Here is a 144,179-nt window from a genome sequence, read left to right as displayed (position 1 = left end):
TCTTCTTTTTTTGCTATGGCCCTTTGAAAATACCCAATTTTGATATTTTTTCCATTTTTTATCAATCCTTACCTTTTTGGGGGGGCTATTATCGTGAAAAAATTCACAGTTCCACAATTAAACTTTTTTTCCTTCTTTCCATTAAGATGAAGTAAACCAATCTGAATAAATCTATCTTTAAAAAAAAACTATCGGTAGGTGTAAATATAAGAAAGTTTTATCAAATTTTGATGCCTTTTTGTGTCAAATTTGCCCTGCTGTCAATTTTGTAAAGTGGTGTTTCTCAGTTTTAAGAACAAAATACTTTTTTGTTATAAATGATTAAAAAAAATACATATTCAGGGTAGATAGGGTGTCTTCCTCCATCTTGGATTTTGAAATACAAGAAAACAAGGTCTAGATCTTTGATAAAATGTGCAAATTATGAGATAAGTAGGTAATTCATGTGTAAGAATGTTCATTATAATATAGAAAATGTCATGTTTTATATTTATGGTTGTATTTTAAAAAACGAATACTTTTGTTTGATTCAAATTTTTTCCTACTTTGCCAAATAAGGGGAGACAACTCAAATACAAGGGCAGATAATGCAGATAGTGTTACTTTTACAATAGAATGTGTTAGGAATTTACCCATTTTATTATGTAGCAAGAAAACGAGTCTGGTGACACGATTTTTTCTTTTTCTTATCTGAAAGCATAATATTGGAGCTATATTCTCATATTTTAATCGTTTTATGGCGGAAAATTGGGTTTTTCATGCATAATCTATACAAAATCGGACAATTTTGCACAACCTCTAGTGTGAAAATAAGTCCCGTGACCCATGCTTTTTATTATTTTTTTTAAACAAGCAGGATATAAACTACATTTTGGCAAATTATTAAAAAATTCTATGGATTATAATTTAGACACCCCATCTACCTTAAGAAATTTGAAATGACAAGAATAATATTGGATGTACATGATTCCTGTAAAACTATTTTTATATCCCTCACCTATTTTATCAAAATTTTGGCTAAAAAGACTTACTTGTTTGGTCGTAAAATTTTAAAACAAGATTTCTCAAAAACTAATCATTGTATATACACAATTTTTTCACAGAGTTATGTTTGATTATGATTTGTTTTGAATTCATTGATATTTTACACTTGTATCACATGTTTTGGAAATAATTCCAAAACGAGATTTCAATAAGACTGAAACGTCTGAAGAATACATCCTTAACTAATACCGAAATAAGAATCATAGCTGTCGAGATCTAAAACAATGTCTCCCGTGTATCTGTTTCCCCTTACAAATCTTGAAATATGAACCAGCTCTAGTTCGCGCCCATATCTACTTTCATTATTAAGTTGGTATTTTTTTTACATATCATTTTATAAAAAAAACAACATGTTTTTTTATTACACGGTTTGAACCTTTAAATTATTTTCTGTTCTATATTGAATTCTGCTCACATTTACTCTCGGTATTGCACATGTTTGTTTTATGTTACTTTCAGTATTTTCAAATATTTATTGATGCGATATCATTCAGTCACATCTTTCTAAGTGTGTCCTTTGTACAGATTGCGATATTGAAGAGACTATTGTTTTTCCGATATCCGATTTTGACATATAATCTTATTTGTTAATTTGCTGAACGAGTTAAACACTGAACAATTGTTTAAAGCTCGAGATATAAATGATATAGCCAGTGCCTTTTGTTTTATTTGAAATGTGTTTTGATGATATTTTATATATATTGGTTGAGGATACATCTTTCAATAGTTAAATGAAAACCTAACTTAACTTACCTTAATGTTTGGTATTATACTAAACAATAATTTTTTATTAAGAAGCACAAATAATAAAAATAAAAGATGTAAACTTTTAAACTGACCTGTTAATTCTTGAAATGATTTATGCGCTGGTAAATTAAAACGTTTTCTATAATTATTAAAAGATTGTAAACGTAATGTTCGGCCATGTTTCATTAATTCCTTTACAACAGCCAATGTATATTTCCCATGATTCTTCACAGTAATCTACAATACAAAAATGTCATGAACTGTATTTTGAATTCACGCAACCATCAGAAAGAACGCTTTCCAGTGAGTTCGTCAACAGTTGAATACACATGACTTTACTAGTGAGTTTAATGCTCAATGAATGAGAAATCCATGTTACAAAATTTTGAATCTTACACAGTATAAAACATTAGCGTTCGTACGAATAGTCATATTTTAATATGAAAATAATACAATGCATGTAATTATCTTTTGAAGGGACGTGAAAACGGATTACACACGTAAAGCATTCATTTTCTATTGGTGGCCGTGTATCGTACTCTCGTGCATTAAATGTTATGGGTTTATCTTCATTTGGAACTATTACACTTAAACAGTCGAGAGTCTGAGGGGATGTCTAAGTATATAGAAATAGTAAGAGCATCTATGATCAGACAAACCGAATAATTGTAATCAAGTTTGTGTCGAAACATTTTTTATGGGTAGCATGTTACCACCATAAACGGTAAAACCCAATGAATGTAGAAATAAAAGTACAGTTTCTATTTCCGTAGATGGCACATGTTTGTTCAAATGATAAAGTTGAAATCATCCCCGTGTAAATTTTACGGACGCCATCACGTGTTGGTTGACCGTTATGGAATAACCGTTTCACAGATGTCATCGGATATGTTCCTAATGTCGTAACTACAATCCCCTTCCCTTTAATGAATGTGACCTACCGAATTAGACTATTTTCCGGATTTGTTATAACTTGAGCAACACGACGGGTGCCACATGTGGAGTAGGATCTGCTTATCCTTCCGGAGCACAGGAGATCAACACCAGATTTTGATGCGGTTCGTGTTACTTATTCTTTCGTTTTATATGTTGTATCATGTGTACTATTGTTTGTCTGTTTATCTTTTTCATTTTCAGTCATGGCGTTGTCAGTTTAATTTCTATTTATGAGTTTGACTGTCCCTCTGGTATATTTCGTCTCTCTTTGATATCGTTATCCGTGCACATAAAACGTATTTATGATACGGTATGAAATTAAAATTATTCATACTTACCGATCCAGCATTTTGTTTCGACAAGGAGTCCACAAAGTTGGCCATTCCATGTTTTATAACAAGCTTCGGATTGACCAGAAAGTCCTTTATAGTATAATTTGTCCCTCCAATATTAAAATCATCTGGCATCAATGGATGCCAATGATACAAATGATTAAATTCCAATGCAACACGATTCTGATACTGGAATGGTTCTCCAAATAACAAGGTAGGATCGAAAAGAAGTTTGAAGTTGTAATTACTCAATTGTTGTATATATTCCTCAACTGTTATTCTTATTGTAGACCCTACAAATCAATACAAATTTTTATTTAAAATAGCTTCAGCAAACTTCAACATTTGCGAAAAAAATTTAAACAACACTTTCATATGGATATACATAATATGGGTATACATCTTTGTCATTATAGTTTTGCTAGAAATAGCAATCCTAAATTCCGTCATCGGTAGCGTCCACACATATTCACTCTATGGTTAACGTTTTTTTGAAATCTTAATAACTTTCTTATAATAGCACGGATTTATACCAAACGTTAAAAACAAAACTTTACGACAAAAGAGATGATTTCAGCTTTCCAATTGTGAACTTTTCATTTCTAAGTAGCAACATTCCAGCAGCACCTGCATACGAGGTATTTTTCTCCCAATTGATACGATATTCCTGTGCTTGCATTTCCTATCATGATTGTTTTTCATAGAGGGTTGCTGCTCACAAGGAAGCTGTTAAACCAGGAGTTCTAAATGGTGAAGTTGAAATCATCCCTTCGTAAATTTTACGGACGCCCTCACGAGTTAGTTGACCGTTGTGGAATAACCGTTTTACAGATGATATCGGATATGTTCCTTACGTCGTAACGACAATCCCATTCCCTTTCATGAATGTGACCTACCGAATTAGACTATTTACCGGATTTGTTACCACATAATCAACACGACGGGTGCCACATGTGGAGCAGGATCTGCTTACCCTTCTGGGGCACCTGCGATCACCCCTATTTTTTGATGAGGTTCGTGTTGCTTATTCTTTAGTTTTCTATGTTGTGTCATGTGTACTATTGTTTGTCTGATTGTCTTTTTCGTTTTTAGCCATGGAGTTGTCAGTTTATTTTCGATTTATGAGTTTGACTGTCCCTCTGGTATATTTCGTCCCTCTTTTTTGGACAGAACTTGTTTATTATAAAAAAAATAGCATCTGGAAGGAATGTTTTTCCATATATAACTGATAAATGGACTGAGTTTTACTGTGCGTATTGTAGTGTGTTTGTTTTTCTACATTTGCAAGAGGTATAGGGGAGGGTTAAGAACGAAAAAAAAACATGTTTAACCCCGCCACATTTTTGCGCCTTAGTCTTTTATCATTTTTACTTTTTGTTTATTTTATATCTTTTGGAGTTTAGTATGACGTCCATTATCACTGAACTGGTATACATTCTTTTAGGAGCCAGCTGAAGCACGCTTCCGTGTGCGATTTTTTTCTCGCTGCATTGAAGACCCGTTGGTGTCTTTCTGCTGTTATCTGCTCTTTGGTCGGATTGTTGTTTCTTTGACACATTCCCCATTCCAATCCCCAATTTTATAGGGATATAGTTTTTTTCAGTTAACATTACAATCATATGTAGTCTGCAGGTATATATTTTTTTTAAATTAGATTCATAAAACATCCTGGATGTCTAACAAACTTAGACGGAAGCTTCTTATAATCCAAAGATACTGTCTAACTGTTTATTAATTTTTCACTATTTCTGTTGAGCTTGCGACTTTTGTCACAAATTTCACTTGTTCATTCAATAAATTTATGTTTCAACTCTTTTATCAATCTATAAATTTGATTTCATTCTGCATTAATTTTTTACAAACATTACTTTTTTCATACATTTTAAAAAATGCTGTTCCTTTCACGGATTTGGCTATACTTTTTGGACCTTTTGGATTATAGCTCTTCATCTTTTATATAAGCTTTGGATTTCAAATATTTTGGCCACGAGCATCACTGAAGAGTATTGTCGAAATGCGCATCTGGTGCAAGAAAATTGGTACCGTTAATTTTATTAAACAATATTAATATAATAACGTTATTAACTGTAAATCTATTATGTGCATTCCCCTATCATACTGACAAAATAGACAACAGCAAAAGAAGACGCGACACACGGTTCCGCTGAACCCTTACGCATTTTAACAAGTCTTAAAATGTGTAGGTTTCATGACAGAGGGTACGCTACGTATGATAAAATTGAGTTTGGACGTATACAGGGCACCATCGTCAATTGCTAGGCTTTAATAAAATGTGTATATCACAATGAGTAAAATTGAGAATGGAAATGGGGAATGTGCCAAAGAGACAACAACCCGACCATAGAAAAAAACAACAGCATATGTTTCATTTATCTAAACATAATCGATAAGCTATGAACACTTATAATTATCATGTATATCATGTGACATTGGAAGATCAGGTTTACATTTACGAGGCACCTGACAATCCCTATTCTATTGATATTCGTCTTGCTCAATCAATATTTTCTTGTGCAGTGTTTTGTAGATAAATGTTTATGCGTTCTTCATTTCTTTTTAGTCTAATCACGATGTCTTTCCCACTTGACATATCATTATTTGTCCTTTTGTTATCCTTCCTTTTCTTTTTCACAATGTTAAACAACCAGTGTCAAGAGATATATTTGTTCATATAACTGATTTCATTCTTTATATCTGTTCTGTTGTGTGTTTTCTAATTAAGCATTCTTGATATTGAAACATTTCGTATACTTTTGGTCAGTGTTCAACCACCGGTATAATGCTTGTTTCATTGATAGAATGATTGCTTTTGAATTGACCCAACATTCTTTTTTAAATAGATGATTTATAATAAGAAAATAGACACTTTTCATGTATACAAACAGCATTTTTTGGATCCAATACCAAGTAATATTTCTGCCAATTAACTTTTATCTTATCAATTTTTAAAGACGCTCTTCATCACGATACTCGTAAGTATGCTGTCAGGCAGACATGTTTTGTATCATTTTTGTCGAGTCTTCGACTTTTGACACAAAAAGAAACATATAGCTTTGTACATTCCGGCGTCTTCATCGTCGATGGCAGCGGCGGCGTCCATACATAATATTATTCACTTTGTAGTATAAGTTTTTTGAAATTTTAATAACTTTCCTGGATTTCTACCAAAATTGGTAAGAAGCTTGTTTATGATCATAAGATAGTATCCAGAAGTAAATTAGTTTTTAAAAATCTTGTTATTCTGTATTTCACTTCTAAATTGACTTTCAGCCAGTTAACATTAGATTCACTCTGTGGTTAAAATTTTAAAAGTTTAAATAACTTTCTTAAACTATCCTGGATTTCTACTAGTTTTTCCGTTTAAATTGTTTTACATTTGTCATTTCGGGACCTTTTATAGCTGACTATGCATTGTGGACATAGTTCGTTGTTGAAGGCTGTACATTAACCCACAATTGTTAATTTCTGTGTCATTTGGTCTCTCGTATCCAGAAGGAAATTTTGTTAAAATGCATTTCCTATTTTTTCGTATATTACATATTAATGGACTTTGATTGTCTTCCCATTACCATTTCATGTATTGTGCAGTTAACGTTTTTAAATCATTTATTAGATTCATAAACCATCCTGGATTTATTCCAAAATTGGACAGAAGCTTCTAGTTATGAAAAGATAGTATCTAGAGGAAAATGTTTAATAATTTTTTCTCACTTTTTGTTGAACTTACAACTAACAGCAAAAGTACGCGAGACAATGGGTTTTGCGGAACCCTTACGAATTTTTATTATAACATTGACCAATAAATTCAGACGTGCTACTTTTGTGTGACTATCAAACAAACCAGAAGTTAAAATAAGTGGTCATCTACATTATTTTTAAAAAAACTTTAAGTATTTGGTTACCTAATAATATCAGTTTTCCTGTCTGAAAGAGTCTTTCATCATCCCAATCTGGATGTGCCTTCCTCATAACATCACACACACGATTATGTTCTCTCATCCAAATTGTAGCATACATAAAAAGCCCAGGAAGGTTACCAAAAAATGAGTGACCGAGGGCAAAGTCATTGTCTTTTTGGACTGGCAGGATGTATTTCATTTCAACACCGACATCCTTATTAAATGGTGGCCAATCTTCATCATTTATAGTCTGCAATTTAAAACAGGTTTATGTATTTTAGCATTCACTTGTGTAACAATATCTTCAACAAATAAAAACAAATCAATTTAATGCCATAAATAGAAGACCCTCCTGCAGGTTTGTTTTTGATCTTTTTTACTGATTTTCATTAGTTTCCATTATTTTCGAAAATGTCATCTTCGCTAGCCAAGGGTTACGATCCACTCTCGCTCTCTTCACTCTTGGCGGATTGAGCATTTTTGGTCTGAAAGGGAAGTAACTTAACTCCTTACTAACCCTATATGGTTGCTAACTCTATATGGTAACTAACCATGTATTTTTTAGGACACCCTATATCAAATATACATAGTCACCACGTGTAGTCCATTACCCAATCATATCCCCATAAATCTATTGGAGGAAAGATAAATCTTCATATTCGTGAATTTAATATTTTCATTTGTATAAATAAGATATTTTCATTTTAATGAATTAGATATTTTTTTATGCATAAGATATTTATTTCTAATGATTGGGGTATTTTCTTTTTTATGTTGAAGAAATCTTCGTTTCAATTAATAATTTATCTTCAGTTTTATGAATCTTATATTTTCATGATAGTGATACATGTGATAATACTAATAAAATTGAGAATGGAAATGGGGAATGTGCCAAAGAGACAACAACCAGACCATAGAGCAGACAACAGCAGAAGGTCACCAACAGGTCTTCAATGCAACGAGAAATTCTCGCACCCGGAGGCGTCCTTCAGCTGGCCCCTAAACAAATATATACTGGTTCAGTGATAATGAACCCCATACTAAACTCCAAAATGTACACAAGAAACTGAAAGTTAAAATAATACAAGACTAACAAAGGCCAGAGGCTCCTGACTTGGGACAGGCGCAAAAATGCGGCGGGGTTAAACATGTTTGTGAGATGTCAACCCTCCCCCTATACCTCTAGCCAATGCAGAAAAGTAAACGCATAACAATACGCATATTAAAATTCAGTTCAAGAGAAGTCCGAGTCTGATGTCAGAAGATGTAATCAAAGAAAATAAACAAAATGACAATAATACATAAATAACATCATACTACTAGCAGTTAACTGACATGCCAGCTCCGGACCTCAATTAAACTGATTGAAAAATTATGTCTTCATCATATGAATATCAGGCACAATCCTAAATATACTCACTTGGAATTTCAATTTTCCATCTGTATGAGATCTCAGTAGATGCTCATCGTGTTTGTCTTTCCCGTACACATGTGTCATATCAACCTGTAAAACAGACAAAGTTATTGCTAAGACACTAATTTACCAAACAAATTACACATACTATGTGTTATACAAAATAATCGGAAGGTTCCAAGTGGAACTTCAGCACCCATAAGTCAAAGATAAACTGGGGATAATCTCATTGCACAAGAAGGGAAAATATAGCCTGATCCCCTCTAGGCATCTGTCATTTTATTTATAACAAGTTCACATTTTCTTTGATTTCACAACCAAGGAAAAGAAGACGATGTGGTGTTAAGGACAATGGGGGGAAATCCTTAGTGATCACTGCCAAACTTTAAATTACTTAGTGTGATGACACCATCTATATAATGGAACAAAAAGTTGAAGGTTAATGCTAAATTAGCTTCATAATGCCTAAAAGGGGCCTGTATAACGTCTGCCTCATATGAAAAAAAGAACAAGGCGGCAAGAAAAGGGACACAATTGGTTTCTATGGGAATGGTAATATTACTTTACAAAACATGCCCCCTAGCAGTAACAAATATGCTTTAAATAAACATATGAGCCATTGCTTCATTGAAATATATACATAATGCATGTGTTTCTATTATCTATTTACTGCTTTTAATTGCATACCAACACACACACCTGTAACTCTCTGTGCAGAAGCAAACAATATTCTGTTTAGACTTGAAAAAAAAATGTTTTGATTGAGACTGCACAAAAATAGAAAAGATTACTTATTCATACATGTATCCCGTTTGATTATCTTTAATACCGTTGTCACTTGTAATATTGATAAGAGGCTGGTAAAGAATAATAACAAAGACAACTACAAATAAAAGCCCTATTAAATTGTAATGCAAACTTTAAATATATAATTACCCCATGACCTCCCCATTGATACTGTGGTCCGCGTTTGATATCGGTTTTAAAAAACTGATGCGTGAAGTGTTGAGCATAGAAGCTAAACAAAGCACTCGTTCCTCTTGGTTCTGGCTTGAACTTCTCCCTGACAAATAATTTTTGAACCAGTTCATGAATGTCTGGTAATTTTGTCTGTCCTGCCACGCCCATAGGAGTTGGACACTCAATAGGGACTGGTGGTAATGTTCTTGTAAAAAATGATAGGTTGTAATTTGCATCAACAGTTATGTACGAATGTTCGTTGTCATATGTAGGAGGACTATCAATTATGTCTGATCTAACTGAAATGCCAAGTTGCACAAAATTAGTTAATTAGCCTTGAAGAGTCTTAAGTAATACGTTTGTAAAAACAATAAGAGGTCTAAGAGAGTTACAGCAACCAAGACATATACATATATACGTATATATACATATGATAAAGTCCGGGAAACACTTATCAATCGTTTGATTCAAATATAAAGTTAGAGATACACATTTGCCTTAGTAACAAAAAATAATTGATATTTGGAAAAAATGTTCTTACAGTTATTTCAGTTGCAGTTATTGTTAGATAGTATAGTGAAATATAGATCATCATAGACTTAGTCTGTACCCTGTCGATAAATAGATGTATACTATTGATAAATTCCCCAACAATTATATAATTAACTTACTGGTATAAACTCTCTTCATGATAAACTTCCTGATGAAGGGTATACTATTGACAATGTCCCAGAACCATTTATTTCCTATCAACAGATTGTGTAATGTTGATGGCGATGGCTTCAACCATAACTTTATTCTTTTTGTAAAGGTAGCTGAAAATGATAATTTTAAATATAACAACACACAGATATCCCTTCACCGTGAATAAATAACAATCCTTGATAACCATGCTCGCGGTATTTATAAGCCCCAATTTTAATGCTCCACCTCGTTTTTAAAAACATACCATATGTCCATACGTCATTGGTGTGAAATAAAGATGAACTAAGATTCAGCATTTAAGTAATCAAATTATACTTACTGCTCCAATCCCTTGGTAGTCTGAACTATCATAATAATCAAAAACAAACTGAACACCTTTAACCGGCATCAACCTACTCCATTTGAAACAATGATAAATTTAAAAAGCCACACCCTGGGATAAAGACTCGTGTTTCATGTCAGTGCCAAATATATACGTCGTTTGACTGCTTAAGGGATATAAGATACTGACAGGGAATGTGATGCAATACAAATGTACTACGTGTTAATATCATGTAATAAAAGTACATAGTAAATATGAGTAAAACCGCATTGTTGCCAGTGAAATGAGATGTAGCCTCAGATCTCTTACTTATGTTTTTATTTATTTTATTGGTTAAAAAAAAATTTCAACATGGGTATCTAGTTTTCAACATCGGTCAACCATTGATGTGATTAGGAATACAAATTTATTCTGTATTTTTACAGACTGTTATACTGCAACATCATGTTGTTCTTCATAACGCAATAACAAACACTTCTAGCATTGAAAATAAATACGTAAAAGCATACCGCATTTTGTATACTTCTACAAATGCTATAGTTCTTATAATTCTATTCAACTGGCTTTTATGTTTGATACACTAAATGAAATTAGCAATATACATTTTCAAATATAGTAATGTAAAAATAACTGTAATTTGCGTTGAGTCTATGAAAATTCGATTATCCCCGTTTGAATTAAACTTGTGGTGTTTATGCTCGTAAATAATTACATTTAAATATTGCGGTATTTTCCATAATTTTACCACACCAAATGTAATAATTTGATGTGTTTCAAAGATAACTTAAAAATATTTTTGAAAATACTGGTCAGACGTTCAAGTTATTTGGCAGTTAAGATAGTGCACAACATATTGTCGTCTTGTGCTACATTCATTTGCTAAAAATAGGTAACTGTGAAAATGCAACTAAGTTTTACCAAATACATCTGCATTTAAAAAGGGAACCATGGTAAAATGCTTATCCAGATTAAACTCAATACGAGGGAATCAGCAGCTATGTAATCAGCACTTCTGTATTGACATGTATTGTTTATTAAATGATACGGTCATAACTTGAAAAATTACGATTTTCGACCCTGGAATACCGTAGGTTATGTTAGATGTTTTTGGCAAAACTTTAGAATGTTTGGTCTACAATGCCTTTTTTATTAACCTCTTTATTAATTCCGCCTTTTTATCATTTTTATTTGAATTTCACTGGTGTACAACATTGTAAGCCTAGTCTTTATGATGAGTTTAATTAAATTGTCTCAGGGTGATCATAAAAAATTAAAAAAAACATGCCTGTTGTTCTCAAATGAATAATTTGTTACTGCGGGAAATCAATCTCAAATGTCAGTAATGTTGATACAAGGCCTCGTTAGTAGTTGTCGATACTTTGGTAACTCTTATCATTTGCGTCATATAAGTTCCATATTCATGCCAGATGTATGATATAGTTTCTTTTTAATTTATTTAAAACTTTTTTGAACTCGAGTCGATATTAAACTTGATATGTAAAAATCATTTGTCTATAGTTGATCCCTAGATTTCATTTAGTTTACGTATATTTTTGTTGTCATAATCAAGCATTTATATCATATGTGTTGTATAATATCTTATCAGTTTGTAACAATCAGAACAATGGTGGTGCATCCACATGCTACAATAACATAATGAAGTGATACACCCACTTGCCAAATCACAAGTTTATGTCGGGAGATAAAAGACAAAAATTTTCAATACAACTCTTGCGACATGCTTCTTATCTAAAATTAAGAAAATTATTTGTATTCTTCGTAAATGTACTAAATCTGAACTCCTTCATACAATTTTATGGATTTAACATTTTACATTGCATGTTCAACGTAATAAATCAAGATAAAACATAAAACTTTGCACTCTAAACTGTCTATTAATCAAAGATTATATCGTTTCTATTAGTTTAACAGTTCAACTAGTCGTTCTTCTGTACTATACTACCTAGTAGAACAACGAAAACTAAAGTCCTGCACTACTTATTATGCATCTTCGATGAGTTTTTTAGTGAAACTTTGGTAGTCCCTTTGATATTTTTATTTAATGTATGAATATGCTTTTAAAGTTGTTTGCCTTATATACAGTGGCATATAAAACGTTTGATATTTTCTTATATTGCCATTGTACCAAATTCATTCTAAAATGTGACGTTTCGTCCCCGATGGTATCACCAGCCTAGAAGTCAGCACTTCGGTGTTGACATGAATATCAGTTATGGTCATTTTTATGAATTTCCTGTTTACAACAGTATGAATATTTTGAAATACTAAGGATTTTCTTATCCTAGGCAAAGATTAGCTTAGCCGTATTTGGCACAACGTTTTGGAATTTGGGGTTCTCAATGCTTTTTGGCTTTTGGTTTTATAACTATTTTGATCTGAGCGTCACTGGTGAGTCTTATGTAGTCGAAACGCGCGTCTGGCGTATTAAACTATACGCCAGGTACCTTTGATAAGTATTTAAACCTCAGTTAATACTTACGGACTTCACAATATCTTCCATAGAAGTCAGTACTGGTACAATCACACTCATAATCATTAAATCCCTTTGTTAGACACACTCCACCATTTTCACACGGGTAAGAACAACATAGATTTTCTGTAAGGAACATGTGAATTTAAACAAGTATAATAAATGACAAAGGAATTTCATGGTAAATTCAAAAAGGGGAAAGTCACAAAAACTGATAGATTCAAAAGTTAGACTTTATTAACCAGCAAAACAACTGCTGGGGTTATCTTCCTGACTTGATAAGCATTTTACGCAATTGTGGGTTTAACCTGATGTTATATCTGGCTCAACCTTCCACTTGTATCACAGTTGTTAATAATTCCGTTATATTGACAAATTTGGATAAGGCAAATGTAAGTGCAAAAATCTTGAATATATAATATTGTAATGTATAATATTGCAGACATTCTGCTAAGAGCCGACTACACTTTCTTAAGTTTGGAAAAATATTAGTTGTTGACATAGAAAACGTCACGGAAAATTTCGACTTGCTACACTCCGGTTGTCTTTAATGAGATCAAATGCGTTTAATACATTGCCATTATATCAAAGTAACCATTATACGAATAAGAAGATGTGGTTTTGATTGACTATGAGACGATTATCAACCAGACACAAAGCGACATAGAAGCAATTAAAGTTCGTTGTACAGCGCATGGTTGTCTTTAATTAAGAAAACTTGTTTAAATATCAGTTTGCATTTTTGTAATCAGCCCTGCTGGATCTATGCTAAGGTATATGCTTCTTAGATAGGTCTTTTGAAACAATAAAAAAAAAACTGCATAACTCTAACCTGCTAGTATTCTGCAATCAGATTTATTTGTTTATTCTCCATTATCTTGCTATTCAAGAGTGTATTTGTACATTTATATTTGAGTGACAGGTTTTTATTTTATTGAGATTTAACAACAGTTCAAATAATAATTAGTTTTTTTAATTCTTTTTGTTTGATGCCTTTCTCTGGAAATTATAAGCCAACCTTATATGCAGTTGTTATCTTATAGTTCGTTTCTGTGTGTCTGCTTACCCTTCCGGAGCACCTGAGATCAGTTTTTGGTAGGGTTCGTGTTGCTTAGTTTTAAGTTTTCTATGTTTTGTCTTCTATACTGTTCTTTGTCTGTTTGTCTTTTTTATTTGTAGCCATGGCGTTGTCAGTTTATTTTCAATCTATGAGTTTGACTGTCCCCCAGGTATCTTTTATATTGTCGTTTGGTTTTATGTTGCACTTTAGTGTTTCTGTTGTTTCGTTGATTTCCTCTTATATTTGATGTGTTTCCGTCGGTTTTGGAGGAACCAGGATTTGATTTCTTTCAATTGATTTCTGACTTTCGATCAGCAGTATACTATCGTTGCCGTTATTCATAATTAAAAGAAAAAATACTTTCCTTCCTTTAAAGATTTCTATTTCCAATCATGTCTAAATTATTTTATTTATAAAAAAGGATGCTATTAAAAACTATTGCATCTCCGAACCATTTATCCCTAAATTTAGGGTGACTAGTTGGTTTTATCAACTGAAAAAACAATTATCTTTCTGAATTAAGACAAGAGTGATAAATCAATGATGTTTTTATTCATCATGATACCTGAGAATCTGTTTTGAAATTATGAACACAACGCTTCAGTCTTCCAATCAACGGTTTTGATCCCTTTGATTGTCAGATCTTTATATTCATTCATATATTAGGATTCGATGTGCATCATTTGATCTCCTAAATGGAATTTTCGAATATTTAAATACGTCACGAAAAAGGATATATTTTTTACATGTTAACCACTGTCCAAACTTTTAAAAAATACTTTTAAAGGGTTTCAATATTCAATTCAATCAGCAGTTTCGATAGACGTTTAGCAGACAAGAAATGTATTAAAAACAACTCAAACAGGAGTAATGCTCTGTATTTGATGAAAGTAAATCATACTATCTAAACATCTTGCATTATTGATTTACATACCTGCATAAGAAACCGATGCTAAGGATATAAGGGAAAATATCAATGTACTCTTCATCGTCATTCCAAGATAACCCATGTGTAATTACAGGTGTCTGTCAACGAAAATATTATAGTTAATGTTTGTGATATGTAATACATCGCTTCCTCGTCAATTACAAAAAGAGAAAAAACATTGACAAGCTGTTCATCTGCTGTGGACAGAACGAAAATAACCCAAAATTCGCCCAGGATACAAAAGAGGGGGGATAGAACCTTTGTCGGGACTCCGGGATCGGGTGTTTTTAAGCTCGGTATTTCGGGATTGACCTTTTCGGGATCCGTGAATTTTTTTTTTTTTCGAATTTCGGGATGTCGGGATTTAAATTTATTTAAATTCGGGACCACGGGATATCGTGTTTTTGAGCCCGGGATTTCGGGATCAGGACCCCTCCTACACCCCCCCCCCCCCCACACACACACACACAAAAGACTTAATGCACAGAGAAAGACCAACAGCAGTTAGAAAACATTTTCATATAAACTTCCTAAAAGGATTTTCAGTTTTCAGGTTTAATCCAAAACGAACAAGTTTATTTCTCATTTGATCAGATACTTTCCGTTATGATTTCCTTGGAGTTCAGTATATTTTCTATTTAAACTTTGCACAACCACTTGGTCGATGCCACTACTGGTACAGGTTTCCACTCGAGGATATCACAAGCCCAGTACTCGGCACTTCTCTGCTGACATGAATTATCATTGATAAAGTCATATTTATAAATTAACTGTTTACAAAACTTTTGAATTTTTGAAATAATAATGGCTTTTCTACCTCATGAATAGATTACCTTAGTTGTATTTGGCAAAACATTTCGGAATTTTTGTCCTAAATGCTTTTCGACTTCGTACTTTATTTGGTATTTTTTACTTTTTAGGATTCGAGCGTCACTGATGAGTCTTTTGTAGACGAAACGCGCGTCTAGCGTAAATACCAAATTTAATTCTGGTATCTATGATGAGTTTATTAACAAACGAAATACACGTCTGGCGGTGATTTTTTTAAAATTCTGGTAATAATGATGATTTGATTTAGAGTACATACAATCTATTTGTTTTTTCTTTCAAAAGAGTAAAAACTGGACTTTCTTCTTTCTACAATAGTATTACCCATCCTAAACATGCAACACTAATTGAAAGAAAAAGCCCAATTTTGTTTTATTTCTATCTTGATTTAGGGAGGGATTATTTATACTTTGTATGGTTAGGGTTCCAAGTGGTAGAATTGAAGTCATCCCTTAGAAAGTTTTAAGCACTGCATCATGTGTTTTGTTTACCGTTAATGAATTTCGGAGCGACAGATGACCACGGATATTCAATGGTCGATTTCACGATCTCGTTCACACTTCCTCGATTTAACCACACTAAATGATTCTTCTCATCATATGTGTGGTAACGATGAGCAAGATGCAAGGTGCCACTAGAGAAGCAGGATCTACTTAACCATTCGAAGCACATGAGATATCACCCAGTTGTTTGTGAGGTTCGTGTCGTGTTACTAAGTTTGCTATGTAGTATTGTTATGATACTTTTGAGTTTGGATGTCCCCTTAGTATCGTCGTGTCTTTTCTTGTTGTTCAAGTTTCTTTCTATATATTTGAGTGTATAAGACAATATCCAAAAACACCAAAAAACGATATAATCATAGAATGATTGTGGCTAAGGTTAATTTCTCAACGAACGTCGAATATCAAATGTGACAATAGCTGGCACTGGCCCTTTGGAAAAAATAAACTAAGGATTCATTTTTCTGATAAATGTTATTATTGTGTGAATATATACCAATGAATCACTGTGTCTAAGAAATAAGTGCTTTATTTAGTACATTTGTGGATTATAAAATTAGCTTTTACCGAATCATATTTTAGATGACGCTTGATACAAAATCATGTACGCACGTTCAACATTTTTTATCCTTTAAATGAACTCATCATAGATATACCAGGATTGAAATTTTATATTAAAACGTCAACAAAAAGAAGCATTAACTTCATAGAAGTACATGTCAGTGTTAAATCCAGGATATAACAAACAAGTTTTTGGTTTGCTTCGTGTTACTGGAATATTCCTTCGTGTTCAAATACTTTATCGTGAAGAACAAACAAACATGCAGTAAATATAGCCGTGTCCAATCGTCTTGAGTTTTATTTTGTGATAAATCAGCGGTTCATAAATCTTATCGGCTTATAACCAGAAGTTAGAACCACATGAAATTTACATGCAATTATTAACACTTGAATGAAACCCCATCCACTAGACTAGACTTGAATATAAAATATGGCCATCATTGGATACTTCCCGTCTTGCAGTAAAACAGTAAAATGGAGCGTTCGTAAGGCTGTGCAGCATGCATAATTGTAATACCTCAGTCATCATTTCTATATAAAATAAGTACACAATATTTTCACTTTTTTTTCAATTGCAAGCGTTGAACTATTTGACCGGTCATCGCTATGTGTCTGTTGTCTTTTACAAATTTCAAAATGAATATTGGTCAACCATGTCGTTCATTTTTTGGCATAACTTTGTGTCTATTGTCTCTTTCGATATAATAAGACACCCCGGAGTTCAGTATTTTTGTGATTTTCCTTTTTCTGACTGGTAATTCGTGAAATCGTAAAATTCTAATGTCCCCTCGAATACAACTATTGACGTCGGCTACGCCTCGGGGGAATAGTTGCACCTTGGGAGACAATAAACTTACTCGACTCATACCCAGTCTATAAGTATACAATATACAGCTACGTCAAGTCAGAATGGGTTAAAAAGTCAACCTTTTGTAATTTGTGTTTCATGCTTTCTGCACATTGTCCATCAGCATGGACCCTTTAACAGAAACTATATTAGTATGTATTAATATTGTTAATTTGTTTTCGTTCGTTATGGGTATGAAATATTTGTCACAGGCCGTGAAGCACACGACTATCAGCAATCAACCTTTTGAATGATCATACCTGCGGTCTAATGAACTTAATATACAACAGTTTATGAATAAATATCATCATGTTAAAGTTTGAAACGAAATATAAATATCAACATATTTAAATAAAGTATAAGTCAACACAGTTTTTACAATGTTTACAACATATTCAATTGGATATATAAACCACTTCCTATATAAAGTGGTCGTTGACATCATTTTGACCGGTCCATAAGGAAATGTAAACGTAAGATATAGGTTGGCCGATTGTTGCTTGTTTAACGTCCAGTGCCAAAAGTTCATACATATTCAGGGCGTTAACAAATTAACAATTAATACAATACCTATATAATCTTCAAGTTATACCGACCAGGATGAAAGGCAATGGATATTCGGCAACAGGGGATCGTTTAGCGAATATTTTTCTTTAATTTGATTTTTTTTCGTATTTTCTGTCTATTTGAACTTAGTTATCAAGGTTAGCAAAATATTTGCATTTGTCTTGGGATATGTTGTTTGCTATTCATGTCTGTATGTTTATATCAATCTTTTTGCGTTCTTTCTTTTATATCTTGTATAAATTCAAGACATGTGTGATCTTGTTTTATATAGTTTTTATGTTGTTTATGCTATGTAAAGTAAATTAAAGTTCATTCAACCATATCTGTCTGGACTAACCCTAACGAAAATATAAATGTCCTCTTCAGAAAAAATATTATATCAACACTACCTAGGTCTTGAATAAGTAATCATATAGCATTGCAAATGTTTACATGATACGAAAATAAGTATAAATGCAAGGATATATGGATGATCAATTAGACGAAAATAACAAAAAGACACTTAGAGGTGGACATGCAAGGTATGTTATTCAACGAATTATCTTAACCATAATTATGTCAACATTTTTCGCTCGTTCAGATAATTTTGCTGCCCGAAGACCGGCATTGAAAGTTCAACACTGCTGTAGTCTCTTCACAAAGAACATTCGTTGTTTGCATTCACAATCTAATTGAAATACAGATATCTGGTTTTGTTATTCTCATATGATATCTATACGAGCACACGAGAACTAATATAAGATAAGAATTTTAATTAGATTTTTGCTTATAAAATATATAACTGTTTACAAAGATGATTTCAACATATTAGTTAACTTAAATATTATTACGTTTACCTTATTTTCGTCTACTCTCTCTAATGGTTTTTTAAAAAAAATCAGTAAACCATCTCCGTTAAAAGGTATGCAACGAAAGATTTAAAAATAACTGTTCAACTTCAAGATTTATAGAGTCAAAAATTAATTTAAACGGTTTATGTATTCTTCTGAGATGTACATGTACCAATAAAACCTACATACATCACACGAATGATGTACCTATAAAACACCCACATACATTAGACAAAGTTTTTTAAAATACAAGGACAGTCATCATTGCTATAAATACAATGTATTTTGAATTTTCTTTTCTATCATATTAACAATTTAATTAGTGAAGTGTGTACGCTTGATTGTCTCACCTACACCTTCCGTAACGGTTTTTCATCCGGACAAATAAAGTGTTTATGTTTACTATGTTTACTAAACGTTTAAGAAAAACATTATCAATTATTCATAATAAACCCCAAAAAAATCAATTTTAGCAAACCAATATATTCTTTTTATTTTTATTTTTGCCATTGTGCATTCTTACATATAAATGTAAGTTAAAACTCGGGTACCTGTACCATGGACAATTTATCTGTTCTTTGAGTGCAATAGTTATTTTCAACATATGGGGTAAATCGTGAAAACAAAGTAGATCCCAGTGCAATTTACTAATTTAGAAACAATTATTTATATATTGATAATCTAAAAACGTTATTCAGTTACTGGTATATTTATCTTGTGATGGATCTTTTAATAGGTAAAGCAATGAAAATGAAATTTGTGATACAAAACAAATGTCTCCTACTCCATTTAAAGCTTTTACACCTAGATTTGTTATCTACGTTCTAAATCGATACCCTCTCAAAAATTAGAATATTTCAATTACTAGTATTGCATATTTGATAACAATGAATAAATGCAAAACAAGAAAAGTATGCTTCACTATGTAAAAATAATGATATAATCAAAATATGCTGCATTATTTATTTGCTATTGCTAAAATAATCGATAAACTATTGCTGAAACTTTGCTTTAATAATTAGGAACTTATGCTTCAATTAAAACTTTACTTTATTATTTATGAACTATAAAGTGATAATATTTAAAGAACAGTTTTTCTGGATTATATTTAAAGTTTTTCCATTGGATTTGGTCTATCTTTAATATTAAAATATCAAAATACTAAACGATAAAGACTTTTCACTTTCATTAAATAATAAGCGTCCAATAGAATTGTAGTAACAGAATTGCAATTAAAGATGCAGTTTATAATATTTTTGAATTACCATTCTTATCATATCATAATGTAGGTCTCTTTGTATCTGTATATCATTGTATCAACAAATTAAGGTTTTTCAGAAGAAAAAAGTTAATGTATGAGAGAAATCTTCGTTTTCAATATCTTTTGAGAAATATCTTTGATGGTAGATACAACATTGTTGGTTCATTCTTGTAGAAGTTGGCCAATCCATAACGATAAAAAGAACATCGTTGATCCCAAATATTCGACATTTCACAATTACATAAATGTGTTATTTTTCAAACATTGTTGGTCTATTCTTTTAGAAGTTTGCCAATCCATAACGATAAAACGAACACCGTTGATCCCAAATATTCGACATTTCACAATTACATAAATGTGTTATTTTTTAAACATTGTTGGTAAATTCTTGCAGAAGTTTGCCAATCCATAATGATAAAACGAACACCGTTGATCCCAAATATTCGACATTTCACAATTACATCAATGTGTTATTTTTTAAACATTGTTGGTCCATTCTTGTAGAAGTTTGCCAATCCATAACTATAAAACAAACACCGTTGATCCCAAATATTCGACATTTCACAATTACATAAATGTGTTATTTTTCAAACAAAACCATTATGTATAAACTAAAACCAATTTACCCTCGAAACTATAATTATTCAATATACATACAATAAATTATGTCTGTTTGTTTTGTTCACTCATTGTTGACAATAAAATGGAATTTTTATGTGACTGACATTCAAGTGAGGTTATAGCTATCCATAAAACCAGACTAAATCCACCATGTTCTACAGAACAAAATGTCTTTACCAAGTCAGAAATAACATCATATGCAAGTTGTTTCCCATTGGTTTGATGAGCTTGCGCTTTTGATTTTGCAATTAATTAGGTCTTTCCAGTTTGAATTTTCATTGTCATTTAAATGCAACAGTTGTATACAGATGTTCGAAAGTCAAAAATCGATTGATAGAAAACAAATACGGGTTAAAAACTAAAATTTAGAGAAACACATCAACTATACTATACAACATACATAGAAACGAACAATTTGATAACTACTGCCATATTTCTGAATCGTTACAGGACATTTTAAGAAAAATTAATGTGATGAACCTGGTTTGATGGTTAGCCAAACATCCCGCTTTATGACAGTGTTGATAAATATCTCTGAAATGACACCTGTGGTGTTTGTCGTTAATGGAATATGTTCGTTGTTGTTCTACTGTGTCAACTGTTTGTTTAAACGTTTCTTTGTGAACGTTCAAACAAACAGTTGACACAGCAGAACAACAACGAACAGACTGCGTGTCAGCAATACAGCACAATTAAACACACGCAAAAACATACATCACAAAGAAACGTTCAAACAAATAGTTGACACAGCAGAACAACAACGAACATATTCCATTAACGACAAACACCACAGGATATGAAAACAAACAATGACACGCTTACAACACTAACATGTAATCTCGAAATTTCCTTTTCCTTTCTAGCGTCTTATATAAAAGATCAGAAAAGAGAGGCGAGTTAAATTCTTTTTTTTTATTAAAAGGTAATAATAACATTTAACAATTAAACGAAATGTTGTAGATTTAAAAATGGGTAATCTACATAGTCTTCCAGATCCTGAAATTTAGTTGTACATTTCATTTTCAAATTGAATAATAGATTAAAAAGAAATATATTGCATTTGAACGGATTTTAAACAAAATGAATGAATTGTGTCATCTACTCAAAGCAACAGATTAGTATGCAAAATAAAACCTTTCCCATCATGCATATAGATATATTGTTGGGCTAAATTTGAGACGAATTATAGAAATATAAGTAGGACTGCACAACAAGCTTAATAACAAGCTTTAATGGGAGGAATGCCAGAAAAAAATACGCATTAAACAGTGCATACAGTCTATGTTTTTGTTGTTGAAAATGAAATGACTTTAGTTTATTTATATTCTATATATTATAATAATCAATCCAGAAGCAATACAGCTTATAGAATATACATTTTTACATTATTCTAAATACATCAGTGTTATATAATTATTAATTAACAATACCGAGTACTTACACAAAATACACATATGTCGTAGAATAAATTTATATGATACAGGTGATTTATAGTATCTATTCAGTTGGAAACCCGATTTAAATAGAACAAAAGAATCGAAGCTCTTTGTTAGAGAAGGCGATAAATGTTTACTGTAATGTTTACTATAGTGACAAAAAATTTAAAAGTTAATAGAAACAGACAAAATTACAATTTTCTTCTCAATTACGAAGTGTTTTATTTTAAAAACACCATTTGCATAAGTTTTCAATTTATCTAGTACATAGTTAAGCAAAACAATTAGATATCAAGTCGACGACATGGGTATCTTTCAAGTTGAATGTAGAAAATGCTGAGAGAAAATGCATAACCTCCGATTTAAAAAAAAAATTACCACGGACGGAAAACATATCAATCTATTAGTTCAGTAATTTTCGTGTCTGCCCTTCCATTATGTGACTCAAGAAAAAAATACAAAAAATGGGTAACAATTGTATCGAAAAGAGAGAATCGAGTGCACCTTTTTATGTTAGGGCGTGTTTGAGTTGAATATTGTGTCTTGCTATCGTACAAAGCAAGAATATTTCATACATCGTTTCGCTTCAGATTCTATCATTTTTATATATCAAAGCTACAAGTTGACTTTATAACATAAAAAAAATCACAGTACTAAAAGATGAAATATATGGGTCAAGTGAAATACCTATCTAATGAATCACAAAATCAGAGTAGGTGTGTTCGAACAAACAGTTGACACAGCAGAACAACAACAACGAACAGACTGCGTGTCAGCAATACAGTACAATTAAACACACGCAAAAACATACATCACAAAGAAACGTTCAAACAAATAGTTGACACAGCAGAACAACAACGAACATATTCCATTAACGACAAACACCACAGGATATGAAAACAAACAATGACACGCTTACAACACTAACATGTAATCTCGAAATTTCCTTTTCCTTTCTAGCGTCTTATATAAAAGATCAGAAAAGAGAGGCGAGTTAAATTCTTTTTTTTTTATTAAAAGGTAATAATAACATTTAACAATTAAACGAAATGTTGTAGATTTAAAAATGGGTAATCTACATAGTCTTCCAGATCCTGAAATTTAGTTGTACATTTCATTTTCAAATTGAATAATAGATTAAAAAGAAATATATTGCATTTGAACGGATTTTAAACAAAATGAATGAATTGTGTCATCTACTCAAAGCAACAGATTAGTATGCAAAATAAAACCTTTCCCATCATGCATATAGATATATTGTTGGGCTAAATTTGAGACGAATTATAGAAATATAAGTAGGACTGCACAACAAGCTTAATAACAAGCTTTAATGGGAGGAATGCCAGAAAAAAATACGCATTAAACAGTGCATACAGTCTATGTTTTTGTTGTTGAAAATGAAATGACTTTAGTTTATTTATATTCTATATATTATAATAATCAATCCAGAAGCAATACAGCTTATAGAATATACATTTTTACATTATTCTAAATACATCAGTGTTATATAATTATTAATTAACAATACCGAGTACTTACACAAAATACACATATGTCGTAGAATAAATTTATATGATACAGGTGATTTATAGTATCTATTCAGTTGGAAACCCGATTTAAATAGAACAAAAGAATCGAAGCTCTTTGTTAGAGAAGGCGATAAATGCTTACTGTAATGTTTACTATAGTGACAAAAAATTTAAAAGTTAATAGAAACAGACAAAATTACAATTTTCTTCTCAATTACGAAGTGTTTTATTTTAAAAACACCATTTGCATAAGTTTTCAATTTATCTAGTACATAGTTAAGCAAAACAATTAGATATCAAGTCGACGACATGGGTATCTTTCAAGTTGAATGTAGAAAATGCTGAGAGAAAATGCATAACCTCCGATTTAAAAAAAAAATTACCACGGACGGAAAACATATCAATCTATTAGTTCAGTAATTTTCGTGTCTGCCCTTCCATTATGTGACTCAAGAAAAAAATACAAAAAATGGGTAACAATTGTATCGAAAAGAGAGAATCGAGTGCACCTTTTTATGTTAGGGCGTGTTTGAGTTGAATATTGTGTCTTGCTATCGTACAAAGCAAGAATATTTCATACATCGTTTCGCTTCAGATTCTATCATTTTTATATATCAAAGCTACAAGTTGACTTTATAACATAAAAAAAAATCACAGTACTAAAAGATGAAATATATGGGTCAAGTGAAATACCTATCTAATGAATCACAAAATCAGAGTAGGTGTGTTCGAATAGCTATTTTTTTTTACTGAAAGTACTTGACGAGTCTTTCAAGTTGGATGATGAAAATGCATATCTTCGAAAAATTATGATTTTTTTGTGTGTGATAACCAGGGTTTATGGTCTTCACCCACGAAAAAAATCTAGTCTGCCCTTCCACATAAATATTTAATTAGAAATTTTTTAAATGTTTATGAATTTTCGAAAATTCCACCTGACAACCGATCAGACAATAGTTTTAAGTTGAATCAATGCAGACAAGATCATTAACTGATGCTCATTAGCTAGTTGATACATTTGTCTTTTAAAATACAACTGACATACATGTATAAGGATCGTAATGGTGCAATGTGGATAAATTTATCGGTTTCGGAGAGCAAAATTGGCAGCGCGTCATCCCTACAATGGCTTCCATTTCTACGATTGTGAAAATGAACTGGCGTAATGGGGAGATAATTTTGACGAAGTAGAATCCTGACTATTGATCGTTTATCGATAATGTTTTTTTTTTTTTTTGAAAGGGTGAAACATTTCAAATTGATATAAACCGCTAAGGCTGTGTTAATGGTGCTTGGCCTACGAGGATTATAAAATAAACGATTAAAACTGAATAAACAAAATATCTTCAATAGCCCGATTGCGCTGTTATTTTCTTTTGCAGTAAACGGTGATTTTTTTTCTACTTTCTATTAGACTTATTTGATCCTGAAAAGTAGTTGAGATTTCTGATGTCATCTATAAAAATATGTAAGAGGATTAAGATATAGAACAAGCAAGCCAACAATCAATTTATGAATCGAAAAGATAAGACAAGGTTTCTGGGAGCGAACAGCTGACAAACAACAGCAAAAACAACAGATTAAAATTTCACCAAAGCACAAAAAAAAACAGCGTTTAACCTTTACAAACGTCAGTAAGTTGAGTAGACTCAACTGCATTTGAATGTCAAAACGTTTAACTTTTATTTTGTCTGCTCGATACGATGACATATCATGTATTGGCGTTTGTTTAATAATGACTCTCTTGTTCTTCGGTGGATTCTTTTCTCATTGGTAATTATACCACATCCTCTCAATTTTATATTGTTTGTTGCTGTGAAGTTCCTGCGGCTTTCAACCAAAAACAAATTTTGTAATTTCCAAAATAACCAAAAGATATGTTATTTATAGATAGCCTTAATTATGACTGTTTTACAACAACAAAATTGTGTAAATGATATGTACAATGTTTTTTTGTAAATAAAGGCAACAGTAGTATACCACTGTTCGATAGTCATTAATCGATTGAGAGAAAACAAATCCGGGTCACAAACTAAAACCGAGGGAAACACATGAACTATAAAAAAAAAAAAAAAAAAAAAAAAAAAAAAAAAAAACAGAAGCACTGAAAACTAACGACAATGCAACAAACACAGAAACGAACTATAAGATAACAACTGCTGGGTTGGACCTGGTTGGACCTGGTTTTGTGGCTAGCTAAACCTCGCGCTTTTATGGCAATGTCAAGTATAACACTAAAATAACAACATTGCATGACAGGAACAAATAAATGCATAAACATTCAGGACCGAGAAATACACAAATAAACAATACAATAGTATATTTTGACATGCAGAATAAAAACGAACACGTGAAACGACCTAGGACAGCACATAAAAACAGCACCACTAACTGTCTGTAACACGACTTGATCAACGCCAAGAAAATGACGTCACATGTAAATTTAAAAAAAAGGGATATAATTTAAGATTAGATTTGTGATTATGTTATTTGATGTATTTTATAATTATTACAAGAATATTAATATAGAACTGTGTTAGTAATTAGATAATTAATTGTATTCTCTAGCTATGTCGGTATTTCTTCTAAATCAAATTGTAAAACAAATAAATCGTGTACATAAAGTTTCTTTAAACGAAAATCTTATAATTGAACTGGGTGATTAATTATCTTTACTTTTACATACGAACAGAAAATTAAAAAATAGAATTACAACTACAAACGATAAGTAATATTGTTTTACTTTTTGTTGCAAATGTCTGGTTATGTAATGTATTTCAGTTGTTTCCTGTAATAAGTTAATACTTCAGTTTTATCATGTACATCTTTTGTATAATAATTTTATAAATTTACTGTTTGCAAAAGTATTAATTATTCTAAATAATAGGGATGTTCTGGTAACTAACAGAAAACCCTGGCCGTTTTTGTCACAACTTTTTTGATCTTTTGGTCCTCGATGCTGTTCGACTTTGTGCTTGTTTCGGCTTTCAAACTTTTGTATCTGGGCGTCACTAGTAGATCTTGTGTGGACAAAATGCACTTCTGGCGTATTAAAATTTTCAACTTGTTGGCTGTTGTTCGTGTGTTTCTTTGTCAATTGTGTTCTCCAATTTATTTATATTGTAGTCCTGTGGTGTTGAGTTGTCATTTTAATGTTATATTTCACATGACTATAAAAGAGGGAGGTTTGGCATGCCACAAAACCAGGTTCAACCCACCATTGTTTCCTTTAAAAATGTCCTGTACCAAGTCAGGAATATGGCCATTGTTATATTATAGTTCGTTTCTGTGTGTGTTACATTTTAACGTTGCGTCGTTTGTTTTCTCTTATTTTTTAGTGTAAATTTACTTTGCGATAAGACGTGTCACGGTACTTGTCTATCCCAAATTCATGTATTTGGTTTTGATGTTATATTTGTTATTCTCGTGGGATTTTGTCTGATGCTTGGTCCGTTTCTGTGTGTGTTACATTGTAGTGTTGTGTCGTTTTTTCCTCTTATATTTAATGCGTTTCCCTCAGTTTTAGTTTGTTACCCCGATTTTGTTTTTTGTCCATGGATTTATGAGTTTGAACAGCGGTATAATACTTTTGTCTTTATTGACCTTAACATTCTTTCTACTTGTAAGGACATAAAAGATGTTAATAAAATAAAAAACGATATAAAGTTAAAAATGAAACATAGATATAAAGATATTTAATTGAAACTAAATTTGAAAACATTGATGATAAAAGTAAATTTTATCCATTTAAAAAAAAATTGAAAAAATTACAAACTAGAATCTTATCTAAATATATCTAATTTTCAGATAAGGAGATTAATCACTAAATTTCTAATAAGTGATCACTCCCTCTTGATTGAAAAGGGGAAATATTTTAAAATCCCAAGAGAGGAACGATTTTGTCATAGATGTAAAATACTAGAGGATGAGAAACATGTTCTACTCTATTGTGATTATAATAAACTCAACACATATGTTCTGAAAATAATAACTTTAATAATTTAACTGAAGAAGAAAAAAATCATTATTTACTAAATCCATCAACGCCTCTACAAACAAATATTAGTTAGGATCCTTCTTGAAAAGGTAATTAGAACTGAGGGCAGGGGACTCTTAACAGCTGGTTGTTGTTATAAATTTTGATGCTGTTTTTATTGTGTATGTTTGATATGTATGTATATATGTTTATTGTGTTAATATATGTTGGTCACAAACTTTAAAGTTTCTACGACAATAAATTATTTGATAAGACATTTAACAATATACGATCAGAATTACAAATACAGGATCATAACTCAATACATGAATGTTGGATAAACAAATACCGTGACACGTGACATGCAAAACAGTCATATTCGGGAATAGTTCATGCTCGGTACTTAAAAGACCAGACGACGTATATGGTAAACCACAATTTAAGACATGGTAAATATGTCCTTAGTTAGTTTAGACACAGACACATCGTATGGATCAACCAATTCGTGATGGTGTCCATAAAATATACGGAGTGTCATTTTTAATCTTTCCTCCTCATAACTTTGTTGGAGCAGTTTCTGCGTAAGGAGCACACTCCTGTTTATGAAGTCCGTATAGTGTGAACATGCACGAGTATAACGTATCAACTGAGATATGTAAACGATGCGATAGGGCAGAGGGTATGTTACAGCTGGGAAATTGGGAAGTTAAAATAGCCCCGTGTGTCATAGATTTTAGTGTTAAGTCGTCCAAAAGAGGGACGAAAGATAGCAGAGGAACAGTCAAACTTATAAATCGAAAATAAACTAACCCCTCGATGGCTAAAGATGAAAAAGACAAACAAACAAACAATTATAGTACACATGACACAACATAGAAAACTAAAGAATAAGCAACACGAACACCACCAAAAGCTAGGGGTGATCAACTGTCTTAATATTAAGGAAAAGATCAAGTTAAGAGTTAAGAAGCAGTCCTTCTAGTACCAGTAGTATCCTTAGCGTAAAGTTCACTGGGATATATGAGATGTAAGTATTAATTGGCTGAAATATGGGTTATTCAGTGATAGGAAATCGTCAATATATCTGAAAGTAAAATTGAAGAATTTCGTAAGGTGCTTTTTCTTTTTGTCTTTTAGAAGGTTCTGAATGAATTCGGCTTCATACGAGTACAAAAACAAATTAGCCAGTAGGGGTGCACAATTAGTACCCATATGAATACCGGATGGGTTTTTTTTAAATCCATCCTCCAAACTCAACAAATATATATTGTCGATAAAAAAAGTCCAGCATTTTGATTTTTGATAATATCATCTTCAGTATGTTTTCTTGTAGATTTAGTGTGGTTCTTCACAAAATAAGAATAATTATAACCAAAAACAAGAAATTTGTATCTACGATTCCCATTTTTATAGAAAAAGCTCTGTTAGATGAGATGTTGAGGTCGATTTTTCAATTGAGAATGGGGAATAGTAGTGTAAAACGTAGAAAAATCAAGTCTTATTGTTGCTACAAAATTGCAGAGATTGTGATCTAAGATTTAGCAATAGATCTTTAGAATCTTTTAGAATCCACATCTGGTTAACACCAATGGTAGAATATATCTCATCACAATATTTTTGAAGGCAATCTTTTACAGTAGGAAAAAATAGTAGTCGCACATTTTGATGATCCAGCTATGTATCGTTCTTTATGTGGAGTTTTGTGATGTTTTTTTTTTTGTATCCAATCTAATGACGGTAAATTTTCTTCGTTTTCTTTGATGTTGATACCAAATGAAAAAAGATTTGTAATTTGGTAAAATTTCATCCTTCAAAACTGATCTTAACAAATATGTAGGATTACCAGTTGTGCTGTTTTTTCGACGCATTGAGGACCTTTCGGTTGGTGTCTGCTCTTTGGTCGGGTTGTTGTCTCTTTGACACATTCCCTATTTCCATTTCTCAATTTTATCTGTAGTGATGCATTGCAAATAGTGGCTTTTACATATGAAGACAATATTATTGGAGGCTTTATCTGCAGGAACAACGACATATTTGTCATGCAAAGAGGATAAAGCATCCACAACCTCCGGATTCTTAAAAGGGTTAGAAACCCCTTTGCTTATAGTACATCGTAGTTTCTGAGTGCGCTTCTGAATGCATGATCGAATAGCTTTAAATTTGATCCATTCAGACAAAGTGTCCAGTTCTAGTTCGTCTGGTTCGCGCTTTACCCATTTTCTAGCATAGTCCCCAACTACATCCATTAGTAACCTGAAGGGTTTTTTTCCAGTTGAAGGGCTGGGAAGTCTATATGTTGGTCCCTTGGCTAACAACTCTCGTAGTTGTTCATTAGCAACGATGCCAAGGTCGCCAGTAATAAAATGACCAGCTGGACTATAATTATTAAAGTATTGTTACGATGCACATGAGCAATCCGGAGTTTTGGATTTCACATCTTTGAGGTTAAAGGCCTGTAAAACCCTCATGTGGTTGAAAATCTTTGATGAAATAGACTTGGTGTAAGTATAAGAAGCTGTTCAGAGATGTCGGACAAAATACGAAGTAAGACTTTTTTGTTGGCGGTAATCAATCTTAATAAAAGTTCGGAATAAGAAACCCTGGTGGAAAGAAACTTTGAGTAAATTATGGTATGAGATGTGTTATGCTGAAAAGCATGGAATAAATGCAATAAAATGCCCCGAAACAGCTTTTAGCTATATATGTACAAAAGAGGAAACATTTTGATCGTGAGCATATGTTTTGAAAACGATTGGTAAAATAAATATTACTTAAAGTCGTATAAATGGGTAATTCCAATGGAAGCAATCGATGATAATGGTTATGTAAGTTCTGAATTAACAGATGTTCCTGATAAATGGAAATCTGAGGAGTTTTCAGACTTGCTTAAGCAGCAGAACAGTTTGATTACCGTTTTGTTATTCTTGTACCAGTATGAAAAATAACTCATCAGAGATACCAGGTTGAAAATAAACTCATCAGAGATCAATTATATATATATATATACGCCAGACGCGCGTTTCGTCTACAGACGCTCGAATAAAAAAATGTTAAAATGGCCGAATAAAGTACGAAGTTAAAAGAAGAGAGAACTTTTAATGATTTTTTGTTGACGGCTTCTATTTCTTTTCAGGAAACAGTCAGTCCATGCTTTTGAAAAGACAAAAATGGGTTAACCTGCTAGCAGAGTTCAGCGCTAATTTTAAACAATTTATTAGATTTTTGTTTTATATATGGTAGTGTTCCCGATCTAGGGAATAGAACTGTAATTATTAATCCTTTTCCTGATTGATCTAACATGATAGACGCAAATTACCCCGTTGTTATGGAGGGATCGCCATTGCAGCAGTGTCTTACACATTGTACTGTATTATACTGAGCGATAGATAAGCTCCGTGGGTAGATGATAACAATGTTCGGGCTGACAAACAGAATGGTTTACGGCAACAACATAGACCAATCATCTATCCTTAATAATTTGATTGATGTTAGAAAAAACACCGTAAATCAACCTTTTGCGCCTATTTCAATTTTAAAAGGCTTTATATGACACTATACTAAGAGATATTTTATGGTATAAACCAATAAAATTGGTTTTGCGCAAACTTTTTGTTTTGCTATTTAAGTGAATTCATAAAATTACTGAAATCCATGGAAATTTCAAAACAGAAAGTCCCTAATCAAATGGCAAAACCAAAAGCTCAAACACATCAAACGAAAAGACATGACAAATACGGTCATATTCTTGACTTGGAACAGGCATTTTTTGTATGAAGAAAATGTTGGATAAAAGCTGGTTTCATAGCTAGCTAATCCTCTGACTTGTATGACAGTCGCATAACATTGCATCATATTGACAACGATGTGTGAACAAAACAAACAGACAGAACAGGTAAAATGTCAAAAATAAGTCAATTTATACTAATGTAAATATGTTCTGTAAGAATAAACGATAATTTCACAGACTGGTTTAGTAAAAATTGTGGCTTGAAACAAGGATGTCCCTTGTCGCTCATTTTGTTCAACTTGTATATTAATGATTAAGTTACATTTCTAAAGTCCTTTGACAGCGGAATGGAAAAATCTATGAAAACCCGTGTAATTTATTATATGCTGATGACGTGAATGTAGACTTTTCAATTGATTCATATACCAATATATTTTTTCTGCTACTCATTAGCGAGTATTTCACATGACAAAACTTTTGTTCTAGTAATCGCTGAACCATTGAAAATAGGGTCAAGGACAATTGCAGGTGACAGACGGAAATATCGTAATATAGGGCATCTGCATACAAGAAATAAAGCATCCAGGTATTCTACATTCTAAAAAGTAAAGCTGTATTCAACTAGTGTAAATCATTTTGTTTACTTCAATGATGCATCTACAAAATAATTGACATCTTATTGGTAGAAGTAGGCAATAGTAAATGGACTTCAATGCAATTGCATGTATCCTTAAGATATGTTAAATATACCAGCTATTTTTAGAAAACAACCTATTCTCATGTAAACAACTGGCAATATACTGACATAGTCCTTGATTGATATCAGTACTTTAGAAAAATCGTGGGTTGTACTTGGTTTTATCCCACACTAAATATCCAACTCATACGACCTTTTCAATTAGTCAGTGTCATTACCACGTATAATTTTTCAATTTTATAAAGATAACATTAGAAAATATTTCGATCAGATTAGAGAGACAATCCTTAGTAATGCATACTTGAGCCTACATCCTGGCCATCTCATTATTTTGTTATGGTACAAGGAAGGTTATGATTCTCTCAGATGATTAATGACGTATTTACACTAAAGCCATTGGATGTGTACTGTTTTATATTTAAGTCTGGGCAACATGATGTATTCTTTTTTTGTAATTCGTTTGAACAATTTTTCAGGAACTGCGAGTTCTCTTAGATAGTAACTTTGTGTTCTAGATGTTTTTATTTGGGTTGTTTTTTTGTGCTATGATGTTATGTTTTTAGTCCTGTTCAACTGGTTTTTAAAACATGTGTTATGTTGTGCCGTTAACACCGTAATAATAAATAACATGTTTGAATCTGCCACATTTTTAGGTGCTTGTTATTCAGTGGTTGGCGGCTGTCAATATCACAAGGTTTTTGTTCATCGTTTTGTAAATAAACCAGGCTGTTCATGTTAAAATTGTTTTGCATTTTGTCATGAAGTTAACTTTTCCAACTTCCTATTTAATCATTGTTGAAGGTCGTACAGTGACATATAGCTCCTTATATTTACCTCAGTTGAATCTGTTAGAATGTTGTTTCATTGGCAATCAAACCAACTCTCCTTATTTTCAAATTTTAATAAAAATTGAGATGAAACAAGCATGACAGTTGTTATCCATCCGTTTGATGTGTTTGAGCTTTTGATTTTGTGATTTGATTAGGGACTTTCCGTTCTGAATTTTCCCCTGAGTTCAATATTTTTGTGATTTTACCTTTTTCTGTGAGCATTGCATGGCAATACATACAATGACAAAACTCCTTTCCTGTTTAAATTTCATTTACTTGAACAAAACGCTAAACCAGATGATTCCTTTATCTTTAACTTGTGAAGGTGTAAACTATAAATGAATACAAAGTCAACGTCTTCAGGTATGACCAAAAAAGGATGGAAAACTTATTATTTGGGAGATTTTTTTTAGTGCAAGTACCATAACTCTGCACAAAATCTTAAGATCGTAACACAATTTGAACGTGACCATATCTGTGACTTGCCCTCACTTTATACCAATTTTCAAATCAATATCTTCAAGCACAAAGAAAAAAGTGCAGAATAGTAATATTTGAGTGAATTATAAAGTCTATGGACAATAACTCTGGACAAAATCTTAAGATCAGAACAAATTTCAAACTTGTCATGATGAAAATACACCAAATATCAAATTGATACCGTCAAGCACAAAGTTAAAAGTGTGGAAAACTCATTTGACACATTGACAGATGTCGGTAGGGACCTAGACTCCATAACATTCTATTTTAAAATTGTGTCACTGGCAATATCTACAAGTGTCAGAACTTATTTACCAAATTGTAATATATAATGTTTCTTATTCTAAAACTTTTTGGAAATCTATTGAATCATCTCAGGAATATTTTGCTGATATGCTTAATGCATAAACTGATGGAAATACAAACAGGGTGACAAATGAGGTTCAATAAAGAAATAAAATCCAGCACAACACATGTTTAAGTTTCCACTTTTTTTTTTATTCAAATGCATGATTTTCTGCATTTGGAATGCAAAATGAGAAACAAAAAATGCACAGCACCTTAAGTACAGAAATAGACTATTAACATATCAAACTTACAAACAATAACAAAACTGCTGTGTAAAAAGTATACCTTACCGCGAAATAGTTTTATAAGTCTCTCTTATAACAATTCAAAATAAATACAAAGTCACATGATCACATATAGTTTACATTGTAAAGATTAATATATAGCAATAAACAACTTATTACTAGTTGGAAACAAACGATTTGAACATTATTTAAAACATTGTCTTTCTAAAACTGTCAAAAATAAAAAAAGTTTTTTTTATAAAATTTCCTCTAATGTAGAAAATATTTTGAACAATTGAATATTTTGCACCAAAAGTGGATCTTAAAAACAATTTTGAAATGTTGTATTCAAATTAAAAATAATTTGAAATGTATTAAAACATATGCAAATGTCAAAGTGCAAAATTACAACACAATTCCTCATTTCTATTCTCTATTTTACTGCCTTTACTTTCTTTGAACATTGGGTTCTTAAACATGAACAAATCCTACATTTGTCTTAACATTAAATTTCTTGTTTCATAAACATTATTTGTATTATTGCCATTTTGAAACTTTGCTCAATGTTTATGTATGTATACATTATTATTACAAAACAATGCTTTAAGAAAAGAATCACATATGCTTGAAAGGTGGGATTTTTACAATACATTGTATTAGAATGAACATTTGTATGAAATCATAGACAAGACCTGACAAATAAATAGCTTTGGCAGTTTTACAGCCAAAAAATATATATATCTTGAGATGTTAATATGATGAAATTGTATGTTACAAAAATGAGTTAATGGATTTTGCTTAAGTGAATGGAATTATCCTATTTTCACTTATATCATTGTATTCTTACAGTTTGAAGTTGCTTTATATAAATACACCCAAAAAGTCAAATAGATAACTTATGACTGAATCAAGTCTGTTATCATATGAATATTTTAATCATCCCAAACCATTTTCTCGAAAGTTAAGGTCACACTTTAAATCTTATTAAAAAGTCTTTATCTCAAGGGAAATTTATTTTCCAAATTATCTATATTATTTTATTCTAAAATCTTGTCAAGCTAAAATTTTGGAATGAAAAGAAATTTAGAGTTTGTTTTTGGAAATGTTCGTCACTCATTGATATTCATTGTGAAATATATCTAAATATATTTTTCATCATGTTCATATGAAGTAGTAATTACTAATGTATTTGTTCAGCCTTACACATTACATTTATTTCTACAAAGCATAACATTAAAAACATTTTTGATGAAATTTTATGATCTTTTAAGATCATATAAATTAAAGGGTATACAATGTACATAAATCTAAAAAAAAAAATCATATAGATAATATGATCAATATTTGATATAAACATGATAAATGGTCTTCTTAGGACAACGTTTATGATAAGTAATTGAAAAAGATTTTACCACATAAAAAGTAGACAGTTTTTATAAATGAGCAATATAGTCATAAAACATAATTCAAGATAAGCAAATTCAAAAAACATTTAAAAAAAAGAAGTAAAATAACAATGAATTGGAATGGTAAATTGAAATATTTACATGGTATTTAATATCTAAATGATCTATTAAAGTATCAACATGATCTTGCAAGCTTCATGGCAGAAACCAGTATTAACCATTTTCTCCATAATAGCACTTTTAGACGCCTCTGTTTACAATACATCAGTTAAAACGCTTTGATTAAGTAATCAAAAAAAAAAGTATAAACTTGTGAATAACTGGCGTAAAATTTCTTGATGAAATATTTATATATAATTGTTCATAAACCTGAATAATAATTTCAAACATGTTTCCTATTTTTTTAGCACTGTCCCTTTTGTTGACTTTTCAAAGCAGCTGAAATTGCATTAATTACGGTTTCTATTCGAAAAAGTACCAGTGTGTAAAAAAACTCATGGAGGAAAAATTTACATGAGATTCCCTTATGTTCTGGGTAGCTTCAGAGGTGTACCAGAGATGGCAAAGAAAATAAACTTATCACCTGTATATCATGTATATCATTACTAGTCATGCTAGTTGATATTAACAATAAACATGACCAATGCATTACTTTAACATCAACTAATCTACAATATATTTGACACCACAATTTCTAAAGGCATTTTATAAGTAGTGAAAATAGACTTTTGAACACTTTGTTAATGTATGCAACAATAATGACAACATGTACAATATTCCTTGAATACTTTTAACCAAACATTAATATAAATGCTCAGAATTTTAGTGATTTTCTACACTGGAAGATAATAACAATAAAGATCTGATATGAACATTGATATATAATTTCACAGGAAGCCAATTTCAGTCTTTAACAAATATTCAGACAGGCATGCAGTATCAGCCATTCTAAAACATGACTTTCGTTTAAAAAAAAATGTGAAAAAAGGTTCTGTCATCATGGTCATATAATACATAGGCGGATCTAGCCCCTCCATTTAATAAAAAATTGGAGATCACTGAGGCATGACTGGAGCCCTAAGGTCAGTGAGTCAGCTCCACCCCCACCCCCCTTATAAAAAGTTCTGGGTCTGCCACTGTATGTTGTCTGAAAAAATAGTGCTACTGTAAATTCAGAAATTTTGTCATGTTTTTATCCACCGGGTTAATGGACAGGATGACCATTATATTACATGTAATTAACATTGAAAGCTCTGTTCAACACACAGGCACTTGTTTCTATCCATTGGAAGACCAACTATCAACGTATATTTACGAGAAGGTACCCAACTACTTTTTTCACCTCTCCGCTTAAAACCCTTATTTCTCTGTCAATTCAGTCTCAATTTTTTTGTTCCATACACCATTCGATTCATGAAAAGTTTATCTTTCAGATGATATGCATTGTATTTACCCTTACAGTACCCCTTAACCCCAGTACACCAGATTCGTCAATGAATTTTCATGTGATCGTTTTTAGTCCTCCTACAAAATACAACTATTTCCGTTTTAGATAATTTGCATAAAACAGTGAAGGATAAGTCTAGAGAGTTACAAATGATTAAAGTAAAATCTAGAGAGTGAATGACCCTATGAACTATGAACCGACCAATCACAAGCGGTTTTGAATTTTTCTGCTTTAAACCGGTTGTTGTTGTATTTTGTAGGAGGACTAAAATGATAACATGAAAATTTATTGACAAATATTGTGGACTGGGGGTAAGGGGTATTCTAAGGGTTAATACAATGCATATCATCTGAAAGATAAACTTTTCATGAATCGAATGGTGTATGGAACAAAAAAATTGAGACTGAATTGACAGAGAAATAAGGGTTTTAAGCGGAGAGGTGAAAAAAGTAGTTGGGTACCTTCTCGTAAATATACGTTGATAGTGGGTCTTCCAATGGATAGAAACAAGTGCCTGTGGTTCAACAGCCCTATTGAAACATCATTTAACGCAAATAATGAAAGCATCAATAAATATGTGCAATAATTTCAGAACTACATGTACAAAATGTACAGTAATAATAATATCAAAGTTTTAATCTGAACACGAGCACTTAAGACATGTGTAAAATACAAATTTTGTTGTACATCGATCCTTGGTAACAATCTTAGAAAATGTATACCTAAATTACCTAGTGATCATTTCAATTACATCTTTTCCCTTAATATTCTATCTATTATGTAAACACTGTATGATATCCATAGATTAAACATGGTAAATTGACATCATGGACATAAAAAGACATGTGGAGAGATTAAAATGGAAAAAAAAAAAAAATAAATAAAACTTCTTTTCCATTATCATGATTTTTAAAAATGCTTGAAGAGCATACTGACAGACTTGCATTTCATGTCATACCTGTCTGACAGTAGTCTTTTGAAGCATTTCTGTGATAGTTAATGTTCCTACCACAGTACAAGTTTATATTAATTTTGTAAATACATTTCATAAAATTGGAACAAAACTGAGAAAATTAATTCTTCAAAAGTAAACATTGGTAAAGATACATGTACAGTATGAAGTTTAACGTACAATGTACAAATGTACCTCATCATCATGATTATGTAAGAGATATTTAAAAAATATGCCCTCATTAAAATAAGAACAAGATATTTTAATGACTTTTGGCCAGGTACAAATATTCAAAGAAAAGGTAACATGGTTAATCTATAAACTTAATAAAATAAAACAACTAAAAATAATATATTTTATGTGTTCATTCTCATAATTATTTATTCATGATTGAATGTGTAAAAAACTGAAATTCTTAAAATTTAAATAATGATAAAACAAATAAAGTTTGATTGCTTGCTTATGACATAAGGGTAACTTTATCAGTCTCGAACATTTAAACAGCTTTATATATGTTTTGATGTAACCAAAGTTGTCTCCCCTGTACCATAAGTTATGATTATGAGGAGCTAGAAAAACAATATGTTTTTTTTAAATAAAATATTTAATTCCTAGAAAAAGTTTTCTGACATATAGTAATTTAAAATCTTTATTAAAGTCTGGATAAATCCCAAAAGGTATCATAAGTTGTCAAATATATGAATATTGAATAAATAAACTATATTTAATTTACTAGAAGGACTGACAGCTGTCGATTTCATCATACATGTAATTAATTGAGTTATAGTAGTATAAAAATTATATCAGGGTGTAAATTAAATTAAATTACATTTATTTGTTGTAGTCAAAGAGACAATTTGATTTATTTTTATTATTAAATTAGTGGGTTGACATGCTCAGTAAACAAATCATATTTACACAAAATACATTGTACATGAATTTGTAAATTTGTGCATGTGGCACAAATTGTTTACTTTAGTATTGTAGTAAGCAATTCTTTAAATTAAAGACCTGTTTACACCATCATGTATTAATGCATAGAAGTTAATCAGACCTAAATAAGCAAATGTCTAATTTAAATTAGAAATTACAATTCTTTCATTTTAAGATTATTTGACCCAAACACACAACAATCTTTCACAATAAAAAATCATGATAATAATTACAGACATAACTGTGCAAATCATTATAATATTTACAGACAATACTGCCAAAAATCATAATAATATATACTGACAGGACTCCCTATAAAAAGTTTGAAATAAAACTTACAATTTAATATCTAAAATGACAAACATTACTATCAACTATCACAAAAGCCATGACAGCACGTTAAATCATAATTTAATGAATAACTGACTATAGATTAAAACCTGCCTTACTTTGTAAAATATTACTTTATGAAGATGTGAATATCTATGAACAAATGCATCTATATATTCAATCACAACAAAGACAAGGACAGTTTAACATGTTCAACAATAAATATTGTTTAAGACCAAATCAAAAATATATGTACTAACAATGTACTTAAAGCTACATGTACATCAATGGTGAAGACATTTACAAGATTGCTTTTTTTTCCATGTTCAGTTGTAAAGAATACTTCATTTGTGGTTAATTTAAAATTTGTTAAATAAACACTGTTAATTGTACATGTTACTTTATCATTTACTGAGTAAGAAAAAATAAATTGTTTTGAGATATTTCCTGTATCAATATTTTTCATTTGGCCTTAATACATTGTACATGTACATGTAATAAAACATTTAGTAATGCCTATAAGTTATAACAATTATGAGAATGTACTACTTCTTGGTTTTCCTCTACCAAGATGAAATCCTATAGTACCATCTGGTCCTTTAGGTTGACGTACCACACCTTCCATGTCATGCATGCGTTTTGGTCCATTACTTTCATTTGATGCTAGAGGACTCTTTTCTTGTGCAGCTTTTAACATCCTCCTACGGATCCATGGACTTGATGGACTACCCTCCCCGCCTGAAGAGTAATCAGTGTATTGTTTGCGACTAGTTTCTGGACTACTCCTAGGACTATGCCTAGGGCTCAAGTTTGGACTGTTATCTGCCAATGGAGATTTACCATGCTGAAACTTACTCCGTTGCATCCTTGGACTAGTCATTGGACTTGACCTTGGACTAGATCTTGGAGAATTACCTGGACTAAGTTTATTAACGTCTAAATGATTTGGGCTCAGTGACTTTTGATGCGACTGACGACCACGTCCTGAACTTTCAACCTCTGAGCCACTACTGTAACAAGATGAATCATTGTTTTTAGCAAGTTCATCAATTCTGTTTTTCTTTCGTCGTTCACGTCTCTTTTTTAGTTTTTTGGAATCTTCTTCATCATCTTCTTTTCCAGTATCATTACCTTGACCATTCTGATCTTTTCTATCTTTCTTCTTTTGAGCAGAAAGGATTACGACTCGCATCCCTTTTCTCCAATCATCAGTATTGTTCAATTTTTCCACAGCTAATTTGGCATGTTCATGTTTTTCAAATTCTATTACGGCACATGTTGTTGTTCCTATTTCAGGATGTTTATTTGCATGCTTCTTTACGTCTTGAGGAATTGTCTTTCCAGGACGTAGAATTCTAATCAAAGAAACTTCTCCACATTTTGAAAAAACTTCTGCCACATTTTCAATAGTTGGACTTTCCATTGGTAGGTTTACAACTACAATGGACCTTGATGGTATTGTTTCATCATACTCTGGAAGTGGATCCTTTCTGCGTACTTTTCTACCCTCTTCATTTACGTCAAGCTTATCAGAGAGTCTTAAACTATATGCAACTACTCGGTAGTCTTTTGTTAACGATTTCATTTTTTTGAAAGATGTAATTAGTTTAATGCTTACATATCCTTGTTTATTTCTTCGAACATGTTTCAAAAGAAAAGCATCCTTTAGAATATTTGCATCAGAGAAGTAAAACTCCACTTGTTTTACGATTTTGTCACGTAGTTCATCGTCCGGTGCGATAAATTCTGGCTCAGGTGATTTCGAACGATCATTTTCATCAGACGCATTTCTACTACCACCTTCTTCTTCGCTCGTATAGACACTACTATTTGCTTCGTCATCAACTTTTAACTGGTCCAGTCGAATGTTTTGAATAGACGATATGACCACGTTTTCGTCACCGTTCTGAACATCTGGAGAGGATGGAACAGTTTCCTCGCGAATTTCGGGGATAATTGAACTTACAGTACAGTCACTCATGATGAAATCTTGCTTAATTATCTTCGGGTGGATGTTTTATACTTCACAACTTAAGCCAAGGTGGTAAAACTGTAGGAAATCCCACAGAACTGCCGACCTCAGTTCCCAACTTTTAAAATATCCTAAAATGACGTCGGTGGTATCGTCTTCCGCTTCCGGTTTACAATAATAAGGACGGTTTCAAAGTTTCCATTGGCAGAGTTTCATATACAGATAAGCATAAATGAAATCATAACGCAATGATGTTTGTGATACTTGCTGTCAAAATAAAAATAATAAAAATTTAATGACAATTATAACAACAACAACCCCAGCCTTTTCCTTTCAAGCCACTGATATACAGTGGCAACACTTGTCTATATAAGCAAAGCATTACACTTTTAAAAGTAGTAACATTAGTACCATATACTGATATATGAGTATAATACTCCCAGAAAAAATGTAACATATTTAAAGGTATTTTTTTATTTGTTTATGTGAAGTGTATTACCATGGTGTGGTTAGTGAACTTGAAACAAAACTTTAAACTCTTGAGTGTAGTACATTTACTTTTGATGATCATTGTTTATGCAATCACAAGTACCGGCTACCCATAACAATCATAAGTACCGGCCTACCCATAACAATCATAAGTACCGGCCTACCCATAACAAATAATGAATCAGATAAATTGTTCTTTTCGATGGAGCATGGATTTGTCACATTCGGTATCCTCCTAATGAAGCGGTATTTTGTCACAGTTGGGGGAAGGGGCTCAAAAAAGATCGGATTTATGCCGGTAGTGATGGATGGGGCATTAACATTTAAGTTCACCACCGACAACTAACCAACAAAGTTCAAATGAAGAGGACTTAATCAAGTATACCAAGCATGGCAAAGTGGTCAACTGTATGTCATATTTATCGTTTTAGGAGTTTTCCGCCGTTTTTTGAAAACTGTCAATTTTAAAAGGCGTTTAAACCTCCCGCCCCCTCTAAATACTACTAACGCTTCCATTAAGAATTAAAATTTGTAGCAACTATTTTGATCTGACAGATACAAAAGGATATGTCCTTAAAAACCCACACACAAATAACAAACAAAAAACATTTCAGTGAACGGCTATTGACTCACTTGCTAGAACTTCTACGACAATGAATATTCGAGAAAGAATAATTGATATTTTCTCAAGGTCTTCGCTTGTTTTGTTTTTAAATTATTATAAAAGAATTTAATCGTCCTTTTACAGATTTATAAGATTAAATTTTGTTTTTGAAATATTCTTACCTGCTGCGATAAGAATTGTAAGAACCTTGACATTGCACGTATATAGTCTCCGGGCATAATCAGTCATAAAGTTGTTTTTCTTGTTTGTTTATATTCATAAAATCTTTCTGTTTAATATTTTATGAATGTGGCGTCACAAATTAACCACATTAGAAACACGGACCTAATTCGTATTTATAATTATTGGTTATTTTTAATATTAGGTATTGAGTCATCAGTATAAAAGTTTAAAACTTGGGCTGGACTGGATTTGAAGGGACTGTCGTATCACTAAACTTGACTAGCTATTGAAATAAAATAAGTTTCATATTTGAAAGGAACATGTTAACTGTTGAAATGCATGGTAATAAAACCACAATGCGTTCAGATATCAGGTCAATAAATCCATCAATTCACTTCACCAGTCAGGGCGAAGATTCAAACCCACTGAAGTCAAGACACGGTTCTAATATCACCTGTGGCAAGATTGTAATAATCAAATACAACATAATTATGTATATAATTATATAAACAAATTCGTGGCAAATTTAATGTAAAAGTTAAAATTTTCATATTAGTTTTACATGATACTGTAGCTTTCTATTATAGGTTAGTATAGAAAGTCCCTGTATGAGGGAACGACTAATTGATTTTCTCAGTGTATGAGGTGGAGGAGAAGTTTGTAAAATGAAAAAAAAAATGAACGGGTCATGAAGTACTGAAAATAGATACATTTGCACAAGCCAGGATGAAAATGAACATTCTGTCACACAAAAATCAAGAAAGAGCAGAGAAACCGTCCTACTTCGACACTGCAGCGCAGAAATCTAAGCATGCATTTCTAGCAGTTGGCTGTATGTGGTAAAAGTCGCATTTTCCTTACAATTTCTGTTCCAAACTGTTTACCCCGCAACAGTCTTTACTTGTATTCGTTTATTGTTTATATTATGCTGATGAATTTCTTCTCTTTTTTTAAATTGTGACACATTTTGTCATGCCGGTGACCTTTTAGCTTGCTATACTGTATGGGTGTGCTCATGGTTAAAGAACTATTTGAGGGGTCCTTAGGTGGCTTGTTGGAAGGCAAAATTTCTGTCCCTATCCAATATACCCTCACTTTGCAGTGGCAGTCCAAATGTCCCAGACCATCATCCTGGATGCCCTCTATTTAAACAAGACCTACCTTTGTATTACTTGTTAACTTGTTTTTTACCTGAACATGCATGAAATATTTGCCACTGGACGTTAAGGTACCCGTGAACAATCAATCAATCATTGTTAACGGCAGAACGGTTAACAATAGTTGTTTAAACCTATGAGTCCTTTAGTCTCTGGTGGATAGCTTACTTATTCTTCAGTGGCAATCAAACTACACCTCCTTATTTTATTATAAATATTATAAAGCAAATAAAAGAGGCGGATTTGGAGGGTTTAACAGGGACCCCACCCCCCCTTCCCCACTTTTATGAGAAAAAAAACGGTTTATTATATAGGTTATGGCTGAAGCATTACTGGAGCGGTCCACCTCTTAGCCAGTCAGTGCCCCCCCCCCCCCCGCCATTGAATGAAACTGATTCTTTTGACTCTGGTGACATTCGGCGAGTACAGTACATTTAAAAATAAAGATACACATAACATATAAGGACAACACAAAAATACAAAATTTTGTTTTCTTTACAGCTGAGTATTTTAAGTCTTATAATGCATGCCAATATACAAATAAAAGGTTAGTGTAGCATGATTAGACACATGTCCACCACGATACCAAACGACGGGCTCACCGAACTAAAGGTCGCCGTCTTCGACTAATCTCAGTCAAGGATTTGTACAGTATACAGTTTACCGGTGCAGGTGAGTTTTGGTAAAAATAAATAACGCCGCAGATAAAGATTTCCAATGCAGCTTTTAATCCCACTGATACAGATACAGTATGGCAGATAGTTGACTGACAGGCGACAACTAAATTGACAAACATATTATTAGCATCCATCATTATAGGCTATGTGAAAATCATCTTAAAAAAGACTTGAATTTTTTTCTTAATTTGAACTTTTTGTCTTGTATAGTAGGGATGCACTGCTTAATATATATAAAGTATTTTTGTCTATAAAATTATTATTGATCATTATAGTTTGTCCTCGTCTTGGGAATAATTTCCAGAGTAGGACAATGTCCATATGAAACTTAGTTGGATAGTGTGATGTTAATGACATTTTGTATCCTTAAAGGTCAGAGATTATCCATAATTACATTTGGCTAAGCCTGGCAGCCGGTCATCCAGTCTATTCTTCGCGTCAGCAGTGAGCGGATTTCGGGCTATAATTTGCGTATATATATATATATATATAATTCGTCTAAATAACAGCCCAACAATATCAGATCTGTCAATTTTCGGAAGCAAATTTTTGTTCTTCCCTTGCCGGGATTCGAACTCTGACATGCTACTGAGCCATGATATCGCGGTACCAAATATATATTCAGATCATATTTCATAAAATTTTGTCTCGTGCATTTTAAGGAAGATTTATTAAAATTAAATATTTCGGACTGATATCATTATTAAAGTCATTTATTTTATTGATTATGACGAACTAAAACCGACCAAGTTGAATAGACGTATAAAAAATGCTGGCAACCCGAGCAAATTCAAGGTAATTGTTATAGGTACTAAATTTTAAACACATTCACAAAATATAGTTTTCGGCCTAACGGATAGAGTATTCATTGTGATGATAAGGTGACAAATTTTGGTGTTTCTGCATAAAACTATTTTTCAATACACAAATCTCGCATATTTGAAAAAAAATGGTACGCATATCTCGAAACTCAAAATTTAACATTTAACATTAATTGATCAATATAAACTTCATCTCATGGCACCTTTTCGGTGAAAAAATAGACACAAAAGAAAAAGGAAAAATACCAGTACGAGAACTCAGATTTATTATTTTTTTTTGCATGCAATCATTGAAAGCCCTTTTAAAAGATGCACATAATTTAAGATACAAAGGCATAGCTTATTTACCACGTGAGATATTCAGCCTTGGTTACGAGCTTATAGTGGGGAAAAGAATAAATTGCTATTAACTTTTGTCTAGTTAATAAAATATTGTATTTATTCTTGTCCCCCCCCCCCCCGAAATATGAACCTGTACCTCATCGAAATAATGACGTCCTTTGCTGTCCCAGAAATAAACTTGTACTGAAGTACTTGAGATTTATATACTTCTCCAAATAAACATTTTCAAACTTGATATATATATTATTAGTTTGCTGTCTTTTTTAACTATATAACCAGAAGTCAACTGATTACTCTAGTAATGGACTTTTGCTATAACTTAAAAGCTGTAAATTTTGCTACAATCGTCTCAGTAACCTGTGCTTTCCATGCTTTCGCTTATATGTGTTAGGCTTTGGTACTGTCCATTATAACATGATAAAATTCTATTAGTTTCTTGTTTTTCTTTATTCCAATCATATTGTGCATATTATTGTTGTAAAATTATGCCCCTTATGGGTTCTTGATTAGATAAATAAAATTTCCCTTGCTTATGCCTTTCTAATTCCAATTATTTTGTATTTGTGGTTTGTATAGTTATGTTATATTTGTCAATCTTAAATTGTGTGTTTCATATGAAAATCATGCTATCGATTTGTTCTTTATATGTCACGTGGTCTTTGTCTTGTTGATAGTTATACCTGCGACTATCATACTCAAAACCATACCTTCAGGTTTCCGAGCTTCCCCGTCTGTGGAACCTTTTCGACACGTTATTCAAGCTACCGTCGAAACTACTCAGGCCACAACTAATCTAATTAAACCATCTTATATTTTAACTTTGCATATATACTTCCATTTTTAACTCACTGTGCATATATACACATGGCAGTTTTTAGTTGTTCATCACTGGACTTAGTTTCTACACTCAAAATGAGTCCATACGGAAAGATAGATATATGTTATTATTTATATCTTATATGTTTTTATGTCTCAGTCAATGTGTGTGTGTTTCAAAGTAATTTAATGTCTTGTAAATAAAATCGAGAATATAAAGAGACAATAACCCGACCAAGGAGCAGAAAACAGCACAAAGCCACCATTGGGTCTTCAACACAGTGAGAAAATTTCTGTACCCGGAGGCTGGTTTCAGCTGGCCCTAAAACAAGTTTTGTTCACTTATTGTGCGAAAATCATGTAAGTCGCACTGAATTTCTAAACATGTCTGAACAAAATTTTGAAAAAAAAACCGCTACAACGCTAGCAAGGCCAGAGACTCCTGACAGGCGCAATATTACAATCAGATTTGTAAGAACAGAGATATATATATATAATACACATGCGTATATATGTCTCTGGTAAGAATACTTAACAACTATCATGAGTATATTTAAAGCAAAACAACAATGGTACATAAATTAAAATAAGCGAAATAAGGACTGTTACATTTGTACTAGCAGTTACCGACTTGCCAGGTCCAGACCTCAATTAAAGGAGAGCTCTACCATTTGATTTTTTTTTTTTTGTTTGGCAAGGAAGAAATTTTTTGTAAGGCCTTGTTTTTAGTTGTAATATTTGCAGAGCCGTAACTAGCCTCTTCTAATAGTGAGTCAAAATATATTTGCCGAGCCGAGCGAGGCGAAAAAAATTTGGCGAGGAGTCTTGGGGCCGCTCAAGGCCCCCAGAAGCTCTGAGAAAAATAACGCAAAATCGTGCATTCTGAGCGTTTCCCAGGCTCTTTCTGACATTGAAACGCAATTAATTTTTAGCTTTTTTTTCTCCACAAAATTCTTGTCTCAAAGCAAAAACATAGATTCATTATAATTTAAGACTTTAAAGGGAAATTCCGCGATTTTTTACTTATCATCTAATTATGTTCATCTTAACATAAAAAACACATTTGCAAAGTTTTAAATTTATATTCCTTCTAATAACGGAGAAAATCAAGTATTTGTAACTTTTTTGGTTGAATTCTCGAGTGGGTCGTGACGTATTAGCCCGATTTATTGAATTCTGGGAAAAAATAAAATCTGTTTAACTCTTATATCTTATCGACAATATACGTAATTAAAAGCGCACAGCTGACGAATGGTCGTAGTCATTAACCACAATATAAGCATGAACGAAAATGAATATGCATATACCGTTTTGTAATGATGAATTAAATTCCTATTAAATTATCTCTAGTAAATGTTTTCGAATAAATTTCATTAATTATTGTTGAGATTTTTTTCATAAAATATTTATTGAACATTTTTACTGATATTGAACTGAAAATATTTCAGTTCTATTTACCGTTATTGTCTTGATAATCATTTCAATGCAACTAAAGTGTGAGCAGAGTGTGTATATTATTTTGTAAAGGTCACTGTATATTTCTCGGCTTGAGGTCAATTTGTTTACCTTGTAGCTATTTAGCCGCAGGTGTGAGTTCAAGCGAACACAGGTATACATGTTGTTATTTGGAAAGGATAAACAGAAAGGATTAGTAGAAAGAGTATGCTGTCACGATTTTAATACACTAAGATTTAATACACGATGAGAATAAAGATACAATAATTAAATTGTGTAAATTATTTGAAAATAAAATTCAGATTCGTAATTCCGAAAGTGCATAAAAATACAAGGAAATAATTTTTGATTACTTTCTTAGCTGCAATTGGCGTAAATGAAGTAAAAAATAGTAGTTTTAATCTTTAATAAAAACTAAATGCAATATTACCCAATTTGATATACCATTGCAAATCTGTTTGATATCATTGACTTTACCGGAATTTTTTTAACTTGTATTCAAATCTGGCTGTGTTCAAATACTAATAAAACTATAGCAATTTTAAAGTTTTTAATTGAAAAAAAAATACAACATACAAAATGCATGATGTTTTTTAGTTTCTTTTTAACATTTTATTCTTACATAATTAAATTCATTTGACAATCATTTACACGAACTTTTTATGAAAAGAATACCAATTATCTAAGCTAAGGCATTTTTTTTTTGAGGATTTTTTTTAAAAATTCTATGATGATATTTGTGCAATGTTGAACATGATAGCCGTCACTAATCCAAATAATACAGTAGTTGTAATAAAACTTATATCTTAGTCATGCATAACTGAGATTGACGAATTTAGAATAGTTCGTCCATACATCGTTGTTCTTGAAACAATCATTATTAGTATACATACATGTAAGTTTCCTGACGTATAAGCGCCTTTGAGGATGAGCTCCAGAGAAAGCAGACTAGTAGCGTTTCGTTCGTTCGTTTGTTGGGAAAGGAGAGGAAATGCAACCACTTGTACAGATAAACGCAGAATTACCATATAAGCATTTATAGTCAATACAATCAGAAAGAGTTCCCATCGTTGGACAGGGAATATGAAGGCTTCCAAGAATGAACAAGTGACATGTCGAACTCTGAACAGTTAGAAAACGGACTATCGACATCGACCGCTTGTTCTTGATATTTGAAACTGCATGCATATATACGTATACGTTTATGATAGTGATGAGTTCTTGCGACTGACAAAAACTAAATTCCTTCATGGTTATATCTTGCCATACTTTTATATTGGTTTGTAACATTGTGTAAGGTGATTACTCAAAATCGTAATTTGAAAATCCTGTTTGTGAGATGTAGATTCATTTCAATACAGAAATTTCGTCTATGTATTAAGTTCCACAAGTGTATAACACGGGGAAGCTCTGAGGGTCCATTACTCCCATTTTGTTTGGGTGTGAACCATCGATGTTTACAGCAATATCAAAGAATAAGATGATGATGGTAGAAAGAACTATGGGCGTTATGTGGCAAATATTACATGCATATCGGACCATGAGTTGTCAATCTGTATGAAAAGATTTCCAATACAACCATGTTATTGAGAAGCAAGGTTTACATGCTATACTCTCGTACTAGTATTACAGGGTTCTTGTGGCGTTCACCTTAGACACACACCTTTTTAACGATGTTTAAAAAAAACGACAGAAACAATTTAATGTCATATTTCCATATTTTTTTTTAAATATAACTAAAAGTCTTTTAACTGACAAGAATACCCCTATTTAGCGGACAAGTAATTTATTCTTTTTTCTGTAATTAAATACCAAGAACGAAAATAACTCCCGAAATTAATTTGAAACTTTGATACTCAAAAGTTTCCCAGCAAAATATTCACATCCCTCAAGGGGATAATTAGTGTTCGTCCAGTGGCATATATAACAATTGTGATGACGAATTCCTTCCTTTGTTCGAGAACAATCTTATTGAAATATAAATCTGTGATTTTACTATTTCCCGTGACAACTTCAATGAACCAAAGCAAAAGTTATACATCGACCTGTATTTAAATCAAATTGGTTCTCTTCTTCTTCTGGTATACAATAGTCTATCGACATTCAATGATTACATACTGTTGGCATACGTGGACTAGTCTATTTACAAAACTTTTACCCCAATTTATTCAAAATATATGATTTTTTTCTTATGTTTAATGTATACATGTATATATTTTAAATTGCGCTTTAGTTCCATAACTTTCTACCCAGTCGTATAAACGAATCGTCGGCAAGTGCGTACATTTTTTTAAATCAATATTTCTGGTATGTTCCAATCTGTCCTTCACCATTGACAATGAGTATATATTACATTTTCCCAAATTCACCCTTGGAAAAAATATTTAAATAGATTTTAATTTCATCAAATCTTATTTTTTGGGTATTATTTATATTTTTATGAATAATATTCTTTACACCAGAAATGTTATTCATAAACAAGCGTATGAGTTTAGTAATGACAAGTAAGACAGAGTTGTATATTATACATCTGATAGTTCAAAATGGAAAGTTATAAGTTATCAGCCGTGTACACTGATCAATACATGCAGAAGTGAAACGATGCATGAACTTGCAAGCCCGACAGGAAATCGCTTGAATACCTGGACGTGTCACCTCACACCCCTCACAATACCTTTGAAAGTAATACCTTTAGCCATGCTGGTGATCAGATGAGGGAAGATTATAAGTTATTTGAAAAAAGTTTATTACTTTAAAGAATTATGAACAAATTAGATTTTCGAAAACAATTTTCACGGAACACTTATTTATGATTTCAACTTTGACTTTTTACCTAATTCCAATATCAACAGTTTAAAAACAACAGACCATGGTAATTTAAAAAAAATAAGAATATTTTCCGTATCAAGTTAGTAAGTCGGATAAAAAAAACGTACGATTGACAAGATATCGACACGCAATTGCGACTACATCGGTTACTGTAGTTTTGTTCCTTTTGGGTTTATAGACATATCGATTTTATTTACCGGGAAAGAAGACAAAATGGCTGATCGTAGAGAAATGATACTCTAAATTTAAAATCGATGGTGATCGCTTATCTAGCGGAATAAAACTTTAATATCTATGAATTTGAGCATTTTTATACCGAATGAACATAATATCAATTTTTGATTTTTTTGCGAAGTTTCCCTTTAACGTTTAATGGACAACATTAGAAGACTTGCTTATGCCTTTCTAATTCCAATTATTTTGTATTTGTGGTTTGTATAGTTATGTTATATTTGTCAATCTTAAATTGTGTGTTTCATATGAAAATCATGCTATCGATTTGTTCTTTATATGTCACGTGGTCTTTGTCTTGTTGATAGTTATACCTGCGACTCATGTCAGCTATCTAGTTTATCATGTAGGATAAAGCAAAAATCGTAATTCTCATAATCACCCCGTATAACCCCGATACAAATGAAACCGGACGTTGACGCGTTCGAAGCGATAATCAGGACAATATTTAGGATGACAACAATTTCGAATGCCTCTCTAGAACTTATTTGAGTATATATAAATATGTCAATGTGCATGCTAGTTTATTTATTCAACTATACAATTGTTGTTAGTTTTAGATATTGCATAGAACGTTTGATAAAACTGCTAGATGCAAAACGCACAGACATGCTGCAATTTCATACGTGTTATGAGGTAAACAATGCTGAATATCTTTTCGTGCATACACCTTTGCGTATTAATACCTTAAGCACTAACAAATAACTATACTTTGAATTACTACGTGCCTTCAAATGTTCCCTAGAACTAAGAATAAACGCAATATCATAGTAAATAAGTTTTCTCTTACTGTATTGTTCGTGCCACCAAATGTGTCGCGTTCGTTGTGCGTTATTAAAAAATCACTGTACAATTCGTTGACAAAAACCGTCACAAATCACTTTCTTGTCAAGGTATTCGAGATGATGTCGGCGACCCTTTTTTCTGTATTTTATTGTAAATGTTTATCCGTTAAATTAGTCAAAATAGTTGAACTTAAATCACTTAAATTTCCAGATGAAATGAACAGTTAATAAATATATTCCAGAGGAAATGAAGTTTCAAAAAGTATAGAACAGTCATTAAAACATTAATGACTTCCTTTTCACAATTTGAGGCTCTTCCAAATGCTGATGTTGGTCCAAATTCGCATAGACGAAAGCAGACATAGGAGCTCGTTGAACTTAGTTTGCCGAATGCCTTAGATGGCATTCCAACTGCTTTATCTATGGGTGTTTTTTTTTTTTTTTTTTTTTTTTTTTTTTTTTTTTTATTTTACATATAAAGCTTTTTAGATGTGGTGTGATGGCCAGTGATACAACTTTCCACCAAAGTTTAAATGAAGTGGGTGAATAAAGCAATTATTATAGTCCAATGTACAACATTTAACAGTGAGGAAAACCTATACCATATAGTCGGCTATAAAAGACACCAATATAAAAAAAATGTGAAAAAACAAAAACGAGAAAACTAACGGTTATTTATTTATAACTTATGGATTATTTATCAAAGAAAAAAATATCATGACAGATCTATATAACATATGTTATACAGGCCCATGACGTAGGACCGACACGAAAAAAATGCGGCGGGATTAAACATGTGAGCCCCCAACCCTCTCCTTAACTTGGGACACTGGTGTAACAGCACAACTTATAAAAAAAACATAAAAAAAACCTTGTACAGTTGCAATTGGCTCAACTCAAATGTCGGTACAAGGCACAAAAACCATATACATAAAATATCGACAAAGGAGTAATTGTAATAACTGATAGTTATTTCAAAGCGAATTAAAACTAAGAGGTAAATCATGTATCTAAAGTATTAGTTAGTGAATATGTTCCAGACTGAATGAGTATTTGGTCCGTACGCGTATGGTCTGGGCCGTATGCGTACTTTTTCAAAATACTCATACGGTCGGACCGTACGTGTACGGTCTGACTAATATTAAGAAGTATACATAAAATATCGACAAAAGACGAATGGGAATATACGATCCAATGTCTCGTGTACTTTACGAACCCTTGAAAAACTTTTTGAGAGGTCCATAAATGGCCTGTTGAAAGGCAACATTTGTGTCCTTATTCAATATACCTCATTTTATCCAGTGGCAGTCCAAACTTCCCTGACGTAATTCCAGAGGGCCTCCTTCCAGGACCTACATGTAGTATGTGTTGCTACTTTGTGCTTATCCTGAATGGTAAGCAGCCAAGAATCAGCTATTACGTACGCGTGTCACTTACAAAGAAAGGGGTCCAGAAATTTTTAAGTATCAACTGTGAAACGTTTCAATTTTTTATTGATAACTATTAAGACATGATAGAAGAAACAAAGCAAATGTCTAAGGTTAGGTTGATGATTGATGATTTGCTCAATTGCATATTTTACCAATGACGCAAATGGTAACTGGGGAATATAAATATGGACCTTTTGGTCTTCTCCGAAATAAGTCAAAATTTGAATGAAATGCATATGGGTGGGTATAGACTTTAAGGTGCTTAAAGTACCAGAATTACCAATCATGTAGATTTTGGCATCACAGTAGAAAGACTGTAATGTTCGAGGAAACTAAGCATAATCTTTTTACCTTAAAAATTAAACAAACACAAAAAACATAATCGACGAAAGCAATTCAGTTAATATTAAGAAGTATCCAGGGGCGTAGCTAGAAAGAAACGATGTGCAAGCAACTACCGAGCGGAGCGAGGCGAAATTTTTTTGGGACCCTTTTATGCAGAAAAATGGTTTTTTTTTCGGTTTTCGGTCATAGGACGGTTAAAAGAGGCGCTATATGTAGTCAGGACTTATAAAAAAAATTATGATTTTAAAACTATTAATAAATCTTCTGAATAGAGTAATACATAAACAACACATATTTGTGATACAGAATTTACTCAAAATCGTCAATAATCTGCTCTTCGGGTCTAGGCAGAAACAAACTTCTCTATTACTTTGTCAATATTCACACTGAAATACCGATGAATATGCAGTAACTGCATGTCGTTGTTCATTGTTGATTGTACATTTGTTTTCAACATACGTAGTACACTGATAGATCTCCATGGTAGCACTTGCAAGATGTTATAAACCAGCGTACATGTTCGGTATCGAGCGACCTCCCAATTAAATTCGTCAAAATTACATGCCAGGTCAGTTTCGTATGTCTCAGACAATGTTGATATTTGAACGTCTGTTATATTTCCTACAACACGATGAAGCAGATACAGCACAAAAAAGCGATTTTCTGATAATACTAGACGTGACTCCACTCTCCAGTTCCCTTATTATATGGTCTATGAACGCAAAAAATAATGAGACTTTCCAATACTGTTTTGGCGTGTTTGCAGGGTGATTGGTTCCGGTAGTCTGCCGACCACATCGCCTCGGCATATTTTCAATGATATCGAAGGGTTCTGATAATTCTAATGCCGATTGGTACATCTCATTCCAAACTGATGAACCGTACACTGTAAAATGTGCTCCAAAACTACATGTCTTAGACTGAGTATTACAAATTCAAATCTTGTAAGATACAAGTTACTGTCCGACTTTGCCATCATCTCCAATAAAACTTTTATTTTGAAACCAAATGCCGTTATTTAATGATATTCCATCAATTGAAAAAGTGACAACATAGGTGTTTCCTTTAACATTCAATTTATAAATTTTTATTTTGCCATTTTTTTTTTTTTGCATGCCGAATCGCTGGCACGCAACTGCGTGTTAGCGTATATGGAGCTACGCGCCTGGTATCTCTTCATCTTTATATCTTTACATTAAAGAAACTGTATTACTATTGACGGCTATAAGTTACATGTTCATTGTATACACATATTCTCAGGCTAGCCTTAATGTAACTCTATTGTAATCTATGACCCCCTTGGACCCGCCTCTGAGATTCAGGCCAAACGCCTATAATCCATTAATTGTTTTTGATTGCCGTCTACATCAAAAAGAAGATGTGTTATTGAAACAACTCTTCGCAAGAGACCAGACGACACAAAAATGAACAACTATAGGTCCCCGTACGGCCTTCAACAATGAACAAAGCCCATACCGCATAGTCAGCTAAAAAATCACACAGAAATGACAAATGTAAAACAATTCATAAGAGAAAACTAACAGCCTAATTTTGGCACAAAATAGTGAACACAAAAATATATATAACCACTGATTACAAGCTCCTGGCTTTAGACAGGCACATACAGAATATGGCGGGATTGAACATGTTAGCGGGCACCTAACCCACCCCTAACCGTACATTGACTGTCGTATGGTAAACATTTTCTAAAATGCTATCAAATTAGATATTCGGACGTGTGTATCTGTATGCTTAGTCATATTTGTATCTGTCGAGTTAATGTATTTCTACCAATTCAACTTTCGTATACATAAGGAATGTTTTTACATGTACAAAATACCTCCAAGAGTGTTTCGACAATACAACGGATATTATGGGTTGCTGTCTGCATGTTATGGTCGTAAATTATTTATTTTGTAAACATGCATGTTGGTTATAATCATATCAAAGCATTATTTCATACACGCAAAATCCATTGAAAAACGCAATATTGTGTCAACGAAGCGTACAGTATAAAAAGGTGTAATGACAACGAAGCGTACACAACATGAAAATAGAGACACTTTAAAACGTGTATTTTTTTGTTTCTAGACACAACACAAACATACGACCTTTATAAGTTTGTTAATTTTAACTATGAAATTTTCAAAAATGTATGTTATAAAAACTATGAGGTACAAGAAACATTAAATTTGGAATATTTAAAAATACCAAGCACGTTTTATCATTGATATCGTCGTGCGTTATTTGATGTTTGTATATAAAAATGTCACATATTTGAAAAACCTTTTAGTAACTAATGAGTATTATGGCAAAGAATGTATCAGAGCAAAATATCCGAAGAATAGATATTGGATTTTCTTTAAAAGTATTAATTTCTTACTGTCTGAACTCAGTGTTACACGGTTTGTTCGATTCGAACGCGTCAACGTCCGGTTTCATCTGTATCGGGGTTATACAGGGTGATAATCATTAATACCGGATCTGTCTGTCTGTTCTCGTCTTGTATTGTGCTTAGACTTTGGTGATTTTTTTATGACAAGATTTATATATAGTGACAGTGCAGTATTTTACTTTAAGTATAAGTACTGCTTAAGTCGACACTAGGGACCATCTAGGTATTAATGATTCTTTTATTGTTGAAGAAGCCTCCAGCAACTTTGACCATTGATCATTAGTATTTTTTCTATGCATTGACTTTGTGTGTGATTAGGTTCGTGCACATTTACTCCATATTCCTTTATTTTCTGTTAAAGGGTCTGAACATGAGCAAGTTTAACCCTTCAATGTTAAAGGTCATATGGCAATACATTAACCTTTTTTATATTTATTTTATTTTATCAAAACACATAATGCATAATCATGATATAATACAAAGGTATATAAATTATTCTTTACAATGCAGATAATACAAGGTCAAACAATTATAATTAAGTTAATTTTAACAATTCTTACAATTACAAATTCTTAATGACAGTTTGAGTTTTCTGCTGCAAACTAATTTGTCTGATTTGTTTTATTTCTAAAGTAAAATTTTGAAGAAGAAAAAAATTGTCAAAAAAAAAAAAACAACAAAAAAAAAAACAAAAAAAAAATTTTGAAATTTTTAGGAAAAAAAAGCGGTTTGCTCTATATATTATTATTATTATTATTGGTATCTGATTCAAGAAAGATGGAAAGTAAAAGAGCCAGATTTATAGGTTAAATTAGCCAATTTAAAAAACAAAAGTCTCACATTATTGTTTTTTTTTCAAATTATTTGATATCGGGAAATTGGTGACCTTACTTTAATTTAAACCATGTCAGCTATCTAGTTTTATCTACAAAAAAAGCCAGTTTTGTATTCTTTGATATCATGTTCAATTCTCCATTCAGAAACGACCATTTTTTTCTGTGTCTTGAAACATCGTCTATTCTTTAAATATTCTCTCGCACAACATCTGGACATCGGTGGGCAAGCAACATTGCAAAACCGCACGTTTACAAATGAAAATCAACACTCAGACTATAGTCATAAAGTAGAACAATAAATGAACAAAAGACAAACCCGGGACACAGAAGTACAAACAATAGACCATCAACTTTGAAAACTAAAAGTTAAATTGAAACATGGATCACGAAAAACATGCAGGGGCGACACCAGAGAGTGAAGAGAACTTGCTTCTTGCTAGACACTTTCCGTGAAAACAATTTGATATTAAGACAATCTTTTGTTTCCGTTTTTTTTGTTTTTTTTTTTTTTTATTTCATGAGGCATTTGACTATGTCGCAAAGACAGAACCCTAGATCTGTTCTTCACTAATAATCCATCTAGTGTAAATAAAATGACAACTTTACCACCAATTGGTAAGGCAGACCATGATATAGTATACCTTGAAATTGACACATGGCTGAAAAGGGTACGGGAATTACCTAGAAAAATCATGAAATTTAATAAAGCAAATTGGGAGAACATAAAAGCTGATCTCACTGTATTATTAACAACAATACAAGAAAAATACAAAAACAGTAACGTAAATGAATTGTGGGAAAATGTTAAAATAGACCTCATAAAATCTATAGAAACAAATGTACCACACAAAATGATAACTTACAAACATAGATTACCTTAGGTAACAGACAAACTGCGTAGGCTTATCAATAAGAAAAACAAAGCTTATCAAAAAAGGAAGAAAGATCCAGAAAAAAAACAAAAAGTTGAAACAAATAGTACAAAAAGAATTACGAACAGCATATTGGAAATATATTGAAAAAATGATCTGTGACATACCAATAGACGAACCTGGTCAATATGAAACATCAAAATCAAAACCAAAAAATCTGTTCAGCTATATCAAAAGCACACGATCTGATAACACTGGTGTTGCACCTTTGAAAAAAGACGGTAAACTAGTCACAGACACTGAGGAAAAAGCGAACATTTTAAATCAACAGTTCCAGTCAGTATTTACAGATTAAACAGATGATAACATCCCAGACAAAGGTATAAGTCCCCACCCGAAAATGCCAAAAATAACAATCACTGAAGCAGGTATTACTAAATTACTGTCAAACATAAATCCACACAAAGCTTGCGGCCCGGACAATATCAATGGCAGAGTCCTTAAAGAACTAAAGGGACCAATCTCACCAATTCTTACATTGATATTTAAAAAGTCACTTGAAACTGGAGAAACACCTAAGGACTGGAAACATGCTAATGTAGCCCCAGCATTCAAAAAGGGGGGGATATAAACCCGTAAACTACAGGCCAATATCTTTAACCTGCATATGTTGCAAGCTTATGGAACATATCATTACAAGTAACATCATGTATCACCTAGAAAAACATCACATATTATATGATCTTCAGCACGGCTTCAGAAAATCAAGGTCGTGTGAAACACAATTAATAGACTTCATTCAAGAACTATCACAATCAAATAATGGGAACACACAAATTGACTTGATCATAATGGACTTCGCTAAAGCGTTCGACAAAGTCTCACATCGTCACCTCCTTTATAAACTCGAATTCTATGGTATTGAAAATGGATTCAGGCATTTTTACAGGACAGAACACAAACAGTAGTCATTAATGGTATTTCCTCCAACGCAGTACCCGTAACATACTGTTTCTTATTTATATAAATGACAAAATTACCGGAATATCTTTAACACAGCAAGCTTAGACTCTTTGCTGATGACAGCATAATTTACAGGGAAATAAAAACACAAGATGATTGTCATAAGCTACAACTCGACCTTGACTCAGCAGCTCGATGGGAGTCAGATTGGCTTATGGCATTTCACCCTGATAAATGTACAAACCTTTCCATCTCTCAAAAGAAAAATAACTACCGGCATAATTACATCCTCCACAATCACATTCTCGAATCAGTTACATCAGCAAAATATCTAGGCATTACCTTACAATCAAATCTGAAGTGGAACAAACATATAGACAACATAGTATCAAATGGGAACAGATCACCTGGTTTTCTAAAAAGAAATTTAAAAATTACAAACACAGAAACAAAATCAAGAGCATACCAGGCACTAGTAAGACCCAAACTGGAATATAGTTGTAGTGTCTGGGGCCCCCATATGAAAGAACAACAGATACAATTAGAAAAGGTACAGAGACGCGCTGCTCGTTATGTACACAACAACTACGATTACACGAGCAGTGTCAGGCGCGTAGCAACCCGTACGCAAAAACGCAGTTGCGTACACATCGAAAATTTGACAAAAATAAAAATAAAAATATGGTAAGTCTAGTTAGAATAAAACTTAAGTAATAGAATTAATTATAAAGTGTTATAAAAATATGTTAATAGTCACTTTATAACTATATTTCGTTCGAGAAACTAGTTTTCTCTTTACATTTTCGGGACCAGCATCGTGATTGTGCTGCTGATGCAAACAATTAAAATAGCTGAGTCCTCGGGGTTTCAGAATAAAATAAGTGCGTCTACTATGCCTCCTTACCCTGAAATCTTTTCTGAAGATTTCAAAATGACTGATGAAATAAAACGTGATGTTCTATAAGGCAGCAACCATTTGATTTTCTGGGGGAGGCTATGGTTTTTTTTTGGAAATAAAAGTTTGTTTCCAGTTTTTGGAGAAAAAAATAATTTGTTTTTGATTCTGAGAAAAAAAAATGTTTGTTTCACCCCCAGCTGCCACTATATGTAATGCTAAAATTGAAAGAAAAAAATTGTTTTCGACTTGTTGAGAAAAAAATAGATTGTTGTTCGCCGCAGGCGAAAAAAAAAGTTTGTACAGAAAAAAAAACCATAGCCCCCCCCCCCCCCCCCCCCCCCCCCCCGAAAATCAAATGGTTGCTGCCTAAATAGGGTAATATTTTTACAACCTATTCGCCGGTTTTTTTTTTTTACGATGAACGTGTTTTTTACTTTTTTATTTTATGTTCGGTCGTGCAAGATGGGTGCCTCGTTCATTTAAGAATTGAATGCTTCTTTTTGTAAATTTATTGGGGTGTAAAAGCGTTGACCGAAGTACATTTTGTATGAAGCACGGAAGCGCTTCATTCTAATAATTACATTTTTTAGCTATGATCATGAAAACACGAATTTTAAATATTTTATTATTTAATTCACCTGTGCACTTTATTGTTGGAGCACGTGTTATCATGAATGAAAAGTTGTATTGAGCAATGCAACTGCTTACGGAATAACACGTGATGTGCAGTTAGCCAATCAGAATAAAATATTATAATGAAACATACATCTAATGTAATTATTTAATTATACGTGTCTCGAGATTAAAAGTGCTTATTCTCCATGTGCAAAATTTAAAGTGCTTGTTTTCCTTGCTTTGTTAAAATTAAACAATCGTTTTTGGAAGTTGATAAAAAGAACTCAGATTTAGTTTTGAAGCTTTTCCTTGTAGATTTTTGGACTTCAAAAGTATTTATATACAAATGTATAGTTAAAGGTTTCCAAACTATGATGTTATAAACAAGGATTTATACCCGGGAATCTTTAAAATGCTTAACATATAATATGCATGTATGTCGGTCTGGACGACAACGATAGAACACTCTTTCAGTACCATGAGACGACTAAAGAAATACAATGAAATCCATTCGTTTATCTGGGCTTGTTCTATTGAACATATACCACGAAAAACAAATTTCAACAGACACGGTTTTGGATAACTGGAAAGGGTCATTGACTTTCAAAACTAACTTTGAGAATTAAAAGCTAAAAGAAAGACTGCTTGTTCTCTTATAAAATAAAACAGAGAAATGTGATTCGATTTATTTATGTATTTTCTCAATAAAAAAAAATACCCTTTAAGGCTTAGAAATTTGGATTTTCTCAGTGAATGTATAGTGGGTTGAGACTGATTAGGTAGCAATTTAAATATATGGTGGTGGCACTATATATTTTAATTGTTACCTAATATATAAATAAGTTCTACCTACTACACATTAGAAGTTTTTTTTCTCTAAATTTTTAAGACTTCTTTCCCCGGCATTGCGTACACATCATTTTGGCCTAGCTACGCCCCTGAGTGTCACAAACATGCTAAATCAGTTGAAATGGCCACCACTTGCTGAGAGACGCTTAAAAACCAGACTTATTTTATTTTCCTGTCTTTTTTTTACTCTAAACTCCTGTCCTGGCCATTTTTTTTTTTCAAATTTCATCCTTTTTAATTGATTGTATATTAAATTTGTATTTACGGGGGCGTAGCTTACGTTGAGGCAACCGAGGCAGTTGCCTCAGTAAAAAAAATAAAATATTTTCCTTCACTGTATTTTCTTTTAAATGATTATTGCAGCAAACTGGCTACTAAACAATAATGTAACCACTTGGTATGTCTTGTTGGCGCGGTTATTGATTCATACCCTTTACGAATTATTCAAGACTTACGGGAACATTTGAATTAATTTTCCCTCCTCTATTTGGAAATACCTTTTACGGTAGTTATCTGTAATTCAAGTTTGTCAGAGTAAAAGGAAATCGACAACAGATTTATTTTGTCTTACCCCATAACAAGCGAAAACAGTGAGTAGAATAGATGAGGATCCAACTCACGAGTCACCCGATCAAATCACTTTACCATTGAATTAGGTCAATTAGTTAATTTTGTGTCAGAATAATTTCAAGTATATGAGGGCTTGAGGTTTTAAGAAATCAGAAAAATCGGCCCTGAAATTAATTTAAATTTAAAAGAATATGGATTTAAAATGGTGCTAAATTATAAAATAAGGAAAATCAAATCATGGGAGACAATGATTAAAAAATAAATATTTGATAATCCCATTCTAAGCATTCAAACCCTCATTTATAACCGTTGACATGTTCCCCTACGACTATGTTCATTGACTTTGGTACTAAACAAAACAAAATATGCATTTATATATTGTAGTGCACAGAAAATGTCTATATGTTGTGGTTCTCAAGTTTTATTCTCGCTATTTTAAATTCATAGTACGTTTTCACAAGCAGGGAATTTAAAATATTTAAAGGAATCACTAATTCCAGAGAAATTATTAATATGTCTGTTAGTTAATACATAATGTCAGTTTATATATATAAAAAAATCAACCAAGACTTCAGAATAAAGTAAATGTTAGTTATTCGCCGGTTGTCATGTTCATCGTGAATGAAAAAAAAAGTTAAAAATCATTCAATATGTAATTTCAAGACCTTCGAAGGAATACACCACTAAAACAAGTGTCGTGCTACACTTTACATGAAGCATATGTTTTTCTCCTAGTTTATCCTGAAATTCGTTTGTTCAATCCAGCTGTCATTTTGTGGTCAGATTATCTATAATTCGTTGATTCGTGACCTACGACCAAATAAATGATCACCACAAAACCGTTAGTACAAATAAGCCTTAATGTTTGCGTTTGTTTTTTTTATACCCCCGCTTTAAAAAAGGGGGGGTATACTGTTTTACCTCTGTCTGTCATTCCGTCCGTCAGTCAGTCCGTCCCATGAAACTTTCGTCACATTTTTCTCAGGAACTACACATCCACCCTTTCTGTAATTTGGTATCAACATTTATATATGTCAGCCACACCGTGTGATGCGTTTTCAGATTCGTCACTTGACAACTTCCTGTTTACCGAACACTTGTCTGATTTTACACATGATAGCCAAGTTGAAAATTTTCGTCACATTTTTCTCAGGAACTACAATACAAGGATTTCTGAAATTTGGTTTCAGGATTTATATAAGTCAGCTATACCGTGTGATGCGTTTTCAGATTCATCACTCGACTACTTCCTGTTTACCGAACACTTGTATGATTTTACACATGATAACCAAGTTAAAAATTCTCGTCACATTTTTCTCAGGAACTACAATACAAGGATTTCTGAAATTTGGTTTCAGGATTTTTATAAGTCAGCTATACCGTGTGATGCGTTTTCAGATTCATCACTCGACAACTTCCTGTTTACCGAACACTTGCATATTTTTACACTATTAATATTATCCACTTGCGGCGGGGTTATCATCAGTGAGCAGTAGCTCGCAGTTTCACTTGTTTTTTCTGTATTTCAACATTTTGTACAGGTTTCTTCTATCCACCGAGCAAGGTCATGATTTCTTGTGATATGACGTGTGAGGTACAGCCAATTATATTAGAGTGTACTACGGCTTGGAAATATATTGGGAGCCATTAGGCATTTGAGCTGGCTTTCTGCTGGGAACAGTATGTCAATATATATGTTCCTGCTTTCTGTAACTGCTAGCAAGTCAGGAAACTGACTTTTCATTGGTTGTCTAATGTGATACCTTCACGTATTATGTCATTTTTATAGCTTTACGTATAGATAGTAAGGCATATAATTAACATTAATATGATGAAATAACATTGAATAGCAACTATTTTTAACGATTTTTTCTTGTTCAAATTGTAAAAACCTCTATAGCCCCCCCCCCCCCCCCCTGACCCCCTGCCTCGGTATAAGCAGAAGGCAAGCTACGCTACTGATTTTTGATTGATCCGTTTAGGTTAATCTGAGACTACTATAACACTATGCTCCGGTCTCGGGGTTAATACATGTAAGTGATATACTACGTAAATTACTTTGAGATGACCCATATTGTAACACAATGTTCATGTACAAAGATTTTTGTCTTATGCTTTTGTATAAATAATTTGATGGCAAAATAAATACCGATTATAAAATTTGGAATTCTTGCCTTATCAGAACCTATTTGTCCTGAGATATTTGCTAATATCTAAATTTTTGTACTTGGTATATCTAGTCAACAAGGAAAATGGCTGACGGAAATCTGGAAACGGTGGAAAAAAGAATTTCCTTACTAGAAAATCTTGTGTTTGGGACTTCTGAAAAAGATGCCCTATATCCTAAAGTATGACTTCAAAAACTGTTTCATTCTATACGGTTAAGACAAGATATTGCTGAACATGATATGTAAATAAGCTGTGAACTTGGTGATAGACTTATAAATAAATAATTTGTTTTGACTTTTATCAAATCTTCTTCTTTGATCTGTTATTATAGAAGTTTAACTCAATAATGAGTACTCGATATGCCGAATCAAAAAGTCTTACATACTAAAGAAGTTAATTACTTCAATACTTGTTGGCAGAATTCTAGTCAAGCAACAAGCTCACATATTATGATATTATCAGATTATTCATACATCTCAGAATTATATAATATATTCATCCAGTTGCAGTATAGAAACAATATTAGGTCAATGTCATCAAAATATGAACCCCTTTTGTACTCAGCACAAAACTGGGAAAGGGCTTGGTAGAACCTCGCCCTTCCCCAGTTTCTCAGCCTCATACAAAAAAGTTTAAATTTGTCTGACATTGACCTAAATATTGTATATTTATACTGGCATCTATCTTGTATACACATAATTGCTATTTATTCCATTCCAGGAAAGTTCTAAAATTACAATGCTTTATTCATCCATGCACGGTCAGATTTAAATGAAGTGTTTTATTGCAGTAAGCAAATTTGTGTGCATGTTATATTTAGCTGCATGTTATCTCGTAAAAGGAGTAACTAAAGGGACCCCAACTAAAGCACTCAAAATACATGTATATCTGCGTGCACAGTATTGGCATGATGCAGCGGCGAATCCAGGGGGAGGGTTCCGGGGGTTGGAACCCTCCCTTTTTTTGGATGATCAATGCATTTGAATGGGGATATATAGTTAGCACCCCCCCCCTTTTTAAAATGTCTGGATCCGCCCCTGTGATGAGCTCCATTTTTATGCCCTACCTACGATAGTAAAGGTGCATTATGTTTTCTGGTCTTTTGAGTGCTTCCCTCTGTCCCGCTTCAGGTTAAATAAGTCTTTGGTCAAGGTAGTTTTTTATGAAGTTACAGTCCTATCAACATGAAATTTAGAACATGTTCCTCATGATATGATCTTTCTACTTGAAATGCCAAATTAGAAATTTGACCCCAATTTCATGGTCCACTGAAGTTAACATAGAAAATGATGGTGCGAGTGAGGCATCCATGTACTATGGACACATCTTGTTTACCATGCAATATACTGAATATAGATATTATCTGAATTAATTTTGTAATCATGTCCAAAACTGTTCAAACTTTAACCAAGCTAAAGTTGTAGATCAATTTAGTATTAAAAAAATCCTAAAGAACTTTCAATTTCTTTCATATTCATTTTGATTCCAATGGACAAGTTGGACAGCCAAACAAGAAATGATAAAGAAAATAAGGGCCACACCAATTCAATTTCTTGTTCTACAGATTTTTGGACTTCAAAAATTGGGGTGCTTATAGGTTTAAAAACATTATATATACAGGTAAGAATGTGAACTTTAAAATCAAGTGTTAATACCCTTTTATAATATTTATAAAAAAAAAACGGTGCGGGAAATGGACATAAATTGCAAATTTTTGAGGCAAAGCTTGAAAAGTACAGGTGAGCGATTATAAAAAAAAAATTAAACATATAATAACAGGTTTTGGCAATATTACATTTTATAACTTGATTTATCACTTGTACTTTGGCATTTCTTTAATTTATGAAATGTTTTTGCCCTGTTCGCCAATAAAAAATGAATATTTAGATGTGGTACATGAACATGTATTTGTGCCAATGAGACAATTCTCCATCAAAGTCATAATCAGTTTGGGAACAACCCCTCAATGTTATAATACCCCTTTACATATTTTTTTGTAAACACACTTTTAAGTACAAAAGGGCTCATATTTTCCCTTGAAAAAAATTGGTAGATTACATAGGGAATCACTGAAGCATGACCGAAGCAGGCCCCCTCTTAGGCAGTCAGTGGGCCCCCACTTATGAAAATTTCTGGATATGCCACTGATTCCTATGAACCACATCAACAACGATAACTACTGGACAATCTCCAGTAAACAACAGACATACACTGATTCCTATAAACCACATCAACAAACGATAACTACTGGACAATCTCGAGTAAGCAACAGACATACACTGATTCCTATGAACCACATCAACAAATCATAACTACTGAACAATCTCGAGTAAACAACAGACATACAATACATTTGCAGCTGAAGGCAATTTCTCCTTCAGAAGTTCTGCGTACGTTATTCTAACAACAAAAATCAGCATGATATTGACATGATTGATGGGGAATGTAAGTAAGGGGGAGGAAAACCAGTGTTCTGTTCTATACATTTTCCTCTATTATAAAAATATCGGAGCACTCTTACGTCTTGGGATATATAGGTGTAATGCTTAATCAAATATTTACACAGTGTGGTGGGGTGCTTATAGGTTTTTAAAAAAACATTATACAGGTAAGAATGTGAATTTTAAATCAAGTGTTAATACCTTTTTATTATATTTATAAAAAAACAAAACGGTGCAGGAAATGGACATGATTACATTTTCATTGATTTTAGGAGGCAGGAAGCGAGAATACTAAAAAAAAAAAAAAATCTGATTAGAAAAAAATAGGTGCGGGCGGGTCCGTCAAACAAGTACTTAAATTGGTGTGGCCTAATGGGTTTTAAATTAAAAATTCTGATTTCTTTTTTTTTTTTAAGCAGAATGAAAGGGTTTACATGTAGAATTAAGATTTGACCAAAATGACCAAGCTGATTATCTTCTTTAATATCATTATTATGCTCATATAATTAGTAGTTTATCATTCATTATGCACATTTATATATATATACATTTTATATTTTAATTTGACCTTTGGAAGAAACTGTTGTTTTTGACTATTAAAATTAAAAATAATAATAGATGGTCTGAATACATGTTATATATAGAAACATAGTTAGTGTAAACTGTATGTATTAAATGATTACAGATTTATATAGATTTACATTTTTTTCTAGCTAAAATATAATGCTTAATAATAAGGTCATCTTGACAGTTACAAAATGACATGTTTTATTTATGATGTATATTTTGAGCACATGAATGCTAGATGTTCTGCATGCTGCATGTTGTGATTGAATGTTTGTCTTTCTATTTTCCACAGGACTCAAAATCTAAAGACCAGGTAAATAATATAACAAGAAGTTACAAATTATAATCAAAATATCTGGTGGCTGGTGGCTGGTGAAATACCTTTAATGTATTGAGTCAAGCATATTTTATAATCTTGTTGAGTTATAACACATGTTCATGTACATAATCATTTGGTTTGGGTGAAAATTTAATATAATCATAGTTCAGTCTTTCCTACATGTATATTACATGTTATAAAGTAGTTATACCCTGATATAAACATGATAGAACATATATCATGTATATATCTGTGACAACAAATATAGGTGTATGCAAAAGTGAAAACAATAATTTATGATGGTTTGGTCAGTGGTGGTTGGTGAACTTAAATTATTAATTCTTAGATTCTGCCACAACATGTAGTGAGATATGATAATTTTCCATTAAAGAAACGTGAATTAACAAACTTTTAAACATACTTTTTAAACATTTTGAATAGTTTTATTTAAGAGTGAAAAAAAATGTATATGTACCACATTTTCAGAAAATTTCTGGTTTATTATTCATTGTACATTTTAAATATATATATATATATATAGATTCTACCACTGTATCAAGTGTGACATTATATTCATCCACTAGTGTGTAAGAATTAGAGAAATTTTTATCCTTTGATCTTTATTTTGCTTATACCATCTATTACTTTTAATTCTGATAAAAATGCTGAACAAACACAAACCTTACAGCTATCTATTCATGCAGTAAAAAAATGAATGAAGGGCCTCCTGGGTATCAGCAACCCAAAGATAAAATTTCATATCATTCTTTATAAGGTCCTTAAATTGAGCTTAAAGAAAAAGGAATTTTTATATGACCGCAAAGTCGTATAATGGTATGTTGTCGTCGTCCGAAGACGCATTTAGTTTCCGGACAATAACTTTTGTTATGTGAATGGATTTCTATAAAATTTTAATAGAAGGTTCAATACCACTGAAGGAAGGTTGGATTGATTTTGGGTGGTTACAGTCCCTATAGTTTAGGAATAAGGGGCCAAAAAAGGGCCCTAATAAGCATTTTTCTTGGTTTTTGCAAACTAACTTTAGTTTAAGTAAATAGAAGTCTATGAAATTTAAACACAAGGTTAATGACAACAGTAGAAAGGTTAGGATTGATTTTAGAGTTTTGGTCCAAACAGTTATGGAATTAGGGGCCCTAAAAGGGTTTCAAATAAGCATTTTTCTTGGTTTTCACACAATAACTTGAGTATAAGTGTATAGAAATCTTTGAAATTTTAAGACAAGGTTTATGATCGTGTATTTAGATTCTTAATATTTGGTCACGTTTTCAAATTGGTCTACATTAAGGTCCAAAGGGTCCAAAATTAAATTTAGTTTGATTTTAACTAAAATTGAATTCATGGGGTTCTTTGATACAATGTATGCTGAATCTAACACGTATTTTGATTTTGGATATTGGACAGTAATAGGTAAATGTCCAATTTAAAAGTTTTAAAGTTTAAATTCTTAGACCACATTCGTTCTGTGTCAGAAACCTATGTTGTGTCAACTATTTAATCACAATCCAAATTCAGAGCTGTATCAAGCTTGAATGTTGTGTCCATACTTGCCCCAACTGTTCAGGGTTCAACTTCTGTGGTCGTATAAAGCTGCTCCTTGTGGAGCACCTGGTTATCAGTTATTATATATTTGAGGGAAAAACTGCCTCTTTATGTTTGTAAAATAGCTAATACTGTGCATTCATACATTTACTTGGTACCAATTTTTGGTGGATTAAGGAAACTTGCATGTTACAGTGTTAGTGGATATTTAATTTCAGGGTTTTGCTGAAGTCTGCATACCATCATATATATATATTGGTATCTAACAAATAATAATGAAGCCACAGTAGTTCATTTATAATCATGTTACAATTGAAAAGTCCATGTACTATAATGAACTTGGTATTGTATTGATTTTAACTTATAATTTATTCACTATAGATGTATAGATACCACAACAATAAATGTTATATATTTGTTTGAACCGGTAGAAAACCACATACCACATATAATATATATGATATTAAAACAAGTATGGTATGTTCATAAAAGGATGATAAATATACAAACAGATGACATGTAGCTATTACTAATAAACTTAATTAAACTGTCGTTTAAGTGGTTAAACATATATTTTAATGTCATTAGCAATTAGAACATGCTTTGTTGAAATATATGTGTTAATGAAATCAAAAATTATGTTTTGTCAATTAAGCAAGGGTTAAAAATGTTGCCCTGTAATTTTTTCTCAGCATGATGAGGACTGATCATACATCAAAAATTTTCTCAACATAATTCCTACTTACATGTAAGGCTAAAGCTTTTTTTTTAAAGAAATTTACCGTCAACCAATATAGAACATAATATTAATTATTATAATGTGAAATTTTTAGCCAAATTATAGTTTTGACCCAGAATTGTTGGTCCCTGAATATAGAAATGTGATATTGTGAGTAGTGTATGGTGTCCTATAAACACCTATTCTTGTATTATGTTGATATGCAATTTGTGATGGACTAGCCTATATATATTCCAATTTGTTTTGTTGTTGTTGTTTTTTTTTTTTTATCAAGTTATGATTTTGAAAGCATTTAAATCTCCACTTGTTCTAAGTTTGGGGACCATATTGCTTTACATGCTTTATGTGCTTGATTTTTTTAAAAACAACAGAATCTTTAGAATAAACATTAGCATGTGTCTAATAAGACTGATTATATAATTTTTTTGATATTTCAGTGTATACACAGTCTACTTAATGCTCATGCTGAAGTAAAGAAAGCAACAGTAGGAAAGAAGGCCATTCCTAAAGTCTACAATAGATGTAAGATGTAGGAAATACTAGTACATGTAGTAATATTGGTTTTGAAAGACTGCTATGTATACCTGGTTTATATTGCAAACATATCATTTTAAATTTTGACTTGCAATTCAGAGGTTGCTACCTACTGATTATACATATAATAATGTTAAAACCTTTTTTTTTTTTTAATATGGCATAGAAAAATCAGGATATATTTATTTAACATTTCTCTAAACCAGATTTTGTCTATCTTAGTTCAGTTATATTAAAGATGAGTTCTATGTCAACATATAGTTACCTACATGACATATGATGGCGGTGATAACTCATAAGGTATTGATGAGAATGTAATCAAACTTTATAAACAAACAAAAATTGAGAGAAAAAATGAAAATCTCCATCTGAAAACCATCCTCTGATAAGAGAGACAATTTTCTGAAATAAATCTTAGAATATTAGTTAAACATTGGTTGGTTAATAACCCAATTTACAATTCAACTAAAAAGGTTATTTAATTAATCAATTCAGTTATGAATGTGATTGAAGAAATATTATAAGCATAAATAATTTATCACAAAAAACATTAAGTGGACTACATGGCAAACTTCCTTTAGGATTTTTTTTCAATTATGCAGTTTCATTCTTTAGTAGATAATTATTTTGTAGTTTCATACATAGTATGAATACCACATCTTCTTGTATCTATTGTAGTTCAAACTGTAGGTGAAATATATATGTATTGAAAAGTGAAAATGATATATCTAAAATGACATACTGTATTGTTGCAAAATGAACCACAAAATGACACCCAGAATCTTTGCAAATTGATGCATAAAATGGCATGTTATTGATTCAAAGTGATACACAAAATGACACACAAAATTTTTGCAAAATGACACATACTTATAGATTATCGTTGATCATCTCAATGAGATTGATTTTCTCGCTTGAGCCGGTACAGCTTATCACTATTTTACCTCTAATGATGTTGTCAATTTCATGTCAATTTCATTAGCAACACCACCTGCCTCCTTAGTTTCTAGCGATAATTTTCCATCTCAAGCAAGTAGCATGATATGAAAAAATATCACAAAAAAATATCAAAGGAAAAATGCACAAATAAAATAGCGATAAAATGCCATACCACATTGTTGCATTTATAATCATACAATAGGACATTTTTAAACTATTAGATGTTTTCATTTTAGTGACAGAATTGAGAAAGTATTTAGATCCAGGTTACACAGATGAAATGACCTTGTCGAATGAAGCTATTACAGATATTATATTAGCTGGTAGGATTAGTTTTAAAAGTTCAATGAAATTATGAAACAAACTTGACCATGTCTTTTTAAGGGACGACATCAAAAGATCGATGTAGGATAAAAAACTTAAATCAAATAGTTTGGGGGTGGGGGGTCAACATTGCTGCAAGTTTTGTTAATCTAAAATCGATTTTACATATATCCCTATTGGTCAATCAATTTTTCCCAAATTAAGTTAAGAGGGGGGTGTGGGGGTCAGTGAAAAAACTATGTGAATTAAGTTTTTTATCCTTCATTGATCTTTTGATGTCGTCCCTAATTTAATCATTGAAAAAATTTACAAAACTAAACATGTTTACAAATACACTTATGATATAATGTTAACTTGTAATATTAGTAAAAGTATGGATTACACACAGCCTAGTACAAGCATTAATTATCTATCTTTTAGCAGTGAGGCTCAGATTGATGTCCAGTCTCGATGTCTGGTCTCTAATCCACTTTTCATTGAATCTGACATCATAGTCCCAAATTAAGATCCAACATTCTTTTTTTATAGTATTTTATCCTCTATATTTTGTCCCTTTGTGTACAATTTTTCATTTCATTTGTGTTTATGAATTTATCTTTTTTACTGACTGGGCCCTATAAATCCTGATTTTCAATTTTTGAACTATTTGTTATTGATTTAGAAAGTCAGAGTTCAACGACTTGTTGGGGTCAGGTGATGTGTTCTTATACTATGTGATTATTTTTTTAAAATATCAAATAAAACAATGTCTGCTCTATGGTCGGGTTGTTGTCTCTTTGACACATTCCCCACTTCCATTCTCAATTTAATTCATATCATATCATATTATTCAATGTTATATGTACTCATTCTAAAGTGTTATGTTATAATTGCAAACGCATATGAGGTGCAGTACACCAAATTATAGAATGTCATATCCCGTTTCATACAAAAAAGGGATGAACAAAATATTTACTTGTTTTTGACAGTTGTAGGAAATAAACCTTGCATTTCATTGCAGAAAATATGTCTGTGTCTGACATTCATATATATCTTGGGTGTGTAAAAACACAGTTCTGTTTCTATTTGCTGTTTCTTTAAAAAAAATATAAAATTCAAGTAGCATCATGCTATGGTTATTATACTATAAAATAAATAATAAATAAAGGAAATGAAATTAAAAATCATAGCTTGTCAACAGGAAAAAAGGGGTAACAAGGCAATTGGTTTACTTCTGATGTGGTTATTATCTTATATGCAGTGAAATGTTATGTGAAGTTTATACTGTAGTACTGGACAGGATAAAACTTAACTCATGCTAAGTATTTCTTAGCAGTGATTAATTCTGTAAGTTGTTTTGAAAAATGCCAATTTAACAGAGACTAAAGTAATCTATATGAAAATCAATGGTGGTATTTTATATATAAAGTAACAATAGTTCATATGCCCCATTTATGGGCAATATTTTTTTCTGGTATGTGCGTCTGTTCGTTCGTTTGCCTGTCCATTTGTCTGTCTTCCCGCTTCAGGTTAAAGTTTTTGGTCATGGTAGTTTTTGATCAACTTGAAACTTATTACACATTTTCCTTATTATCTTTTTAATTTTAATTTCAAATTAAAGTTTTAACCAAAATTTCACGGTCCACTGAACATAGAAGGTGATAGGGCAATTTGGGCATCCGTGTACTACGGACACATTCTTGTTTTATAACAGCTATGATCATATTATTTCAGAGGAAGATTTTCTGAATCAGCAAGCAAACAGATTGGAACAGATGGAAGGATTAAAAGAAATTTTAGACAGTGCTCATATAAAGGGTGAGTTAAACATATGGAGTCTTTATGTTTAACAAATTGCTTGTTCAGTTAATATCTCACTTTTTGCATGATGACCAAAATCTTTGTTCTGAATATTGTGGAAAGATTTTCTATTTAACCCAAAGGTGTCAAACCACTAATTAAAAGTTCCTATCAGATCAACCAAATTTTGTAAATTTGACAGCTTTCTAAATATTTAACCTTAAGTTTAACTGCATAGAAACCAGGTATATCCTGAATTGTACATGTATCAGCTTTCTACATGCCAATTTTCAACATACATTTAAAGCCTTCTAAGAACAAAACTGACCTTTGAATAGAGGACTTCCCACAATAACCCCTGGTTTTCTGGAAATCTTAAATTATACTATGGAACGCATTAATCCTCAATTCTTGATGCTAACTCATAGACAAGTAAATATTGGCTCAAAATGGTCTAAATATATTTTTCTTTCACAAAAAGTTTCATTTCTGCAAATTTGTTGATTAGTTTAAATAAGCACGGACATCAAAAGCACTATTTTGTGTCAGAGTAGGTCTACTTTTACATACAATCTAAATTGGAGGGAGTAATTGGTGGTGTGACACCTAAAACATCCGACTATCCAAATTTTTTATTGTAATACTCAACCATGTTAACCTTTTTTCAGGCATGCCATCACATTCATCAAAACTGCAAGAACTGAGTAAAATCCAGATTGACCAACAGGTAGGTTTAGAGAATGGTAACATTTCTTATTTATGGTCAGGAATTCTTCATTCCAGTATAAAAAGAAACAGGATTAGATAAACACACTAGTCAGGTAGTTTTTCAAAAGACTGCTAAATTGTTTTATCAAACAAGCCCTCAGGACATTACATTTGTTTACCACTGAATTACAGGTTCCAGATCACTAAAATAAGCTTTCATAGATTTAAAAAAAAATTACAGACACTAAAAACATCACTGAAAAATCAAGAACAGTATCTATGTTATAAAAAATGAGGAGATATGGTATAATTGTCAATGAGACAACTATCCACAAAAGTTAAAATGAAGTGGATACAACAATTGTAGACCACTACAATGACTTCACAGTTCAGTTAGCAAGCAAGCAAACCAAAGATATTACCTTTACCTACACACTCAATGCATTCTGCTGTAAATATATCCATGTTGTGAGTATTGAATGATAAACTGCTTTACATTACATATTGATAGTAGATTGTGTTGTATTTTACATTACAGGACCAGACAGGACTATTTACAGATGATGTGAGAGGTCTGCTAGAGAATTATAATACTATTGTATCCTTTATAAACATCTTGTTACTAGAAAAATTACAAAAATTACCAGGCTTGTAAATTTGTATGCCAGACAAGTATTTATGTCTACAAAATACTCAACCCTGATGCTCAGATAAAAAAGTTAAAAGGTTGATTAAAGTACAATGTTGAAATGCACCAACGGTTTTGTCAAATCCATGTGGAGCTTAGGTCATTTTAACTTGAGATAAAAAATCATAAGTATTTTGTACAACTCAAAGTTTTGTAAAAAGTTAGTCACAGACTGACAAATATAATGCAGGACTTAAAAAGTTGTTAATTATACAACATAATGTGCTGCTTTGACATTTAAGCTTTTGATTGTTTTTTTGGCAAGTTAGAAAGTGTGTCTGACTTAATCCTGATTATGATTTTATGTCAGATGTGTTGACTTTTCTTACAATGTGTATTAATTGGATGCAGCCTCCATTAAACTTCAGCAGCAGTGGCATTTCCAGAAATAATAGTATGAAGGTTACCAGGATCAGAAGACACATTTTAGCTGACCTGTTCTCAAACTTGTGGTTGTCTTTGTTGTCTTTGATTATGACATCCAAATTTTACAGGAACCTGTGTGATGTCCAGTAATGCAAAAAAAAAAAAACAGCGATAAGGTGTATTGTTTCACGGAAAAGACATATTCTAGAAAAAGTCAAAATAAAAAAAAAAATGTATAATCAACTGAAAACAGCAAGAAATTTTTTGTACAAATAAATTAAACTTTCATTGAACCTTAAAACTTACACCAGGTGTCCAAGTAAAGATTTGAATCTAAAAGCTCTGGATTCTACATCAATTATATTACCAAGTGATCAAAACTAATTACCTTGTTGTTTTTTGTCCCATACAATTCACTTTAATTTATTCTTTAATTTGATTTTGTTTTTTTGTGTTTTAAAGCCACTTTTAAGCACCACTTCCATGCTATTTCATGGCAGCTAGTTTTTATTGGTTGCGTAAGCCAGAGAGCCTGGATTAACTGTTTACACTTACTGCCATGTCTAGAAGGTAACTTCAAACTTACAATCAATAAAGAATTTCCCTTAACTAGCACTTAGGTGTCATTAGTTTCCAAACAACTTATACAATGGGACCAGATGGTTACTAAAGTAGAGAAGGCCAAACAGAAATCATAGGAGGACTGAATCTCACAGATACATTTAATCGTGCAATATTTATAATATAATTTATCATGCATATTTTGACATTATTGTGGAAAAGGAATAATTGGGTTGTACATGTGCTAACAATAAAGGAATAAAGCTATTTGTAGTCTCTTGTAACTAGTATTATGCCCCCAGAAACTTGAGTTTCAATGGCTTATTTGGAAAGAAATTTATACAGATTAAAGATTTAAAGAACAGGCAGAAATCTTACAATGTGCTGTCAATAGGTCAAAGGTTCATATTAAAAAAAGAAGATGTGGTATGATTGCCAATGAGACAACTCTCCACTAAAGACCAAAATGACACAGAAATTAACAACTATAGGTCACTGTACGGCTTTCAACAATGAACAAAGCCCATACTGCATAGCCGGCTATAAAAGGCCTGAAATGACAATGTAAAACAATTCAAATGAGAAAACTAACGGCCTTATTTATGTACAAAAAATAAATGAAAAACAAATATGTAACACATAAACAAATGACAACCACTGAGTTATAGGCTCCTGACGTGGGACAGGCACATACATACATTATAACTAAACAAGGACAAAAAAATGATGAAATGATTTTTAGCATCTAAGCTAGTTTTTTAAGCAATAAGATATAAATGTTATCAGTCAACAAATGTACAGTTCTAGAGGATTTTGCATTGTCAGCTTTTTTAAAGGCCGCAAAAACTTTTGCGGTCGTATATTGGTATCCCGTCGTCCTCTTCCAATCTGGATTCTGGACAATAACTTAAGTATAAGTAAATAGAAATCTGTAATTTAAACACAAGGTTTATAACCACAAAAAGAAGGTTGGTATTGATTTTTGGGGTTATGGTCCTAACAGCTTAGGAATGAGGGGTCAAAAGTTTTTAGACAATAACTTGTGGAACGGTGTATGAATCTCTCTGAAATTATAACACAAGTTTCCATACCACAAAGGGATGGTTCGGATTGGTTTTGGGGGGAATGGCTAAAACCATTTAGGAATAAGAGGGGAAACAAGGGTCTGCTGGTTAATGAACAATTTAAAAGCAGTGTAAGGGATAAATGTTGTATTACCTCCCTTACACTGCTTTTAAATTATGTATAAAGAAATGTTGAATTGTCTTGAGATGATTACCTGTCAATTTTTTTTAGAAGTTTTTAAGAAAGGGTGGGGGGGGTAAAAAAAGAAATGGTTGGGTGGAGTGCAATTTTTTTCATTTCGGGTTTCTGAAATTTCTTCAAATTTTCTTTTTGCCAAAAAAAGGGGGGATTCTGTTTTTCGGGGGAAGAAGGTCATAACGCAACAGCATAGTGCATTGCACACAAGGTAAAAAGGGGGGTAATTTTTTTTTTTTTTTAAAGGGGAGGGGATGAATTCGCAACAGCATAGTGTATTGCACAAAAAGCAAAAAAAAAATGAATATAAAATCAAATTATATAATCAATTTTTCCTAGTTCTTTGACCACAGTTATTCTGTGTCAGAAACCTATTATGTCTCATATATTTAATTACAATCCAAATTCAGACCTGTATCAAGCGCGAATATTGTGTCCATTTTTGCCCAAACTGTTCAGGGTTGGACCTCTGCGGTCGTATCAATCTGCACTCAGCGAAGCATTTTATTGTATAAATTAATTACATTTTGAACCATAATTATGTTTCACTTGTACAGTGCATGGTTTAATAATGCCTAATCAATAATGTTTACTGGGCATTAGGTGAAAGGTCAAGGTTGCAGCAGCTATTAATATGCTGAAATTGAACAAAACTCTGGTTCTCGGATTTGTTCTTTTAGACCATTTATTCAGTTTGTCCAAACCTGGTTTAGAAAAGATCCCTATTGTATTTGAGTTATTAGGTTGAAAGGTCAATGTCACAACAGCTATTGATTCATGATATTTAAGAATAGTTTTTGTTTCAGAATGATATCTTTTGAACCATATGACCAAACCCCGAAAATGTCATTACATTTCAATTAAGTTCAATTTATTTTCTGTCAAACTATTAATAAAAGATTCGTTTTCATTTTCATTTCTGGTGATTAATTTAAGAAATTGATTTTGTTTGAATGTTATTTCAATTATTCATAGCCACGACTGTTTAATATAATTTTAATGAACCAAAAAAGCTGCAGACATTGGGTTTATTCCAACATTGTCTTATTGTTACAGTATTGTTTTGATGATAAAAATAGACTCGATGATACTACTTTTTAAAAACATTTCTTAGCTTCTGTACTGAATGTTTGGATCTTTTATATTAGAAGATCATTGGAAATATGAAAACTTGAGGTAACATTTGATTGGAATAGATTTTGAATATGGTTAATCAAATGACTAAGACTTTTGAATAAGGGAATTCGCTGATTGTGGTTACATTGATTTAATTGTTTCATGTTCTAAGAGCCAGATATTCTGAATCCACTTTGATGGGTGCAAAAGTCAAAAAGAGGTCCTTCTGATGCATAGTTGACAATTTGGCCCTGGTGATCGAATGACAGGTACCTGTTTGTTTCTGCCATGCAAAAAGAGTCAAACGATAACAAATTTTAACTAAATCATTTAGTTTTGTAGGTTTTAGAGATGAAGTTGCCTTTACCTTCATTTTGAACTGAAGACAATTGTGTCATTTTTATACGACCGCAAAAATAAAAAAAAAAGTGTTCGTATATTGGTATAAGTTGGTCGTCTTCGTCAGCGTCGTCCGAAGACGGATGATAACTTTAGTATTAGTGAATAGAAATCAATAATATTTAAAAAAGTAAGGTTTATAACCACTAAAGGAAGGTTGGGATTGATTTTGGAGGGTTTGGTTCCAATAGTTAAGGGAAAAGGGGTAAACAAGTATTTTTTTCTAGTTTCGAGTTTCGAGACAATAACTTGTTTGTAAGTCTATGGATCTTTCTGTAATTGTACATAAGTTTCCATTTTAAAAAAGGAAGGTTGGGATTGATTTTGGGCCAAACTGTTTAGGAATTAGGGGCCAAAAGCGATGATTTTCTAATACTTTTATTAAATTGCTTTTTTCTTGACCAATTTCAATGGGTTTTATTCTTGAATTCTTGGGATTCTTAAATATGCTGGATCTAACCGTGTATTAAGTTTTTGAAATTTGGTTCTCGTTTTTAAATTGGTCCACATGAGGTCCAAATGGTCCAAAATTAAACTTTGTTTGAATTTATCAAAAATTGAATTATTAAGAATCTTTGTTATGCCGAATCTTATCGTGTATTTAGATTTTTAATTTTGGGACCGGTTTTCAAGTTGGTCTACATTATGGTCCAAAATAAAACTTTAAGTTTGATTTTAACAAAAATTTAATTATTTGGGTTAATTGATATGCTGAAATTAAACATGTATTTAGATTTTTGGTTATGGGCCCAGTTTTCAAGTTGGTCCAAATGGGGGTCCAAAATTTAACTTTGTTTGATTTCAACAAAAATTAAATGTATGGGGTTCTTTGGTATGCTAAATCTAACCATGTTTTTAGATTTTTTATTTTTGGGCCCTGTTATGGTCCACATTGAGGTCAAAAGGGTCCAAAATTAAACTTTGTTTGATTTCATCAAAAATTGAATTCTTGGGATTCTTTGATATTCTGAATCAGTCCATCGCCATGTATTTAGATTTTGGATAGTGGACCACAATAGGTAAATTTATAATTTTTTTAAGTTTATTAGACCACATTCATTCTGTGTCAGAAACCTATGTTGTGTCAACTTTTTAATCACAATTCAAATTCAGAGCATTATCAAGCTTGAATGTTATGTCATAATACTTGCCCCCAACTGTTCAGGGTTCGACCTCTGCGGTAGTATAAATCTGCGCCCTGTGGAGCATCTGGTATCTTATTTTCTAATGGTAGATTTTATAACATGATATTAATATTTGTAAGTCAAAGGTTACATCGGAAACAAATACTTTGGTAAACACATATCCCAACACCCAGAAAATTTCCACACGAGGTACCAGATGGTGCTTATTTCCGTTTTTCGGCAGTTTAAGTTGTACTGAATCATATAATTAATGAGAGGAACATGAAATAACTTGTTGAAACTTCTGTAAAATCGCCTAAATTGATACTTTAGTCTGGGAGAACTTAATTATCTATTAGTTGTAATTGACTTTTACCTATTGCTTTCAGAAACTGTGATTACTCTAATGACAGTGTTTGTGTCTATTGTTTTTATCTTGGTTGTTTTTGTGCTTCGTACCGATCTATTGTGTTTAGCCATTTGATTTGCAGCTGATTATTACAGTTTGGTGTTTCACCACTGTCACATGATAGGGAAAGGGTTAACATGTTTGACCTCGCAACATTTTCAATGTCCTGAGTCAGGAGCCTGTAATTCAGTGCTTGTTGTTGTTTCTTGTCTGTCGTATTTGTTTTCGTTCATTGAGACGTTAGATTTCTCTTTTGATTTTTTTTCTAAATTAACATTCACTATAAACATCACCGTAGAAATGAGGATGTAGTCTCCCGTTTATAATTCTACAGGACAGCAACACTTCCACACCATACGTTTGTATCTAAGTAAGAATTGTTTAAACAACCCTAATGGCACATAATTGCTTACATCAACTTCATATGAAATCTGGGGGATATTTTTCTCATTGGCAATCATTACACATCTCTTTATCTTCATAATGAATAAAATCACGGCATAGAAAAAAAAACATATTATCACTAGGATGTCAAGACAATATTCCCTTCCAGGCTTTGTTGACAGAATAATTTCTTTAAAAGCTATTGACCTTTTGTAGCAGACATTCACACACATCTCTGACATATCTGCTATAAACAACTGTCAAAGTCTCGTACAGTAATAATGCCGTAGAATAAAATGTCGTACTAAGTCTATTACTTTTGTTATATTTATTAATTTCAGAGTTCTAAATACGTTATTTATCACTGAACTAGTATATATTTGTCTAGGGGCCAGCTGAAGGACGCCTCCGGGTGCGGGAATTTTTCGCTACATTGAAGACCTGTTGATGACCTTCTGCTGTTGTTTTTTTCTATGGTCGGGTTGTTGTCTCTTTGGCACATTCCCCATTTCCATTCTCAATTTTATTTATGTCAAATTTTGAAACAAAATAAGCAAGGTCCCTACTTTTGTCATACATAAAACAGTCGCAAAAGATATTTATATCTTACTTATCATATTAAAATTAAATCTTTCATTCTGTTGTTTTAGGTTTGTAATCCAACTGAGCAGAGTGAAAGATTTGATTTTGATCAAGACTGGTATCTATACAAACAGAAATGATAATGGCCAGAGACAATACTTTAAGTAAAGATAAATTGCTGACTACAAAATCTAACTGAGCGAACTTCGTGTTTAATTTTCCAGATAATTTGATCACAAAATGGCATAATCGTCTTCAAACTCAACGCCGTTTTGATATTTGGAAGCGTATTCGCTACATGAATTCCATGTAAAATCAAGAAAACAAATCTAAACATAAAATAAATTTAAATAATATTCAAGTTTCCATGGCACACGGTTTGTTGATGTCGGAAAAAACTCCGACAGATCTCCGACAGATAACACTGAAATACCAAACTGTTTTAAGGCTTTCTCGTCGTAATATTAAGTATCTTGGGATGACCTGTTTTACGGCTTTCTATCAGTGGTACAATTCAGTATCTTGGTATAACCAGTATTATGGCTTTTTAGTCCTAGTATTCAGTATCTTGGTATAACCTGTATTATGTCTTTTTAGTCGTAGTATTCAGTATCTTGGTATAACCTGTATTATGGCTTTTTAGTCGTAGTATTCAGTATCTTGGTATAACCTGTATTGTGTCTTTTTAGTCGTAGTATTCAGTATCTGGGTATAACCTGTATTATGACTTTTTAGTCGTAGTATTCAGTATCTTGGTATAACCTGTATTATGTCTTTTTATCCGTAGTATTCAGTATCTTGGTATAACCTGTATTATGTCTTTTAGTCGTAGTATTCAGTATCTGGGTATAACCTGTATTATGACTTTTTAGTCGTAGTATTCAGTATCTTGGTATAACCTGTATTATGTCTTTTAGTCGTAGTATTCAGTATCTTGGTATAACCTGTATTATGACTTTTTAGTCGTAGTATTCAGTATCTTGGTATAACCTGTATTATGTCTTTTTATCCGTAGTATTCAGTATCTTGGTATAACCTGTATTATGTCTTTTAGTCGTAGTATTCAGTATCTGGGTATAACCTGTATTATGACTTTTTAGTCGTAGTATTCAGTATCTTGGTATAACCTGTATTATGTCTTTTTATCCGTAGTATTCAGTATTTTGGTATAACCTGTATTATGTCTTTTTATACGCAGTATCCAGTAACTAGGTATAACATGTTTTATGGCTTTTTAGCCGTAGTATTCAGTATGTTGGTATAACCTGTATTATGTCTTTTAGTCGTAGTATTCAGTATCTTGGTATAACCTGTATTATGACTTTTTATACGCAGTATTCAGTAACTAGGTATAACATGTTTTATGGCTTTTTAGCCGTAGTATTCAGTATGTTGGTATAACCTGTATTATGTCTTTTAGTCGTAGTATTCAGTATCTTGGTATAACCTGTATTATGACTTTTTAGTCGTAGTATTCAGTATCTTGGTATAACCTGTATTATGGATTTTTAGCCGTAGTATTCAGTATCTTGGTATAACCTGTATTATGTCTTTTTATACGCAGTATTCAGTATCTTGGTATAACCTGTATTATGTCTTTTAGTCGTAGTATTCAGTATCTGGGTATAACCTGTATTATGACTTTTTAGTCGTAGTATTCAGTATCTTGGTATAACCTGTATTATGGATTTTTAGCCGTAGTATTCAGTATCTTGGTATAACCTGTATTATGTCTTTTTATACGCAGTATTCAGTATCTTGGTATAACCTGTATTATGTCTTTTTATACGCAGTATTCAGTATCTTGGTATAACCTGTATTATGTCTTTTTAGTCGTAGTATTCAGTATCTGGGTATAACCTGTATTATGACTTTTTAGTCGTAGTATTCAGTATCTTGGTATAACCTGTATTATGTCTTTTTATCCGTAGTATTCAGTATCTTGGTATAACCTGTATTATGTCTTTTAGTCGTAGTATTCAGTATCTGGGTATAACCTGTATTATGACTTTTTACTTGTAGTATTCAGTATCTTGGTATAACCTGTATTATGTCTTTTAGTCGTAGTATTCAGTATCTTGGTATAACCTGTATTATGACTTTTTAGTCGTAGTATTCAGTATCTTGGTATAACCTGTATTATGTCTTTTTATCCGTAGTATTCAGTATCTTGGTATAACCTGTATTATGTCTTTTAGTCGTAGTATTCAGTATCTGGGTATAACCTGTATTATGACTTTTTAGTCGTAGTATTCAGTATCTTGGTATAACCTGTATTATGTCTTTTTATCCGTAGTATTCAGTATTTTGGTATAACCTGTATTATGTCTTTTTATACGCAGTATTCAGTAACTAGGTATAACATGTTTTATGGCTTTTTAGCCGTAGTATTCAGTATGTTGGTATAACCTGTATTATGTCTTTTAGTCGTAGTATTCAGTATCTTGGTATAACCTGTATTATGACTTTTTATACGCAGTATTCAGTAACTAGGTATAACATGTTTTATGGCTTTTTAGCCGTAGTATTCAGTATGTTGGTATAACCTGTATTATGTCTTTTAGTCGTAGTATTCAGTATCTTGGTATAACCTGTATTATGACTTTTTAGTCGTAGTATTCAGTATCTTGGTATAACCTGTATTATGGATTTTTAGCCGTAGTATTCAGTATCTTGGTATAACCTGTATTATGTCTTTTTATACGCAGTATTCAGTAACTAGGTATAACATGTTTTATGGCTTTTTAGCCGTAGTATTCAGTATGTTGGTATAACCTGTATTATGTCTTTTTAGTCGTAGTATTCAGTATCTTGGTATAACCTGTATTATGACTTTTTAGTCGTAGTATTCAGTATCTTGGTATAACCTGTATTATGGATTTTTAGCCGTAGTATTCAGTATCTTGGTATAACCTGTATTATGTCTTTTTATACGCAGTATTCAGTAACTAGGTATAACATGTTTTATGGCTTTTTAGCCGTAGTATTCAGTATCTTGGTATAACCTGGGTTGAGTTCAATATCGTAGCAGCTACGTAGCTGCTGTCAATATCTATGTAACAACTAGTTTATAGCTACACGTTCAATAGTCTAAATCTGCGACACACTACGTAGCTGCTACGATATTGAACGCAGCCCTGTTTTATGACTTTCTAGTCGTAGTCTTCAGTATCTTGGTATAACCTGTTTAATGAATTTTTAGCCGTAGTCTTCAGTAACTTAATTGGTATTACATGTCTAATGACTTTCTAGTCGTACTTTAATCTTGGTACTGGCTACCTGTTTTATGTCTGTTAAGTCGAGGTATTCATTGTCATTGTATGTGTCTTTGTCAATAATTCTGATAGCCAAGTAGATAACAAAATTTAACTTATATGATTTATTTAAAAAAAAATAATATACATAACAAAGTATAAGAAATCGTAATATTAAACATTTCACATTAAAAATTATGGCTTTGTAAAACAAATAACGTCTGTGTGTTCACCAACAAGTATCATAGATAATTTTCTTAAAGGACTTATTTTAAAATTGTCCGTGGAAATTCACTGTTCCTTGACATGACTTTTCATCTGTTAAATAGTATAGTACAAGTAAATATATATAAGAAATAAAGTGACATTTCCCATAAAATCATGTACTTTGGCCCCTTTTATTATTAGCTCGTCTACAGTTGTCTTTACGTGATAATACTTTCATCCTCCCCATATATAGTAAGTATAAATCGGAGTATAATTCAGTTGACCTCTTGTATATTCGGGATCGTCTTCTTCCTTGATATTTACACTTCCCAGAATATATTCTGCATTAACTGTTTGCACTATAAAAGTAAAACAATTTAGATTGCAATAGTAAATTGATATCAGTTAAACTTGATGACGTTTCTCACATAGTGGTGTAATGATAACATTACAAAGAGAGGCGAACGATACTAGAGGGACATTCAAACTCATTAGTCGAAAATAAACTGACAACGCAATGGCAAAAAAATACACAAAATACGAAATTTCAATTCTAATCGTGTATTTCAAATAATGCTAGTTAATTTGATTTGCTAACGTGATGGATATCAAGACAATCTTTGTTATTGGATATTGGACAACCAAGTATAAAGACTTAGTTGAACATTAAAGAATATATATTACTGTAATAGGAATGAAAATTAATTTAGTAAAATCCTGTTCATGAGAAATGTACAGAATACGCGTTGTTTTTGTTATTATATAAAATTAAGAGAATACAGAAAAACAAACCCTCCCTCCGTCTTTTGGTGTATGCTATCAATCTGTTTCGTTCAGTGTTGGATCATCTATAGGTTATCAATCTTTGTCATTTGAAGTTGGAGAATGTGCAGGCTATCAACCTCTTTCAAATCCTGTTTTGTTTTATTCTAAAAGCAAGTCCTATTTCCCAACCGCAAAGCTGAACTTAGACAGTTTTCGGTTCTTAATGTACATTTTTTGTTTGTAGGATTGTTTTCCTCTCTATATTCATTAACACAGAAAGCGTATACGCTGTGGAATAAGTGACTGTGATTTTTAATTTTAAATATCTTGGTTGGAACTTTTTCCGATGTAATGATCCGAGTGACAACCCCATGCATAAAAATATAAACATTTTAAAACTAGACCGTCCTGTATGTAGTAAAACAATCCATCTAATACTATTATTATACTTACAGCTCAAACGATTCATTGGCATGTTATTAGTGGCACCATAACCATTTGACGAATGTGGCTGTTGAAATCTTAAATAATGGTTAACTGATGAACTAAGAGGTATTGTACCTATAATTATATTGACAGGAATGTATAATTCCAGCGCTGGTCCTATAGGGTCAACTCGAAACTGAAACAAAAGGAAAAAAAATTGTAGTATAAGTAAAATATATATATATATATATATATATATATATATATATATATATATATATATACTTAGATATACGTCAATTAGGCAGCAAAACTAATTCATAGAAATCTAGACGTCAACATACGTGAAAAGAAACACTAAAAATCACTTTAAGGATGTACTTAGGTGAGATTTTGGAATAAGTGTCAAATGTTCGGACTCCTTGGTGTTTTTTCCATACGATACAAGGTAAAACATTTTGCCCCATAACACCTATTTATTTTTTAACATAAGACTTAATAACTCATAAAAGGTCATTTGACAAAATATAAGCAGATTATTTATTTTCTTTCTTTTGATGAGACCCAAATAATACCAATGCAAATCTAAGGTAAAAGTCCGAGTCAGCCTTTTCCCGCCATATTTTATAAATCAACTCAAAAAGTAGCTCCATGACCTATCAATATTGTTAGCTTATTTTGATCCTTAACTATTACTCTTTCGTCTTAAAGGAGCAATTTTGAGTTCTTGATTTATTTAATTTTACATGAGATCACCTAAGTACATCCTTAAATAACTTTGTTTAAATATTTTTCTGGGAACCGTGTGTCCTCTATCTCATTTTATTAATTCTACGCATGAGCAGATCAAATACCAGAAGTCAAGATTTTTCATTATTTCGCCATTTCACTGTCTTTGTGTGGATTTATAATAATGCAAATGCTTAACCGAATATCATTGTTTTATTTAAGTACTTGTAGTACTAGACAGTCATTTTGAACCCCGCTAGTAGCAAAAGTGAGATTAATTAACTATGATTACAAGTGTTTTTCCTGCCAAAGGTCGATGGTTTTCTTAACTATGATTACAAGTGTTTTCCTGCCAAAGGTCGATGGTTTTCTTTACTATGATTACAAGTGTTTTCCTGCCAAAGGTCGATGGTTTTCTCAACTATGATTACAAGTGTTTTCCTGCCAAAGGTCGATGGTTTTCCCGAGGTACTTCGGCTTCCGCATAGCTATGGTATAGCAAAAAACATAAATTAATCAATCAATTAATCTTGAAGATTTATCGCTTCGAATGCACATTTGTAATAAACACACCAAAAGCAAAAGAGAAACAATTCATTTACAAAATTATAGGCAAACAAAAGTAATCGCATTATCATCATCATAACCATGCAATATATACCTCTAAAACATAGTTGATTTCAATAATATTACAGCCTAATAGATAGCTGGGAGGTATAGCGGGTACAAACATCTGTTCCCCATTCCACGTGTCTGTCTGTCCCTTACCAATACAGCTATGTCTTAACTGTGTAATCACTGACGATGTAGTTCTTGTTTGTTGGGTCGTGTGGAAGGTTGTTTTCTAAAGTAAAAAATAATCTTTGCAAAAAAATAAAGAACTTGAAAAAACAAGGTTAAGGGAAAAGTTGAGGTAAAGGAAAAAAATAAATCACATTTAGAACTTAATAAATGATACAGGTTTATAAACGAAAAGAATAAACGTAAAACGCGGAGTATTTGTATTCCCTCCATCAAAGACGTTTTCTCGGAAATCCGTCTAAATTAGAATACATTATTGACATATTTCGCATTTTGTTTTATACCATGTATCGCTTAAATTAAGCACAACTGTTACAAATAATCTTTTTGTTTTCAATATTTAGATGTAGTTCAACGATGGTATTGTTACAAAATTCCACCAAAATTCGAAATATGGTCCAAATACCTAAACTTTGCGTTAAATCAAATAAAGTGAAAGACAAGCTTTTAAAATCACTATGCTCCTAAGACTTTAAGCAGGTAAACAAGGAAAAACAAAGAAAGACGGAAATTTCTATGGACTTTTAGAAATGGAATGTAAACATTTTTCAGCGTTGGTATAATAAAAAAACATACCATTTTTAGGGTTACAGATGAAGATCTTATTTTTCGTCCAGATAGATTTTCTATTTCAGCATTTATTGTGATTGATTCTCCTGGCACGAAACCATGGCGATCAATAGAAAGGAATGTTGTGATTGGTCCACTCGAACAACACAAACAACATAACTGTTTTGTAGCACTTTTTTGAATGGATTTCTAAAAGAAATAATTTTGAATACATAGAAAAATAAATCAATGGAAGCGGATCATCAAGTTTAAGGCATCATTTTTTCTTACAGTTAGTATTTTGTATTAATAAAAAAATAATAAGAAAAAAAAAACGAATGATGATGGTGATGACGATGTATAAATATTTATTCAGGATGAGAAGAAGAACATCTTATTGTGATATGAATAAATGTGATACCTGCTCTGCGCAACACAACCATGATGAGCTGGATTTTTAATGGTTTATTTTAAAAGTAATAGTCCGCAGACTAGTAATTAAGATATGTCACACACCCGTACACATTATCTGAACTCCGAGCCGACCATTCTTTGGGAAATTGCTATAACTCTTTAAAATCTCTGGCTAAGCAGAGAAGTGGGAATTACCAATGTTTAAGTCTTTGGTTCGATCTAGCCAGTGAACAACCCCAAAAACTTCTGCTTTCGGGGAAATAGACAGATAAAAAATAACTCATAAAAACCTTATCATCACCATCACTTTAGTTTAACATACCTTTAATTATCTGCACACTTTATTTAAATTTTATGAGCAGTTAAGCATATACTCTACGGAATGTGCTATAAAATTAATTAAAAATGCGTCTGGCATTAACGAAGTTTCCGAGAGAATTTCAATGTTTTGTTTAAATCAATTTGTCGAACAGTATTTCATACAGATATGAATACTAGTTATGTCATGTAAAGACCTCATATATTTACATGGTATTTTAACTTTTCTCTATTTTACAAACACAGTTCCATAAATTGCATTGTATAAAATTTTACTTACACTTGCTTGAGGCAAAGAGTTCAAATCTAGAACACTTGAAACTGTGAAAGCTGTTTTGGTCACGTGGTCCATTCTCCAGGGCTTTATTATGGCTGCTTTGATATAATATCGAACGTATCCATATTCCCCTTCATATGATGACGGAAGACTTGAGGGAAGTTGGAATCGGAAAGGATAGGAATATTTCCCAGCTGGTAAAACAAACTTTTTTCCACATTTATCTATAAAATAATTTTTAATTGAATCATGTCTTGGTCGTCTACTTGCAGACATAAATATATGATTTTTATAAAAATAAGAAGATTTAAATGCCATTTAAGGATTTTATTACTTCCTTGCCACATGGAAGTTAAGTCTTGCCTAACATCGTTTTCTACATTTTGTTTTATACTCTCTTGAATTTTATTTCTCTTACAGATTTTATCATATTGTTGTCATACAACTGGTGGATACAAAGATCCCATTGTCATCTATCAGGAACAACTGTCAGCAACAAGGAACATCGTTGTCTGCATGCAAGATAAGCATTGTCATCTACAAGGAACACCAATGTCGTCATATCCAACAAATATCATAAATGATTTCTTTTAACGTCTCAATGTAGTCTGTAACTATACCACACATCTTGTATGTGACGTTAGCTTATCTTATAAAACTGTGTTTGTTTTGTTTTGCTTGCGTTTATTTTCAATGTAATATAGTCTTCCACTGTGATTAATTTGATGAAATACGTCACTTTGAATGTTATTTGAATTATTCATAGAGAACACTGTGTGTTAGCTGTGGATATTGGACTAATGCCAACATTCTGTCACCAGTTTATACAGCATTAATCTTTGATACTTGACACAGAACTACATATTATCTTTGATACTCCCTGATGTTTGACATATAAAACTACTCTCTTGAACCGATGTTGAAAAACAATTTAAAAAGAATTTTAGGAAAACGTATGCTGAATGCTACAGATAGTATATATCAATATATTTTTTTAGGATTTTCAACGTCTAATATACAAATAATCACTTATGAAGTGAGAGACAAAATAATATCAGAATAGCATCATTTTATTGCATTCAAATGATAAAATAATCTATTTTAACATGTGATTGTAATATTTTCATGTTTTAATACATTTGAAACATTGATTGAATTCCTGCCTTTCGGCACATGTAACTGCTTTGATTTTAAAGTATAGATATAAGAAGATGTGGTATGAGTGCCAATGTCAGAGATAACTCTCCATCCAAGTAACAAATTGTAAAAGTAAACAATTAAAGGTCAAAGTTCGGTCTTCAACACGGAGCCTTTGGCACACCGAACAGAAAGTTAAATGAAGGGGCCCAAAAAAATTTATATAAGAGTTGCAATGGAAGAATGAAAAGAAAACAGCATCGCCCTCTAGCTTTACGTTCCATTATATACAAATAGATCATGGCTTCTCCCTAAATACTTCAGTTTGGTCAGTATGCTGAACCCATCTATAGATTACTATATAACTTCTAATAAATAATTCCAAAGATACTGTAACAGCCAAGTTTGTCTCATATCTTGAAATTGACAATATAGGTCGGATGAGAGCAATGCTGTGCGACAAAACATGATTTCAGCTTACCAATTGTGAAATTTCAATCTTTCACAATAGTATGAAAGTCAAAGCATTCAGCTTATCGTAATTTTATAAGACAGTGGTATGCAAGTTAAAGCATTCTTACCTTGACTTTCTTAGATAGTAACATGAAAGTCAAAGTATTCTTATCGTGGTATTCTTACTGTGTTTTTTAAGAAAGTAGTATTAAAGTCAAAGTATTCTCTCCGTGATTTTTCCAAGACGGTGATATGAACGTTAACGTATTCTTTCCGTGATTTTTTAAGACTATGGTATTGAGGTCAAAGTATTCTTACCATGATGTTTTAAGACCGCGGTATGGGAGTCAAAGTATTCTTATCGTGATTTTTTAAGACCGCGGTATGGAAGTCAAAGTATTCTTACGGTTATTTCTATATACCGCGGTATGCATGGTATGGAAGTCAAAGTATTCTTATCGTGATTTTTTTCTAGACCGCGGTATGGAGATCAAAGTATTCTTACCGTGATTTTTAAGGCGTTTGTATGAAAGTCAAAGTATTCTTACCGTGATTTTTTAAGACGATGATATCGAAGTCAAAATATTCTTACCATGATTTTTGAAGACGGTGGTATGAAAGTTGACCTATTCTTACCATGATTTTTTAAGACGGTGGTATGCAAGTTAAAGCATTCTTACCTTGACTTTCTTAGATAGTAACATGAAAGTCAAAGTATTCTTATCGTGGTATTCTTACTGTGTTTTTTAAGAAAGTAGTATTAAAGTCAAAGTATTCTCTCCGTGATTTTTCCAAGACGGTGATATGAACGTTAACGTATTCTTTCCGTGATTTTTTAAGACTATGGTATTGAGGTCAAAGTATTCTTACCATGATGTTTTAAGACCGCGGTATGGGAGTCAAAGTATTCTTATCGTGATTTTTTAAGACCGCGGTATGGAAGTCAAAGTATTCTTACGGTTATTTCTATATACCGCGGTATGCATGGTATGGAAGTCAAAGTATTCTTATCGTGATTTTTTTCTAGACCGCGGTATGGAGATCAAAGTATTCTTACCGTGATTTTTAAGGCGTTTGTATGAAAGTCAAAGTATTCTTACCGTGATTTTTTAAGACGATGATATCGAAGTCAAAATATTCTTACCATGATTTTTGAAGACGGTGGTATGAAAGTTGACCTATTCTTACCATGATTTTTTAAGACGGTGGTATGGAAGTCAAAGTATTCCTCTGTTGCATGGTGATGTTTAATGTCTTTGTACCGAGATTGCCCTGGTCCCCTCATTTTCTGTTCTGTCCAATGCACAAAAGCTTTTCCTTTGGCAAAAACCCGAATTGCTGTAATACAAAGAAAACTCAACATTTAATAAACATGATTAAATTTACCAGACATAACTTCATAACATCTGTTTTAGGATTTTGAGAAGTTTCTTCTTTGTCCTCTTCTATTTTTTATTTGTTTTTTTGGCTGTTTTTCTTTTATTACCTTTACTATTTTTATATCTTCAAGGCTTCAAACGCTTTGTTCGACATGCTCCTGGTGCAGATCAACAAGAAGGGCATTTATAATATCATTTAAAGGAGGAGTGGTGGGGTGGAGGTTGCAAATCAATTCGACAGCCACCCAACGACATAATTAAAAAAGGAAACATCTAGAGAGCAACCAATCTAATTAAAAACCGATCTCTCATCGCTCCTGTTTCTGATATGTCGCGTGGGAGATCTAACGAAACCCGCTTTGAGGTCACATGTGAGTGACCTCGTAGGTGTGTCTTTTTCGACCAATGAAATTGAGTCTTCCACGATCTTGGAAGTTTAACGTAAGGCAAAGGGATGTAACTCATTTTATTTACGACGAAATCGTCAGTCAAAATAATTCATAAACTTTTTTGATTGGCTTATTAATAGGTCGTCAACTCATTTGCATATCTTTATAAATTCATAACTTTTAGTTCACTCACATGTGACCTCAAAGCCGGTTTCGTTAGATCTCCCACGCGACATATCAGAAACAGGAGCAATGAGAGATCGGTTTTTAATTAGATTGGAGAGCAACATACATTTTTAACAAAGAACGATGGCCTAACAATTTATCTAACTCGTCCCCAGTAATTCTGGTATATAACTTGATTGACTATTCGTATGCAAATTACTCTAACAAGCTTAATTAAATGTAAATCTGGTTTGTTTCACTATTATTTTTTACCGTGTGGTATAACATATACAATATAGTATAGATATTGTTTTATTTAAGACGTTAAGAATATTTGCCTGTAAATAATAGATATATTGTTATGCCTTTTTTATGTGTATGGCTCTGACCTGGCTGTAGATTAACCTCTAAGAATCGAAATAGCTAAATTCATATTTATGATTTATGTAAAAAATATTGCAATAATTATAAAAATCATTGTATTAAATTACTTTGCTCTTCATGGGCCCTTTAATTGGAATAAAAATATCTTATCTTATCTTATACAGCACTCGCACCTGCAAAGTGAAAAAATCCTTATGACTACTAGTACGTTTTTTTTTAAATTACACAGTAAGTCGTATGTATACACCCTATTAAACATTGGCATATAAAGGCAGTGTTTTTGAAGAAGAAAAAAATACTTGATACACAAGTAACAGAATTCAGACTGAAAATTTCATTTGATTTGAAAGTAACATATTCAGATAACTCTATAATAAGTTACAAAGTCATAAAGTACATAAACAAAGAACTGGGAATGAAAATAGTCCCAATATTTGTTTTTAATATTTTTAGAGTTCTTGAAACATTTATGTCGCTGTTCGGATTGTTGAGAATTTTCAAGTTACTATGCAGTTTTAAGTAAAATGAGGGTTGCTAACGTTATTGAAACAGCAACCGGAAAAACAATAAGTTCTACTGGATATCAAGCTTGTGTGGTAGAGATTTTTTAAAAGTTATTTCACTGTTAATCAGATAGACAAATCTGAATTGTGTATAATGCTTAATTTGTGATATTTAAAAGTATAAAATAAGAAAAAGTTGTATATCTGCTTCATTTCTATATAGCCTGATAATAGCCTTACACCGGAAATGATATTTTCTGAAAAAATTTCACCGATCTCATCCTTATTTTATATGTTGCGCCACCCCTCGCCTATTATTTTTTTTTGTTGAGAAGTAATGAGTATGGTATATTTTAAGAATAATTATTTTCAAGAAAGAAATTGTGCCGAATGCAATCAATATATATTTGCACAAGGATTATCGCAGGTCCATTCTAAAACATCTCGTAGTGGTGTATATTTTTGCGTCAGTTTACTGTTAAACTAAATTCATTGATTTATAGTTAATTGTAATCTAATTAGTTGCACACGGAACGTTAATAGTTTGTGACAATGTCAGCTTTTATTTTCTTCTTTTTCGTTTGTCAAGCTCAAAAACAGTTTCTAGCATTCTGATATTGACTTTTTTCAAATCCCAAGATATCTTCATAACATATTGAAAACATTATTATGTCCAGTATGTTATTCTTTATAACCATAATAACCAAGATCGAAATGAAGAAACATAATATAGAAAACAAAAACTTTTGTATCTAAATAGTGTGACGATCATAATTAATAAATGGGTTGTGTCCATGGGACACATGTTATGAATGATACCTCCGCTTGCATGATTTCCAAAGAGACACCAATACCGTGCGCAACGTCAATGCATTTGTAACTGGACGTTAATTATGCGAACAACCAAACACATCATTATTTATCAATCAATCAATCAATCTAAACAGTAAACAATAAAGAATAAGAAACCGACGAAAACCTGGGGAATAAAGGTGCTCCGGAATAAATGGACAGTCCATGCTTCATTCGCGGCATCCGTCGAGTTGTTCATGTCAATCTGTGGATTATTTTTAGTGATATGAATAACAGTCAACCAAGTCTTGATGGTGTCCTCGGAACTATCGAAGAGATGACTCTATCAACTCACGTTCAAATCACGTAATGATAGTTAATTTGAGACCAGGAATACCGAATAAACTGAAGGATAAAATCTCAATATGCAGGTGCTGCACCAATTTGATACTTCAGACATCTGAAGTAATCTCTTGTGTTATAAAGTCTAGTTCTAGTTTAACACTTACTTTTAATCAATTAAAAATGTTAGAATATAATAGAAAGAGAAGAAATAGACGAGATGTATATGCGATATCCTTAAGTTTATGTCCAATCGGATAAGTGCGGTAAAAAAGTCACTAAATTAGTAGATTACATCATCTTGATAGATAATGTAAGCTTCTTTCAATTTTCATGAGAAATCATTTAGTATATAAGAAATTTTATCTTTAAAACTACACAGCAACTCAACGACAAAAAGGGAAATTTGTTGAAATTTATCTTATTTGTCTTTATTGTAATATTAGCACAAAAATAGGGTAGCGACAAATATATAAATTTAAAAAAAAAATACTTTGCAGGGTGCAACTTCATAAGACTGCCTTTGTAAAACCATTGACAATCTGGGCAAGTCTGGACACAACACGCAAGCTTGAAACAGCTCTGAATTTTGGCTGTGGTTAAATATTTGACACAGGTGAGGTTTTTGACACAGAATAAATGTGTACTGAACCAAATGTGATCATAATATGTCTTCGAACGACGACGACGGCAACAACTTCATACCATTATATTTGCGGTCGTATAAAAAGACTCAAAACATGTTGAAACATAAATACAATATTGAACAACTCTGAAGGCTTGGTGCAGATTTGAGGGGTTAAGCAGGGCCACTAGTTTTCCAGTATTAGTTAGATTTGGAAATATATAAGAAATCCTTTTCATGCTTTGGTGATATCTTAAATATTGCCAAACCATGTAATAACTATATTTTTTACCCTGACACCCATATCCCTCCTGTAAAGTCAATTATTGCATTGTCTTGTCAGATATATTGACCTAAATTCCTGTCGTATTTAAGGCATATGTTTCTCATAAAAAAAAACTATTCATCGATATTCTTTTGTCATACTAAAGTGGCTATGGAGAAAGCATCAAAAGTTTTAACTGAATTCACAGATGTACTGCTAATATTAAGTAAGCAGCTGTTGTCTCATAAATTACATATAATTTGATTTAAATATGTGCTGTACTGATTAGGCTGCATGGGTAATTCAGTCTTTTTGATAAAGTGTGCGACTTTAAATTGCCGATACCGAGTATATTCATACATCCTTGATGACTTTTGAAATGCCGAATGGATTCAGAGTGCAGTCTTATCAACTTAAAATGTGTCGATACCAAGTACATTCATATCGATTCACAGTTTGCCGATAGCGAGTACGTTCTGACAGACTTTTTATGTGCCGATACAAAGTATATTTTGCTCCCTTTAGTGTGCCAATACAAAGTATATTTTGCTCAGTCCTTTCTTTTACTATGCCGATAGCGAATATATCTGATCGGATTTTAATATGCCGATAGGAAATACATTCATAACAACTTTTGATATATCGAGTACAATTTATTCGTTATAGTTCCTGGAATACTGAGTCTATGGAGCTGAGATTTTGGTGTTCGAGTTTTCAGGACAAGACCTAGAATCCATGTAAGATCATGTAACATTCGCTATCATGGTAACTTTGCAATAATACTGGTACAAAGGCAGTGTTAACCATAGTGCACGAAGCTTGGCTATTTGTAGAATTGAAGAAGATTGATAGAAAAAATCTTTAAAAAAGGAAGGAGGGGAAGGGTTTACATCAATGAGATTTTCATTTTGAAGACAATTTTTAGCCACAAAAAAAAATGGATTCGGTCTCGCCAAGCTCGTACGTTGACAATTGCCTAGAAATTTTAATACATTGTGAACGAGAATAATATTAGGTTATGACGACATGAGAGACCCACGTGTCTTGATTATTCAAGGTTACATCTGTGTAAAGATTGTTAAAACATTCTCGGCTACCTGGAAATTTATCTAGATTAAATTTAAATTTTATTGGTGGGCGATGGAAGAGTACGTGTTGGCATTATTAAATTTGTATTAACTTTTTCTCTTTTTTTGTAAGATAGTACATCTTTAAATAGATTTGAAATGAAAAGGATACATCCATGTTCAAAATGATTGTTCCTGTTCTGTATTTGTTTTTGGGGCGAAACAATAGTTTGTACCGAGAAAAAACAAATGCCCCTTCCCCAACTCGCACACAACACAAGAGGTGTATATGCCGGTGGCTACCAACCAGTTTGTACCGAGAAAAAACAAGTGCCCCTTCCCCAACTCGCACACAACACAAGAGGTGTATATGCCGGTGGCTACCAACCAGTGTTTTATAACTTTGGGTTTTGTTTTACCGAAAATTTCCAGATTACTAGTTTGTTTACAAAAGCACGTGTTTGACATAAGCAATTCTCTCCTAGTAATACTTATTTACAAAAATGTATATTTGTGAGATGTAAAATTACAATGCAAAGCAGACAGGATGATGTCAACAAAAAATATTGAACTTTAATAAAAAAAAATATTTACGTTTAGATGTGAATAAAATTGTATCTGGGTATACACCAATGGGACAAAAATTAACCCATAACTAACAAGAAAGAGGGTTGAATGTACGTCCAGAATGTTTGCTAAAGGCGGTTAAGTACAGTATAAAAAGTGTTCTCCATTGTTGAATGATACCCTGGAAATTCGGGTTGGGAGATGAAACATAAATGACAAGACAGAGGGTCGTAGTAAAACGTCACTACTGCCAAACAATAACGACTGGCGAATCGGTTTACCAAAAATTTATGTAGCATCTGAACACTACTGCCTCAAAATCAGATATAAACATGATAAAGCTTTTTGTTCCTGTTCTTCTCTCAGGAAATGTGATAAGTTAATTAAATCAAGAATAAACAAGGATTAATCTGGTCTGAGTATCTGTAGATCAAATGAAATTGACAGTTGTGATTTACATCAACAACATCGCGTGCGATGCACGTGTTGTATCTTGTAAACTGTCTTTATACTAAGTTTATATTCAACTTTAACACAGTCATAAACCAAAGCGAAGGGTAGAAAGTAAACTTTTATCATAAATTACAAAACTCACCTTGACTTGATTTGAAAACTAAGCACAGGCACTTGTTTCTGTCAATGTGGGGTTTACTATCCATACCAGTACTGGTATGGATAGTAAACCCCACACAAGTTCCTGTCAAACTAAGCCATTAAAAAAATATCGCCTATTTCATTATTTGTAGTTTTTTTTAAATTTTGGTTTAAAATTAACATATTCATGTGTTCCAAAGTGAAACTTTATGGTTCTCACCTCTTTTTACATCTTAATGTCTTTTTGGGTGTTTATATTGCATCCAGAGAACATCGACTTCATGTCAAATATTTGAAAGCATATTGCCATCAACTTGAAAGAAAACAGCTAGTTTTTGTCAATTTATTATTTTTGTAACAAATATACCCAATATCTAAAGTATCATGTCTGTTCATGTAAGGTTCATGTAGATTTGTATAATACCACAGTAGTTCCTGACAGTATAACATAAAAAAAATAATTTATCGTTCTGCGTTGATTGTCACGATATGTAACAGTCTAATTAAAGAGAAGGTTCCCTGTCAGGACTGCGTTAGTATATGTAACTGTACAAAACACAGCTTGAACGCTTAGCAAAGACTGTAAATATGCATTTAATTGAAGCTTTATGAAGCAAAACGAAATAAGTAATTTGTGGGTTAAAAGGTTTAGGTTATTATGTCTACATCTAGAGATAAGTATAATTAATTGTAATTGGTAACGTAGTTCTGGAATTTATTGTACCTCTCTCTTTAAATAATAGTATGCTGTTTTATGTCTTTGAGCGTTATTTTATATACATAGTACGCCTTTTACGAATAAACTCATTTGATTCACGAAAAGTATAGCTTTGATGAGGAGGGTGGGCTTTTTCAAGTGCTCAATGGCGTGTTGATACAAAGCGATATAAAGATGAGAAGAAGTGGTATGATTACCAATGAGAAACTCCAAACCAGAGAAAAAAACCACGTATAGACAAAATAACCAAAGTCACCGTTCGGGCTTTCAGCAATTAGTAAAACCTATACAGATTAGTTAGCCTTAAAAGCCCAGCCTTAAAAGCCCCCAAAATGACAAGTGTATTACAATTCTAACCGGCCTGATATATTTTGAAATTGTTTGTCCCTGTCATATTTTCTCTATTTATAACGGTTTTCAAAAAAGTTTTTTTAAAACTTGCATTTTACCCCTATGCCCCTATGCTCTTTTTTTTTTAACCATTTCAGCTATCTTGGTCGGCAGGCGGTGTCATCATTCACATTTTTTAAATTAGATACACCAATAATGAGTGTGGTGGCCCAGTAGTTCCAGAGAAGATTTTGTAAAAGTTGTCTTAAGCATGAGCAGTTAATCATGTTAATTATAAATGTAAATCGTTTAACACGATCATATGTTTGTATGATTAACGGTGACCAGGATTGTTTGAATGTAAAATGATGTGATATATGGGTTACGGCTAGACCAATTGAAAGAAATGTATGTGTTTAACAGCTAGACTAGTTGAGTAAAATGTTATATGTTTAAACAGATACAACTGTATGAATTATTAAGCATATAACAGATAGACAGCTGTATGAATCATTATGCATATAACAGCTAGATCAATTGAATGAAATGTTATGTGTTTAATAGCTAGATAAATTGAATGAAATGTTATGTGTTTAATTAGATCAATTGAATGAAATGTTATGCGTTTAATAGCTAGATAAGTTGAATGAAATGTTATGTTTTTTAGCTAGAGCAATTGAATGGAAAGTTATGTTTTTAATAGCTAGATAAATTGAATAAAATGTTATGTGTTTAACAACTAGATCAATAATTTTGAAAATTAGTCAAATTAAAATCATTTTGAAGCAATTTTGAAACTACATGCTACCGGTATAATAATTGACTAAATAAGTTAGAATTCAGGGGCAATCTGACAAGAATTAATTCATAAATTTATTTGAAAACTAAGTTTGCAATTTCTATCTATAATAAATAAATGTATTTACTAGTTTACAAGTCGTGATCACTCAGTATAGTAAAAACTGTACTGGCATGAAAATACTATGGGACGAAATATATAACATTTTATACATACAACGAATAAAATAAGATAGGATGTTTCAAATGTAGACTTCAGTTTTTGGTGAGAAAGAACCTTCAATGCAAACTAGGGTGGTTGTGTTATATATGTTTTCTTGTATTTTTTAATTTATTCTTTTTTAATCTGAATTTCTTATGGAATTCCTTGAGATTTTGAGTAGGAACCTGCTCTAAAGTTTTGCTTGGTTTTGATGTTTTTGCCTTGTTTTCCTTCATTGCTGTCATGCCATCGACCTTTACGTCTTTCCTCCTCGTATCAAGTTATTTAGTTGTTAAATATAATTATCAATGGCAGACAGTATCTAAAAAGTATGTGTTATTATATTCGTTTACATTTCTCTCCACCTTTAAACCCAACATTGATCCAGATCTCTGCTTTTACTGGAATCAAATTCCATCAACAGACTAACAGTATCAAGTGAATAAATATTTTAATATTTGTACTGTTTAGTAAAATGGTAAAACTCTAACGGCTATACCACCAATGGGATTTCTAGATACGATCTCAATATCTGACGTGTGTTGATAACATCACAGAACTTGTTTTCACTATTCATGCGAAAATGTCTACTATGAAGATATTATGACTGTCAATTTTAATTTAGAAATATGGTTTTATTAACGATGTGGTCAAACGATAGCCCTTTGTGTAAGAGAAACTGTCAGTATTACTAAACGTGAAAGATCAACCAACGCGACCTATTATATAAATAATATCGTACAACCGTTTTCTTAACCCCCTTGTGAGAAATTAATTTCTGGTCCAGACATTTTCCGTCAGGGGTAATTTCCTAATTTTCATTGTTTTAAAACAGAAAGAATTTAAGTGTGTTTATTTTACAGTAAACATTCATGATGGCGTTTTACAAAAATGTATGAGCTGGGTCAGTAAATATATATTGTAGATATTTTAGGATGTTTTTTTTTATAAATTGGGCTATATTAAATCATACTTTTATTATTTTAGATTATTATATATAAAGTATTAATTTAGATAAAACAATCACCATAATCGTAATAGAATCCGTGTCATTGTAAAGTTTGGATTCAAACCAAACCCCAAAACATGCCAAATAAATTGATTAATATAATAAACTTACCTTGCATTTTCATTGGGTATTTCAAGTCAACTGTCACATACCCTTGTAAAATTTCTCCCGCCATAAAAAATCCATCTGATGCCGAAAGAATAATTTCAAAAGTTTTTAACTTCACCATGGTCGCAAAGGTATGAAACACTTCTTTGAATCCTGGCAATCAATGTACTCCAATCACCAGATGGCCATCTCTGTAAGTGGAAATGCTAATCTAATTTTAACGATGTTTTCTTAAGAGGAGATTAAAGTATTTATCTTGCAGGTGAATAATGTTGCATATCCACTTTCCCCCAGCCAATCACTGATGTTCTCTGGATATTGACTGCTGCTGCAGATGGCATATGCTTGTCGTCTGGATGTAAGGCTATGATAATAGTGATTACACTGGACACATTGATTGGAATAACAATTACCCATTAAAAATAGGAGGGAGGTTTATTTATTGTCTGTTTCGGTATAATTGATTATCAGGGGAATTAAGTTCTCGAATGGAAATTGAAGCTAATTTCTGGCGGGGAAAATATATTTTATCTTAATTATTCAGTTTAATGTTCCGTCATCAAATTATAAGATAATTTGTGAATTGATCAATCATATATGGTATTTAGGGACCCATTTACTGAATGTATGGATAAATGAGTTGTTACTAAAATATGCCAATACACTACGTGTACATCCATGCATACCTCATTCAACGTTCAATTGAATAAAGTATACTTATATTAAAGTTATTTCGGTATAAGTGGTCTTTCGGGCTATTCGGCATGACGTTGCGGTGTAGGACTTTTAAATGCCGACTTACTATAGGGGTAAAAACTATATATGTGAATAGCCCTCGCTTATCACTTTTTATTTTTTTTATTGTGTATTTGATTTATGTTAATAATGAAAAGAACCCTTGATAAATCTCTTGTCCCAAAACGCTTTGATTATAAACGCTCAAAACTGAAAATTTGAAAGTATGTATAAGTACTATATTAATATAACTCGAGTGACACTGTGGGTTTATATGAGAAAAGAACCCATCAAAGATACCATGACACTCAAAACCAAAAATTTGAAAGTATGTATAAGTACTAAAATTTGAGTGGGTCTATATGAGAGAAAAAAAAACCAATAAAGATACCGTGATGCTAAAATTGTGTACTCCGACACGTCGACAAAGGACTCAACATCGTCGCTCGAAAGTGTCCTCAGACGAATATCCAAATACATTTCAGGTTGCAAGCTTAGCTTTGACGATCTATCTTTTTCGTTATTCCGTCTTAATTTGATTTTGATTCCTTTCTTTATAGTCTGAACAACAGTGTATGTAGTTTATGTCAATCATGAAGACGACAACTCAACGACATAACAAAATTCAAAGACATCAATTATGTATCAAAATGTAATTTTCAACAGGAAAAACTCCATGTCAAGCCCTTTTAATCGTCATAGGCATATACTCAGCTCATATTGTGTAAATGAACAAACAAAAATCTAGACTACAACAAAAGGCAACTACCAACGACGTCCCTTACTTGGAATATCATAAATACGTGAATTTTGTATTTCGATCGCAGGCAAGATATTCAAAAATAACACAAAATGCGGAACCGCATCTTCGCTAGCCAAGGGTTACGATCCACTCCCGCTCTCTTGAAGAGAGCGGGAGTGGATCGTAACCTTTGGCTAGCGAAGATGGCGGAACCGTGGCTTTACAATTGCTTGCAATCATTACGCATAGTGCTTAGATATATATGTATTGGTCCGAGAGATATGCTACACGATTTATCTGTGAATGATGTAACTATAATGTCATTACAAACCAGCAGACTTAATAAGTTCTCATTCAAGTATTCAAATCTTTTTCCAAATTTATATATTTAACTCGAAATAGGATTGACAATAGGCAACCATAAAACAATTGGCTGATTTACTTTAAGCGTTTGTGAATTCTATCACAATATGCATGCAACATCAAATTTCATTAGAAATTGTACTTTCATATATATAACATGTAAAGGCCAGTCACACGGTCACGTTTTATTCCGTATTAAATTGCTACGTTTCAACTACGTTTTGAATAAAAATTTCCCGTTATTTTGTAGCTAGGGTTAACTAGGTTTGTGCTACGTTCTTATCACGCTTTGCTACGTACTAGTAAGTGAAGAACTACGTTTCCACCACACATTGATACGTTTCGATACGTAGTAAGCACGTTTTGTTACGTTCCGTTATACTTTGATACGTATTTACTAGGTTTCTACTTTGTTTCAATTTTCGCTACGTTTGTTGTTGAGTTTTCAAAACATACGGGGCAGGTCCCGTGTCGTGGAACAATAAAAATGAGGTCAAGGTCATATTAACTTTGCCAGACAGACATGTTTACCTTACAATCATTCCATAAACCAAACAAATTATTCTATTTAATGCTTATAGTATCTGATAAATGAATGTCTCCATAAAAACACAACTTGACAAATGAACCACGAAAATGAGGTAAAGGTCAGATGAATTCTGCCATACTTGTAGCTTTAAAATCTTACAATAATTCCTAGACCAAATAAAGATCCTTCTGCTTATGGTATGGACTTGACCTCACAAACTTTACTTTGAAGACTAATCCATGAAATGAAATTGAGGTCAAGTGAACCCTATCTGATGAACAAGTAGACCTTGTAAGGATCCCATATACCAACTATAATTATCCTACTACTCATATTAAGTGAGAAATTCAAATAAAACCATTGAAATGGGATCAGCTCAAGGATTATCGACATATGAATAGACAGAAACATACCTGTCTGTATAAGAATTATGAAGCATCCAGGTCTGCATAGCCATAGCGATTGGTAGTAAAACACATAAAACAACATAGTGTTTAACTTAAATGGAAACAACATCAAATGCGATGATGAAGTAAAACTACTTGGAGTCATTGATTTTAAGCTGGACTTTAACCAACACATATCTAACATATGCAAACCAGATGCTCCGCAGGGCGCAGCTTTATACGACCCCAGAGGTCGAACCCTGAGCGGTTGGGGAAAGTATAGACACAACATGGAAGCTGGATACAGCTCTGAATTTGGATTGTGATTGAATAGTTGACACAGCATAGGTTTCTGACACAGAATGAATGTGGTCTTATGAACTTATTATTTTTTTTTTTTTGCTTTTGAGCAATTCACTATGCTGTTGAATATTAATCCTCTCAAAGAAAAAAATATTGAAGAAATTTTCTTTTAAATTTCTGAATTCTGAAATGAGAAAAATTGAAACCCCTCCCCCCAACAACTTTTTTTCTCACCTCCCCTGTTCCCTTATTCCAAAAATTATCTCAATTCAAATTTCTAATGGATTTTGCAACAATAACTACTCATTTAAATACATCATAAAATATTAAAATATAAATTGTCATACAGTCATGGTTAAAATTAATATTAATTAAAAGTAACTTCTAAAAAAATATATGAGGAATGTGTCTAAAGTGACACAGATGATGCCCCTACTAGCATATAACATTATAAAGGGACATAACTCAAGAACTGTAAAAGTGAAGCTGCCAAAAATTGAACTTAAACTGAGTTTAGAGGTAATAAGCGTTATATACGCATTTTATTAAATTTAGTTGAGACAAACTTAAGTTAAGAGTTAAGAGAACAGAAACTAAAAAAATCTTCACTTTTTCAACTTGTAAAGGGGAATCACCCTAAAATGGTAATCAAAGTGCTTGTAATCACTGAATGGTAAAGCTTGCTTTAATTTATTAGTTCGTAGTAAAGTGAATATTGCATTGTATATTGTATATAGCATTAATTTAAGTTGATTCAACTTCTATTCTGGACAAAGAAAGATAACTCCAATTTTCAAAGAGAAGACTTCATGAAGCATTGGTTTTAGGTGATTCAACAACCATTCTGGACAAAGAAAGATAACTCCAATTTATTGTCTTGAAACTACAAAAATGCGTTTTTGGCCCCTTTTTGGCACTTTATTCCTAGACTGTTTAGCCCATAACTGTTAAAATATATCCCAACCTTCTACTTATGTTATTAAACATTGTGGTACAATTTCAGAACAATTAAAATACTTATACACAACTTATTGTCACGACACTAGAAAAATACCTGTTTTTGGACCCTTTGGGCCCCTAATTCCTAAACCATAACCCCCAAAATCAATCCCAAGCTTCCTTTTGACGTTATATAAACATTGTGTTCAAATTTTATTGATTTCTTTTTACTTATACTAAAGTTATTATCTGGAAACCATCCGTCTTCGCACGACGTTGACAACGATGTGATACCAATATACGACTGCAAATTTTTTGCAGTTGTATAAAAAGCAGCCAGACAGTTAAATGTTCTAAAAGGTTTGGATCACACTTGAACAAACAGGCAAAAATGACAATTTACCATTCTTTCATCATGTCAAATTTAAGTTACTGTTCACTCACATGGCATTTTTGTGGCGAGCGCAACACCAAAAAAATTGAAAAACTGCAAGTACGAGCCCTCAGATTCATCTGTAATGACTACAATAACTCATACGAACAACTACTTGAACAATCTAAACTACCAACTCTTAAAATCAGACGCATGAGAACCATGGCATTAGAAACTTACAAAACTTTGACAAAATCCAGTCCTAAGTTCTTACACAATTTATTAAATTTTAAAGATAACTTGTATAATTTTAGATATAAACTCACAGTTGATTTATCACAACCAAGAACTACAAGGTATGGCAAAAGGAGTTTTAGCTTTGAGGCAGCAAAGTTGTGGAACTCCCTGCCTAACCATGCACGGAGCCTCTCAACTTTGGAACAGTTCAAACATTTTATTTATTCATGGTGTTCTTCAGAAAACTGCTTCTGTAGCTCATGTAGACATTTACTTTGCCGTTCTCAGAGCTGGAATCTTCTGTTTATTGTTTGCTTTTGTTATATTTATCTGCTAAGCTTATGTCATTGTGCCAGTTAAGACAAAAGTGCTGATAATTTATTATTTGTTTTAAATATCAAGTCGGTTAAGAGCTCCACAGAGCTCATGTTTACCTTGTTGAATTGTACATATCATGCCGGACTATAAATAAAATTTACTTACTTACTCCAATACCATGAGATATCAAGTTTTATACACATAGTTTACAGATTGTCGAAGAAATTTGATGGACAAGTCATGTACCTTGTACACCTTATATTATGATAAAATGAGAAAGTTCAACAACCCATCATTTGTGGTAATGTATAAAGACAATCCAAATCTTATATATTTACACCATCACTCAGTATATGTATGTACACCCTACATAATATAAAAGTTTGTGTAAATGAAACTAGAAGTAAGCAGAAAATACCATATACCATGTCAGACAAATTGTTGAATGGATTATTTCCCCATACATTTTGTCACAGTGGCATAATAAAAGCAACTTAGCCTGTAATAGAATTCCATGTCTTATAAATATTTAACAGCCATGAAATACTCTTGATCACTTCTGTGAAGACATAGGTCTCTGTAAGTGACCATTATGAGATACCCCAAAATTAAATACTCATCAGGAATACTTAAGAAAACTATACTAGAGATTTTTTGTTCACAGATTGAGAAGAAAATGTTTCTACAGATTGAGAAGAAAATGTTTCTATAATATGATTAAGTACAGACCTGGTAAAAGTATTGGACTTGGATATATCTAAAACTATAAAATAAATTGTAGAGAACATAGAAAATGAATATTGTTCAGATTGAAATTATTTTATTTCCCATATGTACATGATCCTTTTTCTTACAAACTTAAAAGTTTACATTTTTTAATTTCAGTCAACAGGAAATTTAAAGCAAAATAACAAGCCCAATGTTCTGTATGTTATACAAAACCAATAAGGCTAGACCAATAAGGCTAGACCAATAAGGCTAGACCAATAAGGCTAGATTTGTCCAATGTATAAAACATCTACCCAAGATTGTATGCTGATTAAAATATAATTTTATTTTAGTTAGGTAAAATTTCAAGAAAAATTCTAGAGATTGTTTGTTTGGTTTTTTTTTTTGCTACTTTTATTTTCATGAAATCTGATCGTTTATTTTTTGACAGATAAAATAACATAGAAGATAATACATTCTATAATCAGCAGCAATAATTTCATTGTTAGTTACTTATTTGTGCATTAAATAAGCTGACATATTTAGGGGTTTACATAATGTCCAAGGGCAATAACTCTATTAAAATCAAAAATGTTTAAAACTTCATTACTAAAGCATTTTATTTATAACATACATGTCCTGTCTTTAAATTGTCTGTTTTTGAAATCTGGTGGCTTGTAAATTGAAAAAAAAATTAAACAAATAACTGTTTTAATTATAATTCATTGAAATAGATTTCATCTAACCTATTCAATAATTATTCTTGGAAACAGCATTATTAATTGAAGGTTAAAAAGGTGTTTTTCTTTTCTTATGATAACTGAAGATTTGATTTTGAGTTTGAGATCAAATTTGATTTCTATTATTAAGAAGAAAATAAGACATTTATAACTTAATATTTTTTATTCATTTTATATCAATGCCAATTAAAAAATAATAAAGATTTATTAATGATATAAATGATAAGATTGGACAGGTAAAAATTTATGAACTCTACTAACATATTGATGAATAAAGAAGAAAACTAAGTATTTTGCCACCTGAAGAACTAACTTTAATTTTTTTACCAGTAATACTCAATTTCAAGTTTCTGAGAAAATTTACCTACTGAAGAATCATCACACATCTTTTACACACATACTCACATAAATGTAAACAAAAGAAATCACAAATCTTTGACTTCTGGACTAGATGTATAGAATACTGTCTGTATCCAGTCAACAACAACCTTCTTATTAACTGGCAGGATAACCATTTATCTATATAGATTACCTACATATTCCAACATAGGAGAAAAAGACCACACTTATTTCTTACATTATTTTAGAGAAATAAATGTATCTTTCAGTCATCTTGTAGAACAAGACATGTATCATGAGATATTGAAAGCTTTGTTTCCAATTGATTATAATATTTCATTGATGAAAGGATTGACCACAAATCTTATTTACCTTAATTATGCAATGTTGACACTACATATTACAGCAACTATCCTACTTGTCTAGTATTTTTCATCGTATGGCGCTCTGATCAAAATTTTCAATTTATTCTGACTTAACTTGTCGTAGGTAAGTTGTATAAAAATTCTTAATTTTAATCTTTCTGATACTACATGTTCATTAATGTAAATTTGTATGATCATGTCTTCAAACATGTAAATATTTGCAATTTGTAGAATGGTATAGTAAATCTATGAAATCAAATATTTTTCTTCTATCTTTTATTTTTATTTTTAGGTAAAGTTTTGTTCACTTTTTACTTTTCCTTAAGCACATGCATCTATTATCCCCTGTCATATCTACATTTTTTAACTTTTAACTTGCAATATGAAAAGGCAACCAATAAACATGTACTTATTCAATTACTTATATGAAAAAAAATAATAAGCAAGCTAAAATACCTCATTTTAATATTTAAAAAACAAGAATGTGTCCACAGTACACGGATGCCCCACTCACACTATCATTTTCTATGTTTAAAGGACTGTGAAATTGGAATAAATTCTCTAATTTGGCATTAAAATTAGAATGATCTTATCAAAGGGAACATGAATACTAAGTTTCAAGTTGATTGGACTTCTACTTTATCAAAAACTACCTTGACCAAAAACTTTAACCTGAAATTTGCACTATCATTTTCTATGTTCAGTGAACCGTAAAATTGGGGTCAAAACTCTAATTTGGCATTTAAATTAGAAAGATCATATCATAGGGCACATGTATACTAAGTTTCAAGTTGATTGGACTTAAACTTCATCAAAAACTACCTTGACCAAAAACTTTAACCTGAAGCCAAAAACTTTAACCTGAAATTTGCACTATCATTTTCTATGTTCAGTGAACCGTAAAATTGGGGTCAAAACTCTAATTTGGCATTTAAATTAGAAAGATCATATCATAGGGCACATGTATACTAAGTTTCAAGTTGATTGGACTTCAACTTCATCAAAAACTACCTTGACCAAAAACTTTAACCTGAAGCCAAAAACTTTAACCTGAAATTTGCACTATCATTTTCTATGTTCAGTGAACCGTAAAATTGGGGTCAAAACTCTAATTTGGCATTTAAATTAGAAAGATCATATCATAGGGCACATGTATACTAAGTTTCAAGTTGATTGGACTTCAACTTCATCAAAAACTACCTTGACCAAAAACTTTAACCTGAAGCCAAAAACTTTAACCTGAAATTTGCACTATCATTTTCTATCAGTGAACCGTAAAATTGGGGTAAAATCTCTAATTTGGCATTAAAATTAGAAAGATCATATCATAGGGAACATGTGTACCAAGTTTGAAGTCGATTGGACTTCAACTTCATCAAAAACTACCTCGACCAAAAACTTTAACCTGAAGCGGGACAGACGGACGAACGAACGGACGAACGGACGCACAGACCAGAAAACATAATGCCCCTCTACTATCGTAGGTGGGGCATAAAAAGTCTGCCTTTCACAATTATTTTTTTTCATGTCTGCTTCTTCCAATTAATATCAGTAAATTAACATCAATGTATAAAGTGTATCCTTTGAGTAATAAAAGAGTTACTAAGGTGACCAAATAAATCTTGAGAAATTTGTCTAAAAGTTTTAAATTTTATAATAAATACAAGTATTATTTGTCAAATCTTTAACTGGGTGGACTAGAAATAAAATAAGCATGTAGGCAAGACTTCAGAAATGACAAAGGAATAAACATGTCAAATACATCATGCTTGTTTTACATTATTACAGAACAAATGAACAAAATAGGAGAAAATGTCAGGTGGGTTTAATTTTGATTTTGATGAAACTCTTTATGTATTCAAACAATGCTGTTCTTTTGCATTTCTCTGTTGGTTTATTATCATATTGTTAGATCAGTTTGAATATATTTATAAGAAAATCTTTTAATGTTAGAAAACTTATGTCCAGTCAGTGTTTTAATGTTAGAAAACTTATGTCCAGTCAGTGTTTTAATGTTAGAAAACTTATGTCCAGTCAGTGTTTTAATGTTAGAAAACTTATGTCCAGTCAGTGTTTTAATGTTAGAAAACTTATGTCCAGTCAGTGTTTTTCAATCAAAATGAAATAATGAAAAAACTATTACAAATACGAATGATAATTGAAAAATAGTAAGAAATAAACAAACTCTTTTTGATTAATCCCCTGAATATATTCAATCCTATCGTCAAATAGTATTAAATAAACCCAAGAGTTGTCTGATAATGAAGATGATTTTCCAGTAAATAAGTATCGACACCATGTTATATTAACACTTGAATTTTGCATTAAATATCAGGACTAAATCTGGCGACATGAATATAAAGGAATGAAAAGTGAGCAAGGTTTTTTTTTCAGCTAAAAAACTACTTTTTATATGCTGTATTTACAATGAAGCAGTCAAAATAAAATATATACAAAATATACAATAAAAATAAAATTGCATTGCATTGTAGAAAATATTGGCTATGTACAAAAGTATAAACATATGATTAAATAAATATATTAATTTAATAATGTATATGGACCATCACAGTATAGCTACCACAATGAGTATAAATGGAACTTCAGACTAGTATATACCACACCCCTCCCTTTTTTCAAAAAAAAATTTTGCTTAAACAATCTGGTTCAATCATCAGATTTCAATTTTAAAGAAATATAAAATATAATGCAACAATCTTAAACAATTCTGTTTATTTGATTTATAATCTTCCTAATCTTTGAAGACTTATCTGTTTCCAATTTTCCAAATTCCTTTCAAAACAAGAATGTGTCCAAAGTACACGGATGCCCCACTCGCACTATCATTTTCCATGTTCAATGGACCGTGAAAATGGGTAAAAAATATAATTAGGCATTAAAATTAAAAAGATCATATCATAGGGAACATTTGTACTAAGTTTCAAGTTGAATGGACTTCAACTTCATCAAAAACTACCTTGACCAAAAACTTTAACCTGAAACTCGCACTTTCATTTTCTATGTTCAGTGGACCGTGAAATAGGGGTCAAAAGTTTAATTTGTCTTTAAAATTAGAAAGATCATATCATAAGGAACATATGTACTAAGTTTCAAGTTGATTGGACTTCAGCTTCATCAAAAACTACCTTGACCAAAAACTTTAACCTGAAACTCGCACTTTCATTTTCTATGTTCAGTGGACCGTGAAATAGGGGTCAAAAGTTTAATTTGTCTTTAAAATTAGAAAGATCATATCATAAGGAACATATGTACTAAGTTTCAAGTTGATTGGACTTGAGCTTCATCAAAAACTACCTTGACCAAAAACTTTAACCTGAAGCGGGACAGACGGACGGACAGACGGACGAACGAACGGACGCACAGACCAGAAAACATAATGCCCCTCTACTATCGTAGGTGGGGCATAAAAAATAAATGTGTAGAATAACATAACTATTTTCAATCATGACTCAAGGACCGAGTTTTACCAAAGTAGTACATTCTAGTTTTAATTTGATATATACCAGTCTGAAATCTTAATGGTAAATGGTTTTAATTTTTATATTATGCAATAAAATCCTGTCATTCTCATAACAAATATTCTCTTATTTGTCAGTCATATTCTTCCTGTAAAACTTAATGCCGCCTCAAGTTAAGGAATTTAAATAATGTACAAGATTGGAATAGCTAATCAAATTTTGTATATACACTATCAAGTTCATATGCCGTTATTTGAATACACAAATCATACATCTACATCCAATAATACATACACACACCTTCTTATAACACGCAACTACACACATACTCATATACACAACATCTCCTCCTATCATTAACAAATATCCATTAACAAACAAAACTTCTATAATTTCACTCAATCAATTATGGGTAGCATTTTTATTGCACAATCACTGTTTCCATATGAATAACATTTTTCCAGATTAACATGTCTCCTAACCTAGAGATACAACAGGGATCAAGATCTACATGTATAACATGTGCCTGGATACATATTTTTACATGCATTCAGACCAAAACTGTGTGCTCTGCTTTTATAACTTAAAATCACAGTAAAAATATTAAAGCTATCTGTGCATTACATAAAATACTTTAGCTGTTGAATATCATTACATTTTTTTTCTAATGTTTTGTTGTTATCTGCCTTCATATTCCTTAAATATTTAATAATAAACCCTATAAGTAGAATATATGGCTGAAAAATTCAACACAATTCAATATTTACCTTAAAATAGAAACAATTTATTCTTTTCTGTTCTATGAATTTCTTAAGTAAACTGAATCTAAAATCTAGAATTCATAAAAATTAGTAGTTTCATAATATTCAATAAGACTTTTTAACGCAACATATTTCTCTACTGTAAAACCAGGAGTTACAAACTTTTGTCTTACAACGATTGTTTTACTATGATTTAAGTAAATAGCTTGATTATCAACATATATACCAGGCTGTATAAAAAATTGCACCAACATGCCATACATTTCAACAATCTATCCAAACTAAAATATTTAATGATTGGAAATGAACAACAAATCATGTCATTATCAAATCATATATCCAACAACTAAAATGTTTAACCAGGAAACATAAGGAATTGTTTTAAAGCAAAAATACATTACTATGTATCTAAAATTTAAGGATTTCTACCAGGGAAAATAATACATAAAGTTCATGAATGATGATAACTCCATTTTAAGATTAACAATTTGTTTCATTGATAAAGTTTAGACATTGTCCATAAAAATATATTCTCTAAAAAGGCACCAAACATGAAGGTGTAGTGGAGTTAGAACATGATAGGCTTATTAGCTGTTGCTTTCTTTACATATTCTGTGAATGTCTTTAGAAATCTTGGATATTCTCTCTTGTATACTGCTCTTAATACAGAAGACGGTACCCAGCCACCTGGATTTACTGTAAAACAAATTAACATCATGATAAGCCATATAATTTAAAGCGTTTCAACTACACAACAAAGAAATGTCTTTTATTCTAAAATAAAAGGTTCTTTCAAATGTCTTACAAAATAACATCATAATAGTTATATTATTTTCTAACTTTGCAATAAATAAATGTCTTTTATTGTCAGACTGAAGGTACTTTTAAATTTATCCTCCAAATATAGCTGAGAAACACCATCTCATTCAAAATATCAACCATAATCTATCAATGATCTTGTGTGTGTATTCATCTTTCTATCACCTAAACAACATTTTTTTCTACAGGACATATTTCAAATAAAATTCTCCACAGGGTGCAGCTTGATATGACCGCAGAGGTTGAACCCTGAACAGTTGGGGCATGTATGCACACAACATTCAAGCTTGATACAGCTTTGAAGTTGGATTGGGATTAAATATTGGACACAGCATAGGTTTCTGACACAGAATGAATGTGGTCTAAGAACTTAAAAATTTTAAATTGGACATTTAGCTTTTATGATCAAATATCCAAAATCTAAATACATGGTTAGATTTGGCATATCAAAGAATCCCAATATGATTCAATTTTTGATGAAATCAAACAAAACAAAAGTTTAATTTTGGACCCTTTTGCCCTTTAATGTGAACCAATTTAAAAACAGGGCTTAAAATCCAATAAATTGCTTCGCCTAGCCCAGCTGGATACGACCACAGAGGTCAACCCTGAATAGTTGGGACAAACAGATACAGGTCTGAATTTGGATTGTAATTGAATATTTGACACATAATAGGTTTCTGACACAGAATAACTGTAGTCAAAGACCTTAGAACTGGTTATATGATTTGAATTTATATATTTTTTTGCTTTTGTGCAATTCATTATGCTGTTGCCTATTGACCCCCCCTTTTTTTGCAAATAGTCCAAAACCTGACATTTTTTATACATAATTGACAAGTAGTATAAGGCAGTTAAATCCAAACATACACAACATTGTATTTTAAATGTATTTGAGTTACCTCCCTTACACTGCTTTTAAATTGTCTTAATTGTTTATTAACCAGAAAAATCTAGTTTTCCCCCTTTTTGCCCCTAATTACTAAATGGTTTAAGCCACAACCCCTCCCCTCCCCCCAAAGTTGATCCTAACCATTCCTTTGTGGTTTGGAAACTTGTGGTATAATTTCAGAGAGATTCATACACTTAAACACAAGTTAATTGTACAGAAACTACAATAATGCTTATTTGGGCCCCTTTGTTTGCCCCTAAATCCTAAATTGTTGGGACCATAACCCCCAAAATTTATGCCAACCATATATTCCTTTTTGTTGAAATCAAACAAAGTTTAATTTTGGACCTCGATTTGGACCGACTTGAAAAGTGGGCCCATATTCAACCAGGTGCTTCGCAGGGCGCAGCTTTATACGACCGCAGAGGTCGAAACCTGAACAGTTGGGGCAAGTATGGACAAAGCGTGATACAGCTCTGAATTTGGATTGTGATCAAATTTTTGACATTATATGGGTTTTTTACACAAAACAAATGTCAAGATTTTACAAATCAATTAAAGATTTCTTCTTCAAACTTATTTAAATCTAAAATTAAATAGTTGACACAGCATAGGTTTCTGACACAGAATGAATGTGGTCTAATGAACTTAAAATATTTTTTTTTGCCTTTGAGCAGTTCACTATGCTGTTGAATATTAATCCTCTAAAAAAATGTTTGAAGAAATTTTCTTTTTATTTATGAAATCTGAAATGAGAAAAATTTAACCCCCCCCCCCCCATTTTTTTTTCACATCCCCCTTTCCCTTTTTCCAAAACTGATATCAATTCAAATTTCTAATGGAGTTTGCAACAATAACTACTCTTAAATACATCATAAAATATTAAAATGTAAAATAAAGTGCTTGTTATCACTGAATGGTAAAGATTGGTTGGTAGTAAAAGTGAATATACATTGTATATTGTATAAAACAATGATTTAAGTTGATTCAACTACTATTCTGAACAAAGATTCCAATTGAAAATTTCTTGCTATTGTACAATATTGTGCAATTAGATATTTCTTGCTATTGCGCAATATTGTGCAATTGAAAATATTTGCTATTGCACAATACTGTGCAATTGAAGATTTCTTGCTATTGCGCAATACTGTGCGATTGAAAATTTCTTGCTATTGCACAATACTGTGCAATTGAAGATTTCTTGCTATTGCTGAATACTGTGCAATTGAAAATTTCTTGCTATTGCACAATACTTAATATAATAATTTTGGATCCTGATTTGAACCAACTTGAAAACTGGGTCCATAATCAAAAATCTAAGTACATGTTTAGATTCAGCATATCAAAGAAGCCCAAGAATTCATTTTTTGTTAAAATCAAACTTAGTTTAAATCGGGACCAAAAATTAAGAATCTACATACACAGTTAGATTTGGCATATCAAAGAACCCCATTTATTCAATTTTTGATGAAATCAAACAAAGTTTAATTTTGGACCCCGATTTGGACCAACTTGAAAACTGGACCAATAATCAAAAATCTAAGTACATTTTTATATTCAGCATATCAAAGAACCCAAAGGATTCAATTTTTGTTAAAATCAAACTTAGTTTAATTTTGGACCCTTTGGACCTTAATGTAGACCAATTTGAAAATGGGACCAAAAATTAAGAATCTACATACACAGTTAGATTCGGCATATCAAAGAACCCCAATTATTCAATTTTTGATGAAATCAAACAAAGTTTAATTTTGGACCCTTTGGGCCCCTTATTCCTAAACTGTTGGGACCAAAACTCCCAAAATCAATCCCAACTTTCCTTTTATAGTCATAAACTTGTGTTTAAATTTCATAGATTTCTATATACTAATACTAAAGTTATGGTGCGAAAACTAAGAATAATGCTTATTTGGGTCCCTTTTTGGCCCCTAATTCCTAAACTGTTGGGACCTCAACTCCCAAAATCAATCCCAACCTTCCTTTTGTGGTCATAAACCTTGTGTTTACATTTCATTGATTTCTATTTACTTATACTAAAGTTATTGTGCGAAAACCAAGAATAATGCTTATTTGGGCCCTTTTTTGGCCCCTAATTCCTAAACTGTTGGAACCAAACATCCCAAAATCAATCTTAACCTTCCTTTTGTGGTCATAAACTTTGTGTTAAAATTTCAGAGATTTCTATTTACTTAAACTAAAGTTATAGTCCGAAAACCAAGAAAATGCTTATTTGGGCCCTTTTTGGCCCCTATTTCCTAAAATATTGGGACCAAAACTCCCAAAATCAATCCAAACCTTCCTTTTGTGGTCATAAACCTTGTGTTAAAATTTCATAGATTTCTATTCACTTTTACTTAAGTTAGAGTGCGAAAACTAAAAGTATTCAGACGACGACATACCAATATACGACCAAAACATTTTAAATTTTTGCGGTCGTATATCTAAATACATGTTTGGATTCAGCATATCAAAAAACTCCATGAATTTAATTTTTGTTAAAATCAAACTAAAGTTTAATTTTGGACCCTTTGGACCTTAATGTAGACCAATTTGAAACAGGACAAACAAGTGAAACTGCGAGCTACTGCTCACTGATGATACCCCCGCCGCAAGTGGATAATATTAATAGTGTAAAAATATGCAAGTGTTCGGTAAACAGGTTGTCGAGTGATGAATCTGAAAACGCATCACACGGTATAGCTGACTTATATAAATCCTGAAACCAAATTTCAGAAATCCTTGTATTGTAGTTCCTGAGAAAAATGTGACGAAAATTTTCAACTTGGCTATCATGTGTAAAATCATACAAGTGTTCGGAAAACAGGAAGTTGTCGAGTGATCAATCTGAAAACGCATCACACGGTATAGCTGACTTACATAAACCCTGAAACCAAATTTCAGAAATCCTTGTATTGTAGTTCCTGAGAAAAATGCGACGAAAAATATTCATGGGACAGACGGACTGACTGACGGAAGGACGGACTGACAGAAGGACAGACAGAGGTAAAACAGTATACCCCCCTTTTTTAAAGCGGGGGTATAAAAATTAAATATCTTAATACCTGGCTAGATTCGGCATATCAAAAACCATAATAATTCAATTTTTGATGAAATCAAACAAAGTTTAATTTTAGACCCTTTGGACCTCAATGTGGACCAATTTAAAAACGGGGCCCAATTATTAAAAAAAAATAATACATGGTTAGATTCAGCATATTAAAGAACACCAAGAATTCAAGAATAAAATCCCATTGAAATTGGTCAAGAAATTTCAATTTATACAAAGTAATTTTTGACCCTATAGGTTGCATTTCTGTAAATATTGACAATGCAATTTCCCATAGGAACTTCTTTTACGGCTAAAACTGTACCACTTTTACTATGAAGTTTTGAAAAAAATCTTATCCTAGAATTGAAAGTTCATATGCACCACAATTTTTTTCAAAGGTCAAAATATAGGGCTGTGCGGCATATTTTCAACGTTTATATGCCCTGAACTTCTCAGAGTTTAAACTTACACTAATTTTCTTAACTACCCCTACCTCGAATGAAAGGTTACCACAGATTTCAATGTAAACAATATGCACGTGTTTATTTACTGGTAACATTCCCAAGTTCTGTCTCTGCGATATGGAACACAGAGAGTATAACTGGGAACCAGTATGTAAACAAAATCAATTTTCTATGAATATTCAATTACTCCCCAAAAGAGGCGTGTTTTGAGAAACAGCTGTATTTACAAAGTGCAACCTATAATTCCTGAACTGAGAATCAATCTCAAACTTTCTTTTGGTTTCAAACTAAGTGTTTAAATTTCATAGAGATCCATTCACTTAAACTAAAGTTATTGTCTGGAGACGCCCATGATGACGTGATACCAATATATGACTGCAGAAATGGTCGTGTAATAACTAAAAGAACAAAATAAAACTAGAAAAAAAATTATAGCGTATGTTGCTGAAACATTACAATTATACTAACCATCAGCTGTGTAACTTATTTTACATGTAATATTATCTCTGGTTATCTCCCCTTCTGACGGTGGCTCAATAATGGTTTGACAAATCATTCCAACATTCATTGTAACTCGCACATATTTTCCATCCTAAAAATAGAAAGGAAAATGAAGAAGTTATACATATATGCACATCCAGGCAAAAGTTAAATGATATTTTCTTTGGTTCACATCATCACTGCAAGGCTACAGTAAAATATTCTAATAGGTAGCAAATGGTGATATTAAGATTGTACAACAAACACTGTTGTTCTTTAAAATATTTGAAAATTCAAAATTTGCAACCAACATGTCCTTTGAAGCCTTGTTGACGTATTTTTTTGTATTTAGTAGAAATATGTTGAATATTGTCTTTTACAGATTCAGATATTTTACTTGCAGTCAATTAAGCACTGTTCTTATTTACAAACTGGTAATTTATTTATAGTTTTGCACAGGAAAATAAAATCTACTGAACAGTCTGAAAATAGATTAAACAGATCTTAATTGACCACAAGCAACTGTCTGAATTAGTACCTAATTTATGGCAGTGGGTGCATCTTATTAAAGTGCAGTGAGAACCTAAAAATGACAATTACTTAATGTTCTGTCTCAAGATCAATTATTGGTGTTTCAGTATGTGTTTTACAGTATATGGTTCTTACAGGTACTTTAGAATGTGTTGTACTGTATAAATGAACTTAGGTATCTAAATATGTGTTGAACTGTATATGATATGACAGGTAAATTAGAATGTGTTGTACTGTATAAACGAACTTAGGTATCTAAATATGTGTTGAACTGTATATGATATGACAGGTAAATAAGAATGTGTTGTACTGTATAAACGAACTTAGGTATCTAAATATGTATTGAACTGTATATGATATGACAGGTAAATAAGAATGTGTTGTACTGTATAAACGAACTTAGGTATCTAAATATGTATTGAACTGTATATGATATGACAGGTAAATAAGAATGTGTTGTACTGTATAAACGAACTTAGGTATCTAAATATGTGTTGAACTGTATATGATATGACAGGTAAATTAGAATGTGTTGTAATGTATATTGGACTAAAAGATATTTTAGAATGTACTGTATTGTATATTATTCTAGAATGTACTATAGTATGTGTTAGACGTACAGATATTTTAGGATGTTTTGTACTGTAATTAACAACTATCCATCTATCTGGTGTTTCATCTGTTTGTCCAGGTAAATGTCGTTTATGGGACCAGAATAATGCATCTCTTTGTGAGGCTGGCCACACCCGTTTAATAACATTGTGTAAAATGACTGTATCTTCTGAAGGCCATTCTACTGCTACAGTTGAGTCTAAGGTTACTGTAAAAGTAAAATGGTCAAAAGTTAACTCCATGTGTCCCTACATTCATACCATAAGTTATTTTGTTCTTCTGCTAATAATGTTTGAGTCTTTCAAATTAAGATTTGTTTTATTTAATTTATTGGCCAAAATACTTTAAGAATCTTAACTAGAGCCTCTAAAGAGCCTGTGTCGCTCACCTTGGTCTATGAAGGACACAGATGGATTCATGACAAAATTGGGTTTGTAGATCTTACTTTACTGAACATTCTTGCTACTTACAATTTTCTCTATCTATAATAAACTTGGCCCTTTAGAAACAGAGGAAAATATTTTGTAAAATTTTGTGAATCTGATTCATCTGAAAATTTCAGGGCAGATAGATCTTGACTTGATAAACAATTTAACCCATGTCAGATTTGCTGTAAATGCTTTGGTTTCAGAGTTATAAGCCAAAATCTACATTTTACCCCTATGTTCTATTTTTAGCCATGGCAGCCATCTTGGTTGGTTGGCCGGGTCAGCGGACACAATTTTTTAAACAGGTACCCTAACGATAATTGTGGCCAAGTTTGGTTAAATTTGGCCCAGTAGTTTCAAAGGAGAAGATTTTTGTAAAAGTTAACAATGACAGAGACGGACGACGGACGCCAAGTGATAACAAGTAGAAAGTTTACATTCCAAGTTAATGGCCTATTCTAATTGTCTAGTGTCTAAACCTGTAGAAACAGAGGATATAATTTGTGTGTGCAGGACATTTTTCCAGAAAAACCTTCATCAGGTATGCTATATAAATAATACCAAAAGTTCGCAAAAAAAGAGTTCAAACATTTTTCACACTATGATGTGTGTAATTTACATATTTTTCAAAATATTACCTATTATTGTCAAGTATATAGACAACTGATAAAACAGTGAATGTTTAAATAAAATATATTGTGTTCTTTACAGTAGCTAGTTCTTTGTAATATAAACTTACAATCCCAGTGCATCTTGACATCAATGTCCCAGAAATGGTGACACACTTCATGACCAGTAAATCCCTGAAATAAACAACCAGGATTATAAACATTGATGGGTGTATAAGGTACACTGTACAGGATTTGATCAAAGGGGGTTTACATTTTCTGTTTGTTTGAGTAACTTTTAAAAAGTAGGACTTGTGTCTTTACAGAGACTAATTAAATTTTAACTATATAGTTACACATGAGAGTTAACATTGACTGTACACTCAACATTCTTAAGATAAACTCCATTTAACAGCTTAGTCTATTTACAGATTAGTTTAATGAGCGTATCCTTTCTTTTTACCAACATACCTTAACAGTATGACAAGCCTTCAGTGGATCACACACTACACCATCTATTTCTATTTCTCTGGTATATACTTTGAGTTCTCCGTCCTCAGCTATACATCTCCATAGACTGTCTCCATCTGATGATTGGTCAGACATTCTAGCTATATGTTCATTTGTTATCTTATTAATCTGAAGAATACCAAGAAATATATAATAGTCAGGACTTAATGATTTGTTATCTATGGTTTACTGAGTCAGCTGAAGAAATAATGTGTAATAATAATGTCCTTAATTTCCAGCATCAAGCTAAAAATGATACATTCAGGTTTCTTAATAAGATACTTTTGTAAGATTTGCTACTGTTTTTAAAAAAGCTATTACATTAAACTTGAAAATATTCAGGCAATGTGACTATTACCTCACTTTAAACATGTACCTTTTTTTTTAAATGAAAATTCATTTACAACTGAAAAATAAATATTTTTAATCAACTTTATAACAGTTGAAAACCCAGAAATAGATTTTTTATAAACTTTTGCCTTTGATTTCCTTTTTCAATATTGGTACATACCTCATCATATAATCTGTGACTCGGAGCTAATAACATCTTTGGTTGACTGACCTGTCCTATCTGTACCTTCAAAATATCAACAATGTCTAAAATAAGATGACAAAAGTTCAATGCAATCCATAACTTGTTAGTAATAAGTATGAAACAGTAATAAATGATTTTTTGTGTTTTGTAGAGAGATTAAAACAAATACAAGAATTTTCCTGCAAATTCAGTTTTAATTACTAATAATAGTAATTATGTTATCAATGTCAGAGATTGCTTTTTTAGATAAAATTTTAGAAACTCTAATTTTATTTGAAAATATAATAAAAAGAAATTACTCTATAATTAAATTATTTAATATAAGACAATCAATCACCTAACTGTAGACTGACAGAACCTTGAACAAACCAAAATAACAGAATCAAGTAAAAAAATTTAAATGGATAGTTTTCTAAAAACTTATTCGATTCAGACTTGGTAATCTTTTTTTTCCTGCATATTCTTAAATATACATGATTTACAGCATTATTTACAACCAAAAATAGCAACTTACTAGGTGCTCCGCAGGGTGCAGCTTTGTACGACCGCAGAGGTCAAACCCTGAACAGTTGGGGCAAGTATGGACACAACATTCAAGCTTGATACAGCTCTGAATTTGGATTGTGATAAAATTCTTGACATAATATGAGTTTCTTACACAAAACAAATGTCAAAATCTTACAAATCTATTATGCAATATTGTGAAATTAAAGGTTTCTTCTCCAACTTTTTCAAATATTTGGAATTTGAGAAACTTGGATTTTTTTTTAGAAAAACTACTACCATTCCCCTTTTTTTTCAGTCCAAAACCTAACATTTCTTTATACATTATTTTACAAGTAATGTAAGGGAGGTAAATCCAAACATACTAAACATTGTTTAACTGTTTTTTAATTACCTCCCTTGTACTGCTTTTAAATTGTCTTAATTGTCCATTGACCAGAAAAACCTTTTTTGCCCTAATTCCAAAACATTTTGAGCAATAACCCCCAAAGTCATTACTAACTATCCCATCATGGTATGGAAACTGGTGGTATAATTTCAGAGAGATTCATCCACTTAAACACAAGCTATTGTTTGAAAACTACAAAAATGTTTATTTTTGGCCCCCTTTTTTATAATTCCTAAACTATTAGGACCGTAACCCCAAAAATAAATCCCAACCTTCCTTTAATGGTATTGAACCTTCTGATAAAAATTTATAGTGATAAATTCGTTTAATCTAAAATTATTGTCAGGAAAACCTAGTTTTTCCCTTTTCTTTGCCCCTAATTTCATCTTTTTTGGCCCCATAATTCTCAAACATTTTGAGCCATAACCTCCCAAAGTCATAACTAACCATCTCTTCATGGTATGGAAACTTGTGGTATAATTTCAGAGAGATTCATACACTTAGACACAAGTTATTGTTTGAAAAGTACAAAAATGCTTATGTTGGCCCCCTAATTCCTAAACTATTGTGATCATAACCCCCAAAATCAATCCCAACCTTTCTTTAGTGGTATTTAACCTTCTGGTAAAAATTTATAGAGATCCATTCACTAAATAAAAAGTTATTGCCTGGAAACTAAATGCCTCTTTGGACAAAGCAGACGACGACATGATACCATTATAAGACGCAAAAATGTTTTTGCGATCGTATAAAATCTGTAAATTAAATTGCTTATTGTATCAGATTATATTATACAAGTTTTGTAATCTATAAACAGTACAACTAGTGTACCTTCTCGTCATCCTTCTGTTCTAGTTTATCAAGACTTGCATCAACAGCATCATAAAATTCATCTTCTTTTATCTGACAGTGTGGTCCTTCCTAAAATTGATGACAATATATTTATACCTATATATAGAGTTGACAAATATGCTAGACTTATATCCACAATTCAGGTTAAAATTCCTATAAACAAGAATATCCTACTCGCATGCATCTATTTATATTATCATTTAATATTGTACTAAAAGACTATCAAATAATATAAGTATACTTTGTTGAAATGTATACAATAAAACAATGTAAGAAGGGTTGCAATGCAGTATTGTAGTGCTTATTTGGAAATTACAATAATCTATGTAGAAGAACGTCATGGCAAGGTCAGTTCAAGAAAATTAAAATGTTGGGTTCAAAGGGGCATAATTCCTGTGAATACATATAAAATATATATATGTGGTAATGTCTTAATATCTTGATCACTTTTTCTACAAAGTTTTACGGATATTGAACAAAACAAATAGTTTTCAAATAGGCAGCTAACCTGCAGATGTATTTCGAAAACAATATTTGCAGGTTGTATTAACTTATTTGAAATAGTATTTTCAGAGCATTTGAGTAAAATGAAATATCATGGATTATCTCTCTTCTCTTTGTTTGGTAAAACAATACTTACTTCAAAATCTGGTCCCCCTATTACAAGTCTTGGTGGCTGTTTCATTTGTTCAGCTGAGAGTTCTTTAAATTTTTCTTCAGTCTTTTTCCGTCTTTCATTTTCCTGTTATATAATACAAATTGCTAATTATTTTATATTGCAAGCACAAGTACAAGTCACGCTAGTAATAATACCAGGTAATTGCTATGTAAATTGCAGGTAAATGCACTGTTAGTTTAAGCAGTTTTGATGTTAAGTAAAAGTCTCATAATCTGTTGTTTAAATAGCAGTTAACCTATAAATGAATACTTCACAAACTGATGTATTCAAGTACCAACTTATATAATATAACCTTTCTACCCTTTACTTGCCTTGTCTAGTTTTTTCTTCCACGCCTCCTCTCTCTGTCCCATGAGATCAATACAGTGAGATAAAGTAGCGATGATTCCAGCCGTCGTGGCTTTAAATGTGAAGGCTTCTCCTTTAAAATCCACAGAATGGCCTCCATGCTGCTGTAATATGGAAGCTGAAATAAAATCAATACAATTAATTAATTTAACTATAATTCTTCACAAGTTCTTTTTATTGGTTTTTATATGTTGTGGGTTGGTGTCTCATTTCTGTAAAACTAAACATCTCCTTTTTTCATAATCATATAAAGCTTCTACTTTCTTTTTTCAAGTATGTTCCTGTTTTCTTCTAATATACCAGTGAACATTTATCAATGTTTAACATGCTTGAAAGTGTAATCCTTCAATGTTCTATCAATTTTGATTTTTTTTTAACAGAAGTTATGCATGAAATTATAAAATCTTTAAAAACTGTTGTTGAAAAAAAGTTGTTGATGATTAAAGTTTTCTGAAAATATCTGAACCACTCTTGATGACATCTGCATATTATTACTTAAGATGTTGGGGATGATGGCTAGGTAGACCATAATCTTGCATTAATCTGCAGCTTTGAATGTTCATGATTTTGGTCCATTTAAACAATGCTGATAGTTAAACTTTAACTACCGTATATTCCCGAATTTAAAGCGCATCGTTTTATAAGCCGCACGGCCGTTTTTAGGGGGGAAGATTGTTTTTGTCCTTACATAAAACGCACCTGAATATTAAGCGCACCCTGAAGAAAACGTACATTTATTCTACTGACCTTATAGTGTCATGAATATTTCCTCCTTTTGCAACTCACACCGTAATTTGTTTCATTTCTACTTTCAGATTGGTGAGAAAGTTGAGAGTATTTTTGAATATATTTATTTGTGTCATATTAAAATAAAAAATCTTAATAAAATAATTATACTTTTCTCATTGTTTTAATTATGCCAGTTTCGTTTGTTGTTTTTTGTCAACAATGGCCATGTGTTGACAGCTTGGGTGTCCATTGAACCTTGTTGTTTTGATTAAAATTAGTATGGTATTGATTGCTTCTTTATTGTTTGAATTGGCATTATGGATTTTAATTAATCTTAAAAATGTATGCATGAAAGGTCACCCAAGCCATAAAACTGCCATTGTTTACCTTGATTATGACCTACTTACCTGTACCCACGTGTGAAAACTGTTCACCGATAAGTCAGAAAAAAATTAATTAAATCAATCTTAAGAATTTTATTGTTGTCTATAAAATAAAAGTTGAAGTTCTGAAAGTAACAAACATTTTTCAATTTTAATTTGGATAAATACCACATACAAAACCATTTACTTTTTGCAAGTCATTGTCTATTTTTAAATGAAAGTGATATGAGCCATGAAAAGGGGAATTCAAAAAAGATGGCAATAAATAAATGTCTTAACAGATTAAATTATAAAAATTAGTATTCTTTTTTTTTTTATTTAAACATCCAATAATATTTCGTAAAGATATTTCATTTTGAAACACAATAAAACGACAAACAGTTACTCCTCAATATTATATCCTGTATGGTACCTCTTTTCAAACACGATTATCTCTCTTTGTTTATGAAACACTTTAAAGTGTCGATTTAAGCACATGCATCGTCATTAAAAGAAACTTGGAATATTGTCAAGACACACAATCACTTTCTTTATTATTTCATTAGAAAATTTTATATTAAAACACATTAAATCAACTAACAACTACGTATTTATGATAAATACACAATTAATATCCTGTATGGACACAGTTATCTTTCTTTGTTTATGAAATGAACACTAACACATGGTTATCAACTTCCTGTAAACCAACAATGATTGAATTAAATAAAAAACAAACGATAAAGTAAATATATTTATTTATTCATAACAAAATATGCCACATTAACAATTTATCAAGTCACTGCAAGCACTTGACAATCTGACTGTCTCCAGAAAACAAATCCAGATATATTTTTTTTTTCACGGTCGTCCTGAAAACAGAAAATAATACATACATAACACGCACCCGAGTATAACACGCAGGGACAAAGACAGAGAAAAAAACCTGCGGCTTATTTAACGATTTTTACGGTAACTTTTACTTTGATCTGTGTAAATAATGTTAATACTTACTTAGTTGATAAAGTTATCTTACCTAAATCTGTGCCTGTTGGTCCGTTAAAATGATGTGGATGATGATGGCTAGGTGGATGTTCAGAGGAAGTGTCACTAATGTCATCTGGATCACCAATGTCTTCTTCTGATACTATAAATGTATAAAAAATTAAATTTTACATCGTTACACTATTAAATTATACTTTGTTTTGTATTTCTTTCTAATTTAAACACATCATACAATAATTTACAAGTGTTTTTTTTTTTTTTTAAACAAGAATGCATGTGTTGTCAACTTGTCATGCTTGCATACCCCTACTTGTAATTTTAAAATATAGGAAACAGACAGATTCTGACAGCTCACACTCATTACAACTCACCATTGTTAAATATGAAATATGAAGTTGTTCTGTTCATTAGTATTTGAGGAATATGTGAAAATTTGTAGGTTAATTCAGCATATTGAAAAATTCAAAGTTCATGTTAATGATAATAGGTAGAAGATTTTTTGTCTTTAATGCTGAGATGCTTTTATATCATATCACTTTTACACATCACAAACATTTAATATACTATTGAGAAGGTAACAATAATTTTAAACATTACTATACATTTTTGTAAAAGAATAGCAAGGCATCTTTTTCCCTCATATATTACTCCCATTCTATTTTAAAGGGAAATCTTAGTATTTTTATGTTTTCCAAACATGATTATTTTTTTATAACTTACACCACTCTTTTTAGTTATATATTTACTATAATGGCAGTCATATGAAATTGGCTAAAATTATATATATATTTCTGTTTATCTATTCACGTGAATTAATATATGAATGTTGGGTGAAATTTTAATCATTTGTTTTTAACACTTCTTATCCATATGTAAAATTAATACACATATTTAACGTCCTATGCAGTTATCACATCTAAATGCCTGGAATCATATTTGCATTGAATTGAATTTGCTTGAATTAAAAACACATATGGAACATTTCCATTTCTAACACGTGTAATTCCAAAGATATTTACAGTCATGTACAACATTATGTGTCACTGCAGATGCACAAGTATCAAAGTAACTCTGTAAAGTGTCTATCTGTCGACAAAGAATATCACGGAACGTTTCCATTTCAGCCAATTTTTCTTTTAAACCTCTTCCTCGCTGCAAAATAAGGTATAAAAGATTCTAGAAACAAATGATTACAAGTTGTGTACAGTAAAAGTGGATATATTTATGCAGTTTATTATTTTGGGGATTTGTATGTTTTATCATTTGGCTTCAGTTAACATTAGATTTTCAAACAATAAGTCATGTAAGTGCGCCTTCATCAATTTTGTTGTTATCTTGAACAAACTTTTCATGCTGTGGATATTTTTCTGCGCTTCAAGTGATTGTGAAATTAGTGGAAATATCTCCCTTGAAGAGCTCTTCAATTAACAATATAAAAACATTCAGTGAATTTTCCATTTTACACTAGTTATATTTTAAATGTTTTCTATGTTTTCCCTAACCTCTTTTAGACAGTGTTTCCCTTTCATGACTGTGGTCGGTTTCTTATTCCTATCAAACCTAATTTAATACAAGAATATTTGAATTGCCATAGATAAGCCATGATAAATTGTTTTTCCTGGTTTCTCATCATGTGGAAGTTTCTCAACAAAATAAATAATGGGAATATTTTTATCGCATACAAAGTAACTGTAAAATTTATACATAGTTTTATAGTTTCAAAATATCTAGAATTCTGACAGTATATAGTATGAAAACTAGTCTACTGTTGATGAAGTGTGTATTTTTACCTCCAGATGTCCCTGTATTTATATATACATTCTTTCATATACTGACAGCTTGAACCAGATTTTTGTGTTAGCTGATAAGCTGATAAGGGATTAACAAAAACATTTGTGTCTCTTCCAGGACACATTTTCATTTTTTAAAGATGGTTTTGTTTGATTTTCACTATTTGTTTGGATCATTGATATTCTTGTAGTGATTGTAAAGAAATCATTTTGCTTTATTGGGATGATGGCATGGGTTGGTGTCGTGGTAATGTTTATACCACTTTTTGTTTCATTTACACCAAGAATGTTTTAATTTTGAAAAACATACCTTAAAAGATGATGCTGATAAAGTAGATAAACTGGTCCCAGATTGTAAAGACAGCAGGGAACCATGTCTTCTTAGATTGTTCTCACTACCATAACCAGATTCAGCTTGCTGGGGAAAAAAAGACATAATTTACTGCAAAATGATCTCACATAACATTTCAAGAAATCTAAATGCCATGAGATGAAAAACATAATAAAAAGCCACAAAATTTGTAAATGATGTTGTATCCATCTGTTTATTGAGAATACATTTAAATGTTTTTCAGAGGTTAACAATTTGTTCCAACTCAAACGACATATTTGATATGCCCTGACTGTAGGGTTGATATTGTTTCAATGAAAGTAATAATTGTATAACTGGTAAATTATTAAGTCAGGCATTGATATATATTTGAAGCTGGGAAAGTATTAATTGTTTATCTTGAAATTGTCTATGAACTAGCTTTCAGTTAACACAAGCATTCTTATAATGGTATTTGAGTAATTTTTGTTTTGTTGTGCTTCATGTTGATCTGAGAAGTCAAGTCCTTTCCTACTGATTTTTACAGGGTTTTTCTTATATTGTGCTGTTTTCAAGTTGATGAGAACACAGCTTCATCTTAAACAACGTTTAACCAGCTCTTTACTTAGAAAGGACAGATTGATGCACAGTTTGGAAAACATAATCCTTAATGTCAGTTATTTTTTTGTGATTCCTGCTATCCTTTCAATATCTTAATTATAAATTGATTTACAAATTGTACAAAAAACTAAACAAATGTGAATATAAATATATAAGTACTGGTGTATTAGGAACAGACACTAAATTGTAAGGGAATGATTTTCAATTTTAAAAAGCATTTGACTATGAAATGAAAGCCTATTACGTATATACAATCTTAGTTTTTGTTGGCATACTTTTACTTTACAGATTAGCCTGTTATGTCTAAAACTAGAGGTATTTCACATAACTAACCAACCAGTTAATTGTCCAAATGTCCTAATCTTCAATTATACAAAGAAGTAGGAAAATCAAATAATACATATATGAAGCAACAGGCAGAAATCTTGGGGATTAAAGTCAAAGTTATGGTTTTGTCTGTTAATTAACAGATTACACTTTTAAAGAAATTTTTTTATTGCCTCATATTTTAAAATAACTAATAGTCCATATTATGAACTCAAAATCATTTCCTCGGTAAAATAATGGTTCATTTGTACTTCCTTATTTTTGAAAAGTCTTAAATAAGATTTTAATAATCAATATATTATATTTAGAAGGTGTCCAGTTAAATACTTTTTTTACACCTATGTGTCTGAGGTTTATTAATAGATAAAGTATTGTCTATTGTCTACAAACATTTAAATATTCTGTAAACAAAGAATCAATTTTGTTGTTTCATCAAATTGAAAGACCAATTAACATTATACTTAAATGAAAATTGATTCGAAACTTATAACAAGCATACAATTTTAAGATTTCCTTTAGAGATTTGATTAATGTATTGTCCTCAGGGAAGAATTTCATAAATAATAAATCTTTATTATCTCTTTATCTCACTAAATTTCCATTTCAACCTTCAATACTATTATATATCTCAATCAGTTGAAATTGGGGTCAAAACTTTAATTTGGCATTAAAAGTAACATGTGTTCTAAGTTTCAAGTTGACTGGACTTCAACTTTATCATGTTTATCAAAAACAACTTTGACCAAAAACCTAAACCTGAAGAGAGGCAAACAGATAAACAAACGGACGAACAAATGAACCGAAAAACTTTATGCCCCTAAAAATCAACAGAAAAGTTCTTATTGGATCTTAATAATATTTCCCTTAATATGCTTTAATTCACTAAGTAAAAATTTCAGAAATTTTTATGTGAACATAGGAAAGAATATTTACTTCTTTTAAAAAAAAGATTGCTTGCAGGAAACAAACAAGTGAATTTTATACAATCAAAGCATATTAGTTGCACATCTATGTTCAGTTTTCCTTTTACAGTGGAGTCCCCATTATAATACCTCAGTACTACAAAATACCCTATGTAATTCAATAGCGCTGATCCATCGATTACGGTCATCTTCACTGGCAGCTCTCAGGTACCACATACAATCATTTACACTAACATCAAATCTACACTCATCAAACTGGTGAGGCTGAAAAATTAAAGAGAATTTGACTAAATAAACATATGATTACAGATGATCATTGTATACAGATACTACTTCTTTTCTAACGTATTATATACAGATTGTTCCAAGACAGCTAACATCAGTCATTTATTACTCAAAACAGATCAATGTAAAAGTTTGTACTGGTGTGTGTTACAATGTGTTATTTGTTCCATTATGAGCACATTACAAATAAAAGATTTGTCAATCATACACAAGAAATACTACGGAGAGAGTTGTCTCATTGGCAATAATACCACATCTTCTTTTTTATATAATATATAGGTTAAAAGAAAGATTTGTCAAACATATACAAAACTACTAGGTCAAAAGAAAGATTTGACAATCATATACAAAAATACTAGGTCAAAAGAAAGATTTGTCAATCATACACAAAACTACTAGGTCAAAAAAAGATTTGTCAATCATACATGTATACAAAAATACTAGGTCAAAAGAAAGATTTTTCAAGCATACCCCAAAATACTAGGTTGAAAAGACAGATTTTTCAATCATACAGTAAAAAAAAATACAAGTTCATTCTTTTTTACATTATTAAACTTCAATCCTATATAGCTACATTTTCTACTTTTCGCTTAAACTTTTTGTAAACAATGTAACTTTGTTTAAATTTTACAATTTTCATCAGTTACTTCCATGACTTCGTGACATCATATACTGCATGAGACAATTTGAGTGGGTTAAAACAATATATTTACCTATTGTAAGATGAAAAGCCTAATAAAACATAAATTATTTTGTAAAATGTGATTCACAAGACAACGCTTTTGAGGAAATTTGAAATGTTAATAAATCCACCTACAAATGTATGATCAAAGTCCCTTAAATTATACCAAACCATTTGTTAAAAGTTCAGACTGGCTATTTTTTTCAATTGAGATAACAAAATAATTGCAAAATCTATTTTGAACTGCCTTCTTCACTCCTTTAAACAAATTCATATCAAGTACAGTGTACATGGTCATCATATCATGCATGTAAATGTATTTTTAAATGATTAAAATGTTATTTTGTTTGTACAAGATGTAATAACTTATCAAGTGCATGTAATCTAATATAAGATCATATGCATCTATATATGTTATTGAGTTTTCTCCTTAAAGATAACACTCCAGAGTGTAATATGAACACTTTTTGAGCAATCATGTACCGGTACATTTTTTGTACAAACATTTATACTGTGTTGAGTGGCTGACATTTTACAACATCTTTTTCATCAATACTGATAATCTAGTAAAGTTTGTTCTGTTGTCAATGTTATCTTTATTCACAAAGAAGATGTTTCAAAGATTTTGAAGCTTGAAGTCATACTGTCTAGTCAAAACAGTTTTGACATAGTTGTTGATATTAATATTGCCAAAATTAAATATAGTTTGTGCAAACTTTTACAATGTTCATTATTTTGTGATTTTACTTTTTACAAGCTCACAAGCACACAGGTTGCCATTTGGGATTTTGAGAAACTTGGTGTAGAAAAATAATAAAAGACATGGACATAGGGAAATACAATGAAAATGGTTAAATATGACTTCATTAAATGTCAATATTGCCAAAATTATAATATATATACATACATGTATATATAGGGAATACAAGGCCCTTGTCAACATAACAATTTCAGTGATTAATTAAGAACCTGTGTAAATCAATTTGTTGACAGAATTTGTGAAATCATCAAAGGATGAAAATATGTGTGTAGGTTCATTGTATGTGTAACTTAAGAAAATCTAATAGATACTATCATAGTTTTCCATCAATCATTGAATCAAACATAAGGTAAATTACAATGAATGTACATTCAAATTCATTGAGATAAAAAATTGCTTATCAAACTCGCTTGTGACTCAGATACAAAAACATCTGTAATGATAAGAGGTTAACCTCAAGTTCAATGACATTACAATAAATTGAACAATGTAACTTGTATCCTATTAAGATTTACTTATATTATAAGTATATCTGCATGTGACAAAATAAAATAATTTATTTATATATCACAATTAATAAGAAAATCTTTTATAAAACCTATTTGTTGATAGACTTTAAACTAGCACCTTTTTAGATTTTGATTATATAATCGGTCTATTAGGATCTCAATTTTACTTTACTGAATTTACACCAAAAAGTTGTTAAATAAATTTGTTACCCTTATATACTTTTGTCATGTCATATGGTCAAATCACTGAAAGAACCCCTTCTTAATTATTGAAAAATATCATTCTGCACGGACAATAATATATCTTGGTGTTAATAAGAAACACCCCTTCAGGTTAACACTCTCAAGGTGAATCTAATACTTAAATCATAATGTTGTAATGTTGTCTTTTATCTTTATTTGTGTGGGATGTGATTCAAAACACAAAATGTACATAGATTCATGTAGTGTATATATATCAAGTCTTTAAATTTAAACTTACTGAACTGCTAACAATATTTTTGAGTGGGTATAAATTTTTATTTGTGCTATTTATCATGTTCATAGTTTTATTTGATAGGTGTTTTGCTAACAAGTATATAAACTAAAGAATGATCAAGAGTTGTTTTAACATTAACTGAACTTGAGTAATTTCATACATTTTTTTACATTTATTAGCATGCTGTTGTAAACATGGTAAAGCTTCTTTCTTGACTTTTGCAGAGCCTATTTAAACCAAACAGTCGATCAGACAAAACAGATGGGTGCAACTCCATGTCTCTTAATAAGCATAATATCTGCAGAACAATTTGGTTTTCAACAACACAATGAAAATTATATACACAATTAGGAAAGGTTCAACATATCAACAAGTAACATGATCAAACTTTCTTAATTTTATATATACAAATGTATATTTCTTTAAACATAATTATTTCCAATTTTTAATCATGTAAAAAAATCATTAGGATCTATGAAGTTTCACAATTATCATTTACCCTAATTTACATACATGACCTACATGTATGGTATACATGCATGTATGATGTTCTTTAAATTTTTTAACATGTTTGCATTTTTCAATAACAATAAACGTACATGTATATATTTTTTTTTTATTGTGATGGATTTACTGTGATCATTTTCTTGTAATTGACAATGCTGATATAAAATGACACCAATATATCTGTTATTTGTCCATTAAATATTAATATAATAAATCACACATGAATTATTAATGTGACAAAATGTATACAGTTTAACAGCAATATAATTTTTTTACATGTACTATATAATGAATGAATTGAAGGATCAGCTTCTCACATGAACCAGATATTAACAAACCTTATCAACTACATGTATTTATGTTACACCCCTTTTGGACATTAAAAAATCTAATGTACATACATGATACATGTAATGGGCAGTGTTAGAAAGGGCAAACATTTTAACTGATGTATCTATTTTTTTCTTAATAAAATTAAGATACATGTATATACATGTACATATATGTAGATGTACATATAAATATGGTATGGGTAATGGCAATGCACATTATTGAAGCTGTGTTGATTCATAGGAGTGTTACATACTACATATAAATGTAGCAAGACTACCCTTAAAGGACTCTCCATCTGCAGTCTTTTGGTTGATGTTCATGCAACATAATTGAGTCAGTTACTTTAGGTGAAAATTTTTTTTTTAAAAAAGAAAATGAAAAAGCACCATATTAGGCCAAAAATCCAAAGTACATGTATTTATAACTAATATCTGCAGAATTTACATGCATGACAACAATTATTCAGTTCTCAGTAATTAGTAGCAAGACGATGTCTATCCAGCATTAGGAAATCAAACAATTATTATTTCAAACAAAAACCAGGTGCTCCGCAGGGCGCAGCTTTATACGACCGCAGAGGTCGAACCCTGAACAGTTGGGGCAAGTATGGACAAAACATTCAAGCGTGATACAGCTCTGAATTTGGATTGTGATCAAATTTTTGACATTACGTGGGTTTTTATTACACAAAACAAATGTCAAGATTTTACAAATCAATTTAAGATTTCTTCTTCAAACTTTTTAAATCTAAAATTAAATAGTTGATCATGACACAGCATAGGTTTCTGACACAGAATGAATGTGGTCTAATGAACTTAAAAAGCCTTTGAGCAATTCACTATGCTGTTGAATATTAATCCTCTCAAAAAAATGTTTGAAGAAATTTTCTTTTTATTTATGAAATCTGAAATGAGAAAAATTTAAACCCCCCCCCCTTTTTTTTCACATCCCCGTTTCCCTTTTTCCAAAACTGATATCAATTCAAATTTCTAATGGAGTTTGCAACAATAACTACTCTTTTAAATACATCATAAAATATTAAAATGTAAAATAAAGTGCTTGTTATCACTAAATGGTAAAGATTGGTTGGTAGTAAAAGTGAATATACATTGTTTATTGTATAAAACAATAAAAAAAACTTCATCAGCAACATTTTATATTGGGAAATTTCCAATGAAGTTATTTACATAAAGTTATTGGCAAATAAAAATAGAAAATGACATCATAGTCATGTCTGGCAAATGTCCAACATACATTATCTAAAAACATTTTAGATAAGATAAGGAAAAAAAGCTTCATCAGCAACATTTTATATTGGCAAATTTCCAATGAAGTCATTTACATAAAGTTATTGGCAAATCAAAATAGAAAATGACATCATAGTCATGTCTGGCAAATTTCCAACATATATTATCAACTACTATTCTATACAAAGAAAGATAACTCCAATTGAAAATTAATTGCTATTGCACAATATTGTGCAATTAGATATTTCTTGCTATTGTGCAATACTGTGCAATTGAAAATTTCTTGCTATTGCACAATACTTGATATGGAATCCTGATTTGGACCAACTTGAAAACTGGGCCCATAATCAAAAATCAAATTACATATTTAGATAAAGCATATATCAAATAAGCCCAAGAATTTAATTTTTGTTAAAATCAAACTTAGTTTAATTTTGGACCCTTTGGACCTTAATGTAGACCAATTTGAAAACTGGACCAAAAATTAAGAATCTACATACACAGTTAGATTTGGCATATCAAAGCCATTTATTCAATTTTTGATGAAATCAAACAAAGTTTAATTTTGGACCCCCATTTGGACCAACTTGAAAACTAGGCCAATAATTAAAAATCTAAGTACATTTTTAAATTCAGCATATCAAAGAACCCCAAGGATTCAATTTTTGTTAAAATCAAACTAAGTTTAATTTTGGACCCTTTGGACCTTAATGTAGACCAATTTGAAAACGGGACCAAAAATTAAGAATCTACATACATAGTTAGATTCGGCATATCAAAGAACCCCAATTATTCAATTTTTGATGAAATCACACAAAGTTCAATTTTGGACCCTTTGGGCCCCTTATTCCTAAACGGTTAGGACCAAAACTCCCAAAATCAAACCCAACCTTCCTTTTATGGTCATAAACCTTGTGTTTAAATTTCATAAATTTCTATTTACTTATACTGAAGTTATGGTGCAAAAACCAAAAATAATGCTTATTTGGGCCCCTTTTTGGCCCCTAATTCATAAACTGTTGTGACCTCAACTCCAAAAATCAATCCCAACCTTCCTTTTGTGGTCATAAACCTTGTGTTAAAATTTCATTGATTTCTATTTACTTATACTAAAGTTATTGTGCGAAAACCAAGAATAATGCTTATTTGGGCCCTTTTTTGGCCCTTATTTCCTAAACTGTTGGAACCAAAACTCCCAAAATCAATCCCAACCTTCCTTTTGTGGTCATAAACCTTGTGTCAAAATTTCATAGATTTCTATTAACTTAAACTAAAGTTATAGTGCGAAAACCAAGAAAATGCTTATTTGGGCCCTTTTTGGCCCCTAATTCCTAAAATGTTGGGACCAAAACTCCCAAAATCAATCCCAACCTTCCTTTTGTGGTCATAAACCTTGTGTTAAAATTTCATTGATTTCTATTCACTTTTACTAAAGTTAGAGTGCGAAAACTAAAAGTATTCGGACAACGACGACGACGACGCAGACGACGACGCCAACATGATAGCAATATACGACCAAAAAATTAAAATTTTTGCGGTCGTATAAAAAATAACAAAATACATGTACATACATGTATACATGCATTAAATGTTCTATATAAATAAACATGTACCACTGTAATGCAGCAGTATATTAAAAGTATTTTCAATATTTCAGCTGATAGCAGTCTTCACACTAAACCACAGACCAAGCAGCCCAAGCACATGAAACACATTTATAAATGGCTTTTAGGCCTGTAAAAATCATCTCTACAGGTCAACAGAATCTAACTAAAATTTTCAAAAAAAATAAGCTTCAGGGACTAAAATAAAATATTTGTTCAACAAAATAGATTTCATTTTTTTAAGAATATATTCTTGCTGATTAAGATTGATCATATCTTCAGTCAGGGGTACTACTTGTACAAGTGTATTTTATTTACTTGAAGAAGTAAAAAAAAATATACACATATAAGTAAATTTGTAGGATACTTATACAAGTGAATTTTATTTACTTGTATAGGTAAAAAAAAATTGGCTTAGTTATGTCCCTTTGGCATTCACAATTTTTTACTTGTATAAGTAAAAAATTCATCCTTTCTTCTTCTCTTGAATTCTTAAGATTTCTTTGCTCTTATAGAATTTTAAATTGTGTACCCTTTACAGATGTCTTTACTAATCATTTAAGTGTAATTTCATGGACAACGAAACTCCCACTTGTCTTTTATCTTCATAACACTGCCCTTTTACAAGCCCCAAAGGAGCAATTTTTGATTGCCTTGCCCAAATATACAAGATCTTTCCTCAATCAGTTTCTTTGATGAATTAATGAGATGAAACATTGAACTTAAATGAAAAAATTTGAGCAAACCTGGGAAAAATCATTAAAGGCATGATTTTACATCTAAAAACTTGAGGATTTTTGTGGGATTGTAAGAAAAATTTACTTATACAAGTAAATTTTTAGAAAATTAAGGGGAGATTATTCAAACATTATTTATTTACTTATATGTGTATATTTTTTTTTAACTTCTTCAAGTAAATAAAATAAACTTGTACAAGTAGTACCCCTGACTGATCTTTGCCTAGCCCAAACTGCAAAGTATTATTTTCTTTAATCAAATGTGGTATTTAATTTTTAGATTAAACTGATCATTTATAAAATATAGCTGATCATGATCAATTATTAGTTACATTGTATAAGGCAAAAATAATAATACATGCATTTGTTTCCGCTAACCCTACCTACATGTACCCAAACACTTCTAAAATTTTTAATGCCGTTTTGGAACAAGCACAGTTAAAGTCATAATGATAGCAACCAGCTAAAAAATGTTTGTAAAATAAAATAGTATTGTCTAGATGTTGTAAATGCACAAGGTTGGGCGGTAAATACCACCCCCGGTATTTACCAGTGGTATTTAACGGTATTTACCGCGCTGGACAATACTCCAGAAGTGGTCAATACTGGCAAATACTGGTCGATTGAAATTTTCATGGTTGTTTTTACTATTAATTGAAGTAAAAACTTGATAAAAAGTCAAATATACTTAAACTTTAATCTTTATGCATGTGTCAGCTTATAAAATTAATGAATTTGATATGTTTTATTCATTTATAACACTTATTCCTACTGATTTAAAATTTAGTTATTATGAATTAGATATTGTATACTTAAGATATGTATAAAAATTACATATATTATTTCAACATTTATTAATCAATATATTTTTAATTCAAAATGTAGGATTTAACAGGTAATCAAAATTTAAGGGAAAAAAAACTACAGGTAAATGAAGTTACATGTGTCTTTTTACCTATAGCTATCACCTAGCATTGGTAGGTGTGAAAATTTAATTACTAAAACAACAGCCCCCAATAAAAGTTGACAGTACATGGGTTGAAAGTAATAAAAGTGATATATGAAGACTCCCTTAAACAATAAATTATTTCCTGTCTATTTAACTGTGTGACAAAACCTTCTTCATGCTGGAAATAGAAATTTTGAAGCAGAGACAAAAAGTTTTCATCTTTTACTATAATATTATAAGTACATATATGTACACGTACATTTATTAATCAATATAGATCCCTGTTTGAATTTACAAAAGAAATAGAATTGAAGGCACTAAAAATGATTTGAACACTTTCTATATTTAATTATTTAAAAGTAATTATAATTGACCAGGTAGAGAGTGGTTTTTATAGTAATGACCACTCAAAATTTCAATCGACCAGTATTTGCCGGTATTTCCCAGTATTTCCCGGTAATTACCGGTATTTACCACTGGCATGGTCAATACTAGTATTGACCGCTTTTTTGCCAACCTTGTAAATGCACCTACACCAATGTACAATATCCTATTTATATCAGTACATAATAGCATAAACATGTTTAATCTTTTTTGGTCTAACTTGTCATCTTAAAAAGAACATCTGTAATGCAACAATTAACAGAAAAATGGTAAAAAGTTTGAAATAGGAACACAAATTGGAACTTTACATACATGTAAAGCAACAAAGAATTGCAGCCAAAAAGTCCACTGTCAATTTTATGATTTTATTTTTAATATAATAATTTGCCTCTTTAATTTTATAAATGATCTTGTTTTGATCAAATGTACTTTCTCTTTTCTTAATTTTTACATTTGTCTGTAATCTGGTAATAAATGTAACTTCAAACACATGTATCCAGAGTAAGTGCGATACCAAATTGTGACGGATTTAATAAGTTATACCACAGGAGTTAGAAATCCTATCAATAAGGGGGTAAAAATATACCCAAGTTGACTATCACAGTAGAGATAGTTGACTTTGGTATATTTTTACCCCCTTATTGATAGGATTTCAAACACCTGTGGTTATACCCACTTTTAATTTTTAGCAGGGTCAGAAGGATAACAGTCTACATGTATGTCTCTGATTTTTTTTTAACTGCTTCAAAACTGAATAACCCTTGCACATATTTCTCAGCCTGTGCACCATGTGCATTAATGAGTGATTTGCATCTGGTATGTCGAACAAGTCAAAGACCTCCAAATGAAAATAAAGTTCAGATTTTTGTGTATTCGTCATGTAAACAAACCAAATCGGCAAATGACAACATGTCTTGTGATCAAGAAGTTTATTAACCTACCGTGACATTAGCCTTTGACAGACTGACAGCACCTCTACAACCAAATGCGGTATCATTTTCAGATTTATAATAACTTAAAGTTCCTTCTTTTAGCACAATATAACGGTCTTGCCAACCATGTAAATAGTTAGTCCACTTTGACAGAACACCCTGCAACTCGGGTAAGCCAGGTTCGTAGTCCGAATCTTCGTTTTCTTCATCGTCTGTTAAGCTGAGAAGGTCTAACTTCTCTTCTACCATTCCTGTAGAAACTGACATTTTCTTAAAACCAACAAAAACTTTATTTCTAAGCCGGTCTTCATGTGCTGTAGGTGGTTACGGGTTGTAACTTGACTAATCAGACGCCATAATGATGTCATGAAGGAAGTGGTTCTACAAGCGCCCTCTCGTGGGCAGGGGAAGCTACTATACAATTATTAACATAAACATGAGGCCTACGTTAGTTCTTCTTCTTCTTTAGGTTTTCAGTAGTGAGGGCCCTCATGGGGTTTTTGATTATAAGATTACTTGGCCGTTTTTTTAATGATTATTTGATTATTAAGCCAAATATTTCATGATTATTTGATTACCTAGGACTGTATTTTTAGTTTATGATTATTTGATTACTAAAGATAAGCAAATATTTAATGATTATGTGATTATATTGGCAAAAAAATGGTGATTATGTGATTACTAGGACCCCCCATGAGGGGCCTCAGTAGTCCTTCATTATCTGAAGATTATATACTGTTTTGCGATGCGTGGCCTATATGCATATTTACAAAAACACAAAAATAATTGAAAATGAGTTTGGAGTGCGTAAAAAAAATTATTTTAAATTGTGATTAAAACTATGTACCGTGATAGGCTAATAATGAGTTAAATGCATTTGTGGAGAACAGTTGGTGTAAGCTGTTCTCTGAATGTGTCGACTGTGGTTACAGCGACTGTGTGGACTGGTAGTAAATTCCACTGAGTAATGGTGTACGGAAAAATGAAAATTTATATGTATCTTTTTTGGTAGAAATGTGTCTGAAAGTGAAACTATGATTTTTGCGCGTTCTACTGTCTGATGGTATGAGGATAGCAGATGTGATTGCTACGATTTGATGTACTATTTTGTAGAACAATATCAATCTTGTGCGTAATCTTCTTTCCTGTATTGTGGGCCAGATTAGTGAGTTTATCATGTCTGTAGGACTGCTGATGTTATGGTACCTGTTACAGACATAGTCTGGCAGCTCGTCTTTGGACCATCTCAATTTTAGAGGTTTGTTCAACTGTGTGAGGGTCTCATACTGAACATGAATATTCAATTTCAAGCTTAGGACGAACTAGTGCCAGGGGTGGATCCAGGATTTTACAAGGGAGGGGGTCGAAGTTTTCTAAATTAGCCGAGCGGAGCGAGCCGAAAAAAATTTGGGACCTTTTTTTGGCTAAAAAAACATAAAATAAGTGTAAAATGCACTTTTTAAACGGTTCGTGACGTTGGGCATGTATATTTTATAATTGCTGTTAAGTGTAAGGGTTGGACATTTTTGATGTTGTATTCTCCCCATAAATTGTCTATCATAAAATGATAGTATGGGTCAAAAGCTATGAACTGATATATTTGATGTTGGACTTGTCAGTAAAAAATAGACATGGAAAATTCTCGCTTGTTGTATGTTAAGTTAGCATAAACTCACAGATTTTTTTGTTGTAAACAGGATACACGCCGCGCTATTCGATTAATTTTACAATACGAGCGACACGAGTTAAAAAAAGACAAACAAGCAATTTTTATACAAATGTTTGGTTGATATGTTTTACCCAACAAAATTGAAAATTAACCAAAGGCTACGAACGAGTCTGAAATGACAACGAATAGTAATGACGGTCGACAAATGGAGACATAAAGGCCACACCCAGCAGGCAGGTTGCAGTCTGATCTTGATAAAAGTATTCAATATATCAGTTCATGCAAACCCCCGTCCCCCAAAAAAATACGCCCGATTTATTCATTATGTTCATTGAATGCTATATTATTCTGTTGGAAATTTTCGTTTCTATTAGCCAAAAGTGGACAAGATTATTGTTTTCAATCCAAATACGGCCAGAATTTTTATTTAAGGCAAAAAGTAGAGTAAGATTTGTTCTCTCAAATATCTCAGACTGCCTCCTCAAACAAATGGTTCGTACCTTGCACTTTAAATCTATCCAGAGCTTATACTGACTGGGAATAATTATTCAGCTATGTTATTTTAAGATAGTCGCGGGCATTTGGGGTTAAACATAATTTTGTAGGTAAATAATATTAATGTGGAACTTTTTTTCATGAGAGTATAATATAGTATAACTTTCTGATTGGTTGAATTGTGAAATAGAAGTCAATACGTTCTTGCTCACTCCTTTGTCGCTTTAAAGGTGTCATGATTTTTCATGCTCAAAATTTCAAATGTGTTCCTGTAATTTGAATTTCAAAATGACTGAATGACGTTTTTTTCGACAAACTGGTCAACTCAACCATACCGAATCTATCTACTGTGATGCGACTGTCGTATAAGTGAGAGGTTTAGCGCTATAAAACCAGGTTCAATCCATCATTTTCTACATTTGAAAATGCCTGTACCAAGTCAGGAATATGACAATTGTTGTCCATTCGTTTGATGTGTTTTACCATTTGAATTTGCCATTTGATTAGGGACTTTCCGTTTTGAATTTTCATCGGAGTTCAGTATTTTGTAATTTTACTTTTGACATAATCAGTAAATACTTGCGAAAAAAAATCTTTATATGTAAAGAATTGTCTCCTTAAAATTAAATACACGGGAAATGGCAAGTTCACGAAGTCTAGACTTATTATAATCTTTTTACAAAAAAAAAGTCCGAGCAAAAGGGGGGGGGCGTACACCCTCTACGCCCCCTCTGGATCCGCCACTGAGTGCCAGATATGCCTGGGGTTTGATGTCAGTCTGGCATGATGTTTTTAAATTTCTTTTTAAGAAGCCCAAAGATTTGTTACCATTAGCTATGATGTTGTCTGTATTTTTCGACCATTTTAAGTTTGCTTGTAGTGTAATGCCCAGATATTTAGCTGAAGGGACTAGTTCAAGTTTGTGATTGTGTAGAATAAAGTCATGTTTTAAACTGTTTTTTCTTTTGTGATACTGTAAGGACTGTGCATTTGTCTGGATGGAAAGTCATCAACCAGTCTTGCTACCACCTATAACAGCTGCATCTAAATCTTACTGGAGTGCATCACAGTCACTTTGAGATTTGATGGTTTTGTAGAGGATACTGTCGTTGGTAAACAGTCTTAGATTACTGGATTGTAAGTATTCTGGTAGGTCGTTGATGTATACCAAAAATAATACTGGGCCCAGAACTGTGCCAGCCTTGAGAGACACCTGAGGTGACTGGAGCCAGGTCAGATGACTGTCCATCCAGGACAACTGTTTGTGTTCTGTCATATAAGAAGGCAGCGACCCAGTTTAATACCATAATATTTCAGTTTGTTTATCCCAGGCATAGATTACCTTAGCCGTATTTGGCACAACTTTTTGGAACTTTGGATTCAATGCTCTTCAACTTTGTACTTGTTTGGCTTTATAAATATTTTTGATATGAGCGTCACTGATGAGTCTTATGTAGACGAAACGCGCGTCTGGCGTACTAAATTATAATCCCGGTACCTTTGATAACTATTGTATAGAAGTCTTTTATGAGGGACTTTGTCAAATGTTTTGGCAAAGTCCATTATAGTTAAGTCTGTTTGTGTGTTATTGTTGTTATTTGCTGTAAGCTGTTGTATGAATGAAATGAGTTGGGTCTCACATGATCGTGACTGACGGAAGCCAGTATGTTGTTCTTTTCAAGGTGGTTGATGATGTGTTTGGTGATGATATGCTCCATAAGTTTACAGGAAATACATGTTAATGAGTTTTTAGATTTTAATGAAACTCCTAATGAGGAACCTTGCTTGATTGTTAACTTTTTATCATCACTGCCATAAATAAATCTTTATCACATATTTTTATCTGTTAACAAGTGGACATTTTTAAACTTATTAATTTTGAGTTTTATCAAGGATTTGTATAGTAAGACGGCAACAGCGAGAAAAGCAATCGAGTTGAGATGACCAATGATAATTCTGTTTATCGCTATTTTACCTATGACGACGTTGTTAATTTCATGACAAGTCAACGGGGACGTGCGTCTTTAGTTTCTAGCGATAATTTTCATATCATTCGACTCCGCTGAGAAAGATAATTATCAGTCAGCGAGATCAAAGGAAAATTTCGTAAAATAGCAATAATGTATATGTTCCTGGGTGGAACTAATATTTGATGGGTAATACAAAAAAGTGTATGAAAGTCATTATCGATATTGATTGTTTACAATACTAGTATGTCACGTTCTTTGACATTACGTCAACGCGCGTGTGTCATGGTTCAAGTAATGTTTTACTTACAATTTGGGACCATCTAACAAGAAAAAAAAACTAGAGGCTCTAAAGAGCCTGTGTCGCTCGCCTTGGTCTATGGGAATATTAAACAAAGGAAGCAGATGGATTCATGACAAAATTGTGTTTTGGTGATGGTGATGTGTTTGTACTTGCTGCTTACAATTATCTCTATCTATAATGAACTTGGCCCAGTAGTTTCAGTGGAAAATGTTAATAAAAATTTACAAATTTTATGAAAATTGCTAAAAATTGACTATAAAGGACAATAACTCCTTAGGGGGTCAATTGACCATTTCGGTCATGTTGACTTATTTGTAAATAGTTATCAAAAGTACCAGGATTATAATTTAGTACGCCAGACGCGCGTTTCGTCTACATAAGACTCATCAGTGACGCTCATATCAAAATAGTTATAAAGCCAAACAATACAAAGTTGAAGAGCATAGAGGATCCAAAATTCCAAAAAGTTGTGCCAAATGCGGCTAAGGTAATCTATTCCTGGGACAAGAAAATCCTTAGGCAGCAACCATTTGATTTTCTGGGGGGTATTTTTTCTGTACAAACTTTTTTTTTCGCCTGTGGCGAAAAACAATCTATTTTTTTTCGCGACAAGTCGAAAACAATTTTTTTCTTTCAATTTTAGCATTACATATAGTGGCAGCTGGGAGTGAAACAAACAATTTTTTTTTCTCAGAATCAAAAACAAATTATTTTTTTCTCCAAAAACTGGAAACAAACTTTTTTTCCAAAAAAAACCATAGCCCCCCCAGAAAATCAAATGGTTGCTGCCTTAGTTTTTCGAAAAATTCAAAGTTTTGTATCAGGAAATTTATAAAAATGATCACATTATTGATATTTATGTCAACACCGAAGTGCTGACTACTGGGCTGGTGATACCCTCGGGGACGAAACGTCCACCAGCAGTGGCATTGTAAATCTTACTTTGCTAAACGTTATTGCTGTATACAGTTTATCTCTATCTATAATAATATTCAAGATAATAATAAAAAACAGCAAAATTTCCTTAAAATTACCAATTCAGGGGCAGCAACCCAACAACGGGTTGTCCGATCCATCTGAAAATTTCAGGGCAGATAGATCTTGACCTGATAAACAATTTTACCCCCATGTCAGATTTGCTCTAAATGCTTTGGTTTTAAGTTATAAGCCAAAAACTGCATTTTACCCCTATGTTCTATTTTTAGCCATGGCGGCCATCTTGGTTGGCTGGCCGGGTCAGCGGACACATATTTTAAACTAGATACCCCAATGATGATTGTGGCTAAGTTTAATTAACTTTGGCCCAGTAGTTTCAGAGGAGAAGATTTTTGTAAAAGTTAACGACGACCGGGACGACGGACGACGACGACGACGACGGACGCCAAGTGATGAGAAA

General features: G+C 31.8%; 5 protein-coding genes and 1 long non-coding RNA gene across 10 annotated transcripts in view; 2 read left to right on the top strand and 4 right to left on the bottom strand.

Annotated features, from left to right (window-relative positions):
- The window catches only part of LOC143071593 (prostaglandin G/H synthase 2-like), a 23,513-nt gene extending 1,145 nt beyond the window's left edge, over positions 1-22,368 (bottom strand). The window contains exons 1-9 of one of the 2 annotated variants that reach the window (XM_076246001.1): positions 22,316-22,368; positions 14,866-14,957; positions 12,881-12,997; positions 10,025-10,168; positions 9,330-9,652; positions 8,400-8,483; positions 6,983-7,229; positions 3,066-3,352; positions 1,884-2,028 (exon numbers count right to left, since the gene is read on the bottom strand). In XM_076246001.1, coding sequence (XP_076102116.1) covers positions 1,884-2,028; positions 3,066-3,352; positions 6,983-7,229; positions 8,400-8,483; positions 9,330-9,652; positions 10,025-10,168; positions 12,881-12,997; positions 14,866-14,941 — 1,423 coding nt within the window. In that variant the 5' untranslated portion in view covers positions 14,942-14,957; positions 22,316-22,368. Of the gene's footprint in view, positions 1-1,883; positions 2,029-3,065; positions 3,353-6,982; positions 7,230-8,399; positions 8,484-9,329; positions 9,653-10,024; positions 10,169-12,880; positions 12,998-14,865; positions 14,958-18,998; positions 19,173-22,315 lie in introns of those variants that run through there. The other variant, XM_076246002.1, reaches the window with a different exon arrangement.
- A 15,493-nt stretch (positions 22,369-37,861) lies between these two features.
- On the bottom strand, positions 37,862-41,428 carry LOC143071595 (la-related protein 6-like). Its single transcript, XM_076246005.1, has one exon. It carries the CDS (start codon positions 41,168-41,170, stop codon positions 39,722-39,724), a length of 1,449 nt encoding a protein of 482 aa, XP_076102120.1. The 5' UTR covers positions 41,171-41,428; the 3' UTR covers positions 37,862-39,721.
- Positions 41,429-63,538: 22,110 nt separating this feature from the next.
- On the top strand, positions 63,539-75,284 carry LOC143071592 (dynactin subunit 3-like). Of its 2 annotated transcripts, XM_076245999.1 has the most exons (8): positions 63,539-63,671; positions 66,793-66,813; positions 69,556-69,640; positions 70,828-70,914; positions 72,629-72,712; positions 73,363-73,421; positions 73,941-74,000; positions 75,077-75,284. In XM_076245999.1, the coding sequence occupies exons 1-8, from the start codon at positions 63,576-63,578 to the stop codon at positions 75,152-75,154; spliced, it is 570 nt and encodes a 189-aa protein (XP_076102114.1). In that variant the 5' UTR covers positions 63,539-63,575; the 3' UTR covers positions 75,155-75,284. The 2 variants fall into 2 exon arrangements, with proteins under 2 accessions (XP_076102114.1, XP_076102115.1); XM_076246000.1 differs by lacking the exon at positions 66,793-66,813.
- Positions 75,285-83,655: 8,371 nt separating this feature from the next.
- On the bottom strand, positions 83,656-100,222 carry LOC143071590 (arrestin domain-containing protein 3-like). Its single transcript, XM_076245998.1, has 7 exons — positions 99,862-100,222; positions 90,810-90,959; positions 88,035-88,255; positions 87,050-87,232; positions 86,334-86,516; positions 84,971-85,139; positions 83,656-84,111 (listed from the first exon to the last, which is right to left on the bottom strand). Exons 1-7 carry the CDS (start codon positions 99,977-99,979, stop codon positions 83,987-83,989), a joined length of 1,149 nt encoding a protein of 382 aa, XP_076102113.1. The 5' UTR covers positions 99,980-100,222; the 3' UTR covers positions 83,656-83,986.
- On the top strand, positions 88,126-88,707 carry LOC143071591 (uncharacterized). Its single transcript, XR_012976921.1, has 2 exons — positions 88,126-88,228; positions 88,452-88,707. It is a non-coding gene; the product is annotated as an uncharacterized LOC143071591 (long non-coding RNA).
- Positions 100,223-111,182: 10,960 nt separating the features above from the next.
- Positions 111,183-138,742, bottom strand: LOC143071589 (ceramide transfer protein-like). 3 transcript variants are annotated; one of them, XM_076245996.1, is made up of 14 exons: positions 138,358-138,742; positions 129,089-129,205; positions 127,071-127,178; positions 125,990-126,122; positions 125,002-125,112; positions 122,838-122,992; positions 122,488-122,589; positions 121,827-121,916; positions 120,080-120,145; positions 119,530-119,697; positions 119,190-119,253; positions 118,031-118,230; positions 116,868-116,991; positions 111,183-111,871 (listed from the first exon to the last, which is right to left on the bottom strand). In XM_076245996.1, exons 1-14 carry the CDS (start codon positions 138,613-138,615, stop codon positions 111,744-111,746), a joined length of 1,824 nt encoding a protein of 607 aa, XP_076102111.1. In that variant the 5' UTR covers positions 138,616-138,742; the 3' UTR covers positions 111,183-111,743. The 3 variants fall into 3 exon arrangements, with proteins under 3 accessions (XP_076102111.1, XP_076102109.1, XP_076102110.1); XM_076245994.1 differs by having other exon boundaries at positions 129,071-129,205; positions 138,358-138,741; XM_076245995.1 differs by having other exon boundaries at positions 120,080-120,139; positions 129,071-129,205; positions 138,358-138,741.
- Between the last annotated feature and the right edge of the window lie 5,437 nt (positions 138,743-144,179).

The sequence above is a fragment of the Mytilus galloprovincialis genome, chromosome 4 (assembly GCF_965363235.1).
Source record: "Mytilus galloprovincialis chromosome 4, xbMytGall1.hap1.1, whole genome shotgun sequence".
In the NCBI taxonomy this organism is placed as follows: domain Eukaryota; kingdom Metazoa; phylum Mollusca; class Bivalvia; order Mytilida; family Mytilidae; genus Mytilus; species Mytilus galloprovincialis.
This window is presented reverse-complemented; position numbering and strand designations above follow the sequence as displayed.

What these genes read in the sequence shown, in the direction of transcription:
- LOC143071595 (XM_076246005.1), bottom strand. Translation starts at nt 41,170, where the DNA reads ATGAGTGACTGTACTGTAAGTTCAATTATCCCCGAAATTCGCGAGGAA.
- LOC143071592 (XM_076245999.1), top strand. Translation starts at nt 63,576, where the DNA reads ATGGCTGACGGAAATCTGGAAACGGTGGAAAAAAGAATTTCCTTACTA. An exon ending in AAGATGCCCTATATCCTAAA is followed by an intron (nt 63,672 to 66,792) that starts GTATGACTTCAA and finishes TATTTTCCACAG; the next exon opens with GACTCAAAATCTAAAGACCA. An exon ending in TACAGATATTATATTAGCTG is followed by an intron (nt 70,915 to 72,628) that starts GTAGGATTAGTT and finishes ATATTATTTCAG; the next exon opens with AGGAAGATTTTCTGAATCAG.
- LOC143071590 (XM_076245998.1), bottom strand. Translation starts at nt 99,979, where the DNA reads ATGGTGAAGTTAAAAACTTTTGAAATTATTCTTTCGGCATCAGATGGA. An exon ending in AAATCAACTATGTTTTAGAG is followed by an intron (nt 85,140 to 86,333) that starts GTATATATTGCA and finishes CTTTTGTTTCAG; the next exon opens with TTTCGAGTTGACCCTATAGG. An exon ending in GCCAATGAATCGTTTGAGCT is followed by an intron (nt 84,112 to 84,970) that starts GTAAGTATAATA and finishes TTACTTTTATAG; the next exon opens with TGCAAACAGTTAATGCAGAA.
- LOC143071589 (XM_076245994.1), bottom strand. Translation starts at nt 138,615, where the DNA reads ATGTCAGTTTCTACAGGAATGGTAGAAGAGAAGTTAGACCTTCTCAGC. An exon ending in TATCAGCATCATCTTTTAAG is followed by an intron (nt 126,123 to 127,070) that starts GTATGTTTTTCA and finishes CTTATTTTGCAG; the next exon opens with CGAGGAAGAGGTTTAAAAGA. An exon ending in ACATAATGTTGTACATGACT is followed by an intron (nt 125,113 to 125,989) that starts GTAAATATCTTT and finishes ATACATTTATAG; the next exon opens with TATCAGAAGAAGACATTGGT.